Source organism: Glandiceps talaboti, chromosome 12, assembly GCF_964340395.1.
Source record: "Glandiceps talaboti chromosome 12, keGlaTala1.1, whole genome shotgun sequence".
NCBI lineage: Eukaryota > Metazoa > Hemichordata > Enteropneusta > Spengelidae > Glandiceps > Glandiceps talaboti.
The window spans coordinates 13,986,748-14,099,035 of NC_135560.1; the positions used below are offsets into that span (position 1 = coordinate 13,986,748).

General features: G+C 36.0%; 6 protein-coding genes across 6 annotated transcripts; 3 read left to right on the plus strand and 3 right to left on the minus strand.

Annotated features, from left to right (window-relative positions):
* The first annotated feature begins 1,285 nt into the window (after nucleotides 1–1,285).
* LOC144443400 (dimethylglycine dehydrogenase, mitochondrial-like) lies at nucleotides 1,286–18,844 on the plus strand. Its single transcript, XM_078132868.1, has 15 exons — nucleotides 1,286–1,575; nucleotides 3,912–4,080; nucleotides 5,479–5,577; nucleotides 6,124–6,291; nucleotides 7,519–7,723; nucleotides 8,750–8,995; nucleotides 9,158–9,356; nucleotides 10,301–10,575; nucleotides 10,916–11,133; nucleotides 12,399–12,529; nucleotides 13,354–13,571; nucleotides 14,743–14,900; nucleotides 15,355–15,414; nucleotides 16,026–16,163; nucleotides 16,817–18,844. Exons 1-15 carry the CDS (start codon nucleotides 1,418–1,420, stop codon nucleotides 17,057–17,059), a joined length of 2,685 nt encoding a protein of 894 aa, XP_077988994.1. The 5' UTR covers nucleotides 1,286–1,417; the 3' UTR covers nucleotides 17,060–18,844.
* LOC144442972 (small subunit processome component 20 homolog) lies at nucleotides 18,149–73,056 on the minus strand. The gene is made up of 56 exons (XM_078132346.1): nucleotides 72,933–73,056; nucleotides 72,286–72,363; nucleotides 71,381–71,447; nucleotides 70,253–70,385; nucleotides 69,440–69,634; nucleotides 68,850–68,994; nucleotides 68,071–68,148; nucleotides 67,358–67,516; nucleotides 66,559–66,681; nucleotides 65,794–65,922; nucleotides 65,228–65,308; nucleotides 64,323–64,492; nucleotides 63,937–64,047; nucleotides 63,514–63,596; nucleotides 63,098–63,206; nucleotides 62,306–62,459; nucleotides 61,921–61,980; nucleotides 61,348–61,470; nucleotides 60,814–60,890; nucleotides 59,850–60,161; nucleotides 59,065–59,172; nucleotides 58,550–58,640; nucleotides 57,833–58,044; nucleotides 57,067–57,212; nucleotides 56,711–56,789; nucleotides 55,900–56,029; nucleotides 55,350–55,573; nucleotides 54,339–54,535; nucleotides 53,313–53,451; nucleotides 52,979–53,066; nucleotides 51,473–51,546; nucleotides 50,383–50,506; nucleotides 45,516–45,671; nucleotides 44,430–44,591; nucleotides 43,452–43,589; nucleotides 41,781–42,052; nucleotides 40,985–41,097; nucleotides 40,218–40,300; nucleotides 39,962–40,101; nucleotides 38,496–38,652; nucleotides 37,670–37,768; nucleotides 36,395–36,562; nucleotides 35,032–35,198; nucleotides 33,965–34,103; nucleotides 32,818–32,934; nucleotides 31,974–32,144; nucleotides 31,599–31,730; nucleotides 30,713–30,823; nucleotides 29,874–30,023; nucleotides 29,200–29,319; nucleotides 28,693–28,893; nucleotides 25,099–25,228; nucleotides 22,272–22,468; nucleotides 21,435–21,708; nucleotides 20,365–20,510; nucleotides 18,149–19,294 (listed from the first exon to the last, which is right to left on the minus strand). The coding sequence occupies exons 1-56, from the start codon at nucleotides 72,984–72,986 to the stop codon at nucleotides 19,169–19,171; spliced, it is 7,722 nt and encodes a 2,573-aa protein (XP_077988472.1). The 5' UTR covers nucleotides 72,987–73,056; the 3' UTR covers nucleotides 18,149–19,168.
* A 253-nt stretch (nucleotides 73,057–73,309) lies between these two features.
* On the plus strand, nucleotides 73,310–83,564 carry LOC144443531 (STAGA complex 65 subunit gamma-like). The gene is made up of 9 exons (XM_078133054.1): nucleotides 73,310–73,573; nucleotides 74,003–74,120; nucleotides 74,696–74,772; nucleotides 75,309–75,418; nucleotides 76,724–76,845; nucleotides 78,811–78,954; nucleotides 80,475–80,512; nucleotides 81,422–81,686; nucleotides 82,124–83,564. The coding sequence occupies exons 1-9, from the start codon at nucleotides 73,416–73,418 to the stop codon at nucleotides 82,196–82,198; spliced, it is 1,107 nt and encodes a 368-aa protein (XP_077989180.1). The 5' UTR covers nucleotides 73,310–73,415; the 3' UTR covers nucleotides 82,199–83,564.
* A 653-nt stretch (nucleotides 83,565–84,217) lies between these two features.
* LOC144443322 (uncharacterized) lies at nucleotides 84,218–100,085 on the minus strand. Its single transcript, XM_078132773.1, has 5 exons — nucleotides 99,810–100,085; nucleotides 90,407–90,568; nucleotides 87,765–88,042; nucleotides 86,670–86,757; nucleotides 84,218–85,859 (listed from the first exon to the last, which is right to left on the minus strand). The coding sequence occupies exons 1-5, from the start codon at nucleotides 99,967–99,969 to the stop codon at nucleotides 85,297–85,299; spliced, it is 1,251 nt and encodes a 416-aa protein (XP_077988899.1). The 5' UTR covers nucleotides 99,970–100,085; the 3' UTR covers nucleotides 84,218–85,296.
* A 918-nt stretch (nucleotides 100,086–101,003) lies between these two features.
* Nucleotides 101,004–105,446, plus strand: LOC144442973 (hydroxylysine kinase-like). Its single transcript, XM_078132347.1, has 5 exons — nucleotides 101,004–101,110; nucleotides 102,360–102,767; nucleotides 103,404–103,529; nucleotides 104,243–104,423; nucleotides 104,947–105,446. The coding sequence occupies exons 3-5, from the start codon at nucleotides 103,455–103,457 to the stop codon at nucleotides 105,444–105,446; spliced, it is 756 nt and encodes a 251-aa protein (XP_077988473.1). The 5' UTR covers nucleotides 101,004–101,110; nucleotides 102,360–102,767; nucleotides 103,404–103,454.
* Nucleotides 105,447–107,810: 2,364 nt separating this feature from the next.
* On the minus strand, nucleotides 107,811–108,629 carry LOC144442974 (retinol dehydrogenase 14-like). Its single transcript, XM_078132348.1, has one exon. The coding sequence runs from the start codon at nucleotides 108,627–108,629 to the stop codon at nucleotides 107,811–107,813; it is 819 nt and encodes a 272-aa protein (XP_077988474.1).
* Nucleotides 108,630–112,288: the final 3,659 nt, after the last annotated feature.

A 112,288-nucleotide genomic window follows, 5' to 3' on the forward strand; every position in this document is an offset into this window, starting at 1 on the left:
TTGGCCTAATGCCAAATTTTCAAATTAAAGAAAAACTTAATTTTTGAAACAAAAACTTACACATTTTATAGCAAGAATTTTCAAAATAGTACGTTCGAGTTGTTCGCCCCTCGTATTGGCGTGCCATACTTTTCTGATCAAATAATGACCCAAATGATTCGATCAATGTGTTTTTCTGTCTCTGCTAAAGATACAGAAAATGTTAGAAGGATCGGCAGAGGCACGCCTTGCATGGGTATATCCCAAAAGCTGTTCACATTGTTCACATGACGGGAGAAATAGGTTCGTTATAACAATGGGAAAAATGGGCAGCCGATTACTACGAAATCATTGCATGTTCAACGAAGAGTTTGTCATCTTTCCACCTAACACACCCTCCTTCACTTCGGTCTAAAAATAGGAAAGAAAAAGTGAAAAAGTGCCTACATCAAGCTCTGTCAGACCTTCAAACACACAAATTGAAAGTCCGTACACTAATAATTGCTACACAGAGCTTTATTAATTAGCGTAATATATGCATACAAGTAATTCTGACGGTTCAGTGACAAACAGAAGTGTTAATTTTTTATATGGTGATTGTTTGTCCTTTATAAATAGAGTAGATGTACAATGTCTTTTAATTATTCAGACGTGTAATCTAATTAACATACAATTGTTCACTTCCGAAATGTGACGTCATCGTAACGTGAAGTCCTTTGTTGTTCTTCACAATAACATATTGGCCTTGAATATTGCCGTCCGTCACTTGCACTTTTTTGACCACACAGAGTATATTTCAAGTATACTCCGCTAGTCTAAAAATACCCTTCATTGGTGACAACAGTTATTCCTATGCTGCTATTAATCCGAAGAAATGGTAAATGAGCCCTAGCGCGCGTCCATAATTAATTTTCGTAGTTTTTATCGATACGATAGATTTGGGAATATATCGTCTGCTACAATAGCGCCACCAGCGGCCAATATATATATGTACTTCAACACAACAACACGAAAACAGTGATAAATGGGGGCGGCAAAGCTGAAACGAAAGAACCAATGTGTCTTTGAGTGTATTTTAAAGGAATCATAAGTGAAAGTTCATAATCAAATAGCGATATTAGTGTCAGAAGAATATGTCCGCGGGTGAATTTGCGACGGACAAATTATATGCACTACAGTGTATGACATTTAAACACAACTCGTAACCCTTACAACCCCTTCAAAATAGTGTCCACCAACGCACAAAGAATCGAGGCTATTATTCAAATGAGTTGTTGGCCTACATATTGTATGTAGATCGCACGTAATCAGCTGGTTGCTTCGTACACTTAAAAGTTCAGACTGATTGACGGTCGGTAACATTCGAGTGTCGTGCCGCACAACGTATAGATGAAAAATATTCTTATCGAAGTTTATTCACCGAGAGACTGTTTAAGACATGGCTTTCATGAGAAGAGGTGACGTTTTTAGAAATCTAACGATGTCTCATAGACGTCTGCTGCAAAGCGAAATGCGACCACTCTTGAAAAATTTTCAGAAACAGTGGTTGCGGTCTATTAGCGATGTCAAAAACGCAGACTCGAGCTACAGAAAAAGGTTTGTATATAGCTAGTTACTGTCATATGTCTTTTGAGAAACTGTTCATATTGCGCTTTCCGTCTATATACAATTTTTATTTGACAGCGTATGACATTTGAGGATTTTATCGATAAAAAATATTAATAGACGAAAGTGTTTTTTTTTTTTTTTTACATTCTACTTTCCGGTATTCTGTGAACTACATTTTATTTTAGCGCTGGTTCTAAAACTTTCAGTTGTAGGGAACGATAGGCTTAATAAATGAAAAAAGGTCCATGGTACGAACGTCACTGTCCCCGAGATGATTTAAAGAAAATCCGAGCGCTGGTAGTGCGCAGTATACCAACAATGATGACCTTGACTTATTGTCAAAGTGAAACGTTCACGGACAAGAAAATATGACATTTGTTTTGAAATTATCAAGTCACTCGGTTACAAAATTTATAACGTTGACGCAGTTGTTCAGTTTGTTTCACCATTACGTTCGAGAGAGATAGAGTTTATGGTTTGACCCATTTGTTATTGTGAGCTAGTAGATTGCATCATTGGTTTCAGTCGTCACATGACCAGTTTGTTATTGAAATCGCAGACAATGCTTCGGCTCGAGATCTCGTTTCACACGCGATATGCAAATACCATGAGGCCCATGACATGTACAACGCTGCTCAAGCTATTAGTACTGTACATCATCGTATGTATTTTTGTACCATTTCCAGAAACTATAGATCGCAGTCTTTTAATTTAAGTTTCCTACACGTTTTCCCTAAATTTACCCTCGCAGGTAGGCTATCCCTAAATATAAGATAATCGTGGAAGAGCGCGAGCGGTGGACTGCTATTTCGGACCGCAGTCCAAATATTGTATATTTTACAAAACAGATATTGAAACAAATTAAGTTAATACAAATTAATAAAAGTTAGACGTCTTAACCACTATTACAAATAGTAATTGTACGACTCGACTCTACAATGAGATGGATTTTGTGTATCATCGCTGTATTAAGTACCACCATGGAAGTAGAACTTCTACTTCCATGGTACCACCGTGGCGTGGTAAACTCCCTTCTCTTTCCTGGTGATGGCCTGTACCTTAGGCTTGGCTTTCCATGGACGATATAATACTTTTACCATCACACTGACGACTGACCTCTATTGCAAACAATAGAGTCGATCCTCTGAACACGTACAGACATTTGCACACTCTGTGCAACGTGCATCTAGTCATAAACCCTCCATCACCCTCAGAGAGGGGCCTTGATCTCAAGGTACGTATCGATGCTCGAAATCAAAAGAGGTATTGTTAACCGTCTGACGCAATCATTCGCACAGACTTGTGGGTAATCTCGCACTTGTAATGTACGTGCATAATCTCAAATCATTTACAAAGAAACCGCTTCGAACTGTAAAGGATATTCGATAAAAATAAGTATACTCACTGATACAGATGATGGAAGCAATTTCAAGTGAAAAAAGAATTTGAGTTTACTTATAATAAATATGATAAACTTATACTTGTATGACCATAAGCTTACTTGTATTTGTTGTAACTTAATTTCCGAATGTTGACAATGAAAAAAAAAATCATTATTTGTCCATTGTCAAGATTTCAGATCGTTATTGGTAAAAATCAAATTGTTTTTGGTTTTGCACTATATTACACAGATCATTTATTATGGCTTCATTGCATTATTACATTTCTGTACACTCGGCAGAAAACAGTTCTATAAATTGTAATCCGATGACCAGTTCATAGGGTCAAGGTCAGGGTCAATGTGCATACAACTAGGCAATTGAATGGTATAACTAACTACGGTTCAACAGAAAATGTATAATAAATGTGATGACATCAGTTGTGAAATGATGGTTCACAAATCTTGAGATCTTCCGTTGGAAATGATTTGAAACCCAATGGCGAGCCTGTATGCTATTTTAATGACACCAGCAAAACTAGTAGAATGAGTGAATCTATGGGTGTGTGTTTGTGTGTGTGTGTGTGTGTGTGTGTGTGTGTGTGCGTGCGTGCGTGCGTGCGTGCGTGCGAGCGTGCACGCCATGTGTTGTGTGTATACGCATATGTTATAAAAGTAAATGACCCATTCCAGAGTTTCAATTGCCTAAAAAAGATCAGTTATGGAAAATAGTCTAGAAACTACATGTGTGCTCGTTTTCTACAATTTCCCACACATGTATAATTTCTACATGTTATGACAATGTTGAGGATATACTATAGTCATGATGCAACCAGTGAAGATAATAAGTCGTCACTATATTCTTTTATGCATGTTAGTAATAAAAATCTAAAAAAGATATAGTTCTCGCTGCCCCCTCTGATCCCGCCATTATGCATATCTTTAGGTATTCCACAAGCAGACTACAGAAACGTCTAAATGATCAAGCAGATACAGTTGTCATTGGAGGTGGTGCAATGGGAACAAGCACAGCATACCACTTAGCCAAGGCTGGGAAGAAAGATGTAGTATTATTGGAGAAGACAGAACTAACAGCTGGTGCAACTTGGCATGCTGTGAGTACAATGTCTTAGTGACACTGACAGCGGATATTTATTATCCATATGTATCTATTATCCATATACATTTGTATATTTAAACTAATCTCACCATAAAGAGGCCTACAAAGTGTCCATATCTTAAACCATGCATCAACGTTTTCAAGATAAATTCTTCATTTATTTGAAACATTTCAGATCAAAATTTATGAATTTCCAATTATGTTTTTGGTCCATTATGTATTTCTTATTCTACAACGTACAAGATATGAATTTCCAAATATCTTTCAAGTTATCTTTGAAAATAATAAATCTCTGAATTTTCAATTTATTTTTTGTGCAATTATGTATTTCAAATTCAACAACTTACAAAATATGAATTTCCAAATATCATGCAAGTTATCTTTAACAGTCATCTATAAATTTCAACCCTTACAGATAATATTCCTAATGGCATCATTATGTAACAATTTTAATACTAAATATGGTCATTCCAAACATATTATAGATAATTTCGATAAAAAAAAGATGCCCAGATGATAATGTCCTTAGTGATATCAATACCACAGATCATGAAATTCAAGAATGTATTTGTCACATAGCAAATACATTTCATACCTCCTCGTACAAATAAGACTTAGATCTGACCTCAATTTGACCTGATCTCAAAATAAAGCGTACGCATCTCAATGACATATAAATATGTCATCTACAAGGTCATGCAAAGAGACTCCAATAGGGTTTCCAAATTTGCCTGCAAACTCTTTTATCTGTGATAAATTATATATTTTGTTACTTTTTGTGAATTATGTCAACTGTTACATGTTTATTCCTTTGCGTTGCAATATTTATTCAAACACATAATAATTCCCAGAGGAATTACTGAAGGTTACGATGACCTTAAATGAAATAAGAAATAAGTAAAATAGAATAAAATGAATTATACTGATACTTCAAATCAAAAGATGAAAATTATGGACAGAAAATATCTGGGGAACAATTCTATTACATAATTGAAATATGCTAATGAGTTATATGAAATATTGCTGGGTCATATCTAGAATATACATTTTATATATTGGGCAATATTAATGATAATATTACTAGTCATTCAGGATATCAATTTTGAATTATTTTAATATGATCATATCATCATGAAAATGAATAAAAATAATATATAATATATTAAGCAAGAACAAAAAAGTATAATATACTCGGAAACTTTCAATGGACATTCCAGAACTTTCGAATTCAGTGTTAAGGGCATTTCCTTAATTGCTTCCAGGGTAATACTATGAACATGTGTTTATAGCAAGTATTTATAGAAATGATCACAACAACAAATTTTTGAGTCTATCATAAACTATATATGATGTCTCTCAAACTTTACTAAATGTTTTATTATCTTTTTGACAGGCTGGATTAGCAACTTTTTATCAACCTGTCATAAATATGAAAAAAATTACAACTGACAGTTTGAAACTGTACAGAGAAATTGAGCAAGAAACTGGACAGGTAGGTTTACCAATGTGATTGGCTTTAACGTTTGGATTCTAAATTAAGCTCCAATAAAAAATAAAAATGTTTACTTTGATTGTGTGAATGAATTCTATTTAGTGCAATTTTGAGGAGTGCTCAAAATTGGTAATTAAGACAGAAGTGCACCCCCCTGGGTCAGATAGAAATGCACCCCCGGGTTGGTCAATTTGATTTTCTCCTTCAACCTGGTCATATTTGATACCCATCGTACCAATCATAGTCAAATTTTATTGAATTTATTTACAGCATAAATTGATTAAATTGTCCGACAATCAGGAAGTGTAACTCCTGTAAATATTTATTTTGAAAATGATGTATATGGACTATCTCTTGATAGAATAGTCGACATTTCTGTAAGTTCAGTTGAAAACAAGATGAGGAGAAAACTTCACTTGCATTAAAACTAAAACCCCAGAAGAATCTCATGAATTCAAGATCTATTTGTATTTGATTTATTCACCAAATAATGTGGTTTAGAATTTTGCAATTGTTTCTGATGTTGGCGACTTTTTCGCTTTCCAGGAAGTAGGGTTCCATCGACCAGGAAGTATTCGGTTAGCATCTACACCAGAAAGGATTGATGAGTTCCGTTATCATATGCAAAGGAATGGCTGGCATACAAATGTACCCCAAAGAATCATAGGACCTGAAGAAATTCAAAAACTGCATCCTTTTCTAAATACTGACAAGGTAAATTACAACTGCTGACATCAGACCGTGGACGAACGGAACCTGTTACAAACAGGGAAAGTAAACTAAAACAGTTTTATAGCTACTTTGCATAATAGTTCAAAGTCACAAACAAATTTTCAGTTCCCCTGGCATTTCATGTACACGAAAGAGGCCATAAAACTGTTCTTATCAAACCATGGTGTGTAATACAAGTCTCTGCTGTTCCAACATGCTGAGCCAAGTGTTATTAATCCAATTCGGTAGTTTACTTTCCCTGTTTGTAACAGGTTCTGTTTGTCCATGGTCAGATGTACCATTGGTATTTGTAAATGGAAAGGATGCCTTGTGAATTCACTGTATGTAAAAACTTTATTATATTAAACAAGATAGCTTTCATTGCCATTAATCAGTACAGAGCTTGCATCAATCTCAACTTAAGCAGAAGTGACTTTAATACAGGCCTGGCTAGGCTACTTCTCTTAAACATAGTGTCTGTATTGTTATTGAAACTGTTGACAACGTACGACACTGGTAAGCCTTCAGTTTACTAAGATAGACGCAAACTAAATCTGTGGTTCTTCAGTGTAATGGATTTATAGTGATCAATATTTGAAATCCCCAAACAGCACTGCAAGTTCATTACACTCTAAATACATTTGTTTTCAGAGCCACCTCCCTACTGAAACTATAATTAAACCAAAATCCATTCATTAGCTAATCACTATTGTATCAACATGTTGCGACAAATGTTTTAGTCTGTGACTATCTCAGAAAACCGTAGACTTAACTACCAAAAGTAGTTTCCAATTAAGGCCAACATCTGTTAATAAACCATGATTAACATAAAATGTCTACAATTATGCAAGACCTTGGACTAATTCAACATCAGAAAAGTCGCATGGATTTTTACGGAACTACTTGGCCCGGTTTAGTTACCATCAATTCATGATTTCGTACTAGAAGGGACAATTATGAGAGCCTTGGTTTAACCTTTAAAATATATTTCTTAACACTTGCTGAAATTATGACTAAAAAATTCAGACAAAAAATGATCTAAAATGGTGATGCTCGGGAATCATTCAAATTTTTAATAGTTTCATTTATAATAATTTTTTTTACAGTGATGTCCTGTTTCCTCCTTCATCTTTTCTCTGTTTGAATTTGTACCTCTCTTTTTCTCTCTTTGAATTAAAAAAAAACACAAAAAAAACCAGACAGATTATCATAATTGTTTTTATTTTCTAGATATTGGCTGGTTTGTACTTTGAGAATGATGGACACATAGACCCTTACTCTCTAACACAAGCCTATGCTATCGGTGCACGTAAATATGGAGCCGAAATTTACCAGAATTCACCAGTTTTAGGACTAAAACAAACCAGTGATGGTAAATGGGAAGTGGAGACACCACATGGAACTATTAAAGCCAATAGAGTTATAAACGCAGCAGGTATAAGAGTTATTGGAATTATGAGTTTGTTAGAAAGTAATGAAAAACTGAACTGCTTTTCCTCGCTGGTCAATGTTTATAACCCAATGTAAGCCAGTACATCAAGAACGGCAAAGAAAACTTAGCACACGTAAACTTCGTGAAAATTCTGAAGCTGCAAGTTCTTTTGATATTTATACATATATATCACAGTCTGTCACATGCGACACTCGTAACCTAACCTTCGGTTTACTAAGATAGACGCAAATTCATTCTATTGCTCTTCAATGTGAGTACACAAGTGTGTAACAGCAGTTCCTTTGTTGTGTGATTCACCGTATGATCAACATAGTGTAATAATTGAAAGTCTCAAACCTCAACTAAATAAACTAGTTTTCAGAGACGCCTCCCTGCTGAGGCTATAATTAAACCAACGTCAATTCAATTAGTATTGTAGCAACATATTGTGACAATAATAGTTTTAGTTTGTGTCTATCTCAGAAAACCGAAGGCTCAACTACTAGCATAATAGTTGGTTATCGTTAAAACCTACATTCAGTTATTACAAATGTAGTTTCTCTTTAATTTTATGAATTCTTTTGTCAAAAAACAAAGTGATATCTTTTGATAAGTGAATTTGTTGTTATTGATGTACTAATGTGTGGAAAATCTTACATAAACACAGTCATATTTTCAGAACTGACCAAGAAATTGCCAATACTAAATATCTTATTTGGGATCCGGAAAATCTTGGTCTGGAGGCAATGTTGATTGTGTGAGTGGGAAGTATACTTTCGGACACTTGTGTGGAATACTTCATAAGATATTTACAAAAGATTTTGTGTGTGTTCTTTGCCCTTACAGCAAATTGGAGTCCACTAGTAAATGCACAGTGTTCATGTGCTTATATACAAGTATTTACAACATAGTGGCCATATTGAGCCTATGTAAGCCACCATATTGGACTTGGTGAGAACAGCTACCCAATGCCAGCCCAGGATGAGGCAAAGAGCTACGCTATCTTTCTTTCTATTCATAATTTCACAGGTTTTTGGTCACGAGAAGTTGGTGAAATGACTGGACTTGAAGTTCCCATGATGACAATGCAGCATCAGTATGTTGTAACTACCACTATACCGGAATTAAAAGATTTAGGGCGGGAAGTACCAGTAATACGAGATTTGGACGGGTCATACTACGTACGACAAGAAAGATCTGGTTTGTTGGTAGGGCCATATGAGAACCATAACAATTTGAAACAACAAACTGAATGGCTGAAAGGAGTTCCACCAGGTGACGTGTACTATTCATTCAAACCCATATTTAACAATGCATGTCTTTTCACTCTGATTTTCTTCTGGATGAAAAGCCCAGTTCTACTACATACATTTGTAAGTAGTAGCAATCCTCTACCACAAATACTAACTAGGTACCATATTGTATTTACTAATCTAGGTTTTGGTCGTGAACTGTTTGAGAGTGATTTAGATCGTATCAGTGATCATCTTGAAGCGGCGATGGAATTATTACCCATTTTACAGACAGCTGATATCCAGACAACTGTCTGTGGACCGTATCCTTACTCACCCGATGCTTTGGGTGTGGCTGGACCTTACCCTGGTGTTAGAAATTATTGGGTTATTACTGGATCTAGGTAAGTGTTATCATGCAAATAACTCTGTCTATTTACTGTATGATTTTAGAACTGAACTATAAGTTTCAGTCATGCTGTAGACATGGTGTAGAAAGTGTGTGTGTGTATGTGTGTGTGTGTGTGTGTGTGTGCACGCGCATGTGTGTGTGCGCATCTGTCTGTCTGTCAGTGTCTATATAGTTATCTATATAGTTGTCTGTCTGTCACTGTGTGTCTTCTGTGTGTGTTTGTTTGTTTGTTTTGTGTGTCTGTGGGTGTACAATTATTATCTTCAATGAAATGAAATTTATAAAATTGTATATATGATGCTGTGTTTAGTTCATCTTTGTAACCTTAACCTAGCTGGCACCCTGTGGTATTATCACAATTTGATACCTTTCAGGGAAAGATGTCTTTAAACAACAGTATACAGGCAGTGAGCACACATGCACACACACACACACACACACACACACACACACACACACACACACACACACACACACACACACACACACACATACACACAGCCATTTGCAAAATACTGTTTAGGTTTTATGGCCAAACACGTCTGAAAACAGCCATATTCAATCAAGTAACATCAACAAAAACAAAAGATGAGTACCATCTGTCCACCATGCATAATACGCAAACAAAACAAATTACCATAAACATTATCTGATTTGTTTTCTCTAACCTAAACTATATGCTACTGTAAATTTTCTGATCAGATCTATAGTGTTGATGTATACTGAATTGTCAGAAATTTTGATAAACAGACCCCCCCCCCCCCAAAAAAAAAAAAAAAAAAAAAAAAAATTAAAAAAAATGTAGACATCAGCTGTTCACATCAGTTTCACAATTATGGTAATATTTTGATATTACATTCACTAAAAATCAACACAATTGTAAAATGACAGGATCATGTGAACAAAATAATGTAATTGATCAATTTTAATCGACAGTGGTGGTATCGTATGGTCTGGTGGTCTTGGTAAGTATCTAACACAATGGATCATGAGTGGTGAACCGCCCCATGACCTCATTGAGTTAGACCCAGCACGTTACGGTAAATGGCTGACCAAAGAATACCTAACAGCTAAAACTAAAGAAACCTACAGTATGAACAATGCTATGAAGTATCCATTTGAGGAAAGGTTTGCTGGACGACCTACACACAGGGTATCTGGAGCTTATGAAAAGATGAAGGCGAGAGGAGCAGTATTTGGATTCAATTCAGGTACGTGGATGGTCTGGAAAATGTAAATACAACACATGAAAAAACATCGGTGTGTTTGCTTGCTTGTGGTTTAAAGCAGGAATGAGACAAGTTTCATGTAAAGACATACAGTGTAATTAGTGTTAGTAACTTATCAAAATATAAACACCACAGGAACCCCGGAGCCCATAATTCTGTTTATAATTCTACAAACTATACCACTCGAGTACGACCGTTTTGCAGCACTAAAATATCGTACCTGCTCGTCACAAATTTAATCTGCACTTTTGAGTTTAATTCAGTCAAATAATCTGGCGAAACAAATGAAACAGAATTTATCATTTTTTCTTGTTCTTTACAGGTTGGGAACAACCCAATTGGTTTGCACTACCTGGTGATGACGATTCTTACAAACCAAGTTTTCGTCGTACCAACTGGTTTAAACCGGTTGGACGTGAATGTAAAATGGTGATGGAGAGAGCTGGTATAATTGATCTGACATCATTCGGTAAATTTGAAGTGCAGGGTAAAGATGCAGCGAAGTTGATGGATTATCTCACAGCAGGTGATCTTCCACAGGTGAGATATATGACATGAAGTTATTGATGAAATTCACACTGACTTTGGATCATCACATTTATTATTCCAAGCTATCATTCCTTTACATGTAATATATGTACAGCGTATACCATCTAAAAATGTGTCGTTAAACTCGAAAGCATTGTAGGTTTTGTGAGCATGGTCTGACTATCTCAAACCTAATATAAGAACAACATTCAAACATCTGTGCATCGAGCATAGACAACCTTCCATTACAAAGATTATAATATACATACAGGCTCTTTGAAAATTTACCAAATGGCTTGAAATTGATATCCTTAATGAATTACTGTCGCACAATGTATAAATATTATGTTCAGATGTTAGACAGCAATGCCTACTAACATAATAATGCATTTTTTAAAGTCATTATTATGTTTAAATTATGTAACAGATTTTCTTTTTTTATCTTTAATATCAATTTTCTGTATACTTCAATTTTCATTTATTTTACTAGTTTCATCTGAGCTGTGTAACCTTTAGTACTTTCTTTGGGAATTATGATGTGTTCGAATAAACTACCGACATATTCTGTAAGATACAGACATAGCCTGATATGGCTGAACAACGCAATGTACCTTACAGTCTACTTACTACCTGACACTACCTTGCAAATGTTTTCAAACAAACATGTCAATTCAAAACAACCTGTTCATAATTTATTTACTGTATATAAACAAGACATTACTTGCTTAAAAGATTACAAAACAGCCTGGGTCAGTCAAAACAGAGATACCCTGATAAAGTTATCAGACACACCCCCTTAAATTAATATCTATAGCATAGCACTGATAATCTGAAGTGTACACAATGGTGGCTCACAGCCTAATGAGCTATCACAGGTGTTTTTACCCATCATGCTCTGCACCCCTTTGGCCTCCTCTGTGATATTAATCAATAATCATGCAAACACTCCAGATCTGTACTGAGTTAATATATGTGATGTACACATTTCTGAACTGGTCCAAGTGGGTTTAAAATGGGGCCTGGGGTTTCCAGCACTGGCCACACACTCTTATCAGAGCTGGCCACTGGTACGGCAATAAAGATTCAAAAAGTGAAATATGTCTATCTTTGTGTCAAAAACGAAATAACACAAGCCTACATCATTTTAGCTGTACCATGTAGGGGAATGACAACAGCAAAAGTCTCCACACAACTAGATTCTAGGAATTGTACTGCTTGAATTCCCTTCACCTGCTTCAAGACAAATAATTATGATCAACATGCCTTTGTTGTCACAGATTGGTCAGTACAAAACACTACATATGCTAACACCAAGCGGTAAGATTTATGCCGAGATAGTGGTGTGCAGATTGTCAGACGATAGTTTTTTCTGTGTCAACTCAGCACCAGCAGAGCTGAGTGACATAAGGTAAAGTAAACACTCTGTATCACTATTTGATTAAAAGTTGAAAAGTTCAAAACTTTGGTGCGCCTCTTTGTCTGACTAAAGTTTGTGTTTTCAAAGAACAAACTTCTATAACGTATGTGTACTAGTTTAACTTGATTTCAAATAGATCCTTGGGAGAAAAAATGGGTCTGTGACAAAAATTTTCATACCATAATTATGTTATGCACTCCTGTGCAAATTGCAACATCTGGCACAATTTTTTTCTCAATGTTTTACATCTAGCATATTTTGTTTGTTTATTGGGTGGTATTTATTCAATGGAGGTATAAGAGTCTTCAGCTATTACATAAAACCACAAACAAACAAAGTTTTATTAAGGTAGCGTCTTAAGTTGATAGCTGGGAAAGACACTTACGTAAATGGGCTTCCTCCTGGCCCTTTTGAAATAGTAAAAAAAATTGTGAGTTCATCACCTTGTGTCAAATTTCCCATAGAGTTAACACATCAGTATTCGGGTGCCATTTTGGATTTGAAAATGGCTTAATTTCGATAAAATTTTGACCTGTATTGCAAAAATTTGTACAGTCAACCCTTGTACTTTTCTATGATTTTAACTGCAGAGTTTACTTTTACAAAGTTACAGCAAAAAATTAATTTTTATTTCTATGGCACATGCTCCATTTTAAACAAAAATATCAGATTTTCCAGCATGGTATTGAAGTATGTATTTGAAGTAAGATGTGTGAGGTTTATTTCTCAAGAATATACGCCACGAAAGTGACAGAAAATTACTTTTAGACTAGTAACGTGATATCAACTTTCTGTTTCCTTGTTCACTATTCTAGGTGGGTAGAAGAGCATGCATTCAATGGTGGATTCGATGTCAAAATAACAAACATCACAGAAGACAAAGCTTGTCTAGGACTTGCAGGACCAAAATCACGCCAACTTCTACAAGTACTAACCAATGCTAGTTTGAGTAATGATGATTTCTCACATACAAGTTGTAAATCATTGAACATAGCTGGTATTAATGTCTTTCTGGTCCGAGGATCTTCTACAGGTAGGCAACATATCTTTTATGTCAAAACATGCACATTTCTCAAACTAAATTAAGTTTGGTAGTTGCAAATTTTGAAATGAAAACTGTTATTAAACACCAAAAATATGCAATCAAGAAATATCTAAACCTCCGACCACTTGTTATAAAAAGAGGAAAGTAAACAACTGAAGTGGATTAATAACACTTGCCACAGTATTGTTGGAACTGTAGAGATTTATATTACACACTATGGTTTGTATAAGAATAGTTTTATGCCCTCTTTATGTATACATGAAATGCCAGGAGAACTGGAAATATGTTTGTGACAGTGAACTATTATATAAAGTGGCCATAAAACTGTTTTTGTCAAATGATAGAATGTAATACAAGTCTCAGTTTTTCCAAGATGATGTGCAAAGTGTTATTAATCTAATTCATTTGTTTACTTTCCCTGTTTGTAACAGATTCCAGTTCGTCCACAGTCTGATGTGGGAAGTTGTATTTACTCTGTAGTATTTCGTGATCATTTCCATGTTTACAGTATCAACTGTCACAAGCGTACTTAATCTACTTAACAGCCCAAGGTGAACTGAGTATAGATCACATGATGATTTAAATGTAAAAACATATCAAGTACAAAGAATTATAAAGGTCACAAGGTCATACTGCATTGTACTCAGACAGTATGCAAATCAATATCATGAATATTCATGAGCCCAGCCTAAATCAACAACTTGTACATTGTCATCAAATACAGACCAGTTTTTTGTTCCAGGAGAATGATGAAGGCCACTAGACAAAACACTTTAAAAGATTTGCTACTAGAGCAAGATTGGTTTAAAATGTATGATTATGGCCATCACATTAGAGCTTTTTCTGTCTAGCTTATTCTAACCTTCCATGTGTTATCATAACTCCATTGAGACATTGATGAATACCTTATCACATGATTTATGAAAGAAGAGCACAAGGTTACTACTTGAAGCATAGACAGTGGAGGGCAGATCCACACTCTATTGTATTGTATTGACAATCTACTAAGGGACAATTGTGCATTGCCACACAAGCTCAATAAAAAAAAATCGTATTTTGTCAACAACCAAACTCTCAAACTTCTTTATCATTTCTGAGATAGTATTACATGGAAAGAAGGGAAAATAAACACAATTCACTCTTATTGACTGTATATTAGGTGAACTTGGCTTTGAATTATACCATGACAAGGAACACACTGGTCAACTTTACAATGCCTTATTAGCAGCTGGTGAACAATACGGTGTTGGAGATTTTGGGTCCTATGCTGCAAATATACTCAGATTAGAGAAAGGGCATCGGTCATTCAATAAAGAAGTAAGTAGAGATATTTTCAACCTGCCATTTGTCAAATCTATGCACCTTATGCTTGAAAACTGATGGACTTGATAAGCCAATTTATTGTTGTATTAGAAAGTTTCAAAAAAATTTATTTTTATTTTCCATGCACGTATGCAATCATTATACTTTTTATCTTGCTTTATTTGTTTGTATATGTAATTTGGGCCGATGGCCTCTAATTGCAAATTAATTTTTCAAACTTTTCATAAGTTTCAAACATACATGGTAATTTTGATTGGCAGACAAAAGAAAGAAGTGAGACTCTGGTACTGCTGTACTGAAGCAAAACAAACAAAATATTTTTACTAGTTTTGTCATGTCATGCCAGTTTAGCATTACAATACAGACAATGAAGTACTGGTGTCTCAATGCCAAAGAATAAAATACTTCAGTTTATAATGCATGTGCTTTACTTTTTGTGTACCCACAGTTGACTGTCGATTACGATCCATATGAAGCGAGATTGGAAGAATACCTAAACACAGACAAGGTATTTATATTACATGGAAGAGTTTTCTGCAGGCACAATTAAAATAATCATGTTCAAATCATAACCCTAGTATCAGTGGAGTCATGATGGGCAAATGGTTAGAGTGGCTGGCTTGGAATCTGCAGGTTGCAGGTTCGAGCCCCATCACTGCCATTTGTTTCTGAGTGGCTAAAGTCCTTGGGCAAGATTTGAACCACGACTGTGCCTCAGTCAACCCAGCTGTATAATTGGTGACCTGGTAGGATAGAGGTTCCAATGTAAATGTTTTAATCCTATGCGCTTATCAAGGCTACTATGGATTGTATGCTCCCCAGGGAGTTGAGAAAGTATAAAGGGCCATTGTGCCACTATAGATCTGTGCCGGGGGTAATAATTGTAAAGCACCTTGAGCAAAGAGTGGGAAAGCCCTATATAAAAACTAACATTATTATTATCATTATGCAAATATATGGAAATATATGTAAATGTATGCAAATATTCCATGTTTAAAATAAATAGCTAGAAAGTCACTGACACAGAGAACTCAGGGTTAAAGTCCAATTTTCATTACTTTTCTTGTCAATCATACTACACACTTCCAACTATGCGATTTTTTATTTCTTATTTGACAGGAGGTTGACTTCATAGGAAAGACTGCCTTACCAAAACTGAAAGATATCTTAAATCGTAGACTGGCGTTGTTGAGTATAGATTGTTCTTATGATAACAAAGACCCAGAAGGCTATGAGACAATTTGGTACAACGGACAGGTAGGAACATCTTGTTGATACGTTCATCAATTATCATCAAATCCATTTCAGAAAAGTTTACGTCTCGCACAGTTTTTTGTCACGAATAAAACATCGAAATAAATACAGAAACCGATACTGCACACGCAAAAACAGTGACATATTTTATCTCACTGTGAACACAAATCAACATCACTGTCGGACAAACCAAGGAAGATTCAGGGTCTATACAACCCATGACACCAAAAGTAAAGAGTTTTCTGTATGTACCACAGTCATTTATAGCATTCATTTCCAGTACAACCCATAACACCAAAGTCAAGCATTTTCTGTATGTACCACAATCATTTATAGCATCCACATTAAGTATAAAAGTATACTGTTTCATTTACTGATTGACCACATTAGAAAGGTCACATGCTAGGCTTGTAAATAAACCAATTGAAACAGTATACTTTTACACTTAAATATGAATGCTATAAACGAGTGTAGCACAAAGAGAAAGTGCTTTACTTCAGAGTTACTCATTGTATTTTGTTCAGTAATTCATAAAAAAAAGCGACGCATTGTGCGAGATGTACAAAACATACTGCCACCTAATTGAAAGTCTATCACTTTGGTTTAAGTATCGTGATTACAATTTATAAAAGCAAACTGTTTTATTGTATTTACAGCCTGTTGGCAATACAACATCAGGTGGTTACAGCTACAACACACACCAAGATATTGCCTACGCCTATCTACCACTAGATTTAACCTATATTGGGTGTCAAGTTCAAGTTGAGTTACTGGGAATATATTATACTGGGAGAGTTATCCCAGATCCATTGTTGCTTAGTGAGAAGAAACGTCCCAGTGCCACGGAAGAGTACAGTGACTCCAGTGATGATGATATCCCGGCAAGAAAGCGTTATTGAAAAACTGGAATCCAGTATCTCTTGTCAAACAAGAGTTCTGATCGATATGAAAAATCTATGTATATCAAAGTCATATTTGTGTGAACTTTGGAAACTGGTTTTCACTGAAAGCCATAAAAATGTATGTACATTACCAGAGACATCATAGGGTATTTTAATCGATGTCTGCATGCGTAGCATATAATTGATGAAGTCAAAGAGTGTGGTTGGGTGGTATAATCTATTAGCAGCTCATTCACATGCTACTGATCCAGTTTTTCAGAACTTTATTTTTGCAACAGCAATACTGACAACGACGTCAACACATGCAAGTACACGCATGCATGCAAATGGTACATAATAGGTATTTATGTGCATGCAAACACACTCACACAGTACACACACTATTACATGTATGAACATGAATACACACAATACTTTAGAAGCAAAGAAAGCCAATAAAAACGCTCTACTGAATATCAGACAATAGTACAGAAGAAAGAATAAGAAAGGGTACTAATAAAAAATCTGTGTTTCTATGAACACAATATAACAGATTTAAGTGTCACCTTATACTTAATACATTAGAAACTTAGGGCTGTTGTATCTCTAGTGGGGTGGGGGGTGGGGGAGCTGTAGTCAAAATATTCATATATGGGTATATATGGTATATATATGGGTATATACTCAGTACTCTACTGACATCTCAAGTACAGGTTTCCATTATAGACAGATATACTGCTATGTAGTATTTGTGAAAAGGACTTGTTGCTGTACTTTGAATTTTAAAAGAAAATAAGTTTCAACTTGAGAACATCATGATTGGCAGGGAGCTGTATAAGGGATTAGATTTTTTAAAGATAATTTTTTTTCTGATTTGGTACAACACTGCCGAATTTTATCTTAACACTTTTATCGATCTTATTATTAACTGTGAGTTTGGATAATACAAATTTTTTAAAAGATGGCATTTTTTTTACCGATCAACTAAAAAATCAGGTTAAATGTAACAGTAGTCGTCGACAACTGAAAATAATTATACAGAGCCTTATTAAAATGTAATTTACTCAACCTTTTAATCAGAATTGTTGAAAATTATTCTGACGACAAAATTACTGTAGATAAAAGATATATGTATTTTCTTGTATGTATGCAAATAGTCTAACTGCTAGACCTCTCAGGTAATTATACTAACTTTAAAAGTTACCACAGGTCACATAATGACAAAAGCAGTGTCAAGGGTTGGAGCTGTGCTCCATGGGTACTGTCACCCTCTGCTTTTGTTCAGGCAAACTTCTGAGCTCAGATCCGGGGGGTCTTAGGACAAGACTAATGTACAAACTGAATATCGACTATAATTGTGGAAATCAATAATCAATATCTGTATTTTAAATTTTGAATCAAATGTAAATATATACATTTCAGTTTCACTATCGTCAATTTTTTTACAAATATTTACGACTTTCAGGGTAACACTACATGAATTACGAAAGAAAATGTTATCTGTATCTAATTTTGAAACATTTATGAATCGGACATGTCAAGGCCTTGTCTGTCTGTTTCTGTTCACATCAGTGACACAAAGAGTTAAAAGAGTGCATTTTATTTGTTTTGTTTATACATTGACTCTTTAGAAAACTAAATCTTTTGAGTATTGTACTCATTTATTGCTGTCTGCAAAGCATATTTTTTTCAAGTACATTAGGAAAAGTATAAAGAATTCTATTTACCATGTAATCAAAAATAATTTTCAATCATATGTGTTCATGTCTTGCAATTAATGTAAAGTATTGTGTTTAAAATATGTCTGTGTTATCTAAAAATAATTTCCAATTTCGCAATAAATCATATTTCTGCTTGTGTTGCAATATTAAGGTACACAAATCTGGTTGTCTCGTAATTTCAGATTTTCTTCTCATAATCATTTTTTCTTCCAAAAAAAAATTTGTTTCCTTCTGACTTGAGACATCCTTTAAAATTGTCTGACCTTGTTGTACTGTATCACTGTCGTTTACTTTTGTTTTTCATCACTTTGTTTCCAACCTTTTGGTGGTAGTCTCCCCTTTATATGGCGTAGCAGGAATTACACACGTTTGGTTGTTAGCGGTCCAATTCTTCTAAACATCGTATTCAGGTCATTTTCATTTTCTTACTCTTGTAAGGTTTCCTTTCAAGTATTTTTCTTTTTTTAGCTTCTCTTTTGGCGAGATGTTTCTTTATTTTCTTTCGTGAAGCTTGTTCAGGGTCAGCCACAGCCTGTAAGGTAAGTAGTGTAATGAGTATTTAATGTGAGGTACAAGTGACAAACTACCAAATGAAAATTTCAACTCACAGCGTCAGTGATTACTTTGAAGTGAAGAGAGTTGTTTTAATACACTGAAGCGTAGAGGCACTCAAGACTCATGAATATTCAGTGTCAAATTTGAATAAATTATTGCTGTTAACTCCCATGATGCAATAGTCTATAGCTCAGATATCGTATATATTATAAATGCCCACATTCAACTTGATGCTTCTCTGAAATTGAAAGTAATTGTAGGCGAGGTAAAATCATGAAATGACTCTCCAGAACCCATAGTTTAGGAAAATGTCTCTTTCCTGGAGTGGCATTCCCCTAATGGCAGTGAGTATAGATAAAATTTACATGAGTTCCCCACCAGTGGTTTTGTTGACAGCAGTAAGTAGGCAAGATCTACCGGAGTACCCGAGTCATTTTACTAGGGTTCCCTACCATTGTTTTTTGTAAACAGCAGTAAGTAGGTAAGATATACACAAGTTCCTCAATCATTTCACCAGGGTTCTCTTCCATTGTGTGTGCTAAGGTTGGTAAGTAGGTAAAATCTACCTACATTCCCCAGTCATTTTACCCAGAGTTCCCTACCAGTGTTATTGCCAAGGGTAGTAATTATTTGAGTTCCCCAGTCATTTTACCAGTGTTCACCATCAAAATTATGGCAGTCTGAATTATCGTACATGGTACAGAAGTCTATGCAAATTTTACCAGATTTTTCCTGCCTGTTACCTGAGAGTTCCAAATGCTACCTAAAACTCAATCTGATTAAAATCTGATGTATAAATATGCTTGGATGGCAATTGCCAAATCGCAAACAAGTGACAAGAAATGAAAGTCAAGCCATATTCTTACATGAGATTCTAATCACATTGGCTAAAATTGTACAATCTCTAAAATTTCAGTAAGAATCATGTTTTTCATGTAAATTTCCCAATATTGTGAGAAATTGTCAAGAAAAACAGACAAAAAGAACATAAAAACATGCTATTCCTGATTGACTTCCATAATCCAAGACTCTTGTCATGTGTCTCACCTGAATCACTTGTTGCTGATGACGTTTTCGTCGGACATCTTCAAGTGAGGTTTTCACCGTAGTGTATGCCTCTGTAAATGAAGTCACTCCAGTCTTGTTTCTCAGTAGATCTGTTACTTCCTGTGCTAGTGTTTTCAAGTCCCCATCTACAACAATAAATAACCAATCACATCATTAGTCTAACTCTGACTTTACTCTCCCTCACCCTAATTTACATATGATTTACATATAATTTACATATAATTTTGATATTGCCATATTAGGAAGTGCTCATTATTATTCATTGATATCACAAACCCAACATACTATATCTCAAATGCCCTGATTTATTACTCCACTCTAGAAATGTCCTGTTGTCGCTCCAAAAAGTCAACATGACTGACATAATAATTTATCTATGTGTCACTGAGAAAACACAACTCATGATTGCTACCACTAGTCAATATTTGAACATTTCAAATAAATCATTCTGTTGTGACCTCTTTCATACTGAACTGCACTATAAGTGTGCCAACAACTGATTATTGTTGGAACTATAATGACTGTACATACATGGGCCACCCTTTGGGGTGTGTCTTCTAGTCCTTTAGCCTAAAATGGGGTCTGTTTTTTTTTTTTGCGAGCAGAAGAGTCTAACATGGGTTCCACTCTGCATTATTTTTATTTTGCTTGGTCTATCATGATGTTTTTTGTCTACGAAATCATAACTGCCATTAATTGCCCTTAAAATGTTGCCTTCTGAGGGCAAAAAAACATACATTTTGAGACCCATTTTCTTAGTATGGAACTACTACAGATGTATTTTGGTCTAAAATTTGAAGTTCTGAAAAAGTGTAATTGTCTAAAATTAGGTGTTCATTTTTTGATCAAAATAGGTCTGAAATGGGGTTGTGGGTTGGCAGTACTGGCCACACACCCCTACCAGAACACATACTGCCTATATCACCTAACCTGTCTTTTGGTGATATTAGGTGAACTGGTGCTAAGTGTAGGTACAAAGTGAACATCACAGCAACCCTGTATGTCTGTATTGTGAGATGTTAATGTTGTGTATTTACAGTAGTACATACCTGTATGATGGTTAGCATTAAGTTCTTTTTGTACAATCTCAAGTAGAAGTGACAGATATTCCATCAATTGCTGAGTCTCCAGATACACGGCCAGACCAGCCATCCATTTGAGTATACCCATACGTCGACCGTTACCCAAACTACTGTTAGCCCTTTCATACCTTGCAGTCTGTGATAATCTTTTTACTAACCACGTTACATCGACTTCGATAAGTTCTGGTGAATTTTTCCTCTTGTCAAGTATTTTACTCAAACACAACAAATTTTTCACAATCTGTGGATATTGAAATCAAAACACACACAAATGTTACCAACATTCATTCTCTAATCAAGATACTGATGTCCTGGCAATATCCTATGCGCTGAAATGGCTGCAATGGATTGTATGCTCCCTGGGGAGTTGAGGAAGACTAAAGGGCCGTTGTGCCATTCTGATCCGAGCCAGGGGTAATAATTGTAAAGCGCTTTGAGCATGGTTATTTGAGAATTACTATTATTATCCTGCACAATCACTGTAGCCGCAATTTACAGATTTATTTCCATCAAAAACACAACTTATGGTCTAATACAGATCTAAAATACACCCAAGTACCTATTTCAAACAGTTTGACAACAACTCTAGGTGTAGTAACTATAGACCATGACCAAACTCATCCATCAATCTGATAGTCTGTAAGATACAGACATTCGTGCCACGCTGTCAGCCAGCACTCGTGGTTAAGAAGCCTGATAGGGCTGAACAGCATGACTTATCTTACAGTCTAGCAATCTGACTGAACCCCCCCCCCCCCCAACACCCCACCCCCAACACCCCACCCCCCAACACCCCAAACCTACCTGATCAACTAAACCCTTGTTTAGCTGTTTAGAATGAAGCTGTTGACAGAAATCCTTCACCAGTTGACTGATTTCAGCAAGACCAAGATATTTGATTACATCTTCTAGTGACAGTGTGGTAAACAGTTGGCCATATAACTGACTAACACTCAGTCTGACCCAACTGTGATTATGTAGAATATGTTCATGTATATTAGCTGGAGGAAAGAAATGGAGAAACACATACTCTTAGCTTTACATTATGAAAACACTTTTAACAAAATCATAATTACATTTATGTTACTATCACGATAGATTGTCATTTTTGATAATTATGTACTACAAACAACCTTGACTTGTAGTGCGGGGGCATATGGCAGATTTTGGGGTTTTGTGTGAAATTCATGTTAATTTTGGCAATATTTATTTCAATATTAAGGGTAATTTTTGCAGCAATTTCATAAATGATGTAAAATCATGGTTTTTCTGTATATTGATGGCAAATTAAAATATGTGAACTGTACGATTGCTTTATATCTGTATAAATGTACTTTTGGGCATCCTGTAGACTATAAACCTGTAGACTGTTGTATAATTTTGCATTTTAATCACAATATTATAAATTCTGGCTTCTTTATTTGCATATCATTTGCATATTATTTATGATGCTCCCAGTTTATTTGATTTCCTGTATTGTATGATGTTGCTGATTGCTATTCTTTCAAAAATGTACGCCAACCACGAATTATTTCAGTTACTATGAATACTCTTGGTTGGTTTTTATCTTTTAAAGCACTAGTAAGTCCAAACCTTGACTATGCTTCCCCAGTGTCTTCCCCACATATATACGAATAGGGATATTCCATTTTTGGAAAAAGTGTAGCGTAGGATGATTCTGCAGCTTGGTGGCTTGAATTATGAGGACAGTTACGCATATTGAAACTGACAACTTTAGAAACTAGATGAATTGGAGCTGATTTGCTTGAAGTGTATAAACTTTTCCATTTACATATTCTCCTTGATCCAGTTGTATTTTTATCTACTTCGACAACAAGGGGATATAGATTAAAATGATTTAAAGACAGATCCAGATTGGATATAACTAAATATTTTTTCAGTCAACATGTTGTAAACATTTGGAAAAGTTTACCAGAAAGGATTATTGTTATTACTACACCAATTAAAATCATTGTAATTACTTAGTAATTATTTTAATCCAGATTGGATATACGTAAATATTTTTCCAGTCAATATGTCGTAGACATTTGGAACAGTTTACCAGGGTTATTGGAACTACATCAATTAATCATTTAAAGTGTGTATTGATAACACCTCAGTAAAACCTTTGGAAACCTTCAGAATGTTTTACCCCCACTTTTGACCAATTGAAATCTAGAGCAATGGAAAAAGTCAATATGGCAGCTACTTTAGAATGTTTTTGTTATTTGTTCTGTATGCAATTCTCCCTCTATGTTCTGTAGAAATATCACGTTATAAAGTAAATGAATCGTTATTAAAGGCATTTCATGAGTGCTTATTAATTTCCCACTTTGCAATGGTGTCAAAATGAGATAGACTTAGTCATCAAGTTGGCATGTGACTACTTATACCCAGCAATTAAGGTTATTTGTGTATGCGAATTACCAAAAGATGTAGAAGGGTACATTCCATGTTGTTGATGTTGAGGATTTGAATGTCAGATTTTCTTTGAGTACTAAAAAACGTGGAATGACAGCTAACAATGCAATAAAATTTGATTTAAGATACTATTTTCTGGTGGGTTGGTGGTTGGGGTTGGGTGGTACATTAAAATGTGTCTCTGCTGTTACTTTCAACCTTTATTCATGACTGACCAAGATGAAGTTCGTTGCGTAATTGAATGTAAGAGTGCCTTCACGCTGAATAACTAAACGAAATATGTATATATTCATATTGTTCCTTTGAAATATTATAAAAGATATTCTTAAGATACTGAATTTATTACTACATTGTCCTTATTCTATTTTATTTTAGAATTCCGATGAAATAACGTAATCAAATGTAACAGCGGAGAACACGTCTATTCATGTTGTTCCCTTGAATTGACATGTAACTCCAACCAAATAGCTATACTAGTAGAAATGTAGACAATGCATACGACATAATGGCGTGAGTAGTTTTGAATAAAAATAATTGGGTCTATTCACTCGAATACATAACTTTGTATAGTAACGATTCAACTGATGCTATGCTATTGATCAAAAATATGTTTATATCAGATGTAAACTGAATGCCTTCAGTAAAGGCAAAACTTTAGATTGCTGTTCCTTCACGCCTTGCCGAAGGAAAAATTCTGTGCTACCAGACATGATATTGCATATACATTAGTTACTACATCAATTATTGGTTAGGTCCTGCAAGACACATATCACTGTTAATTTAACACCCCTGATTAACATGATCAAAAAATGAAAAATTCCATCATGGGCAAAATTATACAAAAATATTCTTTATCATCAAATTCAACTGCCTGACAATGTATACCTTATCCAGCTATAAAATTGGCATAAATTAAAGTGGCTAAATTGTCCTAAAATATCTCACCAGCAGAACTACTTGCCCATCCATGTGTTAGTCTGGATGCCAATGTGGTGTGAGTGGAGGTGTAAATGGTAACGATACTGTATAAGAACTAAACTATCCATGTGTACACATTTGGTGTACAAGAACCAAGTGAACTTACCCCACAATGTCTATAACTACTTTCCTGTACGTTTTTTAGTGTACAAGAACCAAGTGAACTTATCCCACAATGTCTATAACTACTTTCCTGTATGTTTTTTAGTGTACAAGAACCAAGTGAACTTACCCCACAATGTCTTCATTATTGGTTTGAAGGTTTTACTCTGTAGTATTATAGGACAGTGTTGAAGTATTTTAACAAAACTTGTCAGTAAGTTGAACAATAAATGATCTCCCTCCTTGTCATCAATATCATCCTAAAAATACAAGAATTACAAAATTACTTGACACTTTATCATAATCATAATGGTCTGAGATTAACTCATCACTTTATGAGAATACAATATTTAACAAGTGACCTATCGGTCAGAATAGCTCCGCTGTTGTTTTTTTTGTGTTTTTTTTTTACTTTGGTGACATGTAGAAGTGGTTCAGTTCTTCACTATGCAGTTTTGTTTTAGTGATGTAATAAAGTGGTTACTGGTTTCATATGATGTCTCACTATAAAACACATTTTACACAGAAGTTGGTAATGTATTGTACTTTTATACCATAGTCACCATTTTATAACAAAAATCTACTGTTATGAAAAATTGCACAAAATCTCTGAAAAAAATGACTGGGAAATGCACACAAGAAAAAGAAAAAAGATTTTGAGGTTGGCTATAAATAATTCCAGTGTCTTACAGCTTTAACCCTGGAATATTTTAATGATGAATGAAATAAACTAGGGTCCTAGGGATCTAAAATAATTTTGAGGCAATTTCAATTTCAATTTTCTAACAAATTTACCAAGTCAACAACATTCAACTTGTACTAGTTGTAGTAGATATATATAGGGAAGAAATGTATTAATCGCCATCTTAGTTTCAATACGGCGACAATCCCAAGTACCCGGAAGAGAGTCATTCTTAGCCATACGTAGTCCTGCTTACATGACGGTGCACGAGTCTGTATTACTGACTTGACTCTAAACACGGAGGTTGGAGGGACAATTGTCAGAATTGAGTCCCGGATTACTCCGCATGCAAGCAGGACTAAGCCATACGTGACAGTGGTAACACTCGTTTATGTTCGATTACCTTTCATAAAGACAAGCCATTGAGAATGACATAGTCCCCGCTATGATTGGGTTTTAAGGAATTAGCACTACTCTGATCACGCAACAACACTTGTGAACCTAAATCAAACAGACTTAGATATGTTGTGTCTGCTTGTCGGACATGGAACATGCCTACAACAATAAAGGATTGGTCGGGTATGGGGGATCATATCAATATGAAAATGAATATGCAAATGTATGTCATAGAACACTGTCCTAATACCAACTCTGAATGAGATCTGTTCAAGCATGTCTGAGTTATGGCTTTGGACATGGAAAATTCACAAACAAAATGGCTGCCAGGCAGCCATATTGGATCGTATCATGACGAAAATGGATATGCACATGTATGTCATAGAACACTGTCCTAATACCAACTTCGAATGAGATCTGTTCAAGCATGTGTGAGTTATGGCTTTGGACATGGAAAATTTGCAAACAAAATGGCTGCCAGGCAGCCATATTGGATCGTATCACAATGAAAATGGATATGCACATGTATGTCATAGAACACTGTCCTAATACCAACTTTGAATGAGATCTGTTCAAGCATGTCTAAGTTATGGCTTTGGACATGAAAATTCACAAACAAAATGGCTGCCAGGCGGCCATATTGGATCGTATCATGACAACAATGAATATGCACATATATGCCATAGAACACTGTCCTAATATCAACTCTGAATGAGATCTGTGTGAGCATGTCTGAGTTATGGCTTTAGACAGGGAAAATTCGCAAACAAAATGGCTGCTAGGCGGCCATATTGGATCATATCATAAAACAAATTGACGTGCATATGTATGCCATAGCATGTTGCCCCTGTACCAAGTTTGAAAAAAATCGGTACAGGCATCTCCAAGAAACGGCTGCGGACGGACGGACGGACAGACACACGGACGCACGGACGCACGGACGGACAGACTGAACCCAATCCATAAGTCCCCGTTCCGGACTTCGTCCGCGGGGACTAAAAACACAACGAAATGGTTGAAGTGATCTTTTTTTAAATTTCTTTTCATCACAAAAACAAAATCTGTGTGATCAAAAGTGTTGTAAACTAAACCAGAAAGAATTATCGGACTGGCTAAACTTCCCGTTGAACTGGAGTAAGGCTCGTCTGTAAGGTACGCCGTGACGGGGCGCCCTCAACCATCGGCCGTGTGAGAGGAGGCCGGTGAGGGCGAAACGTCACGACGTATCTTACAGTCTAGAGTAAGGCCGACTCCAAGCCTCGATAGTACGTGAGCAAATCGTCTCAAACTAGCGATACAACTTTCAAAATATAACTTGACATGTCTTCATTTGTTAGAGTTATACAATTCAAGACGGGTTTTCACTCGAAAAAAAACAATTCTGTGAATAATGACATTCTGAACGCAGCGATTTCTCGGACGATGTTAACACTGTAACGTATGGCTGGCAACGACTTGCTTCCGGGTTAGTCCCTCGTGCATCCGGGTACTTGAGATTGTCGCCGTACGGAACTACCACATCGGCAATTTTGACGCTGTAATTTTGCCACCAATATTGATCGTACAAAAACAAAACTCCATAAATGAACCACAAAGTACTTTCCCTTTCAAAATGTGGTAATTTTAGAAAGAGTATTATCGTTTTTATTGACGACTGACTCTGTCAAAAATCGTCCCATACACTTCAGTTCAGGCTAGGCATTCAAACTTGATCATGATGAGGTGCATATACTGGAATGAACCATTCTGTAGGAGGGGTGGATGGAGAATTGGATTTGAAGTTTACAACCCTTTTTCGAACAAATATTTGTCATTTGGGCGCACAATGCGTAGAATTAAGACTATAGCACATATTACATTGCTTGTTTGACGTCAATAGTGTCTTTTGAAAAGTTGCACTTTACCTAAAGTCTCGCGGACTGATTTCCAATATGGCGTCATTATACTCATTAACATATTCATTTTTTTTTCAAATTTCAAAAAAAAAATCATAAAAAATAGAAGAGAAGACGTGCTGACTTGAAATTAACAAATCTAAGTAAGCTACCCTCTGTGCATCAACACACCACATATCAAAGCAATCTGACTTGAAGTTTATGAGGAGTTGATGAAGATGTCATTTTTGGAAAAAAAATCATAAAAAATTGAAAATGGCACAGATCAACTTGGCATGAACAAATCTGAATAGCCTCCCCCCAGGGAACATGCACACCAAATATCGAAGAATTCCGACTGTCACTTTCGGACTAGATAGTGAAAATATAAAAGTTTGACGGACACCTATGATTCACTCTACTCTCTATACCTCAATACCCACCTATACCTAAAGCTACGCTTTCAGCTTTCGCTGACAGCGGAGCTAAAAACATCAAGGTTTGTGTGTAATTTGATATATTATAGAATACCAATGGCAAAAACTAACAGACAGAGAGACAGACAGACAGACAGAGAGACAGACAGACAGACAGACAGACAGACAGACAGACAAACAAACAAACAGACAGACAGACAGACACTCTAACAGCCAGATAAGTTGATAGACAGACAGACAGATTGACCACAAGATGCCAATCTCTCTAATTCAACAGATACACACCCAAGTCTCTGTATATTTATGCCTGACATTCTAATGCAAGAAATACTCACCCCAGTTTCTGTATATTTATCTGGATGTATTTGTTCACACAGAATTGGTAAAACTTCTTTGAGTCTGAACTCAAAATCCTCCTTTTGAACTTCCACAAATAGTCCAATCAACTGACTCGCCAACTGACGATGGGCCAGCTTATCATCTTGTAACCATAGCAATGAAATGGCAAATAATCTGTCTCTACTCTCAGCAGTCAACTATTTGGGGAAACATTGTTACACAAAAAAAAATCATGATTATGGAGGTAAAACTGTAAAATGGTAAGATAGAAAATATACATATTAATAATACTGATAAGGCCCAGCTGTATTACTTTCTACATGTTGGTGATTTCAATACAGGTATGCATAGAGCAATATGAGGCTGTGATCAAAACAAATGTACCACTACAGGAATGGAATGGATGTACAATTTTGACATCCCTTGAATATAAAGTCTTCAACTATTATATACTGCTATGACCATGACTGAGAACATCTTCGATAAATTCTTACTACACTCACCTTGTCTAGGAGTGTCTTCAATGCCAATGCTATCAATTTACGACACTCAGCTGATTCATCATTGACTAACCCTGTTGCCATGGGAACATAAAATAGACCAGCTTTCTCTACCAGTAAATGCTGAATCAGATAAATAGCAAAGATTGTTAAACTGTTATTTTGTACTCCATGTGTTTGGTTTGGAACGACATCAACATTGGACATGACAACTGACATACAAGTAAAAGACAAATAAATAGTACAGAATCGGAATGACAAAATCCGGAGTATGTCGTCCAGTGTGTTTGCTTGCTTGTGGTAAGCAGGAATGAGACAAGTTTCATGCAAAGACATACAATGTAATTAGTATCGCTATCAAAGTATATACACCACAGGAATGCTGGATCCCATAATTCTGTTTATTCATAGAATGCTACACATTATAATGATCTAGTCCGACTGTTATCGATACATATAATACCTTCCACAGATACAAGAAACTGATAAAAATGTTGCCTGAACCTACAACAGAGGCACCCACTGTTGTTATTCTATCAGTTGTATTGTTGTTTTTACCTGAGTTTGTCATTGCATTAAGTCTTTCCTTGGCTCCCTTCATTCAAGCATTAAAATGTACCGGTAATTTTTTGTGGGTTGTAACTATTGTGTCAAAACTTTTATCTCATTGACATTACCTGTGGAAATGTAGTAAAGATAATGGCTAACATCTCTAAAGCTGACTTCCGTCCTTCTTCATAGTCATACGTTAACTGTGCCACATAGAAATCTAGATAGGTATGTATCTTCTTGCCAAGGGGATAGTCTAGCAAGAACTGAGACATCAACTAGACCAGAAAAGAAATTTAGTCAAGAAATTTACAAAAACAAAATTTTATATTATCTGTTCCGTTAGATCAATTTCATTCATATTAAAAATTATTTCTCTGGGGCACCATTTCAGATATCCTAATATTTTCCAAAGGATAGCTAGTTCAAATTTAATAGTAATAATAAGTATTTATTATCAGATTGATCTGTTTGTTTCATTGATTGATTGATTGATTGATTGATTGATTGATTGATTGATTGATTGATTGATTGATTGATTGATTGATTGATTGATTGATTGATTGATTGAGACAAAATTAGAGGTAGAATGTATTGATCTGTCTGATTGGTTCAGAGCAAATCTAGTTGTAGAATGCAACAATCTGTCTGATTGGTTCAAGCCAAATCTAGTTATAGAATGTATTGAGCTGTCTGATTGGTTCAGATCAAATTTAGTTATAGAATGTATTCATCTGTCTGATTGGTTCAGATCAAATCTGATTGTAGAATGTATTCATTTGTCTGATTGGTTCAAACCAAATCTAGTTGTAGAATGTATTGATCTGTCTGATTGGTTTAGACCAAATCTGGTTGTCAACCAGAAATCTTGACTATTACATATGTTAATGCTAAAATGCAGGAGTGAATCATAGAAATATTCTTTACACATGAAAACTCTCAGACACGGTTGGAACGTCATAATTACCTGTCTACACTGTGCACGTATATTACTAGCACTGGATGTAATAGACAATTCTGCAACTTTCTTCATAACTGTATCCATTTCATTGCATTGTAACTTCCTGGATAAAATTGCCTGAATGATGATAAAATAAAGTAATGAACTTTCAATTCAAGACATCACTTACTGAATCAATCAGGTATTTGAGGTATCACCATTATAAAATTTAATGTTGCTTATTTGTCAAAATTGTAAATTGATACATATTTCTCAAAGTTGGATCTATTTGTGTCTAGGTAAGATGGGATTATTCTTGGGCTGGTGCCCAGGTCTTGTATTGTGTTAATAGTATTGCTCTATATACTTTGAGTGGGTTAGAACAGGTTGTTGCCATCCTGGATTTTGCGGGTTGAGTCTGGCTTTAGTTTGGTGCTATTCTGGGTTGTTTGGAATATGGATGGGTTGCTTTTATGGAACTTAATTTCAAGACTGGGAAAGCTGTTGACTGTTTGGTGTTTGTCTGGGATGAGGAGAGTTGGTGTTGGTCTGGGATGAGGAGCGTTGGTGTTTGTGTGGGGTAAGGAGGGTTGGTGTTTGTTTGGGTTAAGGAGGGTTGGTGTTTGTGTGGGATAAGGAGGGTTGGTGTTTGTGTGGGATAAGGAGGGTTGGTGTTTGTCTGGGATGAGGAGCATTGGTGTTTGTTTGGGATAGGGAGGGTTGGTGTGTGTGTGGGATGAGGAGGGTTGGTGTTTGTTTGGGATGAGGAGTGTGTGTGGGATAAGGAGGGTTGGTGTTTGTTTGGGATGAGGAGGGTTGGTGTTTGTGTGGGATAAGGAGGGTTGGTCTTTGTGTGGGATGAGGAGGGTTGGTGTTTGGCTGGGATAAGGTTGGGCTTTTGTATGGTACTTACTTTCAACAATGGGAATGCCGTTGACTGCTTGGCATTGTCATAGATGTCTTCCTCCACAAAACTTAACAACACATGTAACTGATCATCGGTCACCTGGTAATCTTGCATTGTCTTCAAAAACACTGTCATCGTCTGCAAAATCATAACCAAATTATCTTAGATACATCATTACATGTTAATGTCCACAAATCCACACATAGCCAAGAGTTAGAAGAAGTAGAGAGTACATTGGTCACAGCTTCTCAATAGTGAAGCATCTACATTTTTTGCATAATACAGACCATGGGGGTTTTCTTCTTTCAATCACTTCCAGTCAAAAACTTGCCGGTAATTATCACAAAACATAAAATGTGCAGATATCTATGCTTTACTAACCTTAAAAGTCCACTGGACAAGTTGTAACCCATCTCCTTTAGGAGTACCACTTCTTGCATGTGTCTTCAGCAGCTGAAATAGCAACCCTGCTAACCTGGCGGCATTGGTACTGAGTTGTGGTAGGGAGAACTGTAGAAGGCGACTTAGACACTGTATTGAACTGGTAGTAACCTAGTAGAGATGACAAAAACGAGCCATTTCAATTGTTCATCTGAAGTTACGACGGAAAGTGAAAGGCCTAGTCCAGATAAGGATTAAAATTTAGTTTGAAAAAAAAATTAGTTTTCTGGCAGAGTTACAGAAAAAAAGTTGGTCAGAAAAAAATTACAATTCTTTGTAATCCTTATGGCTGCACTGATAAGATAGCACTACCGTGTAATATGAGAACTTGGGATTGAATCATCGGCCTTTAAAAGGCATGGCTGAGTGAAAGTTGAAAATTAGTCTATTGTAGTGTACTTTGATAAGAAGACCCAGCCACACAACCACCATAAATGTCAGAAGTATACACAACTGCACACACAAGACACATGGTATATTGAGAATTAAGAATTCCAAAAAAATTACTTTTTATCACATCCTCAAAATGTCTAGTGTTACGCGATAACTTTCACAAGTTTGTCTAATTATCAGTGAAAAAATTATTTCGGTTTATAACTCTACATCAAAGTAGATAGTTGTACGCATATGATATTCAACATAGCCAAGGAAAGGAGTGCTCAAGCTTTGCAAACAAATGGATTTGTTATTTTTTAATGACATAAATTGAACAAAATATATAGGTCTTCCACAGAAAAACCCTGACAACGTATGTCTAAATCATTTTATGGTTTTAATAACTTACTTTAATATATCTAGACTGTGTACTGTCCACTAACAATGGTAGAAGTGGGTCTAACATTGCTAGGTGATCAGTGTCCAATGCTGTCAGGTGACTTCTTTTTATCAGCATAAACAGCAGCTAAAATACCAAACAAACAAACAAACAAACAAACAAACAAACATGAAAGATATGCCTGCAATAATTTATCTGAAAATATGCATATTTTTCGTTTCTTTCTGTATGTGAGTCAACACTTATTTCAATCACTGAGCTGTTCAGGAACTGGCTCAGAAACTTATATACATCATGTTGTGAGTTGTACTTTCAAAAGATGGACTAGACTAGACATCTCTTTTTCAATATAATGCATCCATTGATATTTCATGATTTTTGAGATAAAAATTGGTGAAATACATTATGAAATTCGAAACAATTTTCATCATTATGATATTCAACACAAAAATTCGAAAGATTCAAAATGAATTTGTGGTTATTTTTTTTTTAAATTGAAAAAAAAAAATGATATCAGCAAATATATGGTCTGGATGCCAACATGGTATCGAATCATCGCTAACAGTACACTCGTCTGGTGAGCTATACGGTGGGTCAAGAGATCTTTAGATTCAAACACAATGGCTAGCCTCCGGACTATGTCGAATCTCAGGTTAGTGGTCTGAGGTCAAATATAACATGAATAGAACATGAGAGAAATGCTTTGTAAAGACTGTGTATGGAACAATAGAACATGACAACAGTGGCCCATACATAGAATATAATTAAACCAAACAAGGAGTGGCATGTGTTATTTATTTGTTTAGTTTCTTTTGCTGTCAACATTCTAACTACATGTCAAAACTTGTTTCTTTGTGTTTGTCTGTTTTCTTCTTGGGTACCCTTCATATACAGATGACGAAACATACCAGTATTAACCAAACTCCACTAGTATATGTTGGTTAGTAAAACTTATTGTTGGAAGGCAGCGATCACCCGGAACAAAACAAATGACACAAGCCAATGGAAACCAAGGTTAATAAAAACATCTAGCTCCTTTTCACCACTGCAGATTTTAATCAGATTGCAGTAAACCAAACTCTACTAGTACATGTTAGTTAGTAAACTATACCTGTAAAACAAACTATACTAGTATGTGTTGGTTAGTAACACGTACCTGTAAACCAAATTCTACTAGTACATGTAGGTTGGTCTTCCTCTGTACAGCAGACTTTGGACCCTTTTTCTGTGTTGTCTTGTCTAAAAGTAAAATATCAACTCTCTCAAATGGATTCTTCTCTTTCTTCATTGAATCTCTGTTATAATAGCAATCAATAAATAATACATTAGCTACACTGCCATAGTTTTAGTTGTCCTTTTCGAGTAAAATTCTTTTTTGAGATATCAATCAATCAATCAATCAATCAATCAATCAATCAATCAATCAATCAAAAGAATTCATATAGTGCCAAAATCCAATATGTAATTCAATATCCAATAATGTTCTATGGCGCTGAACCGGAAAGATAGTAGATCATTGTAAAAAGTTACAAAGCTCTTGCAAACAGATATGTCTTGATGTCCTTCTTGAATTTATCGACAGTTGATGAAGAACGAAGTTCGAGTGGTATACTGCTCCATAAGACCGGCACTGCTCGTGAGACCGCACACTCACTGTTTGACTTTCTATTACAATGGGGCACATCAGGTAGACATGAGATATGTTATGTGTATGGTTTTGTTTTTTTTAATTTATGAGTATGCTACTGTCTGTGGTACAATAAACTAGACAGATATACTTGAGAACGTGCATTTAATTTTCATGTTGCCATGGTAACAACAATATGCCTATCATGATGTATCTTAGCAATTCTACAACTATTTTTGCTGTTGAACAGAAATGGTTGTGATCAGAATATTGTTTAATCAGTGGTGGGCTGGCTATCAATATCAGTATGGCTTGACAAGAACAGTTTTATGACCTCTTTACATATATTGCATGAAATGCCAGGGAAACTTGAAATTCATCTGTGAAGGTCAGCAAGAGGCCATAAAACTGTTCTTACCAAATGATGGAATGTTTATACAAGTCTCTGTACTTCCAACATGCTGTGCCAAGTATTATTAATCCAATTCTGAATCAGTTGTTTACTTTCCCTGTTTGTAACAAGTTCTCTGTTTGTAAATGCTTGCCTGATGTTGGTTGTACAAAATTATTTTCATTACTGAACTACTTCTACTTACTCTTTCTTATCAATCATAATAGGTAGTGTCTGTGTAATTATACCATGTATAAATATCACCAAATCTTGACTTTTTAGTCCTTGGTTTTCCAACAAACCAAGAATCAGTCTCCGTAGGACATCCTCCACTTTGTGCACAGTTTTATGAACGTGTGTACTTTCTAGAACCTATGAATACAATGAGAGAAGTAAGAAATCCATCGTTTCAAACCGTCTTCCAAATTGGTGCACATGCATATTGTTGGTATTTGCACTGTGGTAAAAAATATGGAAAATATACAACTGCTGACATCAGACCGTGGACAAACAGAACTTGTTACAAACAGGGAAAGTAAACAACTGAATTGGATTAATAACACTTGGCACAGCATGTTGGAAGAGCAGAGAATTATATTATATTCCATCATTTGATAAGAACAGTTGTATGACCATTTTACATATTAGCTCCTGTTCACAAACAAATTTCCAGTTCCTCTGGCATTTCCTGTACATGTAAAGAGGCCATAAAACTGTTCTTACCAAACCATGGTGTGTAATACAAGTCTCTGCTGTTCCAACATGCAGAGTCAAGTGTTATTAATCCAATTCAATTGTTTACTTTCCCTGTTTGTAAAAGGTTCTGTTTGTAAATGGTCTGATGTCAGCAGTTGTATGCCTCAAATGAACATGTGCATTTTGATATGAATAATGTACCATATATACAGTTATATTGTATATTTTTACTAGTATGAAATTTTCAGTTCTGGATAAATGTACATGTATGTATCTAATAAATCACAGAACCAAATAACTTAAATGCCATGCTTGTTTTCTGTAGCACTTTCACTCAATTTGCTAGTGAGAGTACAGCCTTCACAAAGCACTGGAAATACCACAACTACCAACATTGACCACTCATTCACAGTATGAGTATGCAGCCACTTTATGCAATGTTGTGGGAATCTAACAGACTAGCATCATTTGTAAAACAGAAGAACTGTTTGTTGGGTCCTCAGAAGATGAAGATCGAAATACATTGATGATGAAATATTGAGAAAGTGTAAAAAAAAAAAGTATAAAAAGTCATTAACATTAACACAAGATGAAATATTGCAAAATAGCGATGGCACATTACCATGAAGCACAATTCCATTTACAAAATACTTATTTCCTTATCTTTTTCATACACATAAATATTAAATAATATGACATTTCTAAATTTTCAATTTGAAAGTAGAAAGTTTGGGAATAAAAGAATTTCAAATAATGTTGCACGCAATGTTCACACTCAACTCCAGAGGGCGCACTTCAAAAATCTGTGCAATTTTGATGACAGGTCAGGAACTGCATGAAATTTACATAACTTAGCATAAAATTCTACTCACCCCTTTGAAGGTACTGATAACTTTAGAGAGATGTTCAGCTGAGATGTACTTGCCAATAATTTGATAGATTTCAAAACTTTTACTGCTCTGAGCTTCACGTAGTTTTCTGGTTATACCGGCCACTTCCTTTTCTACAGCCACTTCACCAAACAGTTCCTCATTGCAAACCTGATGACATCAAGACACAGTCAGTTTGTACAATAAAACGTTGATAAAACTTCAAACACATTTCTAAGCAATGCTAACCACATATTCATTACTTAGGTTGCACCCATCCATCTGGGACAATTCTTGGACAGAGTTTACTGCACAACCAGTGACTGGCAAGTATTTGCAAACAAAACTTTTCACAGGGAAAGTAAACAAATGAACTGGTTTAATAACACTTGGCACAGTATGCTGGAACTGTAGAGACTTTCATCACATTTCAAGGTTTGGTAAGAACAGTTTTATGGCCATTTTACATAACAGCTCACATTCACAAACAGTTCCCTTGGACTTTCATGTACATATGAAGAGACCTTAAAACTGTTCACATCAAACCATGAACTGTAATACAAGTCTCTGTACTTCCAACGTGCTGTGCCAAGTGTTAGTAATCCAATTCAAAAATTTCCTTTCCCTGTTTGTAACAAGTTTCATTTGTCAATGCTTGCCTGTCACTGGTTGTACTTATCAGAGTGTAGGTTAAATTTTACACGGCTGTACTTTCTTTAAATTTGTATTTGCCTCAGGATTACAATTCTTAAACTTTTGTTGTTACTTTAGTCTAAGAGACTTCAAATCCTTCCCAGTTAAAAATCATGCAAGAAAATCAGGGGTCACCATGCATACTTTCATGACAGAGATAAAAATCACATTAAAATTATATCATTTCAAATCCAATATGGCCACTGAATACTGTGTTATCAAACGTTACAGAAAATAAAAGGTTGCCATTTCCTTGTAACAAAGACATGGAAAATCCAAATTTCTTTACTATTTTGAAAAGGCCAGGAACAAGCTCTAGCTAGACTGTAAGATAAATCATGCTGTTCCACCCTTAGCAGCCTGCTCTATCAATATGTATGTACATTTGTATTGATAGGGATTGACTGATGTGTGAGGGCGCTACATCATAGCATACCATATAGACGAAGCAGATGCTTGCACATGGCAACATCTGGAGAGCTTTTAAGAACATGGGAAATTAGTCTCATCCTACCATACAATCATCAAATAACAACACATCTCTTGCTAGTGTTTTAATATTTTAAAAAACCCCAAAATATTTACCGCTATCAGGTTGTCTATACACTGGTCCAAGTCACCATGATTCAAGGTGTCATTAATACCTTGTAACATTGCATGGATGGTGTAACTTAAAACATGTTTCTGAAAATAAAACACAGAAATAGTTTAATGAGAAATCACACTTTACATGATTTACAGTATATGCTAATAAAATATGACATGAAAAGTGACCTTTGAACTTTGGCCTAAACATTGGGTGCATTGAGTTTGGATGTAAAAATAATGAACAGCAAGAAAATAAGTAAACACATTTGAACTGAGATTCTGACATAAATATCTGCAAATTAATTTTTACGAGGGTAGCAAAGGTGAGGGAGGACAAAATGTATGCTGAAGTTCTGTAATAACCTGATACCCCCTAGTCAAAGTATGCTGAAGTTCTATAATTACCTGATACCCCCAGTCAATGAATGCTGAAGTTCTATAATTACTTGATACCCCCCAGTCAATGAATGCTGAAGTTCTGTAATAACCTGATACCCCCCAGTCAATGAATGCTGAAGTTCTATAATTACTTGATACCCCCCAGTCAATGAATGCTGAAGTTCTATAATAACCTGATACCCCCTAGTCAATGAATGCTGAAGTTCTATAATAACCTGATACCCCCTAGTCAATGAATGCTGAAGTTCTGTAATAACCTGATACCCCCTAGTCAATGAATGCTGAAGTTTTGTAATAACCTGATACCCCCTAGTCAATGAATGCTGAAGTTCTGTAATTACCTGATACCCCCTAGTCAATGAATGCTGAAGTTCTGTAATTACTTGATACCCCTAGTCAATGTATGCTAAAGTTCTATAATTACCTGATACCCCCTAGTCAATGTATGCTGGAGTTCTATAATCACGGTCTTGAAATACCGAGTTCCTAAGTATGACATGATCTTGATCAGTGTTGTTCGGCTCGCTTCTCTGATGTCACTGGCCCTGCTTTTTAGAGAGTGGCACACTTTCATGATGACTCTGTTGGTATAATAAATAATAGTCAAATAAAAGTTATGATATTAGACACTATACATTAACATAGTACTCAATACACAAGTATCATGCACAAGCCATTTAGAACAAGAAATATGGAATGTATATGCTGGTTGTTCTACATTATGAGAACGTGCGTCTATGTCACGACAATGCATGTCTACATCACTGTTCTGCTGTATTCGAAATATGAGTCAAAACATTCAAAACTTTCATTGCTTTCCCCGATTTTTCCTTGATATTACTGGCTCTGGTATAATTATGCTATTCTCCAATATGTTACTTCATTCAGCTGGAAAATACTCGTGACCCAAGGTTTTGTCACCACTCGTCTAGTGACTCGTAGTGACAAAGGCCCCTTAGGTCACTCATATTTTCCTTGGCTGAACGAAGAAAAATATTGGGGGATTAATGTCTAATAATGTCATATACAAACAACAATGTTTTCTACAAAATGATATGACTCAAGGATCATGTGTGTATCATCGGGTTCTAGTTCCCTTTGTTGTACTCTTATTATTGTGTTGGCCTGACCCCCTAATCTCAGACTACCAAACTTGGTGGTCTGGGCCTTAACCCACTATCTTCTGAGCGATAACAACAAATTGAAGAAACATGTCTGACTAGTAACATATCTTACTCACAGGCATGCTAACAATACTGAGTACATATAATGCATTGGAACAAAACATTGCATGCTAAAGCTATTCAAATTTAACAAATCCACTAATATATGTGTAACACTAATATGGACTTATACATGTATATCACAACATTGTAAGCAAAAGTTTATAGAGGAAGGTATTCTGCACTCTTGAGCTCTGCTCTGATTAGGCACCCTAAAAATCTTCTATATTATTATTATTTTTTTTTGAAAAGTGAAACCTTGTTTCGGTTTCGGCTTACTCAGTAATACGGATGCACATGTAATTTCCCCTATCATGCAAACAGACAGGGATTCCATTCAATAAATTGATGGCTATATGTGTCAGCCATGTACGTAGATGTGGAAAATTTGTCAAACTGTGCATAAATTGTGTAATGGCTGTTCATTTAATTTTGTTTTATTTATGGATATTTTTTCTCTTAAATAAACATACATAAAAAATTAATAAAATAATAGGGACATATGTAAAGTGTCTGTTTATTGTAGATGATACAAATCTGATTTAAGTTAGGGAGTCTAACCCTATTGTTATCCCTAACCTATCAGAAACCTAACTCCCTAGCTTGATTACAAATGTGTATGTATTGTACAGTTCATCCACGCTTCTACATTCGTGCCTATACGTACCTTGATAAATGTTGATTACAGACAGCTGGAGGTAAGGCCATCAGTAACCGGACCATAGCTACGGCCAGAGGTATTCTCACTATCTCGTTGTCAGCAGCGATGTTTCGGCGGACTGAACGATGTTCATCATCACTCTGAGTCTGTAACAAACAATATTGTACACGCGTCATGTTTGTTGACGACGTTTGCAAATAATCAGAAAACAGTTACGACATTCATGGTTGAGAAATTTGATCTTAATATTAACAAGACTTACCTTTTGTGTCAGAAGTTTGTTTAGTTTAGGTAAAATGTTGTCAACGATCACATGGTATTTCATCTCATCTTCTGCAGATGTGTCTGGAATAAGAAAAAGCATCATGATGATGTTAAAGACGAGACAGGGGTGTAAAAGGCCCCCTAACTTCGTGGGGGTTATTGTCTAACTGGAATGCATACAGTGAACAACACAGTGATTCCTTTATAAAAATCCATGACAACACTGAGCAGCTGGTGATTTTGGTAATAAACTTGGTATGTGTGGATGTGTGTGAATGTCTAGGGAATGTGTGTTGTTACATGTTTTATACATGGTATATACAATTTTGAACGATGATCAGACTGGGGCTGGCTCGTTACTCGTATTGAAAAGCCGATACTATTCATTACTCTTAATTATTCAAGATTAGGACATCAGGGTGCTAACAACCACTACACGGGTGGCCAGCTCCTACTTTAAAATCAATCTCATTCGTCAATGAGCAACGCTGATTGATTATTGCCTGATATTTTACAAAACTCGATCATGACATGATGATTCACATTGTAATACTTCATCAACCATATTCAAATATTCTGGGGAACACTATGTTTTGTTAGGGCGCCCTCACACAATGATTTCTCTGTAAATAACCACAAAGTAGATAACAAGAATATGACACATTGGATGTTATTGTTCAAAATAATATTGTAAGGGAAATATTTATTTTTATGGACATTCTTGCATGATCAGTTAAAGCATTGCAAGTCCAATTAACACTGTACCTGTATTAACATTGTCTTCATCACCATTACTGTCACCAACACCAGACTTCTCGTTATTCACTTTGTAACTTGCCAAGTTGAAATGAAAGCCATCGAGTATCACCATTAACAATCTACAGTGGAAATACAGAAAGTCTCACATGAAATCAAACATGGCAAACACAAAAATATGTATATCGGTACTAGTATATAAGCCATGGAAGCCTACAAAATAATTAGAGATGTTATTCCCCAATATTTTTCTACGTTCAGACAAGGAAAATATGAGTGACCTAAGGAGGCTTTGTCACTACTCGTCTAGTGACTCATAGCGACAAAATAATTAGGTCATGAGTATTATGTGGCTGAATGAAGACAAATATTGGAGATTACCATAATTATACCAACACCAGTAATATCAAAGAAAAAAATTAGGGAAAGTAATGACAATTTTGAATGTTTTGACTTGTTTAGAACACAGCAGAACCAGTGACGTAGATTAGCATTGTCATGACATAGATGCACATTGTTGTGACGTAGAACGAACAGAGTTTATATTCCATTTTTTTGTTCAACTTGGCTTTAATATGCATGGTAAAAGTAATAAAACATTCCTTCAAATCCCAAACCTTATAGTTTAAATAGAGTACATATACTATAACAAAAAGTTCATTATAACAAACATTTTCATCTCCTGATGCGTTCATTATATCGAGGTTAGATTATGAGTTCATAATAAGGAGGTTACTACGTACCTTGATTAAGTGAAAAATAAAAGGAAAAAAAATTTAGAAAAACAAAATTAATAACCACTTACTTGACAGTAATCTTCTGTTGTTGTGTTTCCTTTAAAAGCAAACCAAGATATTGTTGTAAGAGTTTTACATATGGTTGCCATGGTAAACACTTAGCGATGGCCCCCACTGCTGCTGTGGCATCCATAACAAGTTGTAGATTCTTACTGAGGTTGTCGTCAAAGATAATACTGGTTGCTGTTGGTAACAGAAAGGACTTCAAACTGTAGGAATGTAACTGATTCTGTTCACACTTCTGAACTAGTAAACGAAGCGCCTTCATTTGACGATGATGCTGTGAAATAAAATAGTTTGTTTAGGATGGTGTATACATCAACAAAACATGGGTATGCTACAACTGCTGACATCAGACCGTGAACGACTGGAACCTGTTACAAACAGGGAAAGTAAATAAATGAATTGGATTAATAACACTTGGCACAGCATGTTGGAATGGCAGACACTTGTATTACAAACCGTGGTTTGAGAAGAACAGTTTTATGGCCTTTAAATGTGTACGTGAAATGCCAGGGGAACTTCTAATTTGTTTGTGAATGCAAACTATTACGTAAAGAGGCCATAAAACTGTTCTTATCAAATGATGGAATGTACTACAAGTTTCTGTACTTCCAATTCAGTTGTTTACTTTTCTTGTTTGTAACAAGTTTCGTTCGTCCACGGTCTGATGTCTGATGTCTGATGTCAGCAGTTGTACAGGTTGAACTTAACACACACACAAAAATCATCTACAATAACTAATGGATTTTGGGTGCCAGTAAAATGACATGAAAATGACTGTAAAACTACTAAACACTTTGACATTAGATTTTAATAGTAAATGAAATACATAAAGACACACTCATGTTTTTTTCAGAGTTTTCTGTCTGTACATATTTCATCAACATCAACATCAGCAAATGGACAAATACTTAAAATTGCTTTTTTTTACCCACATGGTCAAAAAGAAATAAAAGGTAATAAGGTTGTATTTGGTATTTATTTGGATTTTTATTTCATAAAATAATTTTATCATAGCTTCCTACTTGAAAAATTAATTTGAAACAACATTGACCATGTCTGTGTATGTGACTATACATTGCAAAAAGCTCAAAAAACGTATAAAATAGTTTGTTGTTGTACCAATCTGATTAAAATCCGATGTAGATGTCGGCTAATCATACATTGCTATTTTACCCTCGTGAGGCAGTGATCAGGCTAAAAACGTAAACATGTACTACGAAGGTCAAAGGTAAAATAGCAATGAATGATTAGCCAACATCTACATCGGATTTTAATCAGATTGGTTGTTGTACTTACAATAACAAACATTATACACATTTATCAGTCTCTTTGCAATTTATAAAGTTACAAACACAGACTTGGTCAGTGTTGTTTCACATTAATTTTTCAAGTAGGAAGCCATTATAAAATTGTTTTATAAATTAAAAATCCAAAATAAATATCCAATCTTCATCCATATGGTCACTTTAACCAGAAATCTACAGTAGTAGCTATGTATGGTAACAACATCTTACATCAACTGTAAGCGTTCTATGTCAACATACATAGCAAATGTTTTGATTTTTAGAGAGAGGGCACACAAAAAGTACTCCAATTACTAGACAGTAAAACACTCTCTTTTCAAACATATTACAGATGTACAAAATGACTGCAATCTGGATGTCAATCCTTACCTGTAAATGTTTAATATTCTCAAAGAAGTCCCTATCTATGTTGTCGTCTCGTAGAACTTTCAAATCTTCAAACTTCTTGTTATCAGGGAAGGTTTTCACTAGCTGAGTTAGAAGTCCTATGTACTCGTGTCTAATTATCTGTATGTAAAACAAACAAACAAAAAACTGAGTTAGCCTATGCATTCATTTCTTATTACTAATTGTAAGACAGACAGACAAACAAACAAACAAACAAACAAACAAACAATATCACATTCACATTCAAACAACCTGTGTGAAAATCAGTGTCCCACTATTTTAGCAACAAAAAAACCGTTGGAGTCATTTCACAAGAAAGTCAATATGTTGACTATTGGAATTTCAGTTTAATTTCCATTTTTCAAAAAAACTCTGTGAGCAAATTGAATTTTGCTAGAGGTGATAACAAATTTTAGGACTCTGGACAACTTGTATGAGGATTTGAATGATGACACTGAGCCATCTTCTTTATCATGTAACATCACCTATAAAGCACAGACATATTTCTGCAAGCAGAGCGGTATATCACAGTACTGTCTGTATATGTACATATTTTTCAAATACGAGTACATCTGACTTCTTAAGGGTCACATCTTTATGACATAATATATCATATACCGCATGCAAGCCAAGTTGTAGATGTTCAAACACGAAATATAGAATTTATATCATGACTGCTCTACATCACAGCAACACACATCTACACAATTGGGTCTCAAAATATGAGAGAAAATTCTGACTATTTCCCCATTTTTTTCTTAGAATAAGTTTGCTCAGGTATGATTATAATATTCCCCAACATTTATCTTCATTTAGCTGGAAACTGTTCTGACCTTAAGTGTTTTCATAATTTTGTGTCTTTCACTAGAGTTAACAAGGCCCCTTAAGTCACTCATATTTTCTTGGCTAAACAAAACAGAAAAACATTGAGGAGTAATACTGCACAAACGCATACATTACCTCAGATTTGTTACTGAGTCCATCTATCATGGCTGGCAATATCATCTGATTAATACAAACATCAAATGCCTTGCTAGAACCTTTACCAGAATCATCACTGAGTTTCTGTATCAGTGTATCCAATATGTTGACAGCATTATCACGCAAAGACATGTCATCAATCTAAAAAAAAAGATACACAAAACAAGATTATCATGCAAGAAGTATGTGATTTTCATACAAGAATGACAATTCATGTAGTTTCATGAGAGATTTTCTGAAAAAAAAAACTTTTTTTATTTTTTGACAAGAAAACTGCAACAATAAGAAAAATTGGCACCAAGAATTTTGTTCATGATATGAGGAAGTCACTCAGTAAAAAAAAATTCACTAATTTTTATTGGCGTCTTATTTTCACACACCTAGCAAACAACATTCAGTCATTTGCTATTCACTCTACCCATGGACCATACCTCTATAGAACTCACTACCACCAAGATGTACAAAAGCGGCAAAAGATGTGGCTACTTTTAAATCACTACTAAAATTTGAAAAATTGACTTGGCAATTTGTTTTTTATGGCGTTTTGTACAATAGCTGACAAGACAAGACATTTGTCGACTATCTCTACCCTATTTCAGAATTGTGAACTTATACATTTTCTCATTCAATTTTATTTGAGAACTGACTGAAATAAATGGACACCGAAATGGACTCACTACCACTAGTAAATGCCGAGAGATGAAAGATACTAGTAGTTGAAGGACACTTTGCTTACAAAGGAGACACAACTACAAATTACAAGTACCAAATAGTCACTACATAATGTCCAATTCAATGTAACCTTACCAGAATAACTTGGCACTGGAGTGTGAGTAATCTTATTTTTTTTTAGTTAAAATTGTTTAGAACTAAAATACAGGAATTCACAATGGGCACAGGATTATTAGAAACATTTTCCATCTAAAAATATTACAGTAAAAAAAAAATCATTTTCGTCATTATGGACAATGTTGATATTGAGGACATTTATTCATAACTTTTACATTTATTAAATAAATAAACAAATAAATAAATCAAAAATTTTATCAGAAACAGAAAACTTACCTTTGAGATGAAATAGAAGCAGTTGTTGAGAACTGGCAAAATATAGTCCAAATCAATGGTTTCCATGGCAACAATTTTGGACAATATGGTTTTAAATGCTGATAATCTAACAGTGTAATCTGGCTCTTCTAAATGTCTTCTGTCGACAGCATTCAACTGTTACAAAGAGAATATAGTTTAATTAAGCGTTCAATCTTAGAAAAATTATTCTCAGTTTCTAGGTATGGTTTGGTAAAAGGCAAGTAACTAGCTAGTGACTTGCCTTGTACCAAACTAATCGTCTAACTTCAAGCTCTAACTCAACAAACAACAACAAAATGTAATTCATCTAAACTGTGATTGGACTAGTAGACTGCTAGGAATACATTTCCACTGTGTGATGTTGATAAAATAGACACAAGCCAAAATAAACCAAAGTGAAAGTAAATATATAATCAGTTTTCTATTCTGTAAAAAATTTTTTTTAAAGTTTCAGTTCTCCAACATTACATATAAACTGGACTATAGCAATAACTATCATGCGATTACTTCCTAACCATTATAACAAACATGGCTTGTGTATTCTTGAATTTCTATCCCCCCCCCCCCCCCACTGTAAAGGCATAGCTTCATTTTGTACAAATGTACACCATGTCTGACCTTAGCTTCAATTAGTAAACAACCCCTTACTAAGTGTATAAAATTTACATCTAGATATTGTTTCATGGATAAGGAAGTACTCCTGATATTTTATTCAAATAACTTGTTTGTCTCTTCATACTCAACTTTAGACTCAAGGAAATAAATCCAAGAGTAGTAAATGACAATTTTGGGTCATGAAATTCTCTCCCCACATCATGATATAATAGATGTACACACGTTAAAAATGTTCATCAATCATCAACTGTTATTTGTTTGTATGACCACAACCCCTAGTACAAAAAAATTAACTTTTGTACAGTATAGCATGTGATAGCCTGTCAACCAAACTATGTTACCAGTGTAACTTTATCAACAGGAACAATGCTTATTCTCTGACCTCTCACATGATTCCTCATTGTTCGATGTTTGGTTGGTGAACCATGGCAACAGACTCGAGTACAAAAGAGCTTTTGATTCGTTTGAACAAAATTTACAAACTGGGGGATCACGTGAGCAAATAATTCTTGTGAATTCAACTCAACTGCTCTGGTGTTATTTAGTAGCATACATTCTGTACATCAACAATGGCTACTGCAATTCCAGATTTGGAAACCTTTTTGAAAGAATTTGGAGAGGATTATCTTTCCTGTACGATCTGTCTGGAAAAGTACACGAATCCTAAAGTGCTACCATGTAATCACACTTTCTGTCAGGAATGTCTGATGAAGATTGCCGAGAGAGAAGGTACGTTAAAATGTTCAGTTTGTGATACACCCTGTGAGCTACCTAATGGTCAAGTAACTGATCTGAAAACTAATTTCTTCATGAACTCGTTGCTTGATATAGCCGGGCGGTGCCAACCAACAGATGTGTCAGAACCAGGACTTTGTCAAGGATGTGATGAAAACACAGCAACAAACAGGTGTGTAGATTGTAGTGTCAATTTTTGTTCTTCATGTACCAAACCTCACAGAAAAGTTGCAGTGAGTAGAAATCACACCATTATCACTCTAGAAGTGTATAAAGAAGGAAAGCTTGCCAGTCAGTTACTACCAAAAAAAATTTACTGCGATGTTCACCCAGAGAATGAAGTCAAATATTATTGCGAGACCTGTAAGGTTACTGTGTGTACTGACTGTGCCTTTATGAAACACCGTACTGCTGAACATGTACACAGAGGTCTACAAGAGGCGGCAGATGAATACACCATACAGTTGAAAAAGATGGTAGCAAAGCTGAGAAAGAAAGAAAATGAAAGTGAAATTTGTAAATCAGACGCCACAAAGACCAGAGACAAACTACAAATAAAGTGTCTAGAAGAAGAAAAGAAGGTGAGAAAGAAAGCAGAAGATATCATACAGAAAGTAAGAAAGGAGGAGAAAAGACTGGTAGAGGAGTTGAAGACAGAGTATGGACAGAAAGTGAAAACCGCTGAGGTTCAAATAGATGAATGGGAAATGAAACATGGCAACATTTCTAGTACATGTGGTTATCTAGAAGCACTGATGCATTATGGGAATGCTGCCCAGCTAATGACAAAAAAACAGAAAACAGAGCAGCATATTGAGGGCCTTATCACTATGGAAACCAAACCTGGCATCAACATAGATGTGATAGAATTTAATCCAGTTGTAGATGTTCCTAGTGAGGGAATGCTGGGATTGCTGAGTAGAAAAACAGAGGAAGGTGATGTGACAACAGGGAGTAGAAATATTGACCAAGGTGCTACCTTTATTGGAAAACGTAGCACAGAAAATCAGACTGCCTTAACATCAGAATATAAACACACAGAAAAGTCATCTACAATGAAGACACAGAGATCTGAAATTTCTACTGAAGGAGCATGGTCATTAACAAAACCAGTCATTGACACCAGTCCAAGATTTAGAGGTGAAAGGTCAACAGCTGTTCCCAAGCACACTGATGCTGTAGAAGAGTCATCTACACTGAAGACAGAGAGATCTGAAATTTCTACTGAAGGAGCATGGTCATTACCAAAGGCAGTACCTGACACCAGTCCAAGAGTTAGAGTTGAAAGGTCAACATCTGTTCCCAAGCTCACTGATGCTCTCAAACCTAAAGTTACTAAAATATGTGCCTCCCAGTGTACTGCTGACAAACTTCCCATAAAGCTGTTTGTTGGGAAGTCAAGTGATATAGTCATCAGAACCAAAGACAGCCAGGGAAGAAAAGTCATTGTACCAAACCCAACTGTGAAGGTTGAGATTAGCAAACCAGATGGAACAAGTCAAGATGTCAAAGTAACTGACAACAGAGATGGTACACTAGTTTTCACCGTCAGAGGAGAGATGGCTGGCAATCATCAGGTTACCATGGCAATTGGAGATCAACCAATACATGGATCACCTTTCAATATTCCTGTCACCAAAAGATTGGTTAAGACACTAGGACAGAAAGGGAGTGAGAAAGGATGCTTTAATGGACCAAGCAGTGTCATCATGAACAAAAAAAGACAATTTGTCGTGGCTGATAGTGGGAACAATGGGATACAAGTTGTAGATGGGGATGGAAATCACATTAGATTTATTACATTCACTCAGTTTAAGAAAATCTTCCAACCAATGGATATAGCCATGTCAGATAATGGAAATTATTTCATGACTGACGGGGGTAACCACCAAATAGTTGTGAGTGACGAGGATGGAAAACTTATCAGATGCTTTGGACAGAAAGAAATGAAGCATCCATATGGTATAGCTATCAGTCCTGTAGATGGTACTGTTTATGTGACTGACTATGATGGTGAAGGAGCGGACACTAACAAGACAACACACTGTATTAGAAAATACACCCAGAATGGCAAATACATCACTACAGTAGGCAGCTATGGAACTGGACCAGCTAAATTCAAAGGACCTGCACGTCTTTGTGTCAGCAGACAAGGAATCTTGTACATACCAGACTTTAACAACAACTGTGTACAAGTCTTTAATCAAGACTTTCAGTTTCTTTACAAATTTGGCACTAAAGAGGAAGAAGATGGAGCTCTGTATGGACCAATATCAGTGGCTGTAGACAGGGATGAATTCCTATACATAGCAGCACAACGTAATAACAGAGTACAGAAATTTGACAGTAAGGGTCACTTCATATACTGTATTGACAGTGAAGAGGATGGATTGCTATGCCCGACCTTTGTGGTACTAACTGATGACTTGCCTGTCACAGTTGTTGTTGCAGATCACACAGGCAGCTGTCTGAGGGTATGCACTCAGTGAACACAAGAATCACCAGCATCAAACAGCACTACTGTATCAATGTATATAACAAACTGTTCCTGACAAGATGTTGTAATGCATGTACTACAGTAGTAAAAAATTTCCAAAGACAAACTAAGAGGAGTATGGAGTGGGGCATGCCTCTCCAAATGCTGACAGAACAAACAGATGCAGCAATGAAAGTACTTTAAAATGACTGAAGTAAGACAGCACAAAGACCATTCCATTCAAGGTTCAATTATCTTACATATATAGTCAGACAGGCAGTAATTCATAATCTGGAATATTCACTCATAGAGTTCACCTTTTTGGGATGACAATCGACATTGTTTACTTCAAGCTGAAACACTGAACTTCAATACCATGGTGAACAGACAATCTACAGTCCAGATGTTTAGCAATATCAAGCTCATGGCACTGTACAGAGAGGTCAAGAAACATCCAAAACATGTCTATTTGTTTGTAATGTGCTTTATTCAGAGTACCGTGGCCACCAGCCTAATGTACAGATATCAATATATACAAAAACTGCTGCAAATGTAAAGGTTTGTACATACACATACACATAAACACAGACATAAACACACACACACACACACACACACACACACACACACACACACACACACACATACATACATACATACACACATACATACACAAACAAACACACATATATATACACATACATACACACACACACATATACACACACACATATATACACACACATATACATACACATATAAATACACATACACACATACATACATACACATACACATACACATACACATACACATACACATACACATACACATACACATACACATACACATACTTTTGCCCATTCCCTATTAAACCCACAATTTTTGAGCATCACTACACCACCAAACTTCACTTTGTGTTTTCACCATTAGAGATTGTGAAACATAACAGGCTTCATAAACAAAGAAGTCCAATCAAACTATACACTGTCACTGTTGGCCTCCAGTAGAAAAACTTACCTGTACGACAACATTAGATATGTCTTGAAGTGATGGGTCAGTGACACCAAATGATTTTATTATATCACAACACAACAATCTTGTCACTGTTGTTGGTAACCATGACAACAATTTACTACATGGCCTATAATAAGATAAAAATGGAATGATTAATATAGAGAGTATTATTGGGATGTTTCAGTTCTGAACACAACATACATAGTAATAAACTAAAGAGCTTTGGAAGTATGTGAAACATTTGGACTTCAATGAATACATGGCAAACCATTTTGAAATATTGAATATTCAGTGCGTGTAGAAAACGAAAGATTTTCTTTGGTGGAAGTTTGCCTACGTTCTACCATTATGATATAATTTTTGGTTGAAAATCTAACTATTCTGTAGATGTATCTGAATCTATTATTTTCACATGATGAGAAAAAAGGACTTCTATATTTTGACTTAAATTGTCAAGTTAAATTTTGTATTTGTCCAAAAATTTTCATCAGTTTGGTATAGATATCAAATGAATGACAAAGTTTTTTAACACACAGTTAAACTTATTACAAAACCAAAAAGTCTAGCGACTTTCAATAAAGCGACACAATGATTTTTACATCTCACACAACATTCTTTTTGTTACAATTTACATAGACAAACTACAGACACTAATAATGCTGATAGCTTGCAAGCACATGAATGTTACATTTTATCTCACTGTGGACACAAATAAAGTTTTGTGTTTGAATCTTCCTTGTTTCATCTGACAGTGATGTTGATTTGTGTTCACAGTGAGACAAAATGTATCAATGTATATGCTTGCACTCTATCAGTGTCTGCATTTTCTTTTATGTACTTTGTAACAAACAACATGTGAGACGTGAAAAATGTAATCATGCCTAACTGAAACTATATATTATAACTAGAACACGCTATTCTTGCTAGCTCTGTAAAACAAACCAGTTAAGCAGAGATTTCTATGGTTAGGATTAGTTGAGTTGTGTGATTTTATTTTATTTTGGTATTTATCATGAGGAGCAACAGGTGAGGGGACCAAAAACAAGACTTTCCAAATATGGCAACAATGAAGAGTATACATCACTGTCTTTACCTTATGAAATTCCTTGGTTCTTTGCAGTGGGTGACTAGTTTTCGAATAGTCCGCAGAAGATCAACCAAAAGCTCCTGAAAAAAGAGGCATTTAATAATCTATAGAACATTTCTCTACATCTAACGATTCAATTTTTACAAGAATGAATTTTCATGGACTCTGGGTTCATCCTTAGTAATACAAATTTCTACTCACAGAGTCAAAATAATTCTCGGAGCGAGACCCTAATTTTCACTGATGTATCACCAGCATCGTCAGGGGTGTACTGCAATGGGGGTAGTGTCACAATCAAATTTCAAGATCTTGGACAAAGAAGAACAACTTTACAGATGCAGGTTGAAGGAAGCCATATGTATTCATCAAAGGAAGCCCATTTTAAACCGAGATGCAGACATGGAGATCCTAGCTGTTTCTCTCAAGCTCACTTCATGTCTCTTCTAAGACATGTGACAATAACCTATTGTAGTACACCCCTGACGATGCTGATGAAATGTCAGCAAAACTTGGGATTCACTTCCAAGAAATGTTTTGACTGTGAGTAGAAATTTTCATTAGTAAATTCACAAATTTTTTCCTTTTCCGAACAACATGTCTACTTTTCAACATCAAATACAGTAACTGTTAATTTTTTGGTGTCCACCATGTATACTTTTAGTTTTCTTTACACCAACTGTTCAGTAGTTTATTTCAAATTGGAAGAAAATTACTTCAGCTAGCTACCTTGACATTTGGTTGTCATTTTGTACTCAATTTATTTTTTCTTAAACATAAAAACAGGACCAAAACTTTCCTGTGGAACTTAGAAATAATTGAATGGGATACATATATTTGGAATCTGGATATTAACTGCTGTAATGTAAATCTTACTAGATTTATCATGTATTTTGTATTGAAGTAGAGTTTCACGGTATCAGACACAACATAGTTTGATTTCTAGGGTGATGTTAAATCTTTACTGTGTACATCTATGTTAACTTTTTAATTTGGGAGTCAATCAGTTAAAATCTAGTAGTTAGTAGGCACCACGGAAAGTCTGAAGACATGGGTCAGTTCGCAGACCCTACATGCAGAGTCTATGGTCAGATAGATACCTAAACACTAGAATACTATTAACAGAATATTACACGGCAATTTTAGAATGACCATGTTGACATCTGGTTGATAAGAGTTGAATAAAAATGATTATTTAGATATTTGGTAATGTTTTGACTTCATGCGGTGTAACATATTCTAACGTTTCGATTTGTTGGCTCCCAAGTGAGATGTACACAGCGTCCTATGATGTACACAGGATTATTTGATGTACACATCACTGTTTGATGTACACAGCATCATTCAATGTACACATCATCATTCAATGTACACAGCATCATTAACAATATTCTAGTAACCATACTGTGTCTGCTACAAATGAATATTTAGCAGGTCACCAATTTGTAGTATTGTAATTTTGACATACAGAATTTGTTTATTTGTACGTTTGATGTAAATTTGTTGATTGTTTACCTGTTTATTTTGCACAAGATTTACTATTGGTAATAACAACTGAGTCAGCTGATCACACTGGTCCCCATCAGACACAAAAATACTCAACCTACGAAGTGACAGAAAGAAAAAATCAGTGCAGATCATTCAACAACTACATATATTAATAGTAAAATGAAGACTTACTTTTTCACAGATCTACTAGACAACTGGTTTTCACATTTTAGATTTTCACACTAACCCAATATAATTTTTTTAACTTCAATGTTGAATCACCATTTTCTTACATTTACTAATTAATTACAAAAAAATAAAATACAGTTGCACTGTTATTAACAGTAAAATGAAGACTTACTTTGATAATATTTGCAGTTCTTTCATTGGCAATGTCATTTTTTGTTTGCCTTTCCTAGAGCTGGCTTGGATAACTTGTTTTAGGTGTTGCAGTATGGTTGGTATGTATGGTAAAAGAACACACTGTCTGCTACCAGTATCTGTTGTAGAGAAACCTGAGTTACTTACTAGATTTAATTTATACAAAAATTTCTAAATCAACTCCAAGAAGATTAGACAGTCCTTCTTGGAGTACTAGGTGCATATGATTTAATTTGTCACATAACAATCACATCCTACCAAGTATCCATTTCAATAATTACGGTATTAAATCCAATTTGCAAGACGGTTCAAATCTTGCTCAAGAAGTTTAGCTGGTTTGGAACATATACTAGCAGTTGGACTGATCAGCGACGTGAAAACACACACAAACACAAACAAACTCTAGGGTGAGGAAGGGTCCTCTATAACTCTAGTCACCAGGATTCCATAATAATCAACAATGTGTGGATTACAAGCACCCCCCACCCCCCCCCACCCCCCCCCACCATCACCACCTAATCAATACCTCTTCTAGTCATATCACCTCAATAATGGAATGGAATTTGAGCCTCAGTTCGTTCTGTTGTACATGGTAGCAGTTGGACCAATCAGCAATGTGTAGATTACAAGCAGCCCCCCCCCCCCCCCACTCCACCTAATCAATACCTCTTCTAGTCATCATAACTCAAAAATAACGGGTTAGTTCTGTTACAGAAAGACTACAAACTTGTTGTCTAAACTGACAATAGTTTTCATACCCATACCATTCAACCATTCTCTCAATAACTATTTTAGTTCCATGTTTATACAGACTGAAAGACCCATCGCCATGGGCATTCCACTTCTTGGTGACACATATTGTTGTCAGCAAGAAATGGAGCGCCCTCTGTGACAAATCATTCAGGCTACTGTTTTCCCTGTATGACTATTTCCTGATTTGTAGTACAATACACTTAGACACAAGTGATGTGAGTTTCCAGATTTAGGATATAAAATTAACCTGTACTGATGTATTTCTGTGGTAAGGCCGCGGTTTTCTTATCCTCTTCATCATCAGGGTCGACAAGCAAGTTATCTATGATATCTGTGGTCATTGTTGTCACAGATGATGCTACCTGCTTGGCTGACAATAAATTCATTATTTGACCAAGAACTTGAAGTTGGTGTTGATCTTTCAGATGGTAGACAAGTAATGGATGAAATCTAGACAAATAAAATCATAAAGGTTGTTAGTATTGTAATGGTCTGCATGGATGTGAGGTACACTAACAGTTACATGTACCTTGAACTGGATTGAACTGGATTGCACTGGATTGAACTGGGTTGAACTGGAGTGAACTGGATTTACAGGTTATAACACACAAGCAGTTCAAAGTTTTTTAGTATTGCTCTTACAATCTGTCTCTAGTTAATGATCCTCATCTGAATGACAAATTTTGTAAGTTGCAGCTGACCACTAGGTGGCGGTATGATCAGACGATTGTAGATGTTAGGTAGTTTGATGCCCTCATTTCTGTTCATCTGGGGATTGTAGTGTCTGATGTTGATAGATTGAACTAGATTGAACAAGACAAACTAAATTGTCTCAAGGGCTAAGTCTGTCCACCACATTTCAGTTAGCAAATATCACTGTGACATTTTTGTACTCAAATTGCACACAGTATGGTGTGATCATTTTCATTTGCACATTTTCCCAACTAGACACCCTAAGTAACATCCAAATCAAATACTAGTACCAAGCAAATGGCCAATCAGTCTTTGACTTAAGTTTTCCACATGCATGCATGAATGCATACATACATACATACATACATACATACATACATACATACATACATACATACATACATACATACATACATACATACATACATACATACACATACATACAGATGCACGCACACATGCACACAGACAGACAGACAGACAGACAGACAGATACATTACCATGCACTATCAAACCTGTTCAGTTGTGCTAAAAAAACTTCTGTATGTTGAATTTCCAAATTATATTTACCTTTGCTTGGTTGTCCAGATATATGCTAATTTCAGCAACCCAGTAGGACTATACACACCCTCTTGTGGTAGACGTCCAATCACTGGGTGTATGATACCATGAAACATGGCTTCTAATTCACAGTCTGTATACTTGTACTCGTCACATTGGCTGAAAAACTGAGTTAAAGTCTCAACTCCAAGTTGACGTAGTTTCCTTAAAGCCTTCAGATGTTTTGGGTGAACCTGAAACATGGATGTTTAAACTTTGAAATTGAATCTCTTGCTCTGGAAAAAACTTTCCATAACAAATAGAAGGATTATGGCAACGATTCAAATGTTTATCTAATGCATTTAGTATTTTGGATGGTCTTGAGAAAATAAGACACAAATATTTCCCATTATTCAATGTAACTATGATTCCTGTATCACCTTGCTGAGAAAATTATTTAGCTGTGCAATTAGGTGTACGTGTGTTAACCTATAAAATGCGAGAGTACAATAGTCTGCTAACATCTGTGTTTAATACTGTAATTTCTGCCAGGTTTACTATTACAGAACATGACACTTACCAATGTTCTCTGTTCCAGTATGATGGTAACTCTAGCTGTACACTGTAAAATGACATGTAATATAGACGACAGATATGGTTCCATGACATGGTATAGTTTACCCAGTAACATACTGCATACTTCTAAGATGCTGGAACACAGAACATATTATATTAAACATGTTAGAAATACTGGAGAACATAAAATCATCATATACAAAAAGCTGTAGTGTAAATTCCACATATCACTTTCCTACACTGCTCAAAGCGATGCATAATCATTTAGTTTTGCATAGACCATAGACATTGGAGAGAGTCTCTCTCCAACATCTACACATAGACCAATAGTGGCAAAATAACCCTATACACTTCAACTCCGAGGGGAGCACAATCGTGGTTCAAATCTTGTCCAAAAGACTTAAGCCATTCAGGAACAAACATCAGGGCAAGGCTTGAACTTGCAGATTCCAAGCTAGCCACTTTTGACAATCATTATTCCTGAAACAAGTTAATTGAATATGTATTGTGCAATCCTTTTACTTGTTGCAACATTCCTGAATTTTTTATTATAATCTTTAATTCATTTATTTTAATCTCTACATTCTTTTTTTTTTGCTATGTTTTGACAGGGTAGCTAAACTTGAATAATTCTACAAGAATACTCAAAAACTTGTTACCTGTCTAACAACTTTGTAAATTTCATAAAAAAAGTGTTTCACTGAAACTTTGTCAAAGTCATAATTCAATTCATCTGACTTGTGCAGTAAATATATCAATACAGACCTCTCATCACCTGTAATAATTTCTTGATAAAAAACGACAAGCAGCCTTACCTTTGGAGTTTCTTGAGTGGTACAAATGAAGTCAGGTTTAAACTTTCCTCTGTTCCACTAACATCTATGCTGACAGCCTCTGAAAGATCAGAACATAAAGTTCTTTTGAAATATCTCAAGAAAAGATGTAGTTTGGAAATGTGTATATAATGACAACAACTAATTATAGAATTCACAGAAACACTGTATATCAATTATCGTTTGATCAGTGTATCATGAAATCACACTATCATGGGGAAAGGTCACTCCACAATGACCTGCACAATGTTAAGTTCATGCTGACAAACATTTCTCTGGGGTAACAGTAACTGAAAACAGCAGTACAAGATAGTCAATATCTGAAAACACTACTTTACCTTCAGTCCATTCCTTGACTGGTTCTAGAATCAATTCCATAAACTGGGACAACTCTGATGATTGACATCCACCAAGAAATCTTAGAATCATAGACTTCTTTGATCGACCTCCATGGCCTTTACTCAATATTCTACCATACAACACTCTGTATACAATCAAACAAATGGTCAATTATAGTGATATTTATAAAGTGGCTATACGGATGAGGATTGGATATTTATTTTGGATTTTTAATTTATAAAACACTTTATCAGTTTCCTGCTTGAAGAATCAATTTGAAACAACATGTGCTAAGTCTGTGTTTGTATAAACTCAATAAATTGCTAAAGATTAATAAACGTGTCAAATATTTGTTACCATACGTACACTTTGTACAATAACAAGCTTTTTACAGATTTTTTAGCCTTTTTGTAATGTATTGAGTTATAAACACTAGACTTAGTCAATGTTGCTTCACACTGATTTTTCAAGTAGGAAGCCATGGTAACAATTTTTTATAAATTTGAAATCCAAAATAAATACCCAATCCTCATCTATATAGCCACTTTACAACAGAAATCAATTTTTAGGTTGTAAGCTTCATTCCAAACTAATGTTAAACAAGATCTCTTCCACATAATGACAATAGAAAGTAAAGCTCTGTTGGTGTTTTAGTAAAACCTTTGACAAACAAATAACAGATAAGTCATTTTTCCATGACATTTGACTTGCATGTCAAAAAAACCTCACAAAGAGTTAATTCATTCATACAAAGTTACAGCTTACTTCATAAGGAGAGGTAGGAACTGTTCTCTGTGTTCAGCATTCACTATACCAGTGTCTTCCTCCAGACTAAATGCCACCAGTTCATCACTAAAACTCTTTACCTCTAACACCCTCTTTAGATTATCTTGGTAAGGTAGTAAGTATTTATATTTGTAAGTCAGTACACAGTCTAGTGACAATTGTTGTACTCTAGCATCTGGATGACACAGTAACTGAAACAGGGAAACATAAAAAATGACTGTGGCATTTGGATAAAAAGACAGTCTGAATTGTTATTACATTCAATTTTTGTACATAAAAAATTATCAAATACTGAGATATCTGCATATCTCCATCTGTACGTCTCTCCCTGTAGCCAGTTGTAATTATAGTAAGTATGTGCCCCCCCCCCCTCTCTCTCTCTCTCTCTCTCTCTCTCTCTCTCTCTCTCTCTCTCTCTCTCTCTCTCTCTCTCTCTCTCTCTCTCTCTCTCTCTCTCTCTCTCTCTCTCTCTCTCTCTCTCTCTCTCTCTCTCTCTCTCTCTCTCTCTCTCTCTCTCTCTCTCTCTCTCTCTCTCTCTCTCTCTCCCTCTCTCTCTCCCTCCCTCCCTCCCTCCCGCCCTCCCTCCCCCCCCTCCCTCCCTCCCTCCCTCCCTCCCTCCCTGCCTCTCTGTAACAAGTAACTACATTTGTTATCATTTCTTTTTAAAAAGTTCAATATTTTTTAACATCAGTTTACCTTCATGTACAATTCTTTCAGCTTTGGTTCTTGATATAATGATTTGGGGTCCTTGAATTTGGAGAATACAGCCAGATAATCAACCAGTGACCTACAAACAAAGTAATATTATATATCCCAATCTTAATATCTGGTACGAGTTGACTCTAGTTGTACGTAATGTAACCGTCAATGTCCTAGTCATTACCGCTATAGCTTTACAGTCAATACATTTTCCTTGTTGAACAGCTGTTTTAGTATATTCTGGAGTCATTACAAAATAAGAGTAAACAGTCATTCCTTCACACTAAGTTGTTTTTATAAATTTGGGTTCTGGAGATTCACTTCATGAATTCACACCACTTACTTTACATACAAGTGCAGAGACTTGTTCCTCATTTGATTTTGTTTCCGTCAGTAGGCATGCACTGCATCATGGGAGTCAGCATATATGAATATGCAATAGCTGAACATAAATATTCATGACTCCTAAGTGCTTATTACCTTGAGTCACTACAAACATCGTACACACTTACTTGATAGCTTGTCTTCTTTCAATTTTGGACACTGTTTTCACATCTACTGCATCAACTCTCAAGTCTTGTGTACTGGCAATGATTTCATCAGTTGGTTCATACTCATTTCTTGGGTAAAAGTGTTACAAAATATGCATTTTACGACAATACCTTGTGTGTAAAGGAAGGTACATCATACTGACTTATTTTGTGAAATACTTCCTATTATTCTACTATTAGACTTGTATCCAACACTTGAAAAAAGGGGACCAGTAGCATTAAAGAGAAACACCACTCCAGAAAATAAAGGTATTTACATAAACTTCGAATTCTGTGGCGAGTCATTTCATGATTTCACATCACATAAATTTCACTTGGATGCCAAGAAACAAGAAATTGAAAGTCTTTTTCACCTTGTTCTTTATGTGATGCACCATTGCATTATGGGTCTTAGCAGACAGGATTATTCATTAGATGCACACTGAATATTCATGACTCCTAAGTGCTTACTTCCTATATTTATTGGTTGCACCCTGAATATTCACGACTACTTCTCTGAAGGAAATATTAAAATGCTAAGCAGTCATGAATATTCAGTGCACTGCAATATTCAATATTCGATCACTGCAAACCAGTGACGCAGACATGGGTTGTCGTGACGGGGAACGACCAGGGTATATAATCCATATTTTTCTGTTCAAAGACAATAACTTGGCTTGAGTATAGCATAATACAAGAAGTATCTTTTCAAGTACAGCAAAATTTATTCCGAAAAGATGTGTAAACTCAATTTAAAGAATACCTACCTTATGAACTGATGGAGGATTGGTGACAGAATTCTAGACTTGGATTCCGCTTTGTCAGCAAAACTTGTCAATGCATTTAGTATTGAATGTCTGTGTTTAAAATGATTTGGTTTATCGCTAGATTTACAGAATTTATCAAAATAATGTAGAAACAGTTCCGATAGGTCGGCAGGATTCCCCTCAGGTGAAGTTGACATGGAAACACTTTCGTTTGTCTGTGATGCTGTATTTTGTATTTTATCAATTGTTTCCTTCAGATGTTCACTCAATATTTTCCAAAACTCGTCACCACTCATTTCATAGGCCAAACTCCTGTTTAAAACAAAGTACATTTTGTAATTGAGAAATTCTTAAACATCGCCATCTAGTGGTAAAGCCAGCAAATGGACAGTTTGACAATGTTTGTTGAACAGGTGAACTATTACTCATACATAATAAGAACCGTTGGCTGTGGTAAAAGAATGTATTAATACAAAGTAGTTGGAATATTCACATTCTGAGCAGGTGAGAAAATCTCATTTTTACACTATGCATCACACTTGTAAAACACTATGATACATACAAAAGATCTATTTTTCCAAAGCAGAAAAAGAGCACTTGTGTTTGAACTCATTCTGGAAATCAAATACATATTATAACTTAATATTATACTTCAGGGAAAAATAATTGATATGCTCACAAGCTGTATATACTTATGGGGTACAATATTAAACTTGACATCAATACAAACAACTGTTACTAGGTATATTACACACACACATACACTATTGTTCAGCTTTGTGTGTCTTCTGGGAAATCAAAGTAAGGACAACAGCATGACAGGACAGAATAAAGTGATTTTTTTTGTCATAGTGTGAGCAGGTCTATAAATCTATGTGATCTATTTGCAGTGGTGTGAAAGTTATACAAGTACTTTCTTGATCAAATTATGAAAGTGTGAACTGATCAACATAAATCTTCTTACTTGATCATTTTCTTAACTGGTTCCCATAACAAACTGAGGTTAACATACAGATTGCCTAACAAGTACAGTAATGGAACCTGTGAATAAAAAGATAACAATATATATATATGGATATAAAGTGCAGGAAGAGTGTGTTTTCATCAGATTTCTAAATTTTGAGTTTCACATTGTACCCATCACTGCCTATATCCATCCATCAAATGGAATCACACTCCTGCAAGTACATGCGACCTCAACCACTACACCCATATGAACTTTATGTTTATTACAGCCACTGTACAGGTGCAGATGACATGTGCCCTCAACCAACACACAAGCACAAACTTTTGTTTATTACATCTCTATGATAAGCATAGGTTCAGACAACACTGATGAGGCATGTCTTATAATGTCAACTCCACTACAGTGGTTTAACATCTATACACATACACAGCTATATCAGTCCGTTCAAACATAGCAGTAAATACTAGACAGATACCAACATTGTCCCAAGATTTCTGTTCCACCTTGCCAGTGAAGTACATATTTACATACCTGTGGGTAATGTTTTCTCGATAGAAACATTAACTGTTGTAAATGTTTCAGTTTTTCTCGATAGTCATGTAACGTGACAGGAACTCTCTCGGCTTGTAAACACACTAGGAAAACACCGTCATCCTGTGGTGTAAATGAAAGCAAATGAACAACCACACAACTGAATATAATGACTTCTTAGAAATGACATAAAAATTCCTGCAACCTTTTTATCATAAGTATATATTGTCCTAAACATAAGTGAATTTGAGCTGTAATTTGCAAACTTTTGAACAAATACACATCCCTCATATTTCTTTGTAATTTGATATGAATACATATTTCATGCAAAAATGTTTCATTGACATGCAGGGATGAGTTTGAAATTTTCACCTCAACATTTGCCATTATTTCTGACCGATGTGCAAAGAGAAAATGCAAGGTTTCAATTTACAGTCAACTTACTTCTAATAGCTTTTATTGTGAGAAATGGCTACATGATTGACACAATCAAATTAAAATGCGATATTTGCATATAAATTAAATTATAGGATCTTTGAACAGAATGAAGGTTGCATCATTGGTGAACATTACCTCAAGTGTAGTCAGCTTTGAGTGAAGCTGTACAAGTATAGACAACGATAGACTGCACACCTGTAATGTAGAATTAGTAACCAAATTTAAAGGACTTATATCTAAAGTTCAGTCTGACAAGTGTTTTCAAAAGGTCCAGAGAAGTTGACGAGAAAACCATTGAAGTCTAGCCACTGAATTACATAGATGGCAAACAAATTTCTGATAGCAACTGATTCAGGGAATGTGAGGGAAAGAAGTCACACATTAAAGCTGCACTAGCTGTAACTAGAACATTTTTTGAAACTGCTTTGGTAGATATAATGACTTAATCATAATTATATCGTAATCGTAATATTACTCTTGGGAAAAAAAACAAAGAAAAGGACATGAAAGTGTCCCCTACCCTTCGTATTGGAGATGTTAAATTCTTTATCAGAGTTGGTATAATTTCTTGAATGTCGTCTTTCTCCTTTTCATTAAAAATTTTATCGTCTCTTGTCATAACAGCAAAACAAAGTTCTAAGGCTTGTAATATGTTGACATTGTCACCATTACATCTGAAATAACAACAAAAGATAATGTGCCATTATAAATGCATACTGCTATGGAAATCAAGCTATAGGCAAACCAAGATAGATACAAACTAAACTATTGTTGCATCATGTCGATACAACCAGTGAAAAGACACCAGTGTGATTACTTGCTTATGTCATGGTAAGCAGGAATGAGACAAGTTTCACACAAAGACATACAATGTAATTAGCATCAGTAACCTATCAAAGTATAAACACCACATGAGCCAGGACCCAATAACTCTGTTTGTTGATAGAATGCTACAACAATTGAGTAAAACTGTTACACAAGACAATGTGTAAATCGACATAAGAGGCACTCTCTGTTGTTTTTGTATCAGTTGTATTGTTTTTACCGGATCTCATCACTGCCTAATGTCTCTCCTTGGCTCACTTCATTCAAGTAAACGCATCAGCTTTTTTTGCGGGTTGTATAAGTTATCAATGGATCTCTGACAGCAAGTTTTCCTCATATGGCCGAATACTCAGCCTCTTTCATCATTTCCACAATATTGATTACAGCCAGGGTAATTATATCCACATAACCTAGGCACTGCTATCTCCCACTTGTGTAATCTACCACACCATACCAGTGTTATGACGGCCATATTGATTGTACTTACCTTATCAATTGACATAAATGATCTATAGAGGGAGACATTCCAGTCTGCTTCAAACATACCAATGTTATGATTGCCTGTGATAAAACCACTTGTAACAAATCTGCCCCTTCTGTAGAAAAGAAAACATAATTGTCAATTAGTGATTACAGAAGAACTGACAGGTGATCTTGTCATAAATATATACCTAGAAGGTGAAATTTGAAAATATGCCACAAAATGACTGAGCAGTAACCTGAATGTTATAGACTTAGGGACATTACTGTACATGTATATATACTGAAGAATTTGTACTGAAAGAGTTACTAAATTCAAGAGAAGTTTAAAATGACAATGTAGAGTGAATGCAGTATAATACATATCTCTACACCATTTGTCATCAATTTAAATGAATGATAATTTCAATACTTGATTCTTACCTTTGTCTTGACCCTGGCAAACTAAACCACAAAGAGTACCAACGAGACTATGTAGTTGCTTAGCAACCTTAGCAGCCGACATCCTACAAATGGCAAGAAAAAAAATCATGACCATCAAAAAATTGTTAAAAAGCATCATATGTATAGTTGTAGTTTCATATATCAGACAAATGTACTGTTTATGACTAATTGAAAATGATGTCACAAAAAGCAAATTATCAAAAAACTGACACTTTTGAAGAGAAAGTCAACAATATGTCTATTATCGAGTCTGATATCACAAACAGGTTGGAGATGGTAGCTTTCTTGTAGTCTGAAGTCTGGAATTAGTCAAAAATAGAATACTGCACTGAATGATTAAACCACACGATTCTAGATTTCACAACTATTATTAATGCAATGTCACATGACATTTTCACGTACTTGATGTGAGGCAGGCAAATCAAAGCTGACCATAGCGTAGAAACTGAGTTGGACCCTGGGGAGAAGTCTTCAGAACATGACACGACACTCACTATGTGGTTGACCAGATCACTGAAATGTATAAAATACAGAAATTAGTATGGTAGAATGATACTTCTATGCTAGATAATCACCGAAAACTTTCACATCTGCCAAAAAATTTTCATACACAGAACAATAATTATAGTAACAAATACTTTATAAGTACAGTAGCATGAAATTTCAAGGTTCACCAAAGGCAGCCATATTATCAACTTAAATGTACAACATTACTTCATACTGTATATCGCCATTTTGTGTAAACTTTTTGAAAGACAATCAGACCAAACAGTTAATAATTCACATACCTATGTAACTGAAGTTCATATGGTTGATACTGTAGTAATTCGCTGCCATCTTGAGGCAATATCTTCTTAGTAGTAATGACTTCTGTTAGTAAAAACAACAACTCAGTCTTCCTCTCTGATGAAACTTTCTTGTCCCTCTTCATATAATGTACAAGATTTGGTAATACAACCTAAAAATAATCAATAATTGCAAATGAAGATAGTGTGAAACACTGATAGTTAGTGTATGTAATACGGTCCATAAACACATACGATGTTGCTATGAGAGGGTGTAGTCTGTAAGGTATGCTATGATGGGGCGCCCTCACACATCAGTCAATCCCGCTCAGAGAAAGGAGGCCGGTGAGGGTTGAGTGACACGATGTATCTTACAGTCTAGAGAGGGTGCAGCCTTTTTGAGAAACTCTAATTACAGCCAAACAGGATGCAGCGTTCACAAGAAGATTTTATGTAACACATACATATATGATCAAGGTCGATTATTTGACAAAAGTTGAGGTTATCCTTTTACTTAATAGATAACAACACTTTTACTGCTAAATACAGCATGACTGTTATTGAGGGAAGTTTTGAACATAAATCTGCCATTACTACCCTGTGATCAAAGGTAACAGTAATGTTATCTAGAAAGCAACACAGTCTGAACTTGCCAAATAATCAGTTTATATCATAAATGTATATATTATTCACAAGTGAAAATTCCCTGTTTTAGCTATATTTTGGTGTACTTATTCCACCACACTTCTCAGCAAATTGACAAAGAATCTCTCACACGGTTATTAGACTTCTCATTCAAGTTGACTATCCAATGAAGGTCATTTTTAACAAAGTTGAGGGTACTCAAAACATAATATTACTGAAATAAGAAAATAATTGAAAATAGTGAAATATCAATATTGACTTACCTCATCAAAATCTTCTAGGGACATCAATTTACGTGTAAATTCATGAATTTGCTGAAAAGCACACGCTTTGTAACTGTACACCTGAAATAAATGAACAAAAGATAAAGTTCCATATATCAATGTAAAAATGGTGTACTAATTCCTATGCTATTAAGTGCACTGAACTACTGAGAGTTAGTAATGATAGAGTGGTGAAATAATTGAACACCTTCATGTTCTCATATTCAATGCAACCATTATTATTAAACAAATCATCAATGTACCTATCTCACTCTTTTTACTTTTTGGATTTTCTCTTAATAAACTCTATTTCAATTAAAATCAAGTAAAAATCTCACATGGGCTTGAAAGGAAAACTAGTCAAATGAAACAACATACAAGACACAGATCAGTTATCATAATGGAGACCTTACAGCTTCAATCAAGTTTGCTTAACAGTGCAATAATTTACGACATCACAGAAGTATAGTATCACAAAACCATCCCATAATATAACTGTCAATTACAGCCTAACACAGGTTATCTTTCAATTGCTTTGATTCACAAGTCTCCACCGTGTTCCTTACCAATGAGATAAGTTGTTTGATGTCTTCCAACGTGACAGTCTTGTCTTGGACAGTGATGGAAACCAATTCCATGATATCGTCTATCAGCTGGGACGATAACTTTGAATACTTCAACACTTCACATAACATCTACAGTAAAAGACAAGGGGTACAACAATGTAATATTTTAGATGGTATGGTAATAATTCAAAGCTTTCAATAATCCTTCCAATAATTTTGTTCACATGCTTGAAAGTTGTGCACTTCACGTTCCATTTGCTGTACTTTTATCTTTCCTTTTTGGTCATTTGGCTGTGTATGTAATAAACACACACACATTTATATATAGGTAGTTTATTTGCATTTCCAGGCCTCAGGCCCATTTGCAAATAAGTTACACTTCAAAATTTTACATGTAAGTCAAGACTATTAATTACAGAATATACTAAAGTTGAAAGTACAACATAAACATGTAAATAAAAGCAAATAATTTCAAATAAAGTGTTTATGTATACAGAATCAGCAGTTATTACACAAAATCTATTTATGGCTCTGGAATGCTTTATAAATATACATTGACAAGGTATGCATACATATAGCAATTTTCCATTACTGAATGTACAGGCAGTTGCAGGTTTTTTTGTTGATAATTTTTTGTTTGTTTGTTTTTTCAGATGATTTCACTTGTAATACATCAGAATAGAAATCCTGCATTATGTTACTTGTCTGACAACAGATTTCAAGACAACAATACCAAAACATACAGAGAAAGACTGTAATACTTACACTGGTTATTTCTGGAGAAGAATGCCTTTGTTTCAGCCATACTTGAAGAAGATGAAATACACTGTGCAATTGGTTCTCATTTGATGTGTCTTCTACATCTTTACTTAGATGCTGACTTCTTGCCTGAAAATTATCAAAATGAAATATTTAATATAATCTCTGTACATTTATTTGGGGATTTGGAGCAAATGGTGGTGATATCTGTATATACCTAAACAAAAACAACACTTGCTAAAACAAAAGTATGGGAGCCCTTGCTTGAGTGAGGGCGCTAACATAGTCAAGTATGGTATACTACACCACTATAATTTACCAGGTCTACAACAGGATTGTGACAAGGCTGGTACAATCATTACCAACAGGGCCTGTGTAGGTGAATAGATTCAGGTATGTAACAGGCCTGTGGTAGGCCTGATAGGGCTGTGACAGACCTGATCTAACAAGGCTGTCAAGGTTGTCAAGTCTGTTCAGTGAGGTCTGTGACAGGCTTTTCTAGACAAGGTGGCAGGCATGCCCAATCAGGACAGTGGCATATCTATAACAGGTCAATCCTGCCACAGGCCTGTGGATTCTTATTTTCATTGAAAGTGAAATTTCAAAAAGATAATGGTTGAACATTAGCAAGTTAATGAATTCACTGAGATTGCAGTGGGCACATGACAAGAGAGAATGGTCATGTTTTACAAAAGTTATTAGAGTTGTTTTACGATCCATTACAAAGGCACTGTGAAAGGTACTACTGAGATGTGGGAAAGGTCAGACTTAGCACAGACAAAGATTTGTAACAGTATCAACTTACCACAAGAACTGATGACACAAAAGTAGAGTCTTGTTTATTGATGTGTTTAGCCATTTTAACCACTGTGTGTGATAATACAGTACACACTGTGTCACCATCATCATCAAGACTTCCAGACTGGCTGTCAACAGCTAACTTCGTAACCAGGACTTTGAAGAACTGCAGGACACAAAAATATCTGGATGATGTACTACTTTTGCATACATGTTGTACGCTGCTTTTTCTATTAAGCCTAAAAAAGTTGTTTGGTTCTGGTTACTCAACCCCCATCTAGTTTTTCACTGCTGACCCTCAACTTTTTGTTACGTATTCAAGAAAAAAATCATGGAATCACAAAAATTGTGGCATCTTGCAAGAAATAGTGGATGTGGAAACTGACATCAACTTAAAAAGGCAATATAAAACTGTTCTTCCAATCTGTAATGGCTGCACATCTGATGGGAATAACACAGAGACCATATGGAAAACAACAGAAAGCATAACTACCTGAACTAGAGACCCACACATGGAAACACAAAAAACACAAAAAACAAAAAATCTACCTACCCCACCTATTCTAAAATTGAGCGTAATCGGAACAGTACACATTTTTAAAGGCCTTACCATGACAAAAATAAAATAATATATGTTTTTTTTTAAATAGCAACCACACTGGCAACTGGAATATGATGTATTAAACAGATGAGCAATAATTCTGAAACTCTGACACTAACTTTTTCAGCTGATGAATGAAACTGTTTTTTCACTCCCTTCATCACTTCAAATAACAAGATCCCCACTCCTTCACGTAGCTACAAAAAATACAAAACAAAATTTATTGACAAAGAACGACATAGTCCAGATCAGTTATTCCTACTGTTTACACATGGATATCAACCATGGAGTCAATATCAAGTCAATGGAGTCAATATCAAGTCTTTGGAGTCAATATCAAGTCTTTGGAGTCAATATCAAGGTCATGGAGTCAATATCAAGACTTTGGAGTCAATATCAAGTCCTTGAAGTCAATATCAAGACCTTGGAGTCAATATCAAGACTTTGGAGTCAATATCAGGTCTTTGGAGTCAATATCAAGACTTTGGAGTCAATATCAAGACCTTGGAGTCAATATCAAGTCTTTGGAGTCAATATCAAGACTTTGGAGTCAATATCAGGTCTTTGGAGTCAATATCAAGTCTTTGGAGTCAATATCAAGACTTTGGAGTCAATATCAAGACCTTGGAGTCAATATCAAGTCCTTGGAGTCAATATCAAGACTTTGGAGTCAATATCAGGTCTTTGGAGTCAATATCAAGTCCTTGGAGTCAATATCAAGACTTTGGAGTCAATATCAAGACCTTGGAGTCAATATCAAGTCCTTGGAGTCAATATCAAGACTTTGGAGTCAATATCAGGTCTTTGGAGTCAATATCATAGTATAATTGTAGTTTTATAAAGTCTGTTACAATAAATCAAATATTAATGATGACATGTATAGAGTGGTCAATCTTACCTCTGAGTGGTCCTGCACATGTTGGAAAATAAAGCTTAGTATCTCATCAGGATCTTTCACCTTACGTAGAAGGAATGCAAAACTATCAGCTGCAAAATGGTGAATGTAGTCTTTCCGTTGAGTACTTAGTAATGAGGAGTAGTATCTGATGAAATGAAAAAAAAAAACATTTTAAAGTCACTGTTCTATGTCAAGCCCATTATGATCATGCGATAAACCAGATACTGTCCCATGCACTGATTGAATTCAAATCACATGGACTCATGAGTTCCTAAAAAGACACTCTGACAGAACCCCATGACATGTGAGTGCAAGTATGGCATACCGACACTTTGGGTGTTTCCATGAGTGCCTGTGATGTTCTTAGCCTGAAAGATCCAGGCATATTTTCCACCAGTGGTTACATACGCAAACCCACAGCTGGACCTTTCAGACTAGTGGTATTATCTGCAGCCATACTTTCAACAGCATCGCAAGAGAAAGTGCAACAGCACAGGTCATCAAGCATTGTCACTGAAAAATGATGCAAATATATCAAGTACAAATTATTCTAGTTTTTGGTAAAATTGACTGACAAATGCACAACTTACAGAAATACATCCTTGATGTCCTTGAGTAGATATCGCCACAGAAACTTGAAGAGGTAACCAAGGCACTGGAAAGAATCTTCAAGGAGATCTGTATCCTTTGGATGGCTGTCCAGTAACACCACTATGATATTGAAGAACTCGTGGAAGAACTGATAGAAATCAATCTGGAGATCCTTGGCTAGTTGGACCACTAAACTGTGAACATAAAACCAAAAATAACTCTCTAACTGTTCACTAATCTTTAATACAATACCATGTAGAAATATGAAAGCAAATATTTTTATTACTGAGATAGATTGATGTCATTTCCATTTTGGTACAAACTTGAATGATTCTAAAAAAAATTAATCCATTTGTAGAAAACTTGAGAATTGTCACATGACTTGTACCTGTTGGTCTTATGGAATAGAAGTGAAGGAAGGATAATAGAACACACTATTTGAAACAAGTACACAAGTTTTGGATGTTGTACATACTACCTTACGTATTGTGCTGTGAGACACCGTCTGAAGTATAAACTAAATTCAACCAATAGGTCCAAGTTAACAGCAATTCCACAGTCTACATGAGTACCCAAGTAATTTTATCAAATATTTTCTCATATCAAAATGTATCTAACACCTCATGACTTTGACATGATTCCCATCTAATGGTACTAGGGACTTGTAAACCTTGACAACAAAGTAACAACGAATGAACCTTGACCTTTTCTTTGTCAGTAAGATAGTAATCAAAGTACAGAAAAAACAGGAAGTGCAATCATTCCATAATACATTAGACTGTATACTTAGGGACCAAAAAACGATGACTTACTCTAACAATGCTTTGTATGCCAGACTCTCCTTCTTTTCAAGATGTGTCTTCAAACTTGTTATTATCTTGTCTTTGTGATGAACCACTTGTGTGTACGTTGTCACATTATTGCCTACATCCTTACAAAAATTAGCTGTTTATGTCATAAATAACAAAAGATGAGTATTTACATCAGAGTTGAGTGCATTATATATGTAGTGTAAAATGAAATCAATGTAAGTATCAAAAGTGTCCATCAGCTTGTAAAGACAAAATTTACAAGATATGTTGCGTTGTTCTGCCCTCATCGAATTGCTGCTGGGTGAGGGCGCCCTGACATGGCATATCTTACAGATAAGTTAATACATTGTTATTTGATGGAAACAATTATAAATTAGTAATGTATCATTCAGCTTTCACTCTGTCACAGTTCAAAATATCATTCATGTAGTGACACTGAACACTATGAAGCATGATAATTACACTATCAATTGATTGTATGCACTGCCCCTAGTGGTCAGTTGTGACTAGCCAAGTCATTCTGGAGACAATTATTTGTTGACTAGGACTGCTGGTATCTTACAATGAGCTAGTCATATTGTTTGTGTTATTAAGCTGTGAAGTAAACTGGTAAGATATGGCAAATTTGCTTAACATTGGAAAATCATTTTAAAAATGTATTATAAAAATAAACAAAATCAGCCTATCAAAACATTGCATGTTATATTTTGAACAAACAAAGAAACATCCCTAAACAGGTATCAATTATTCATAATATTTCAAAAGTACATGTAGTTAATGTTGCCGACATCTTATTTGCAGAACTTCTTTGTACTGAGCTGTATCAATAAAAGTGTTTTTCTTGTAATCTTCAATTTAACAATATCCATTACGTCATATTGGACTTTGGCACTACACAAATTTTTTTGATTGATTGATTGATTGATTGATTGATTGATTGATTGATTGATTGATTGATTGATTGATTGATTGATTGATTGATTGATTGATTGATTGATTGATTGATTGATTGATTGATTGATTGATTGATTGATTGATTGATTGATTGATTGATTGATTGATTGATTGATTGATTGATTGATTGATTGATTGATTGATTGATTGATTGATTGATAACAATCAGCTTACCAAAGTCAATTGTACAGTCTAACTCCTTCCATTTAGTAACACCTTCAACAAAGTACGAGTCACATTCCTGAAATAAGACAATGAAATATTGTTTCGATATCCTTCAAACAAAATACATTTGTACATTGATACTACCAATGCAGAGTGACTATACAGTTTCATTTAGGCAGCACATATTTTTAATGTCTCACACGATGTGCTTAGTTACAAATTACATCAAATAAAATAGTGACAACAGGCAACCATATAAAATGATACATTTTTATCTCACTGTAAATCAACATCACTGTCAGATGAAAAAAGACTCAAACACAAAACTTTATTTGTGTCCACAGCTGATCTGAACTATTGACATCATTCCAGTAGAATAGATGTTGCATGTGGTATCGAATCATCTCTTCACCCCATCTACTAGTAGCTCAATGAGAAATCATGAACCAAGGATTGTTCATGCAAATGAGTACACCCCGAGCTATTGTACTATTAGCATGATGTAGAGCGTGTATACATTTAAGTAGCATCCCGAGCTTACAAAAAAATACCATATTTTGGACATTACGACACTGCCCTCAATAAACACTAACTTATTACCATTGAACAGAATTCTGTGATTGGTTAACAAAGACATGATGTTAATTACTGTGTGAGTGGCTTTGGTTGAATTTAAAATTTGATCTCAGGGCCCTATTGAGCTAGACATAGAGAGATCTTGAGATTTGATGCCACAGATAGCACTAGACTATGATCCCAGACAATTATGTTCTCCTTTTCTCTGTCTAGATTTAATTTCTATGTACCCCTCCCTTTTCAAAAATAAAGTAAACATAACTTCAATATTAGATTTGATTACAAAAGAAAAGCCTCAATAAAATGAAAACTGCAAAATATAGTGAAATAAATCTTACCTCATCACTCAGATGTACTCTTCCTTTACGAATGACATCAACATTAATTTGTGAGATGCGTTCTGAGAATTTCTGGAACTAAATAACAATAATAAGGTTGTTTACACTTTTGAATTCGTCTACATGGAAAATGACTGAAGCAATTCAAATTACTGCAATCTATATGTTTCTTTAGGCCGGTGAGTAGTGTTGTATGAGGCTTGTCACGAGATGATGTAAGAAGACTACAGTTGCTATGGAAACAAGAATTGTTCCCATGCATAAATTCATTTTTCACTAAACATAAGACAATCGTAAATATAACATTTAAAAAAAAAAAACCTTTCTTTCTTTGTGAAATCCATAAAACACCTGTAACAGAACTATAATTTTCTTATTTATAAATTGTATAAACAGAGTAATCTTCGTACGTATGTTCTTCACCCAACATGATCACTCAATCACATCTATATGAAAGGTTGCTCTCATACAAATCAAACTATTTTCGTGTAACCATCACCATGTGTTCAGTAAAATATGAAAACAACATACATGTATGATGTAGAAAATACATAGCGAAGTACGAATGAACGGACTGCTGAGTGCATCGGTGACACGACTGTCGGGGTGTTGACACTACAATTGAGATATATTGATCAATTACTTACTTTATAACGATTAGTCTCCTTGTGATGGGAGGATTTGGATGTTCTTTTTATCATCTTGCATAAACGTTATTGGTGAAACTGGTAAAACTAAAGCAAAATACAGTACACGTGTTGTACACGAGCGGCCATTTTAAATGTGAACCCCCTAAGTTTATGAATATTTGTTGAGTTAAGTGCGATGTTTCACATTGTCTAATTCTTCCACTGAAGAAACCCAATCAAACCAAATGCATTCATTATAAGTGCATCCATGGAAACAATTTTGGTATTGAATATTTGGATTACAATTCATATTTTGCTTGTGACGATGTTCGTGAAGCTTGGGAGTCCTACACACGTTTTGATGACGTACTTCACACAGAGTGTTTTGACACAAACAAGGAATCCCCTTTTCGGCGCAATAGCTCTGATAAAATAATCAAATCTCCACGTTTCCGTGATTATTTTAGTCTTCTAGTTCATTCTAGTGAACTATAACGAGTAATGGCTTCTCGATGGGGAGATTTACCGGGATCGCCTTCACAGTCGATGTCGGTAGTGCCTGTGGAAGTCGAACTCCCCTTCGTACAACCCCAGCCCGTTGACATTGAAGGACCCAGAATACACCAGCCATCACAGCAACAGAAAACAACAGCCACACCGTAAGTATTGGTACTGTAGAGACGATGCAAATCGTGGAAATACAGACGTTTCAAGTCTCAATACTGTTATTATTCAAACAATCGTCAATGTTATTGTTACTGTTATAATGAAAGTTGTTGTTGTTGTTGTTGTTGTTGTTGTTGTTGTTGTTATAAATACATGTTCCAAGGCCTTATACTAAACTGGTTTTGTTTCTAGTCAGTGTATCCTTTGATATTTTTATTTTCAATTCAGTGTATTTCTCTTGTACCATATTTCATTTTCCCTGCATTCCTTTATTTTTTAAACTATTCTTCCTTTCTGCTTCATGATACATATAATTTATCAATGCACTGATTCAACTGATAACATATTTAATGATAATGATCATGCGAGTGGGTTGTAAATTGTCTAATTAATGTTCTTTTTTCAAAACTTGTATTTGTTAGGTTACCAGCAGAGTTATGTCGGCAAGATGCAATCAGTATCAATACTATTCAACTACTTAAACACAACAGAAGAGTCCGGTCTATGATTGCAATGGCACAGCAACATCACCACGATCATGTAAGTATTTGTATTCACTTGGAAAACCAGGATTACCGACTTGAGGTGATGGTGTCTTCAAGTCTTGGCAGGTGAATAAACTTGAATAAAAAGGGGGCAGACACCACCAAATCTTGAAACTTCTTATTCTGTTAATTGAAATGATATGTTTTCAAGCTACTAGCTTTTCCTCACGTGTCTAATGATGGTGAAACGCCAAGACAGTGCAGGGAAAAAGTTTTCCGCTCCATCGTCTATAATGCCAAAATACATCAAATGATAAAGTGCAAGTCATTACAATGTCTCAAAAAGGAGGTAGAATACTGAAGGTGAACAATAAAGCTACTGATGAAAAACAATGGAATAAAACTAATAAAATCACAATACTTGCAGAGACGATCGTTCCTATAAGAAGAACAAACTACAGTGGAATGTATGGGGAGTTATGTTATGTCTATTTGTATGCCTTTAAAAAGACAGTGTCTTATAGATACAGTTCAGTGTTCTCCCAAAGCTTTTTTGATAGGATACCGACTCATTAACATAAATTAGCATATATTTAAGAATTACTATACATATGGGGGTTTTTTCTGTAGAAACCTGACGGGAAAGACCATACAAGATTGCCATCTCTACCTGTCATTCCACCACAACCTAAAGTTACAAGGCCATGGTAGGTGTCAAATAAGGTTTTGCAATTACACAAATGTAAATTTCTACTCACAGAGTATAGAATTTGTTTTAAAATGAATGCCAATTTTTTTTTTTTTTTTTTTTTTTTTTTTTTTTTTTTTTTTTTTTTTTTTTTTTTTTTTTTTTTTTACTGATATCTAGTCAGGGATGCACTACAACTGGTTGTCATCACACATCTCAGATGTGAATCCTAGTTACATTTTGTAAGTTACGTGTGATGGAGTTCACTTGCAGTCAAAATGGAAATTCGAGTTGCATAATGCCTGTAGGCTTAATATAATTTTGCCATCCTTGATTTGTATGTATTTATCTGTTTGGAGTATTTAGATCTAACGTGTAAAATTGACAGAAGTTGATATATTCGTAATTGTAAAATTTTGTATTTGTGTGTTTTTAATTTCTTTGCTTTTCCTTTTTGGAAATATATAATATTAATATCGGAAACACAAATTTTTTTTGCCTAATGAAAGAAAATCACTGATTGATATTTACCACCAATTATCTTAACACCAACAGGGACAATAATGAATTACCACATGTAGAGACAGTTGAACTAGATGACACAACAGTGAGACATTTAACTAGGAAAGCTGTAGCAACTATTTGTGCTCACTCAGGATTTGAAAGTAAGTGGATTTTATAGCAGATTGATTGTTTTACAGCGGTGGTTGAAAATCTAACTTTGATATCAATGGTAATACGTGACTTGTACAAGAAAAGTCCAGAAGATTCAAAGCTGGTTTTGAATAAGTTATGATTGATTATAAACACTGTGAACAAAAAGTTGACAAGTGCAGTCAGCCATATTCTTCTACCCTACATGTACTTGGCAGTCATTTTTGATAGAAGTGTCTCTAGAGGGCGCCCATATGAAGAATAATAAGAGTTGACTCAACATGAAGCTGTGAACAGATGTTACTAATTTAACTCTAAGAGTGCATTATTGGAAATTAAGGTAGTAGAATATTTTGACAGGTTGAGAATACTACCATATTTTGATGTGAAACACTGGGAAATTGTGATTTTTTTGGTCAAAGGAGGCTATAGTCTTCAACTATCAATGATCTCATCTCTGGTCCAAAAGCTACCCCTGAACAGCACTCCGTGGCGTACAGCATATTAATAGAAAATTATATTTTAATTGAAAGGTAATTTATTCATTACATCAGTATGCATTTATATAATACACCATTATTATCACCCAGCAAAGGGTACAGACTGTAGGGGGCAATAGAAATGACATGTGTCCATTCATCTGTCCGTGAGACAATACGTAGTTTTAAATAAATAACAAATCTATAAGGCTCACAATTGATTTTCTATATATTTGAAATCACACTTTTTGAACAATCAACAATGCAATAATCTTTATGGAATGGATATGAGTTTGTAAACTGAGGTTATACGGCATTACGGTCTGACCTTGGGAGCACCCATAAATCCATACTGCTGAGGTCCACAACACCCATATCCCATGCATAAATGTTTCATCATACACCCAATGGAGCTTTAAAACATATTAGAAAACATTGTTTTGTTTAGCTTTGGGCGAAAATGATGGTTTCAAAAAATGTGCACAACTGACCTTGTGTGGGCAAAGTGTGCCTGGGTGTGATACAGTAAATTATTGCATGAATATGAGGGTGCTGTCGCTCATTGAATTACAATGCAAAACAATACAGACATGATACTGGGTAATGTAATAATGTGATGTAATAAGATGATTTGTAATGCACCTCATCTCCGAAGAGCTCGAAGCGCAGAGTATATGATAACAACAATTCTGTTCAGATGCTCATTCAATTTGCATGAGTCAGGGATATCGAAACCTTTATCAGATGTAAATGACAGCTGTATTGTATCATTAGAAGATTTCTTGGATAATTCCATTACTTTTATTACACTAAAGGGGATTTTTTCATTTCATGTAGACTGTCAAGAATCTGTGCTAGAAACTTTAACTGATGTGTTAAGAGACCATAGTCAAAAGATTTGCCAATTACTCAGGGTAGCGGTCGATAAAGAAGCAATGACAGGTTCTACAGCATTTCAGGTATGTAGTAGGTGCTTTAAGGGGTATTAAAGTTTGCCATACAGCTGACTGTTTAGTGATATGGGCATCCTAGATAGCTGGAACGATGCTGTTTTTCTTGAATCAGACAATTCTTGTTTGGCAAAAAAAATGCTTCCTCACTGATGGTATTAAAGATGGGGATGTAACTAGTGTAGTCTGTGTATCCAGCCCATATATGTGAAAATTATCACTTGTACAGATTTGAACACCTCAAAGAAGTCAAATGGTTCATGGTATCCTGATGCCTTCAATGGTCAATTCTAAGACATCCAGTCAGACGGCCTATTAAAATATAATACTATGAATTGAAAGTATCACCAACATGACCACACACACACACTTTTTAAAAACTTAAACCGAACGTCGCATCATTTTCAACATCTTACAATAAAAATCCAACAAACATGGGTCACCCAATTATAGATCATAAACATACAATTAATTCAATTAAATTCTCTATGGAAAGATAATAACTTGTTCAAAAAAATTTATTTTATAAACTCTCTTTGTAATTTTAATATCTTGAATATTATTAGTGATGTGTTTCGTGTTCCAATAGTTATTGTATTATGTATATTTTATACTGTAGAGTGATGCCGTATTCATATGAAAATAAATTCAAATATAATATGCTCTATATTTAATTGTTCTTCTCATCCCTCTTTAAAAGTGTTCTGTAAAATGTAAAAGGTCATTGACCTTCTGAACCCCCTAGTAGAGTTCGTATGACATGTCACTGACCCAGAGTAGATGTTGTGATTTTTATGACTAACCTAAGGGACAAAGTTGTATTTTGATCCTATAAAGCCGAATACCCTAGGGGGTAATAATATAGACTTTATAGATACTAGAGAGTTTTTTATGCAAGAATTTGTACAGATCATACATCATTAAGAAGTCGATTATTATGTAGCCCAGAGACCAGGTCCAGAAACTTGGCTTTCTGACACAACATACCAGAGCTTTTCTGTTGTGACAATAACAAGCCAGATATCCAAGGTTGTGTGTGTATAGATTTTCACATGATTTTGAGACTGGTCGTTTGCCAAATTCCATAGCCCTGAGACTTGGTATGGTGTTACTATCTCAAAATACAAGTTTCTGGCCAATAAATTGCAAGTTAAAATAAAATTTACGTTGTGAGTAATGTAAATACTGAGATTGATCAACATCTAGAGATATGTTATGGTGTCAACGACATCTAATTATATACAATACCCAACATGTAAATGTACCAATAAAATCCAACATCTAGCTGTTTACATAAAGACAATCTCAACTCAGATCAATCTCTGAATTGAGTTCATGTGTAGGAATTGACCATTCAAACCTAGTCAAGACCCTTCATCAGGTTGATTTGAACTATGTCCTTTCAACACTTACTTAGACCATAGACAAATCCCTCTCTATTGTCTATGCTTAGACATTTGAATTCAATATTTCAATTTAATGAAGTATCAGCCAGAAATGGGCACAAATTCTTACTGGGTTTTAAATTTACCCACTGTGTCAGATGATTAGTGGTTTGACCATGTAATCTGAATGAACAAGGAGAGTGGAGCTGTGTGACTGAAAACATAATCGGTAAATAACAGCCAATCACAAAGGGAAAGATTTCGTGATGGACTTAAACATGTGTAAATGGGTTGGGCTGTTGTTATGTGAAATCATAATCTCATTTTAGGCTTGATTACAGAAACATTTGGGGAAAAGACTCAGCAAGTGTTGAGAGGACAAAGCTGAAATCAACCAAGTGAGGGGCCAAGGCTGATTCCAACCTATACTAGTATATATCAATTATTGATTCAACATCTTGCATCAGAAATCAAAAATTCTATTTATGTATTTGATAACTTGTCCCCCCCCCCCCCCCCACAATGACTAAAAGTATATTGTTATTAAAAAAATAGACAAATGCAGTTGTATCTGTTCATCATATTCCAGGATGTCTTACAGGAAGTATTTCATGAAATTGGCATCAGTAGTTTTAGAAATCTTCAAGTCTTCTGGGAAACGAGGATTAGAGATTACAACAAATTGGTTCATAATCGTGCACTTCAACTCAGACAAGAATACGACAAATATAGGGTAAGTTATGTAATCAGAATTATACCATGTGTGAGCCAAGTTGAACAAAAAATATGGAATTTATACCCTGGTTGTGTTACATCACAACAACGTATGTCTATGTCACACAATGTATGTCTACATCACTGGTTCTTCTGTGTTCGAAATATGAGTGAAACATTTCAAAATTGCGATTACATTCTCTGATTTTTCATTGATTTTACTAACAGTGGTATAATTATATTATTCCCAAAGTTTTTCTTCATTCACAATCGTGACCTAAGGGGCTTTGTCACTACTCATCTAGTGACTTGTAGTGACAAAGGCCCCTTAGGTCACTGATATTTTCCTTGGCTGAAGGAAGAAAAATATTGAGGAATAACATCTAAATGCCATCATAGTATTGTTGATCAGTCTACATTTAAATACCCATGTCACATTAGGATTAAAATTTCAGCAAGAAAGTAGTTGTCAGGCAGAGATGTAGAAAAAGTTTGTCCAGAGTAACAGTGATGTGTATAACTTCTGTAAGATAAGATAGTAGTAAACCAAGACCAGGGAATTCAAATGTTGGCGTTTACTGTGACTACACTTATCCTGTCTACTGTGATTGCAGTCGGTATGAGTTTGTTTCGTTGTGTGGTGTAGTCAGACAGCAAAGTAAAATCACAGCCCATGGTGTAGACAGGCTAGACTTCACCAGATAATATTATCAAAATAAAGAGAACACGAGAAACATTCTTTTAGTGACTACATAAATTTTATATGCAATCAAAATGGAATGCAAAAAAAATCCCCCCCAAAAAAAAAAATAAATAAATAAATAAATAAATAAAATAAAATAAAATTTTTTTTAAAAAAAATCAAAATGTGTAAATATTATTCTAGGATTCTGTTATTCCTATTAGTTGTTGAATCATCAGAATATTTCCTGTTTTAATACTGTTTTTATTTTGTACTTTTTTGTCACTTTCTGTTTAGGATTGTTTAATTTATCCTATCAAGGTTGTTTATCAATCTAAAGCTTGGCAGTACTCCTAATATAAACACTCTTATAAACATATCAAGTATAGCATTACCCAACAAATAATGAAAATTCTTTGAATTACAGCAAAGTGTGTTGTCCCTTGGGGCAACCTTCACTGAAAAGCTTGGCATCTTTAATGTCTTACATTCACCAATATGTGTAACGTTTCATCAGGTATTAAATGTCATCTATTTATCTGGATATTATTACATTTCTTTCCCTTGTATAATAAACCTAGCTGTGCCTTGGGACTCATTATTTTATGTTTAGAAATACTAGAAGGTAATGCAATTGCTCCTGGCATTTGAGGACATTGCCCTGTAGTGATAGCGCCCTCACTCTTTGGAAAACAGTCAACATATTTCAGACCTGTTGATTAGTAGTAGTACGAGTGTTATAAGGTGGTCTTACTGGTTGCTATTGGTTACATATGTTTAAGTTGATCCAACAAGACCATGAATAAATTTTTACAGTTTTGTTTTATTTTTTTTATTTTATATATTTTACAATTCAGAATCCCAAAAGGAATATTGAGGACAGTGGAATTGTCAGGTAAGTTCTTTGTGTAGTCCTTAATATCTGGTTTTTCTCTCTCACTGTTATAGAGTGCTTGATTCTGCTTTTGTGATTTGTAGAAAACAAAATAGACAGGAATGTATGTATCAATACAGTATTTGGTACATCTATGTACAGAAACTGTATTTTGTTAATTTAAGATATTGTAGTGTGTGTGCAGGGATGTTTGATTTATTTTACTCTGTAAGGTGTGCCGTGATGGGGCGCCCTCACACATCAGTCAACCCCGATCACAGGCTGGTGAGGATGGAGCAACATGACGTGTCTTACAGTCTAGGATGTTGATGTAGTTGAGATAAAATAGAAAACTTACACATGGGAAATTAGACACATAATCTTTAGTAATATTCAGCACCAGAGACTTGGTTATCTGGCTTGAAAATGTTATTTGTCAGAACTGTCAAGCCAGTATGTCAAGTCAGATAACCACGTCTCTGGGCTACACTATCAAGCCAGTATATCAAACCTGTAAGGTACATACTGGCTTGACAGTATAGCCCAGAGACTTGGCTATCTGACACAACAGGCTGGCTTGACAGTATAGCCCAGAGACTTGGCTATCCGACTTGACATACTGGCTTGACAGTATAGCCCAGAGACTTGGCTATCTGACTTGACATACTGGTTTGACGGTATAGCCTAGAGACTTGGCTATCTGACTTGACATACTGGTTTGACGGTATAGCCTAGAGACTTGGCTATCTGACTTGACATACTGACTTGACAGTATAGCCCAGAGACTTGGCTATCTGACTTGACATACTGGCTTGACAGTATTGCCCAGAGACTTGGCTATCTGACACAACATACTGTTCTTGTGAACGACATTGTCAATCCAAGTTTCTGGCCAACCTTCACCTTCACATAAGTCTTCCTCTTTTCTAGGATAAAAGAAGAGCCATTGTCTGAGATACAGTTTCCTCTTGGTGACTCAGAAGGACAGGAATCCAGTGAAAACTTGTTAGATTTACATGCAATCAATGCCTTAGAACTAGAAGAGTCATCGTGTTCAAGTAATGTCACAGAAAGTGAATCCCCACACTGGTCACTTACTTATATCAAAACTGAGGCACAAGATAGGGTGTCTGCTTTAGACTCCCTAAGTGAAAGTATTTCAGTTGACCAACAAGACTACACATCACAAGTACAGGTGAGAGCTTATTCAAAACTGGTCAGAGAATATGCTAATTTATAGTTCTTACGGTAACAGATAGGGGGGTCTTCATTAGACTCCCTAAGTCAACGTATTTCAGTTGAACACAAGTCTACTGTACTCATCACTAGTATAGAATTTCTCACGCATAAAATTCCTTCATCACAAGTGTGTTTTCTGTGTAATACATGGAAAGATAACGGCTCATAAACATGTCCAAAATGATGTATGACCACTTTCAAATTTATCATCAGGTGAGCTTTGTTTGCAATATATCAGTTTTGCTTTTGTGACCTAAGTATCGATAGAAAGTCAGAACACTATCCTTCTAGTTATTTTCACTTCATGGATGTCAGTGTAAAATAAACGAGAATGGTTACATCTAAATTCTTAAATGTGTACTGACAATTTTTTGTTCTGTTTTTTTCATTCAGAATGATGGTGAAAGTAAAACTGAAACTACAAATACAAATACAGAGTCCCTGTCATCGCCAATGACAGAAAGTTAACAGATCACGAACACGAGAGAAACAAGAAGAAGAATTCGGAAATAGATTCTGAGATGACGAGGGAAACAAGAAGAAGAACTCGGAAATAGATTCTGAGATGAAAATCCCTATAGTTATATATAGCTGTGAGCCGAAAACATTGGAGAGAGAGAGGAAGTATGCCACAGAACAGAACTGAACTGAGATGAATTTATCCCTCAGAATTTATCCCTCGGAACTAAGTTGAATAATCAGAATAAGTGTGATACCAGACATGTCTATTGACAAGTGTTAATAAACACACTGAATATCAATATCATAATAGTGTCAGTGTTGACAGGCAACAACCAGAGTCATCACTCTATTGAGTGAAATAGTCATCTTTTGTTGAGGATACACCATACTGCTGTCGTTTGTGTAAGCGACAAAATGCACAAAGGGCAAATCAAGCTACTATGCAGTGCTACCGTAACAAAAGTTCGACCTCTACAACTTCCGGTCCAACTATACAAAGTAGGGCTGCATTCGGTGGGGGCCATATTGGATTTTGTCGTAAAACCATAGTGTTCAAATATAGATAGTACAAAATTCTATTTATAAATTAATTACTATCAACACCCCGAAAGTTGTGTGTCACAGTATCCACTTCACAAAAAGGTGGCGAACGTGTAATATAAACTCTGTGATATGGCAAACATAGTGCCACTGAAGACAACGATATATTGTATCGATACGTAGGAGTATGATTGTAAATAATGACAAACCTTACAGTGTTCACTCCAAGGCTCTAACTAATGAACTGGAAGAGATAAATATTCAATTTTACTGGTCACAAATTCACATAATGTTTTGGTGCCATGGCAATAGTTTTTGTCAAGTATGTACAAGTTTATCTATGCCTATACATTACTGTTTGTATTCAATTGAATATACTTGTTTTTGTTTTGTACAAACTACAATCACATATTACTGTATGTTAAAGTGACATAAGCTGAGTTTATAAGCTTTTTACTCAAAGTGAAAATACTTACAAAAAACTTTGAGTAAACTAGTCTAGTATAATGTTAATGTCAATGCTTTCTAGGACATTACAATTTGTGTTCTGGCATTGTTAGAACTGCTGATTGCATAGTAGGGACTTCCTGTACATTTTTGGTACGTATAATAAATTATGTCATCGGATCGTTTATAAGTTATTATATCTTAACACCAGGTTTGAGTTCAGTTAATTGCAAGTGATGGTTAAGTATACATCAGTAAGTAGAATACTGTGAGTAACTTTTAATATGCAGAAATAATTACATCCCAAAAATATATAAAACTTAGCCTGTCCCCCTTTAAAGTAAAGACCCTCCACCACCTATGGTAAATCTGGCCATATGGATGACTAATGGGTATTTATTTTGATTTTCAATTCATAAAACAAATTTACTATGTTTTTATACTTGAAAAATTAATGTAACACAACATATACTAATTCTTGTTTGTAACTCAATAAATTGCAAAACATTACAAAGTGTTTGAAATATTTGTTATTGTACATACAGTAACTAACTTTTTTACACTTTTCAGCTATTTGTAATTTATTGAGTTACAAACAAGGATGTGGTCAGTGCTGTTTCACATTGTTTTTTCAAGGAGGAGTTGTTTTAAATATTCAAAATTCAAAATAAATCTATTTGTCATCTGTATGGCCACTTTAAACAGTTATTTATTGAGTGCCAACAGACTTGTTTTCTACATTTTTATACAGCGTTCGTTCCATTTACATGTACGATATTCTAAACATTTCAACTGAGACTCACATTGTACATCTACTAGATTCACAACATGCCAGAGCAAACAAATATCTACCTTCCACCCTGTATCTGCACTTAGTTATTGCAATGGCTGAATATCCCACAGTATGAAAATGAATATTGAAACAAACTAATCCCCACCCCACCCCCACCCCACACACACACATAGTTACATAGTTTAGCAGTTTGTTGAATAAAATATGTAAATGATTCAAAATGGAGGACAACATAGTTTTCTGTAAATCTTTATTCAAAATTGCATGATAGCATGATATCCGTAGTGTTTTTGCATTAATTTGCATAAATATGTGAAAGAAATTGCTTAATATATCCTTCTAAAACATGAGATTTTTATGCAGACTACTTTGTGCAATATTGAAAAATGTTGTTCATTATGTATTGCAATGTATGGAAACGGAGTTTATCTTTCTATGACTGTGATCATAGCTATGACCATATAAGGAAATGAAAAAGACTCGGTTCCACTATGAGATATGTAAATTAAATCAATTGGCACACACATTGTTCCTGCAGCATTGCCATATAAGGAAATCAAATTTATCTTTCTATGAAATTAATGACCATATAAGGACATTAAAAAAGACTAAGTTCCTCTATGACATGTAAATTAAGTTCACTGGCACATTGTTCCTGCAGCATTGCCATAAAAGGAAATCCATGTAATCTTTCTATGACAATATATGACCATATAAGGACATCCAGCAACATTGCCATATAAGGAAAATGTTACTTATGGAATGCATATTTTTCTTGAAAATTCACCTCGGCTGGGAGATAGATGTGCAGACATTAACATTAATAGAAATCCTCAAAATTTCATATGTGGAAATTGTATTCTCTGCTCATGTATTGTTACCATCTATGGAAATCAAAAAGTGTCATGCTAAAGCAAGTAGGTCCCACTTGTAGTGTGCTGTTGCCAGCAGAGAAATGATTATTCTTCCATTTATCCAAGTAAAACTCTTGTTTGATTTGTGGATTCGAAGACAACTAGCATGATTCCCTGGCTAGCTCTCTCTGTCTCTCTTGACAAGTTCATGAGCCACATTCAAGTAAACCCTGAAAGATTGAAAGATACTAAACACCCTGTGTAGAGTTGTTACCTCGATGTGCTTTTCATCAGTTGGGTCACCCAACATTCACTCAAAAAAATGTTTATTTCAGATCAGAAATAACTAAAAATGCACCACTTTGTACATTAACTGTCGACAACACAATTTGATTTCAATTCAAACTGAAGATGGACCTCTCTCAAAAAAAGGGCGGATAAAAGGTTTGTCAAAGTTATGTTCTTGGCAGTTAAAGTATTTTGGAGGTGTCCATTTTCTGAAATTTTTGTAAGAGTTCTTTGAATACGTTATCATCTTCTGGAGTTCTTGTCACAGTTTCCTCATTGTCATCAGATGAATGCTCCGGATCTCCAGCATCTGTGTAGTCACAGCAACCCACATCTATTTGTGTTTCAGAGACGGGGAGCTCTATCTGGTACACGGTTTCATCATCATTATGTAAGTCAGCTGCAGCATGGTTAATTATTGTTTCTCTCACCGTTTCTGATTCATTGAGATTGTTTTGCAGTTCAGAGATTTGGTTATTTTCATACTTTTGTCTCATTTCCTCAAGTGTCGGTGGTTTGTGTCTAAGTATATACACACCCAAGACGATGAACAAGATCGTCCAGAAAGTCACCCCACAACATACTATGATGAACAACGTTGTCATGGTGATTCCATGTGTACCTGAAAACTCTGACGTCACAGAAGCTGTCGAGTTTGTCTTGATACTCTCGTTTTTGGATGTTGTTATTTCCAATTGATCTGTGATTATCATGTCTCGATTGTAAGGAGGCGTTACTTGATATTCTGAAAATAGAACGCAGAAGTAGAATTTAATGATTGTTTTTGTTACTGTTTTATCACCATTCTCAATACACCGTAGTATAACATTCAAAGTTTAGAGGCAGTACTGTTTTTATGTTCATAGTAACATTTGTTAACGACCAGCTGAGAGACTAGCGATTTAGGCCGACTGAAATGAATCTTAAAGAGAAAGTTTAAAAGTAAACCGTATCCAATGACGTCATTTCTTAAAACTTGTGGTGTAAAAAAGACCACTCGCCTTGGGATTTCCTTTCATCATTTTATTATATCATGTGTGTAACAAACTGTTATAAATCAGTTTTTTTATTTCTCTCACTCATTTATAGCTTTCATATCATGTGTAAAAGTATACGCTTTCAATTGCTATAATTATAAGCATAGTGTATGGCCTGTAGTCAATTTGCATAAACAGTGTTTTCTGCCGTCACAGCCCTGACTATGTTTAGCCTTCAATGAGTTCTAGACAATGTTTTATGGCATGTATTTTGACATTCTGGTCATTTATGATTTACTCGCTTTGCACTTCGAACATTGTTTACAAGTTTATTACATTTTGAGGCACCACATACTGGACTGATTATCAAAGCAGTGTACTTTTACATATGATATAGATTCTATAAACTATTGTGGTAAATCGTGCAAACGTTTTACTTGAGTGTTATCGGTTGTAAAAGTGGATTTTTTTTTCGTTTTTCAATAACCACGCTGTGAAAAAGCAAAAGCAGAAGGTATTCCCGCATTCCAAGTTACTCTAGAATGTTCTGTGGATATCGGTGTAAATGTTGTACTCACTTTCTTGGCAAAGTTTGTCTGTCAACAAAATGTCATCGATGCCAATGTCACTTCGAAAATTGCTGCCTCGAATACCTTCAAAAATAATCTGAAAACAAAGCAATATGATAATTATAGCCTTCTATAGATGATTTGATTGCCGAGGTTAGTGATAGGTTAAATAAACAATAATATATTTATTCTGAAGGATACAAACCGAGGTACGCGATCGTTAGTACACAAATATAACAACTATAGACATATGTACTTAGTCCAGTAAAGGTAATGAATGGGTACACAGAATATGGGTACTAAAAATGGCTATGACCGTCTATGATTAACCATGTTTGTTCTCATTCACGTCAGAATGACGTCATCAAAAAGTGACGTGCATATGGTTTCTATGGTATGTTATCTTTGTGTCAGGATTGAATGAAATATGCGGCCATTGCATGTCAGGCTATGCACAGACGGAATCAATCGTAATGCCCCCCCCCCCCCACCACACACAATAGCCTAAAAAAAATGTACACGTATTTAGAGTTACACACATGTATTTCCTTTTCACTGTGCGCTTCTATTTAACATTACCTAGATAGTCTCTGGGATCTTCATTACGTAAGTTTTATGACGATTTTGACATCTTCACAGAAGACGCTTAATCTGCATGGTTTCTTTGTTTGTTGGTTCGTTTGTTTGTTTGTTTGTTTGTGGGTTAGTTGTTTTGTTGCTGTTTTATTTTAATTAGATTCATTAGTTAAGTCACAGACAAGTAAAAAGGTCTGTGGTTAAGTATTGTTTTTATTAATTTTTGGCGTAATGCCTAGACCTTCAGTCTCAGCTCACAAGCACGAATATAATACTCCGCTGACTAAATGAAACCATTATACGAACAATTAGGGGACGTAAAATATCGTTGCCGTAAAAAATTTATGGGGTTTACGACGATTGGGACTTATTTTAGAAAATGATTGATTGGGATACTGATGGCAATGATTTTGAAGAACAATAGTCAGAGGAATAGTCAGACACGTGACCATTTTATTGCTTCTCATCGTTTTACGACACTGTCGTAAAACTTGGCAAATTTTAAGAGGTACTGTAATATGAACTTACTCTCACGTCTTCTACCTCGTCATTTAAGTCAATTTCAACTTGACCACGTGACCATCTCTCATCTTGTTCGCCAAATAAACTCCAATCCAGTCTCTCTGAGGTGTTTCTATGATTATCTGTTATTTGAACATAGACGTTGAGGGTGCCCAGGTGGTCACCGTACATGTGATAGAAAAACTTGAGGCATAATGTGTTGGAGGTCTTCCTGATCTGTGGAGTAATAAGACGGGCCATAGCACCGATTCCTTTATTTGATCCCTCGATGTACGCGTAAAAACCTGGGTAAAACAATTAAAAAAAAGTGCGCGTGTTATGTCAACATTCCCTTGCACTAATACATTACCGCAAAAGATTAGTAGAGGAAAGATGATTCGATTTGTATATCTCTACGAAATAAAGCATCTTCATAAGGGTTTTTTCCTCAGCTCTGAGGACAATCTCAACAGATGGTCAAAATCAGAGCATCTCTGGGACAAAGGGCCAAAGACGTGACGGAGTTCTCGGAGTGCACGCAATTAACATCAACTCCATAGCAGCAAGGGACCATGATTGGCACTACAATTTTGAAATATTAATTGAAAGTTCTTTTTTTAGTATTGCGTATAAATATATGTATAACATACAAAGTGTCTCGTTAGCTAATATTGACTGTCAACTGTTCGTGACCATCCTGGGGTGACCGTACCGTCCCCATATATCGTAGCGATAAAAGTCGTACCGCACGATAGGATTACAATAACAGTGCTCGAAAATAGTCCAAAACATCACTATTTAAAACATACATCACTTTATCTAATTACACATTTTATTTCTCATATGTGTATGATCTTCAGATCTTCAGGGCCACGTCGACCTTGGCCTCCTAAGATCTAGATGGGGGAGTGATTACAATAGAGCTATCGGAGGCTATTGGCAAGTTAAAGCGCATGACTCGAAAAGTTGGGGACGATTACTCACGCGGAGCCAGCAGGTGCTATGTTTGCCGGGCCTGGGTGACTCTGGGATAGCCTGTGAACTGACTGGGAAAGCCTTGACAGTTCCACAGCAACGTGATATAGAGCGTGCAACATAGCCCTGTCACGTAGTCCCAAACCTGAATGGATCTCTGCAGTGTTGCGTGTATGTCTGCATAACAGAAAAATCGATGGGAGCAATTCCCAGCTCCCCTCCCCACCCCCACCCCCCCAAAAAAATTAAAGCGTATGCGTACATCACCAATGTATATTATAATTCTACATAGTTTGGCTTGCGATGTCATGAAAGTTAGTTTTCAACTTTTAAAACGAAAGACCTTTTACAAATCCTAAAACCACATAATCTTAAGTTTTTATTTTTTATTAAATAATAGAAAACGTTGACTCTTGAGTTCTCTTTGGTATTACTGAATTGTTAACTTTTAGAACATAGAGCTAAGTAAAACCTAGTGGTCTGAGGTAAAACTAAACTTTATCGAAATTACAACAACAACAAAACAAGTCGCAAATATTATTGTGAAAATAATAGTAACTATAAATATCCAAAATGGTATTTCTTGTTGGGAAGAGCATTTTTCATCATAATTGTCAGAATTCACAAAATGTCCATCTCATTTCATATCACTTGTGCTCTCCGTGACTCTTCTCCAATGTCGCCTGTCGGCGCAATATAAACAATTATGATATCATGATCAGGATGATGCAATGTCAATTATTGAAATAACTTATAGCTAAAAGGGCCACAAGTCAGACACAAAGCTATATACAATCTAATTAGGGCGTCTGGTGAACTTTCATGTACACACGCAAGCTATGTATTTAACATGTTGGGTCAACATATCAGTTCAGCGTATGTTATATGGGTTATAACTCTTGTTATATGGGTACAGAAATAATCAGAATCTATCATTTTTGAAAAATGGTGTAGAAGCATCTAGGATATAACTTACATGGTTGAATATCTGCATACAATATTCGCGAAAGAAAAGGATCTGAAATTTATTGGCAATACATCGTACTACATTGTAGTTTAGCTAGTCTGGATGACCACACTGTGGTTGGAACCATAGTCTGGTCAAATGCCCTCAATCAGCACACATTCCTGTGCTCCCTCCTGCTCGTGTTCATATAAACATGATTATGTAGATGGGTCCCCGCGATATAGTTTAAAAGACTGTCGGTGGAGTCCTGGTTGGACATAACTATGTCCAAACTCTGGTCCAAACAGCTGTACCGAATGAATATTTAATGAGCGATAACCACAGCCCTTTATTACTACCTCAGACCACTAACGAATTTTTAGTGGTCTGAGTTACTACTGACATGCTCTGCTCGAGCTTTGCTCGCCATGTGGTTGAACCACAATTACATGTAACACCTTTCGTCAGGGTCTTGACTATACTCTGAGTGAAGGTATAAATCATAAAGATACTGTATAGGAACAAGACTGTAGTTTAGCAAGCTATAGGCAGAAACTGAAGATCGCACAAAATGAGTGTTATTGTGTGTTTTATTGACACAAAAGTTGATTATGAACTCGTCGCCTCCGTTACAAAATTTTACTGGTTATAAGAAAATGGCGGATGATCTCAGGTGTTCGGCAAGAACATCTACTCTAGCGTACTCTGGGTATTGATTTTGTGGTGTCTGTGATGTTTCATACTTTACCTGTTCCGTTAACCGTGGTGTGATCCCCCTTTGGTCCTGTGTTTTCTGTTGGCGTTTCACCTTTGCGTATCACCCAGTCGAAATCGTCTGTCGTTTCCTGTATTAGACCATGTAAGTCGTTACCTTCAAAATCACAACTGAACAATGCCACTGCCATTCCCCCTGCAGTAGAAATTGAAAGGAAAAATGTGATTTTCAACTCTTTTCTCAATCATTTCAAAAGATTACATGAATATGCATTACCAATAATGAAGTAGGAAGTTGTCTGGAAAAAAATGTGTTATGGGACTACTTTTCGGAGATGTAAGCTTATTTAGTGGATCCATTGTTTGTTTACCAGGTAAGACACAGAGGTCGTATGCTATGTGATTAAGGATTTAATATGACGTGCTAAGTGTAGCAGCTAGACCCTTGGGCTTTTCGGCAAAATTCAAAGATGACTGAAGGTCGAATAGGGCCGAAGATGACCCCGAGGGTCTGGACAAAAATGCCGGACAGAGTTTCCGTCATCCTTCGACCTTGCTGGGCAACCTACAGAAACGCAGTCCCGAAGTCTTGTACAACTGTGTTACTAGACGATGATATAAAGACAGGGGGATTGTATGACCCCAAGGGGTTTAGGAAGTACATATGACCGGTTTCGTGTTACCTGTTCGTGTTAGCGTTATCATAGCAAAATACTTCGAGCCCCGTGCGGGGTAAAGTACATGTACTATGCAGAAAATTACATATATATATATATATATATTTTATATAAATTAACACTGTCATATTTGCTATTTTTATCGTGTTTTTTTTCTTGGCTTTGTTCATAGATCTATGCTGTAATTCCAGGGTCTATGTTGTAACTGAAGACAACCTTCTTCGTTGTCGATATTCATGTATTGTCATAGTTATTTAGACGAACTGAAATTTCCTTGTGTTTCTTCTGCAAACGTAATAAATAGTATTGGCATAGCATGCATACTATAGTGTACTACTACCATGCAAAGTATTGGGTAGTTAAATTGTTTAAATACCAACAGAATAACAAAATCTGTGTAGACAGTTGCACACGCACATCATGTTTGACACATGAGATTTTCAACCGATTGGTAATGGGGGGCCTGTCTGTCCATCTGTCATCAACGACGACAGCGTAGTTAGATGATTAAAATATAGCACAACGAGAAAAACATGTACAAGTCCATCCCATGACACGTGATATTCCAAGGCTGTGATATTCACGTTTATGTACACTATTACATGTGTCTGAGGACTAATAAATCATACTTTAATAACACACCATATTATTCAGAGGAATCTGCAATTTAAGTTATTTCTGCATCAGTTTATCGTCAATCGAATCTCAATATGCTTTTATACATGTAACAGAGTCTTTATTATTGCCTTTCAGCACTCCTCGTCTCGTGATGCATATCTTTCACATTAATAACATACAGAGGTATAAATGCCACAGTAAATTAGGCTTACATGTATTAAAAAGTCAGATATTGTCCTGAGAAATCTTATTTTACACCAACCACCAACTACCAACTAGTTCATGACATAACTACTCTAAAAGATCAACGTGTGTTACTTTACAATAACCTATTCAGACAACCGTTTATTACGGTTTATGCGAAATTCTTAGACTGCTCGTCATTGCTTCGTAACAACGACTATACTTTTCAAACAATGGTCGGTGTAATAACCATGACTATAGGGAGTATTCCCAAAGTCAGACTTCTTCACGAAAACACACACATGACGCAAGTCATAGTATAGGAAAATCAATGCATTGTATGAGTGATGTGTGCAGGGCCACGCAGAACTTTATTCAACAATACAAGATTGAAATAAAACCAAATTGGCTGCCGGTGCAAAACAGTGCGAATGCATGATGGACGAAGGTAAATTTGCCGAAAAGGCACGAGAATCCACAAGACTGAAAACGTCCAAAGAACATATGATAGCCGCCCAGGAAAAAACGGAAATAAAAAACCCATGATTCTTAGGGGGGACTCCTGGAAACTGTACCCGAATGTGATGCTACATGCTAGCATCTTTTTCACAGAAAGGTGACTTGGCCGAACGAAAATAACAGCTGACCTAGAAAACGAAATACTACACAATTACGAAAAATGAAAAGTGGATACACAAATACTGGTGGCAATAATAGACGGAAGAATACTAGCACACTTTCACTTAAATACCACTAGGTTGCGCAGAACACCTGTGCAAAGCTTGCCTCCTATTGGCCAGTAGTTACGTCACGCCAAGACAATAATTTCCTGCTTTACTTCGAACCGCGGAAAATTTAATGTCTCAGTGTTGTTTCGTGTGATGAACTAATACACCTTCAAGTCAGGTTAACTCTATTTTTCTTCGTTCAGTCAAGGAAAATACAAGTGATCGAAGGGCCGTTGTCCTGGACGAGTAGTGAGAACTTGAAACCCTCAGGTCACGACTGTTATCTCGGTTGAGATAAACACTTGGATGGAAGAGCAGTAATATGATACTTGCATCAAGTACAATGCATGGAGAAATAATGGCTTCTTTGAACGTTGTGGCTCATATTTCGAGCACCGCAGAACCAATGACGTAGAATGGTCAGGGTATAATTCTCATATTTTTTGTTTGAACGGGTTCAACATGACATGCGTGTGGTATAATATTGTAACTACATACATTATAATATATGACCACTTCACTCATCACATATCATATCATTTCAATATCAACATACAAATACTAATATCGCAGTGGTCGAAAAAATTAAACTTGAGAATCGATCTCCACAGTGATGAAAGAGAGTATGGTCTCCGGTGACAATGATAATGTTCGTGGGCTTAGATTTATAGTTTTAGCGTTTTTGGAAATGTATGGTGAATAACCACAGTCTTGGGTTTGTTTTAAAGGAAATGTGATGCAACTACTTTAAGTACTTTATCAACTTTAAAGAAGGATGTGGGACCTGAAAGTCGAAACCCTCAAATGTTGCCCGAGTAGAAATTCGTATCATGCTTTATACATTTGTAGTCGAAAATTGTCGGAATGTAAACGCTTGACGAAGCCCGGGACAAGATCCAACGACTATCAGAGTCGCAGCCCGAAGAAGAGAGAGAGCAAGTCGATTGTGCTGCCCCCCCCCCCCCCCCCCCCCCCCGTCGTTAGTTTACACTGTGATATACTTCTTTGCCAGCAATCACTTTATGGAAACGACTGGTGGTCTAAAACATAATCCATACATCAGTATCATATTACATATTATACGCATATGCCCAGTAGGGAAGTATTTTCTCGGTCTTGAAATAGGGAGAAGTTCGACAGTATCTGTACTATTCTAAGAACCACGGTCTACGTGGAGTAATCTGTGACGTTATTAAGAAAATGAACTTGTTCGTTAAAATAGAGATTGTGACGTCACGCGTTTACACTTTCTCAAAGAAACCCCATGTCGGCAAAGTAATTGAATACACGTACATAATACAGGAATTACTGATATGACACAGTCTACATGCGTATTATAACATGTACATATACATCCTTTCTACTACATTGTACCTTAAAGTTAGTAATTACGTCACTTCATTGGCGCTCATACAGGTCATCGTATAAGGTGCAATGGTATGGGAAACTTTAAAGTAGTTATATCAATTTCTAAGAAACTCGCATGATTATGTGACGAATTAGGGAAATCATATAAATATATTACTGAATTCTTAAAATTAAGTGGACTGTTTATGTGCAAATATTATAGATTTTTATTGACATCTCAAATACAATAATAGCCATGTAAATTCGTAAGGTCCAGAATCAACTATGCAAATGTGAAAGAGTAGAAAGGAAATGGAATACCCCATAGTTTGTTTGTGGAGTGTTCGTTGTGTGATTTGAGTGTGTGTGTGTGTGTGTGAGAGAGAGAGAGAGAGAGAGAGAGAGAGAGAGAGAGAGAGAGAGAGAGAGAGAGAGAGAGAGAGAGAGAGAGAGAGAGAGAGAGAGAGAGAGAAGAGAGAGAGAGAAGAGAGAGAGAGGGGGGCGGACGTACTGACTGACTACAGTCAATCAAACGGACGATACGGACAGGCAGACCTCGAGATAGGGAGACAGAAACAGAGGGAAAAAGAGGGAGATAATTTTGCAGCATGCATTGCACTGCCCGAAACATGATTAATCATCACTTGCTATTTGCAGAACTCAAACCTGGTATTCTGACACAATGACATAAAAATAAAGTTAAAAATAAAGTTAGTTTAAGTATGCTAGAAGGGCTACGAATTCCTATTGTAATAGTTTATGCCATTAATTGTGCTAACAACCCAGACAATTTTTATGCTATCGAAGGCATGCATTGACATTAATATTATATTACATCAGTTAAATCCCTATTTCATGTAAATATTTTTCGTAAACCACCCACGTAAAAAAACAGCTTACACTATGGCTGTGTCGCTTTAAAGTAATGTAACTGCTGGAAGCGTACTTGAATACTCTAAACAATTATGTATGAATTTCAAAAAGTAAGGCTTCTTAGTCAAGGATAGTCTTGCTGCTAGACGTTCGGGTTTTCTTCCGATACGATAAGCGAACGAAGTTCGCAGTGAGGGCTTGCCAACCTCGATAGACGAATTTTTTGACGTAGTTTGTTGACGGTGGATCGAGGTCGCATGTTTTTAATTTTAATTTTAATTTTAATTTTTTTTTTGCTCTTAGACTATTTTTGATATGTTCTTACCTCGATCTCTTTTTTATCAGTATTGACTGCATTTTAATTCCCTTTGTTTCATGAACATTAATTATGTGTTTTTTGTTTTTGTTTTACTTTGTTGTGTACAATGCACTGAGACGTATGTGTAGTGCGTTCTTTAAGAATTAAATAATAATAATAATAATAATAATATATCCATATTCCATATTCGTTGCTTCAGCAGATATCTGTGCCCTTGCTTGCGAGAATGGGAATGAACTTCTACTCAGTTCATCTAATGGATTGGTCTATGTCTGCAAGCAGGACTAATGTATAAGGTTATCTATGTCGATGCAAAAGGAAGTGAAAGCTATTAAAAAAATCAAAGGAATGGGGTAAAATAATGACCTAATTTTAATTCAGTTAGTATGGTGATCATTTGTGACGGAATTACCACTATATCTACGAATCTGTCGTCAGTTAAACGCATATGTCATATACGGTATGCGACAAATTCACACAATGGATCTGGCCAAGTGCTTTCTGATATATCATGTTCTGATAGTCTACATTGAATCGGTAGACTATTTATAATCAAGATATCAAATTGTGGTGAAAATGAATTAGCTGACTGGTTGTCTCACAGAAAAAAACAATGGCATGGTATTGATGCTGTCCCGACGGGGCGATAATGCAAATCACTGTACACCTATTGCCTAGTCACAATAGTTGGACTAGAGCATTTATTTGTTCAACAAAGGTCTGTAATGTTCTGAGCACTTTCATTAGCTGAAGAAATAGCCGGTAGCTAACAGTAACGAGGTAGATTGTTTATAGCCGCGGTTGCCTCAGCAGTGTTGTCACGTTACAGTGAATATATACAGGGTACTGGTACTGGTGTTGACAGCTGATATTGCCCTGTTATGACCAGGTAATACTAGTAGTTTTGTCATGGAACATGGTGAAATAAGTTGAAGAAGCCATTTTGCATTTTGTCTGGCTGCCAACATGGTCTCTAAGCCCTAAGTGAGTGGAGGTGTAAATCGTTACGATATCGTATAGCTAGGGACTGGACTATTTTGCACTAAGAGTGTGATGCCAACACCACTATTTTATACAACTCGTGGTATATCGTGGTTTGATTCGAAATACAACCGTTGAAGCAGGAAAATATTCCCATGTCTACCACCAACTTTCAAATCTTTTGGTCCCAAATGATAGCAGATACACTTCCAATGCTACTTAGTATACCTAATGGCGATCTTGGTTCTTTTGACATCTTGGTATGAAACATCTCGAATTTCCGAGGTTGTTTTAATAAATACTTTGTCGGGTTTTCAAGGAGAAATCGCAAGACCGTTGACATACATCACTCTTGGCCAGGTTATCTGTACAGAGTTTATAACGCGAGATTACAACCGCTTGCATGATTGTAAATCAATAAAAACTATCATGGTAATATATAAAGTTACAACATGTGACTTGTTCAAGGCCAATCATCGAGCAGTTTGAGATTGCGAAATAACAACGCAGGTGATGTGACGGTGACTGTGGAAATGAATCGAGTCGATATGTAGCTGAAGGAATGACGAGGGAAATGAATGAATAAATGAATGAATGAATATATGAATGAATGAATGAATGAATGAATGAATGAATGAATGAATGGTGAATGAATGAATGAATGAATGAATGAATGAATGAATGAATGAATGAATGAATGAATGAATGAATAGTGAATGAATGAATGAATGAATGAGTTGGTGGAGGGTCTATGGTTGAAGTGAGTGAACGAACGAACGATATAAAGATGGAACGAACAATATAACAATAGATAGAATGATAGATATAACGATATATATATATATATATATATATATATATATATATATATATATATATATATGGATGGATGGATGGATGGATGGATGGGTGGGTGGGTGGGCGGGTGGGTGGGTGGATGGTTGGATAGATAGATAGATAGATAGATAGATAGATAGATAGATAGATAGATAGATAGATAGATAGATAGATAGATAGATAGATAGATAGATAGATAGATAGATAGATAGATAGATAGATAGATAAGACAACGTCTATGGTTAGTCGCATATCTATGATGAAAGATAAATGAGACATCTCGCACACAAACAATGGATTATAAACAGATACCAACGGAAGTGGAACAGGGGGAAATGTGTTTGGGTCATCGTGGGGGTATAATTGTCGAAAGAATGGCTATGATGTACAAACTTTATGATGATAGAGTTTCGAGTAGAGCCGCCATTAAACATCTAAATGTGATTTAGTAGTCGGGACATATAATACACCAGGGACTGAAGTATCACATTGTAAATTTAGGTCACTCAGGCTAGACATACATTATTGTTATTCTTATATTGCATAAATCATCGTCAATCATAATTAACTAACTTTCAACCATCTGTCCGTTTGTTTGTTTGTTTGTTTGTTTGCTTGTGTGTTTGTTTGTTTGTTTGTGTTTCTTTTTCCAAGGTTGACAAGTGATATATCAACGTCACGATGACATCTGGAAAAGTTCACAAAATCAATTCCACATTCCTTGTTTAATGTGATTATCTTGAACTAGCAACTTCACGTACACAACTGGTAAAACAATACCCAGCATACGTTTGCGTATTAAAAGGGGGTTTATGCCTTGGCCAAGGACAAGTATACTGTTTAAACATGGTAATCTATTTTGATGTCTGATGCGGCAGTGTGAAATGTCGCTCTCTCGTCTCCTCTGCACGTGATCCAATTCTATGTCATAGCATTTAGGAGCAATTGAATACCGACTGAAATGTAAATGTGTATAACCAACCGGAGACATTGGCCCTTATGCTTTAAAATCTCATTCTTTGGCGCCTTGGCAGGTTGTTGACAAAGTAAAATGCCCCTGCACTGTACATTTGTATGTTGATGAATGGGGTTCCTGAACGTTTACTTGTTGGACGAAGTGATGCGGAACACACGGGGAGACGTTGATTACAACACCTGTCACCCCCTTTTCTTTCAGTGCTTCATGGCCCGGTTAGTTCACAGAAGATGGGGATAAACGTTTGCTTTACCAGATTATCCCCAAGTCCGTTTCCGACGATTCTTCAATACGTCCACGTTCCCATGATCACAGACGAACTTCATAACTCCAGAGTACCACCACTTGTACAACCCTGTACCAGGGTGGGCTACTACGAATAAATCCTCAATTATTCCAAGCCACTGCAATATGTTTAAGTTCCATTGTTACCATAGAACCGAAAGAATGGACATTCCAACATAACATTCGGATGACTGAACTGCCACAAGGCATAATATTAACACCGCACAGCAGCGTGTGTACTGCATGTCAAAATACTATGCAATAACTCGTCCATAACAATAGGTCGAGTCACTCAGAATATCCAAAAATGTCATACACCATCTATTCTGTAACAGCCAAAACACTCAACTGAATTCAATTGGAGACTGGCAAAGTATGCATTTATTGAATGCACGAAGCGTATGATTGCTAAATGCGTGAATACAAGTATGGCTTTATTTCAGGTTCCCCCCCCCCCCAACTGGTTCGGGATTACGGTAAGCTGAGGTACGTGCAGTCTTCATACATCCTGTTGGTAAATGTGTTGAGTACCGTCCGACAGCATGTTGGCAACTTTCCCTGATTGAGTTATAAGCTTTACCTTAAAGTTACTGACAAACAGTCTAGGGTTATACCAACATTCGACTTCCTTTCAATGCACAACACATATCTTACTCAGACTTAGTGATCAAGGCATTCAGATCCCGTCTTTACAATTTCCTCGACTGACTACTTCTTACAACGAAGTTGCCTCATCCACCTTTCAAAGGATGTGAATTTGGTTGAAAAAAAAATCTCAAACATTTATTGTCTGGTAGAAGGAGTATGGTACACTTCACATCAAATGAAATGTCCATCAATTAATGTTTGATTGTTGTCGTGCTACGTCTTCATTATTGTGTGGCGAGCTAAAGGCGTGAATGACTCAAGTCCCGAAGAAGAAAGGCCTATTCAATATCTAACTGTATGGAGGACCGTAATTGGCCTATATCGACTTCAGCACTGGCTTTGTGGTTCTCGATGAGCTCTCACTGAACCACGGTGATTTTGGTATAAACTATGGTATTCGAGAAGCCCGAATATACATAAACATTGCCATCGAAAGATAATAAATGCTGTTTTACAAGAGATATGTAAATAATCAGAGATGTCAACTTTGGAGTGTTAGCTGCTGGCATGTTAGTAGAGGGATACATCGCCTTCGCAATGCTCCTCTGTCCGACCTAGAAAGTACCCAACAACGCTGTTATGTAGTAGGATGGTTTGAACCGTCTACCTTTTTATCAATCGATGCGTTGAAGTATCAGTTTACAGTCTTTTTTTTTTTTTTTTTTTATAAATATTCATTTTTTGAAACAGCAACGTTATTTACTTCTCACTCTCATTACTGTTTGAAGTGTTATCACAACAAATTACCCCACGGGTGGTACATACACAATATACGGAATGCGGATTTAAAACATTGTTTTCATGATTCACAAATGAGAACGTGTGTGTGTTTTGGTACGTGGTACATTGTGGTGAAATAACACTCCCTTTTTTCTGTGTAACTGAATTCAATAGCATTTACACAAACTGATACAACAATTGACACTCGTCGTCAACTAACAAAAGTAATTAGTAATTTTACTTACCGTTAATGAAGTAGAAAAAGATGATTAGAGAGAGCCATTTGTGTCTGTATAGTGCCATGTCGCTTCGTACAGATCGTCTCCTCAGCACTCGAGTGTTCATATCCACTGTGACAACTTGGCTACGTCCACTGTTTTGTACACTCTCTGTCTCTCGTTTCATATCAGATTCTGACAAATCTTGGAATGAATCACTCCAAAACTTTATAGATCGTTTAGTGCGTCAGACCATACCCTGTGACGACGGTCCCACCACCCCACTGCATTACAACTCTATTAAAGTTGGATGTCAAAGCTTGGCCGACCTTACCCCTGTAAAGACGTAAATATTCAACTGTCATGACCGGACAAAACCATTAGGTCGGAGAGGGGAGTCACTATAAAATTTGATGTTCTCTTGCTGATGACGAATCGGAAAGGGATTTCCTGGAAGTTTTTCCAAGTATGGAAGATCCATCGACGTGGTCAAGTAGATTTACATATGCGCTATTACGTAAATATTGAAGGTGCAACATCTGTATTGCTCATCCGGGTGGCTCTAGCTCCGAAGTGACAATCCTTGTTCAACCCTGGAGTTCAATCTGCGCCAAACATTTTCGTGGTTAATTGTCGCTAATTTTGTGGCCGAGTGTCTAGTCTTGAAATCCATATTTTAAATTGTTTGGGTTTTAAGTTTAAGCTTAAATTTTCCTGTAATTTAAACTTTATACGTAAATATCATAATACGATGTCCAGCAAGTCCTCTTAAAAATCGTTTCACGTTTCGATAGGCGTGGTCGGTGTTAATGAAATCTCTCACCTGTTGAGGTATTCACATTTTTTAAAGGAGTTCTTTATTCTCACTTTTTCAATGGTTAACCACTCACCCATCTAAACCAAAGAAGTGTGTCTTGTAAGTTGTATACCGCCAACACTCTAAGCTTGCTTTGCTGTCAGTGAGTTGCCTTTATTAAAACACCACACACATTGTACACCGAATGAAATTCGATCACACTGCGGCCACTATTCTATTTGACCCCTCTGTACATACAGTTAGGAACACGTCGAACGTGGCAACACTTCCGCTGTGCTTCAGGAGTACTTTGCTAATGATGTCGATCTCAGCCTTCAAGCGGGCCTTCAAGGCATTGCCTTCACCTAAACAACCTTTCAACTTTGACCCATAAGTTGATGGGGTCAATCAGCTGACAGGATCTGTTACTCGACTAGCTATAGCTAAGCTTGATCATAGATGGGAGATCAAGCGTGCCTCAACTACTTTTGTCACTGCATGTTTTGAGTGTTTTGACTTCACACTTCACAATGTAAGTCTACCAACTTAGTATCATTTCAGTCTCAGAACAAAACAAGATGTCTTGTCATGGCGGTCCCCTGAAACACACGGTCGTCCCCACAGGTACACGAATCAATCTGTATGATTATTTTTTACATGTAATGTATGGTAAATAAGTCTTATTGTGGTCGTCCCTTTATCACTCTATGATAGAGGGAGTGTGGTCTAGTGCAAGCATATGTATAATGCACAGACGTTTTACAGGTGGGAACGACATATAGTTATCAAAGCTTGCCTACATTTAGTCCTACTTGCAGACGGTGATTTTTACACGTTCCTTTTCCTTCTCTGTCTGCAAGCAGGACTAACCTACATTATACAAGTAATCTGGTAATATGTATTTGTCAGTGTGTTGGGACACGGTTGGTGGAGGGTCTATGGGACACTATACATACAATGTTTATACATGCATACAATGACAAGTTCCAGGGCAAATACAGTCCTATGATTAGCTTAGATATTTGTAGCATTATTAAAGATTCTGAGGTTTTTTATTGTTTCTTGATTTGCACTGAAAAGTAATAATACAATTATTGCAACTATTATCCTATAATATTATAAAGAATGTCCGTCTCGAAATGATAGAGGGAATATTTAATGTTTCAGGGATCATCATAATAATATTTTGAAAGTTGCATTTCCCGTTGGTTAAAACTCCCGGTAGAAGTAGAAAAAAAAACCTGTAATCTCTATGTACACACGATAGTGGTCTGGGGTATTTATTAGATAATACATGTGTAGTGCGTTCGATGAACTTAGCCTATAGTTTCTCACCGAACATCGCATAAAACAGGCTGTAAAAATCATATGGATGTTTCGGATGAATGTTTCCTGAATGTGTCCGTGACCTGTATCCATCGTCGAGAAATGTATCAAGTTTTATGTGTTGTATCTCATTATGCGGAAAGGGGTCTATGCCCAGGGTCCTATCACATTATAGGGGTCATTTTACTCGTATGATTTTTGAACCAATGTCATTACGTTTAATGTCCCCACTCCCTCTGGATGATAATAACACGTGATAAAGCTAAAGGAAGTGTGGTAATGCAACATTGTATAGCAGGTTTGTCAATGTCTACAGCAGGTTTGATTGTAATTTCATTTACATGTGTAAAGAGCGATAGAAGTTGGGCAACACATCAATTGGTTATTAAATCCGTAGCCCCCCGTTATCGTTCATGTAATAATATCTTGCATGCAATCATTCATTGTATTATTAGAAATAAACCATTCATCAGAAATCGACAGCTCTCGCGACATCTCAGTAGTACACAACATGGCGAGTGAAAACGAAACAAAAGCGGAAGTGGACGATGATGACAATAATTACGGAGACCAACTTGACGATGCAAAAGTTGAAACTATAAAACAACTGATAGAACAGATGTATGATTTGGAAGTTCTCAGTGTCACCAAACTCAACAGTTTTAGTGATGAGATCTTCCTAGTTTCTAGTGCATCAGGAGATGAAAAATATGTTTTAAAGCTTCTCAAGGAACCCGGGCTTTGCGATGAGTACGTAACAGGTGTAGTCGAAATGATGCGACATCTACGTTACCATGGTATCAATTGCCCCCGTCCCGTCCAACTTTCCAACGACAGATGGTTTGCAAGAGTAGACCGCGAAGGTAAGATGAGACGGTGGTATAACTGTGTTGGGGCTATGTTTTATCTGTCACCTCATGAGATACTATTACCCCGTTTCCGAGATGAGCAACCATGAAATAGAGATAAAAAACGAGTTAGGATACGCATAACTTTTTAAACTCGTTTTGTTTATGTTAAATTTACAGGGGTATCTATCCCGAATGGTAATAGACACGAACTCTTTGTATTATCTGTCATCAGTTGGACCTATGAATCAATGCATTTGACAGCTGAAATCGAAATGCAAAAAAGATAACACATGCTGTTTATCAAGTAACATAGAGCTGTTCGACTCAGCTGATTACAGTTAATTATTTCAGCTCATCTTAAACTCCAAAATGTAGTACGTATAACTATGACACTGAGACCTACGTGTAACATAACTTTTAACATTCCATACACTAGAGAACTGGAGAAATGTGATTTTACTTGCAATGTTTACATTCGGTGCTAGATTTAAATTAGTGTCTTGAAATGTACATCATGAAAAACTAATCATTTGGTTGGAATTATTATTACTGTAATCGACCGCTTACATACCCCGTCATGTCATAGATATGAGATGAGAAGCTTGTAAGAACTCTTCCATGCAAATTTTCATATCTTGTCTATTTCAGGTCACAGTGGGGTCCTTTTCCTACAGACTTATCTACCTGGTATGTTACTTTATGACATTGACCCCCACACATGACATGCACTACGCTGCTGGCTGCTATCTAGGAAACGTAGACACGGTGTTACAGGTGAGAAGACCCTCCAACCTTGTCTTTGACGGTTTATGGACGACTGAACGCACGATTGTACCGTATTCAGTTTTAATTGTAACAATGACCACATATAGGTGTACTCTAGATGTTATTCGTGGCATCGAATAATCTCTTCTCCACGTCTAGCTCATTGAGAAATCGTGAACCAAAAGTTGTTCATGTAAATGAGTAAACCCCAACGGTTAGAATGGTGTAAACAACGTTTAAGTAGCGTCCTGGTTAGTGGACTGAGCACAAAATTTAATGTACTAACTTATCATTGGCCGGAATTGTGTTATTTAAGCATAGACCCTACACGAAACAAAGACATGAATTTAATGACCCATGCCTTCAGTTGAATGTGAAATTTCGTCTCTGGACCTCATTGAGCTAGACGTGAAGAGAGATCTTGAGATTCGATGCTAAAGATAGCATCTAGACTATATACGTTGGGCATACAGAAGACTATGTATGTTCTAAGAATCAAACAGGTTATGAAGAACGTGTAGTGAGAAAGTTGGTCTAAAGAGACTGACGATGTGTGTGTACATGTCTACATGACGTATTTGAACCAGTGAAGGTTGAGTTAGTTTTTGAATGTTTGGGGATGAATTGATCCAGAACAACATATTTGTTGTGATTTTCAGTTGGTCCAGTACGCGTGAGTGCGTGCATCTGTGTGCACATACATGAAAGTTTCTCTTTTCCAGAGTTTTTGTCATGATGGTTTGATAAACGATACGCCGGGTGGTGCTTGGTCCATGAAGCATGTTTCGTCGTTACGACTATACTACGATGCTATCAAAGACCAAGAACGGAAAGACCTGATTGAATTCTACATCCAAGAATTTGAGAAGGAAGTTCTTCCTAAGATTGACCAGTTAAAAGGAGGTATAATCTTACAACCGTTTTCGATAAACTGTGACCACAAGCCATATTCCCATCAGGAGAACGGTTTACTATTTCCTATATAAACTTGGGTTTACTTCAATTACGTTGTGGTTCAAAACATACGATAAACATGGTTTTTATTTTCTTCAAACGGTAGGCAGGGGCTTGACATTTCTTCGACAAGACACGAAGTCGACAGACAGCAGTATATAATAGATTGTAATACATATCTTTTAGAAATACTGAGTTTAGCTTATTTTCGGACTACTCAAAAATGAAAAGTTTGTATACAGTGCTACCCGTGTACATTACATGTAAGATGTCGATTTCATGACCTGAAACGTTTCAGTTGGATGTAATGTACAGAAATTTTAAGTGATGTCAGCAGGGACTCTTGTGTGAGGAAAATGTACATGTATACAGGGGTCTTTATGTAGACGTATTCATATCGAGCCTATCATAAGTTTTGATCCTACAATCCAACAGATTTTACCAACGGTTTTATTTTTTTTTCTGACGATAGGCATTATACACGGAGATTTCCATGATGAAAATATCATTACCACGCCGTTGGAAACTGTTACTAGCATGCTTGGGGACTTGGACAAGCGGCCAATTTTTGGTACAGAAAGACAATACCAAATTTCTGGACTTATAGACTTTGGCGATGTCCAGAGCTCGTACTATGCGTTTGGAGTCGCCATATCTATAGCTAATTTCATGATGGAAAGTGAAGATCCGTTTCCTGTTGGTGGTAATTTTCTCGCAGGTTACCAGTCCAACTTTACGCTTTCTGAACTGGAGAGGGCGATATTACCTACGTGCGTTTCAGCTCGTTTGTGCCAGGAAATGGTATTGGCACGGCACCAGCTAACAATTAATTCCAGTGATAGACGTCTTGTGGGATATGAACGAAAAGCTTGGACTTTGTTAGATAAAATGCGACACATGAGAATGCATGAAATAAGCGCGAAATGGAATGATATTATAGCATCGTACAAGACAGAAGTCGGAAATGGTTGATTTCATTGCTAAATGTGACTTTTTTTGGAAATGAAAAAAAAATTAATAAAAACGTATCTCCATATACATTCGTCCCAATTAAATATGTGAATCGAATTTGTGAAAAAAAACTTTTTCGCTTCTTTTGTATTCTTCAAGTTACATATGTGAGTTTTAAAACCAATGACCATATTCTAAGAATGTCACGATTTCATGGAAGTAACTGTAAATTATGACCTTCACAGAGTGTATGCTTACAGAACACAATGACCCCCCCCCCCATCCACAATTTTCAAAACAGCATGACCCCCCCCCCCCCTGCCAATTTCAAAAACAGGGTGACCCCCCACACACACTCACACACAAATCCACCCCCCACCCCCCGCTCAGGCCGAAGAAACTGACCGATCCCTTATTCAAACACAAACTTCAACATTCAATTTGGTAGAAAGTGTTTGGTATATTTTAATGAACCTGTTAGCGAATCAACACATACCAGCAATGTCAAATTGCATAATACTTTAACATTTTTAAACATGAGTTGATAGTTGAAATTAGATATAAAATGTAATTTTGTGTATTAAAGGTGAAGCAGATCGGAGTTGACGGTGAATAAGTGTTTAAATTAGTTCCGGAAGATACCGCCATGTCGGTACTAATAATTACATGTACATTTCATTCTCATTACACCATACTGACAGTGCAGGGGAAATTCCCGTATAACCATAGACGGTGGAGACGTGTCTCTGTACAAGGTGCAACCGTAACCATAACAGTCATGGCAGACTAAGTGGTATTTCACTGATCAAACGTTCCGCCATAGTCTGCCAACGTGTTTATAGACGTGTATATTATATACTGGGTTATCTTCGACAATATGTCAGTATTATGGACACGTTTATTCTGATATCGTGGCATTCCATCACCTTGACGGCCATAATCAAATATTGTGACCAACAGACCAATTCTCTCAAATTCTGTAGATCGCGTTTAAAGCACACAGTGTCACTTCTCAATTCTTTGCCTAAAGAGGCTGTTCCTACATGTACTCGGCGGGGCATACCGTCCGTTCCTAAACGTAGTACATGTGTACAAGCGTTCAGAATTGTGAGAGAAGACACCTGCACTCTTTTTGTGAGCACTAACCACTAAGTACTTGTCTATTGTTACTTATCTCTAGTATCCTAAGAACGGTGCAAAACGGCGCACAATATTTTACAAGTTAAAATAAGATGTGCTCCTTCAAAAACATGTTGGTAAGTCACACTTTGCAAGAACTATCTCGCCGGCCTTGCATGTGTGTGTGTGTGTGTGTGTGTGTGTGTGTGTGTGTGTGTGTGTGTGTGTGTGTGTGTTGAGCACTGTTTACTCCAGTATATATATAGTGCGTATATATATATGTATATATATATATATATATATATATATATATATATATATATATATATATATATATATATATATATATATATATATATATAACAGCTGAGCCTGATGAAGGTGTGCAAGTCACATTGAAACGTTGCTCATCGCTTCACATCTTGGGATTGGAAGTAAGGCCGACTTTTGAACTGTTTCATCTCTTTTGGTATATATACATATATATATATATATATATATATATATATATATATATATATATATATATACATATACATATACATATACATATACATATACATATACATATACATATATATATATATATATATATATATATATATATATATATATATATATATATATATATATATATATATACCTCTACATTTTACCGAAGATATATTTTTTACTAAATAGAGTTTGGTAAATGACAAATGAACGTTTAAAACATTCCATAAAACTTTCACGTTTACAAATACAAATAAAATTAGTTTACGATCTTGATGTGGGAGCCACTCGACTCGTCCAAGTGAGATAATTGAATAACAGCCAGGTCCCATCCAACACTTGGCTGCGTGTCAGGATATGTCGGATCACGTCCCAAGCAAGATAGTAGTACATCGTATAGTATACCTTTATGGTTGTACTGAATTCAAAAGTTTGGCACCATCTTTGAAAGGAAATGACGCATGTGAGGTTATTTTTTGAAAAAAGGTTTCGACATTTACGATCATCTCCTTAGAAAATTACGAGCCAGAGTTGTGTAAGTTTAGTGAAAATCAATAGGTTGAGTTGTGTTTCCCTGGATTCGTGGTTCCAGGGCAGACCTTGAAAATAAACAATATCTTTAGTCTGTTTGACAGAGTCACAAATATTGCAACCTTCTAGATATATATGCACTCGTTGATACGAAAGTCAAATTTGTTTGCAGTCGCAGCTGTCTCTCATCTTACTGTACTACCCCCTCTCTTGTTGCTCGTACATCCTCGTAACATGTTCGAATCAAAAGGGATATGAAGCTCCGATCATGTCTTCCAGCATCCGCCATAATCTTAGTCTTGTCTGTACTTTGTAGGAAATTTCTGCAGACCGACTCTCTATTTTGCGAACATAATATTTACCCGAAGCTTTGGCAAACATCGCTTGAGTTGCCATTAGGAAGACACTGTCAGCCTCTTCAACAGGCATTCCGCAAAACGACCAGCCAGCCTGTAAAAGATTGGTATCGACCATTCCTGGATCAAGGGTGTTTACCGTTACGTTGACGGGTTGAAGTCTCTCTGCTAACTCGTATGTCATCATAATTGCACATAGTTTTGACAGCTCGTACGCTGTAATTCCGTCGTACGACTTCTCCAGTTGTAAATCTTCGAAGTCGATGTAGTCTGAATGTTGCATAGACCCAACAATGATGATACGACCATCTGCATTCTTGGGTATCAAGTCCAATAAAAGATAGGTAAACAGAAATGGTGCTAACACGTTGACAGCGAAAGTCATCTCGTATCCATCCACTGATTCATGTCTCTTCTCCTCGAACACTCCTGCGTTGTTGATCAATACATCAATGTGGTCGAACCTTTCGTGGATAGCTTTGGACAGTTCACGAATTTGTTGCAAAGACGACAGATCTGCCAAGAACAAGTGGATGTTTGAGTTGCCTGTTGTCGATCTCATTTTGTTCACAACCATTTCACCTTTGATTTGATTCCGACCATGTACAAGAACGGTCGCACCTTGTTCCGCAAGTCGAGAAGCCGTCTCCTTTCCGATACCGTCAGTTGATCCCGTAACAAGATATATTCGTCCTGTGAGCGCCATGATTGAGGCATCTACGAAAACACTGCGTTGTCGTTAAACTGTACGACTACAATGGTCGGATCGTTCACCAATGACATGGTAATATATTTACAAATGGTAACTCAGTGAAAACACTCAATAGTCACTTTACTTTGGAATAATGCCAACAGAGCATCTAATCGATACGCTGCTCTCTTTGGTACCCCACGGCTATGTGTGCATGTATCACTTTTAATGACCGGTTGTTCTGTTCGACGGACTAAGTATTCATGACAAAAGTAGTTCTTTTTAGTCTAATATCTTTTGATGGAGTTACAGCCAATGACTCCTACAGTGGGTAGTGTACTCAGTAACCCGACCTAAATTCACAGGTAGTTGTATTCCATTTGACATATGTCCAACAATGTTCAGTTTGACCCTAACATCGTGAGGTCGCACCTAAAGGTACGAAGTTTCAGAGGTTTAGCCGGGTGTCCCGGCTACCGTGCTTTAGTTCAAATAACGGTCAATCGTCCCTTGAGATAGGCTTAGCAGAGACTAGCTGACATACATTTTCCGTAGAAACCTCATGGTTACAAGAATCGCATTCTTTAATTTCGGAGGACGTCAGATACTAAAAGAGTCATTGTGGAATGGAGACACTGATTGAAACACCTTTTTTCATCAAAGATTATTGGCCATGAATAGCTTATATAGTCATGAAAGGAAACACCTTATTGAAATTTGGTCAGGTTTACCTATTGTTATGAAGTGTGTAAGGTCACTATTTCATATTAAATGAGTTGATTACACTGTGCTTTGGTCTTTTAACGGCTTTATAGTGAACTCTGTGTGTAATTGAATTTTGCCCCGAGTTGGACTTTTGTGTGCGTCTATCATGCAGTGCATGAGTTGTTCTATTCTAAGGGTTTAAAACTTAGCAATAGACGTACGTACAAGTATAAATATCACTACGTGGATGAAAATTGGCCAAGTATATCTGACAGTTATAGGGGACGGTGTTAGGCAGGGATGATGGTTGCATTGTAACAGTTGACAAGGTGGGGATAATGCCATGATAGAAACCATCACCCGGTTGCGGACAGTTTCATTCATCGATTTAAAGTGTTAGTGGAGTTTCATTCATGGATTAATGGTATGCGGACACTCTCTTTGTGTAATAAGTGTGTAATGAGAGCACGGTTGAAACAATAGTCGAAGAGGAGTACAAGTCGAAGAGGAGTACAATTACATGTAATGTTATGTCCTATGCACCATTAGTTGGTAGGAAATCACACAGCGATGCCAGGGTAACAGAGTCGAGGGGTGTAAAATCTCACAATTGTCAATTGACTGTGACCACGGTGGTCATGAAATCGCATCATTGGTCAGCCCAAAAACCTTCGCACAAGACACTGTACTGAAATAATCGTTGGAGTACCCACAAACCCTGGGTCCAGGGTCTATCATGGCATACATAATATGGTAAACTACGGAGGTAGGAAGGATTCCCTATACCGGCCTCCATGGGTAAACGTATCTCATATTCAACACTTAGGCGGCTTGATGGTTCGTTATAGTGAAAAGATTTCGTTGGAAACGTCGATGCTAGACGGATTAATATTGTAGTCGAGAGCATTATATTTTGTTTATAGAGACCAAGATTATACATTCGTTGACAACCTGTTTTTTTTTTCTTCTGATGATCACGTTTCTTTTGGTTCGCTTCAAACACGCGATTTAATTCTCTTACATGTGAATATTATGTCTCCGCATAAGATCTTTGACTCAGACCCATATAGAAACCAGGTCTAAGATCGCCTGTTGGACCACCAGAAATGTTACGCGCGTATTTCCAGTCTGTACAATCAGAAGTCGAATGGATCAATATTAGAACAGCTGTACGCATTAGGTAGTATTATTCCGGTAAATAGCTTTAGTGTTAGTACATTTTGTTTTCTGTACTGTCAATCAATAGACTCATAATACCTGTTAATCTTCGACGCAGCCAGGAAAGGAGTGTGACGTCAGGATTAGTTCTATTGCAAGTTCGTACTTCAGCAAAGTGGCCATATGGTTAACAAATGGGTATTTATTTTGCATTTTATTAATCGATAAAACAAACTTCTTCATTTTTCTACTTGGAAATACAATGTAAAAGAACTTACACCAAGTCCATATTTGTAACTTAATAAATTGCAAAAAACTAAAAAAACTGTGTAAAAAGTTAGTTAGTTAGTGTACGTACGTACGTACGTACGTACAATAACAAACATTTTATACACATTAATTCAATATATGTTTTGCAATTTATTGAGTTACAAACAAGGCCGGACTTGATATACAGGTTGAGACCCTGTAACATTTTTTTGGTGCAGTTGTGTGTCAATGAAGACGGCACATGGTTGTAACATATATACAGTGGCTTGTTATTTATGCCTATACCTGGCAGAGTTCTTTTTAGTTCCTGACTTTGATCACTAGATAGGTGACATTGCATTACAAAGCACTTTTCACCCTCTGTGACTGTGTGTCAATGACAGACTATGGTGCTTTCGAATAAATAAAAGATTTTTACATTTGGTTGGTTGAGGGAGCCACTCATTTGCAAAGTCGATAATGTGACAGCCTGCAGCAGAAGTTCACGATTTGTGTGTGTGTGTGTGTGTGTGTGTGTGTGTGTGTGTGTGTGTGTGTGTGTGTGTGTGTGTGTGTGTGTGTGTGTGTGTGTGTTTTCTAACGGCGCTTTTCGATGTTGTGCAAAGTCATGGCTCCGCGGAAGGGGATTGGGTGGGGGTCGGAGTGTTACCCGTCATTCTTGAATACCTGCATTTAACACTGATGGGGGGAATTATTTTTAACACTGACCTTACGTATGTACACATTGAGGGCCACTTTGTAATTTCAACAAGAAGTGAAGAGTTATTAGCCTCAGGTCTTATTTTGTCGAATTGAAGATATATTTAAGGCACGAGATAGACAGACAGACAGACAGACAGACAGACAGTCAGTCAGTCAGTCAGTCAGTCAGTCAGTCAGTCAGTCAGTCAGTACAGCCAGTCAGATAGATATACATACATACATACATACATACATACATACATACATACATACATACATACATACATACATACATACATACAGACATACAGACAGACAGACAGACAGACAGACAGACAGACAGACAGACAGAAACGAAAGGACTGACAGAGATAGAAATAGCGAGAAAGATGATAAGAGAAAGGTAGTGGAAGACAGTGTACGGCGGACACATTAATGAAATGCAGTATAAAACTAAAATACGATAACGGGCCAAAGGGATACTCAAATCTTCTTTATTTATGGCTGTGTGTCAGTTCATAATAATAGGTGCGCAATGATTGATGGGAGTTGAATTAATGAACAAGTGATTGATTATGCCTGGAGGATATAATATTGATATAGTGTGCTGCTAAATCAGGTCTACCTCCTTAGCAATTCAATAAAACTGAGTTCGACTAATCTCAACGGGAGTCTTGGGGGGCCAGAGGTAAAGCGCCGTGGGGTTTCAATGGTGTCTTATGATACCGAGATAGTATCAACATAGTATGGAAAATTACACGTGAAAAGAGTCTCAACTGAAGCGGAAGAAAAACTCGGTGACAACATTTAGACTCTATTACAAATGCACAATGAAATGTTTTCACTCACACTAATACAAT

Coding starts and splice junctions, on each gene's coding strand:
- LOC144443322 (XM_078132773.1), bottom strand. CDS start 99,969: ATGAAACGAGAGACAGAGAGTGTACAAAACAGTGGACGTAGCCAAGTT. Junction 88,043..90,406: donor CACCACGGTTAACGGAACAG/GTAAAGTATGAA, acceptor TGTTTTACCCAG/GTTTTTACGCGTACATCGAG. Junction 86,758..87,764: donor ACGAGGTAGAAGACGTGAGA/GTAAGTTCATAT, acceptor CTTTGTTTTCAG/ATTATTTTTGAAGGTATTCG.
- LOC144442973 (XM_078132347.1), top strand. CDS start 103,455: ATGACATTGACCCCCACACATGACATGCACTACGCTGCTGGCTGCTAT. Junction 103,530..104,242: donor ACGTAGACACGGTGTTACAG/GTGAGAAGACCC, acceptor TCTCTTTTCCAG/AGTTTTTGTCATGATGGTTT. Junction 104,424..104,946: donor GATTGACCAGTTAAAAGGAG/GTATAATCTTAC, acceptor TTCTGACGATAG/GCATTATACACGGAGATTTC.
- LOC144443531 (XM_078133054.1), top strand. CDS start 73,416: ATGGCTTCTCGATGGGGAGATTTACCGGGATCGCCTTCACAGTCGATG. Junction 76,846..78,810: donor CAGGTTCTACAGCATTTCAG/GTATGTAGTAGG, acceptor ATCATATTCCAG/GATGTCTTACAGGAAGTATT. Junction 80,513..81,421: donor GAGGACAGTGGAATTGTCAG/GTAAGTTCTTTG, acceptor CCTCTTTTCTAG/GATAAAAGAAGAGCCATTGT.
- LOC144442974 (XM_078132348.1), bottom strand. CDS start 108,629: ATGGCGCTCACAGGACGAATATATCTTGTTACGGGATCAACTGACGGT.
- LOC144442972 (XM_078132346.1), bottom strand. CDS start 72,986: ATGATAAAAAGAACATCCAAATCCTCCCATCACAAGGAGACTAATCGT. Junction 60,891..61,347: donor CGAGAAAACATTACCCACAG/GTATGTAAATAT, acceptor TTTTATTCACAG/GTTCCATTACTGTACTTGTT. Junction 44,592..45,515: donor GCTTCTATTTCATCTCAAAG/GTAAGTTTTCTG, acceptor CTTTTTTTTTAG/ATTGATGACATGTCTTTGCG.
- LOC144443400 (XM_078132868.1), top strand. CDS start 1,418: ATGGCTTTCATGAGAAGAGGTGACGTTTTTAGAAATCTAACGATGTCT. Junction 1,576..3,911: donor GACTCGAGCTACAGAAAAAG/GTTTGTATATAG, acceptor GCATATCTTTAG/GTATTCCACAAGCAGACTAC. Junction 14,901..15,354: donor ATCGGTCATTCAATAAAGAA/GTAAGTAGAGAT, acceptor GTGTACCCACAG/TTGACTGTCGATTACGATCC.